A 129141-nucleotide genomic window follows, 5' to 3' on the forward strand; every position below is an offset into this window, starting at 1 on the left:
AAAGACACCGGGATGGTGCCATTGCAACTGGGGATTTCAAACTTAATACAAAACTGAAAAACAGCTCAAATGTACTTCTGGTTTTTTTTGCATGAATTCTGCATTTCACACTTAATGTAAAGCCTAAATCATGAGCCAGATTCAAACATGGTGTCATGAGCACATTATCTATTTGTCTTTTAGATGAAGTAGCTGATTGTACTCACTTCCTCTTTGTATCATAATAGTACACACTAATACTTTGCATGTACACTTGGATGCACCCCAAACATCAGAGACGAATCCCCACAACATTACGCTGACACATTTAGGAACACCATGTACCGTGAGGGCAAATTTTAGTCATACAAGTTTGGGGGAGTCAAAGTGGAAGTGAAACAGTGAATAGTATGACTATGGTTTGCTTGATTTTCACCTGACGCAAGATATGGCACTGCAATTAAACTTGATATTCCCCTAGAGTTGCAAGAAAACTGTATAGTAGTAGTATAATAGGCTATTTAATTTTTTGCCAGCAAGGCGCAGCTATTTTTCAACAAGCTAGATGCTGACATCACAGGAATGGTTGATTACTAGGAATGCTGTGCACAACACTGTACTTCAGACTAGTTAAGTGTTGCTACAATGGAGTTTGAGAGTTTTGATGTCATACAACAAAATACGGATAAAGCCAAAAACCCAATTACAGTGCTTTTTGAGCCAGTACAACCAAATACAGTAGTAAGACTGTTCCTATTGAGTCGGACCACAGCAGCCAAATTGAAAGGATGCCTGCACTTTAAAGACAGTGCATTGGGTAGTGTATGACTACTGTTATATTCAGTGGAAGGGTGCTGCTTAACTGACAAACCACACAAAAATATTGTCTCCATCAAGTTGTCCGACCACAACAATAATGCAAGTTGTTACAACGTCATATTAACAAATCATGTTGCAGCTAACACATCTAACATTAGCCTAACCTAGCTATGAGGTGCACACACCACCTTATATCATGAAGAACATCATGCCCACCTAAAAGCCGAGTCAGATGTAGGCACCTTCAACATCACAAAGCATCGGTAAAATAAACAGAGGGCATGACTCACTATCAGAGGATTTTTCAAGGTTACGTGCCACTTGGACATGTCCCTGTTTTCCTGTGCGTGTCGGCTTAGATCGCTAGTGGTGTCATTTATGTTCTTGCATTCGTGTGCCAATCCTCTTCTCTGTGTACAGAATAAACTTATCCTTGACTTGGAGACTCTGCCAAGATCTTGCTGGTTCTTTGGTAGAATTTTGGAATCAACAGAATCAATAATGTTACGCTGGTTGATGATTTTAGCTTCGCCTTAGGTGATAAGCTAAAAGTTTTACTCTGTTTACTCCTCGTCTATCCATATAAGTAATCCCAGACTCCACTCCTCTGCCAAAACAGCAAGTAAGGTTGACCTGCACCAGTGATGCAACGTGTGTCTCAGCTGTAGGGTGCTACCAGGCCCCCAGGAATGCAGCTCAGCCTTGCAGCCAGTTTTTCCCAGTAGCCACTCGCAGTGTTGTAGCAAAAAATATATAATGTGGCCACATTAGTGTTTTCCCCACAGGCCACCATTATAAAAGAGGTATGTGTAAAACTGTTGACAGAAGACCTCGAACTGCAAACAAGGTCAATTATGACTCTTTCTAATATGATTTTTTTTTTGATCCACTGAGGTTTTATGTTTGTAAAACTTTCCATGAGCCAAAAAAAGTGATATAAAAATCTGTGACATCATCACAATGTGAAGTCTATAAGCCAGGCGGGAACTCGCGGGCAAGGCCAACAGGAGAAGCACCACTGCACATTTTCAGTGGGCCACATACCACTGAAGTAAACCCAGAAGCTAGAAACTTTGCGTGTGTAACTCCATTGGAATGAATAGCATATAAGTAGTTATTATTATAAATCTATGGGCGCTACTGCTAAAAAGCGACTTCCTGTATGCACATTTTTGTGCTTAGGATGGCAAAGTCATGACCCACCCTAATCCCTCTCTGATTGGCTAGTGCTTGTTGTCCTCATTGGTTGGATTGATTAGGTTTAGGAAAGAGGTGTGCGATTGGAAAGGGTTAGAGTAAGAATGTCAGGGTAAGCCAGTAATAGGCAGAGTAAGGTGGATCATGCCTCCGCCATTCTATGAAATGCAAATTTGCTTCCTGTACTTCTGTGCACTACTCTACTCAAAATATCTCACACATACTAAAAAACATGTTGTCAGAGAACAAAACAGTCATCAAAGGACTAAACATGTTTTATAGTGCCAAGTAAACAAAGCCCACCTCAACAACTACTACCGGCATACAAGCGAGCAACAGAGACAATCCATTCCAATGAAGTCACCAACTAGGTAAGACAACTGCGCCCTACTGGAGAGCCCTACCATCTAGTTTTCTAGCAAATCTGAATGGATATCAAATTTGACTGCAATGCCATATCTTGCTTCAGGCAAAATCAAATGAACCACAGTCCTATTGTTCAGTGTTTCATCTCCACTTTAAAGTAGAGCCTGTTGAACTGACACTGCCCAAGTAAAAAGATTCAAAAAGTCTTCATTCAAAAGTATATACAGCGATTTGTTTTCCCAGTAACGGTGCACATGCTGCACATTTTCTTGAACTGTTAGACCCACTGTCATTCTGCCATGATACTGACTATGAATTGATCTTCAATTATAAAGTGACGTGGCAAAGGGGAAAGCAGCATTTAACAGCTTCAACACCTCTCAGTTATTCAGATTTGATTAAGAACAAGTCTGTGCAGCAACAGGTATTGAATTAATCATGTAAAACATGCAGGAACTCCATTAATAACATCTTTTTGAACAGTGTACATACACTGTAGAGGGGGTGATATGTTTTAACTGGAGGGATTGCAAAGCACCGCCTCTTAATTTCACTGTTATGACAAGAGAGACTGGGCAGTGTGTGTGTGGGAGGATTAACGAGCTCTTGTCTGTATGCCAGGAGTGAACGTGAGAGGGCCGACATGTGTCAGCGAGGGAAATACGTTAGATGGAGAGGAAGAGGTATAGATGGAAAGACAAAAATAAAGGAAGAGGGAGGGTTTTATTTTCTTTCTGTAGCATCACAATTATTTATCCTGCCGCCTTGGCATGTATGTGTTTTGTTCGTACAGTAATGGCCCGGATGGGACTGAACTTAGATGAAAAGCTCTTTGATGGCACTTCAGAGGACAGACAGACAGACTGGAATGAGCTCATGGCCATAACAGCTCAGATTGTTTTTGTTGAATGGTTTTCCCTGACCTAATTAACTGGCTGCTGTGTCTGTGTACAGATACTGCAGGCCTAGATGTTCAGCCTCTTGTTTTGGAAATCAATAATTAGTTTTTCTGTTTTTGATCTTTTGTGCTGAATCAGCTTCCTGATTCTGTTCTCATCCTCTTCCTCACGTCTTCCACTTTCATCTCTTTTGAATCACCCCCCTCTTATCTCCTCCATTCTTCCTGAATGTATACAATATGGCTTACACTGTTGTATTTTGTTTGCAAATTATTTGTTTCATACTTTTTGATATTTCTCAATAATGTTTTAAAATATTTACCCTAATTTAATCAGGGAAGTTTTAGGAATTCCTTGTTCACACACACTGAGACACACTCACACATGGATGCTGCTCAACAGCAGTCAGATTTGCTGATCACAACTGGAGCAGTTGCAAGCCGACCTTGCTCAAAGACACCTCAGATGTGTTTGTAATGGCAGGCAATGATATTGCACTTTCTCCACCCATAGTTATCCTGCCCCTGTAAATCAACAGATTAAAGCGATGGTTTGGATCTTTGAAGTGGAGTTGTGTAAGTGATTTACCCATTGTCAGTGAATTACCTACAGTAGATGGTGGTTGGTACACCCCCAGTTTGGAGAAGGAGGCAGGTGTACCAACACAGAAGCTAAGCCTTGTACGGGGGATGGACGGGGGTTTAAGCAACCTAAAAAGTCCCCAAATAAAAAATCAGTATTGGTTTAAGTGTACTCTATATTTAGAATATTTTCACTGCTTTGCCTTGCCATCAGACAGCCCTTTCTGACAGGGATCTGAAATTGTTATATATGTCTTTGCTGTCTTCAAAGACACCAGACTCCTTTGACAAAAACACTAACTTTACCTTGCAGAACATGGGAGCCTGCTGCCACAGTTGGTTAGTTTGTGTTAACGTGTGACCTTGGTAAATCTGAACTAACCCTTTAAAACAAGGGTCAAGTCACACAGTAACACAAACTAACTGGCTGGGGCAGTGTTAGATCAGCAACTAATTTTGATTTTTTTTTTTTTTTTTTTTTTTTTTTTAGGTGGGCCTTTTTAAGGCAGCTAAAATACTTCCTGCTGCTGCCCCCTTCAACAGCAGTACAAAGCTTAGCTTTCGTGGCAGTGCTCCCGCCTGCTTCTCCAAACTGGGGGCATGCATCCCACCATCTACTGTAGGTAACACACTGACTGGATAAGCACCTCATACAACCTCACTTCAAAAAAAATCAAAATTATCCCTTTAAACTGGCAACGTTCCAGTTACATGTCTTAAACCTGTAAACACGTTCTCATCCCAGGTTGTCAAGTACCGAGGCTCTCCCTCTATATATATATATATGAGACGCAAAGCTGTCTCTTGGGTGAAACTCAACGTTGATGACCCTGTCAAAAGGCTGCGGGTAACTAGGCAACTTATCTACTTGATTGTTTAGGGAAAAAAAATCATGTTTTGTGTTAAAATAAGTATGAAATGTAACATAAATATGTCACAAGAGTAACTTTAGTGGATGATGGATGGACATATCTAACATTACGTTAAAATAGCACTTACTTTTGGTGTCACACAGGACTTGAACAGTGTTCTCCTGGGTGAAAGTCTCTGTTTCTCACTCTATATATTTCACCGGTGGATCTAAGCATCAAATATTGATGTGAATGGGTTTATATTGTAATTTGTTCAAAGCCTGCTGTGTCTCAGACAGACACCAAAGGGTGACATCAGTGTAGCTATCACACACTGAGGGGTGTGACAAAGTATCAGTATCTGATGACCTGGGAATGAGAACGGGATGGTAGGCTACCATTACTCAGTTAGACAGATTAAAGACTTGAGACGACCTGCCTAGTCTAAGGAGCTCCACCCAGAGTTTTTGAACACTCATATCTCATTGTCAGCTCAAAACCTCGATAGCATTTGTCAAATTCAGTCTTCAATTTACTTTTGTACTGTGCGTTTTTTTCCTACAAATAGCCCAGGATAAGTTAACACATTTTCTGAGTTAATCCAACAATAACAACAGACTTCACCAACTTTACCAACACTACTAACCCTTTTCACTTCTATAACGTATTCCTTCATATCCCCCAACCTTCATCTTGTTCTGTCACTCAGCTCTCTTTCTACCACCTCCTAGGTGTCTTCTTCTTCCTCCTGTCCTTCGCTCAGAGTTCTCTTCTCTCCTCAGTTGACAGCGGCTTCATCCCCTCAGTCACATCTTTCTCATATCCCAGGGTCCTCTCTGCTCCACTACTGTACCCAGAGAGAAGGCCCTGGTCTCAGCAGTTTCCTGTCTCACAAAAGACCCCTCTGTTTCCCCCCTCTGTGTTTCCTCCACTGCCACCCCACCCCCTTCCTCAACACCCCTGTGGTACATTCCCTCCCTCTCCCCTGGTGCATTCCTTATTGACCTCGGCCGGGTGAGGAGTCCCTCTGTCAGTGGGCTCTGAGAGAGTGGAGCTGATCCTCACCTGATCTGTGGAGGCAGCTTTTAGGGCTTCTGTCCAGGATAAGTCAGTGTAGAGAGTATGCCTTTACATATGAGCTAAGTTGACTTTTTTGCCATCACCACTTGCCTTGGTGAGCTGATAACACCAGGACAGACAGGACAACCAAGCCAGCTATTTCCAGTTTAGTGCTCCACTAACTTGAGTGGGGATAAAATGATTCAGTCATGGAGCTCTTCTAGACTTGCTATCAGACCAAATACTTTAAATTCTGACAGTGAAACGAGACATTTCACAGTGGTTGTGACTATAAAAAAAAGTTTATCCATGGATTTTTAGACGTGTCTTTCGCCATGTAAATATATGGGAAAACGACTTTTCTGGCCACATGGCATTACGTGTTGGATGTTATTCCACCTTTTAGCCACTAAGAAACTTGGCTTCAAAGCCTGGCGCACTTCCTGGGGGCCTGTTGCCAACATGGGGGTCTGTTAAAGAAATAGCTCAGCTAAAATCAGTGCTTAATCTATAGAAACAAGGCATGAAGAAAGAAGGTACACACTCTTTAAACAAATAAAGCATTTCCAAGTGGCATTATTGTTGGCACTCTGTTGCAATACAACCGCATAGCGTTCCGTATTTGTGTGGCAACTACCACAATTTCCACAGTTACTTTGGTTTATCTACAGTCCATCATCTCCACTACTAGAGATAGTAACTGCAAAGACCTTACATTGATACTCTTTGGTAACTGGGGATAGCTACCAGTAGCTACGGATGAAAACAAAAGCACAATCTTCTTCCTGTTTTGGTAATGCAATGGTTGGTGCACTTCCTTTGTGCTGTAAATTGAGCCTTCATTTTCACTGGAGGTCATACCCAGTGGTGAACAGAATTACATAGCGAAAGTGAGGCTAATAGGCAAGAAACTACAGGTTGATGTTGTCATTCTTGTCTAGGCATTACATCACATGATCAACATTTATTGCAATGATAAGTTAAAGCAAAAAAAAATGTCTATTTTTCACTTAAAGAATTTTTTTCCACTTGAGCTGACTTCTATTTGAGGTGTTACATGATAAAGAAATTTGACTTACAAGTTTGGAGAGGCAAACTGTTGTTCAACTGTTGTATGTCTATCCAAATGTGTATTAAAAAGTCCATGTTAAAATTGGCTGAGTTATATCATAAGCATGTTTAGGTTTTACATGTTTTAATTTCTATCCAACCTGTACTTTTTGCCCATCCTACAGATACCTCCACAGATACGTATATGGATACATCCATTTTTTTTATAGTCTATGATACTAATTATTTTAAATGGAGCAATTTGTTACTTGGCAGAGCACTTAATTCATACATGCATCAGGTAATGTACTATTAACATCAGGGCAGCCCTTATAATCTGACATTTCTTACATTTACACTGCTATTACCCGGATGGCACACACTGCTCACTACTGGAGCTTCCAAGCATCCACCCTGATGCATTATACTCTGGTTATTGTTAACTTTGTTAACTCAAAAAACTTGCTAAAAAAGCAAAGCCAGACCTAACAGTCAATTCCTTGACATGTGTGAAACTGAATTTCTTTTCATCCCCTCATTTTTTATGTGAAGTTGACAATTTTTCCTAATGGTGGATATCTCATTTTCAGATTATTAATACTCTACCTTTTTTGTGCTGCTGCAGTGCAACCAATTCCCTGCGACTGACAGACAAATGCAATCCTAATACCTCCGGTCATCTCAGCCTGGAAGAGCTCAGTTGAGCAGCTGGTGTGAAAAAGCTCCTGGCTGCTGCCCTGGCTCCTCCACAGTTCTTTGTAATGGTCAGCTGGGCCAGGTGTAGCAAGGTGTCACTCCAACGGCAAAATGACCCATCTGACCTTCACCTCAACCTCACAGCGTCCAGCTGACTAGTCTGACTTACAGCCGGGCTTCACTGCCCTCTGTCCCTTCACCGTTACACCAACTAAATGCTTTTAATGCTTCACATACTTTGTGCTTCTCTTCTTTCATCCCTTACAATGAACCCACAAGACAGACTTGTTCTTAGTCAGAATGTTCTCTTTCTAAAAATGCTCCCCTGACCTGGCAGAGTCAGTGAAGAGCTCTTTCTTAACCCAAACAATACAAGTTATTTTTACAGCCACCCACAGCCTGTAATGGGGAAGAGTTAAACCTCAACAAGTTGTTTTCTAGTCAGGTTCATTATGCTCCATTTGAGCTATTGTTTCTTCATGATTTTCACATAGGATGGGCTACAGAAATAAAACTGGAACACTGGAAGTATTCAAGATGAGGGCAGTGTGCTTAGTGCTTTTTCCTTTGTGTGCAGTTTTCTTGTACTTTCTGTGTTTGACTGAGCTCTGTTTTTCTTCCGCAGTCCAAAGATGAGCAGATCAGGTGAACTGAAGAGTCAAACTGTCAGTCCAATGGACTGACCCTGTGATGGCATGGTGTCAAGATTTTTTCCTTCTCTTTACCCCAATGTATGCTGACACAGGGCAAATATGTGGTAATTCACTCAACAAAGTGCCACACAGAGCAGTTTTATTGCTCTGAGTTTTAGCACGGTGGTGCACTTTGATACATCCTCATACGATATTTTTGTCTAATAAAAGTTACATAATCGTGCATCGGAATTGTTAAAAGCAGCCTCCAATAGGTGATGGGTGGGCTTGTCCTTGTCTGAAAAAAAAACACCTGGCACTTTTATGATTTGTGCACAGAGAATCCATGAACTTTCCACAGTGAACACATCCCTTCCTAACTGGATGCAATACAACTGACCAAACATCAGAGTGTTTCAGTTTTTCCCAATGAAGATGTCTTGACCTGCTCCGTTCCTGCCCTGGCTCTATTTTTGCTAAATTTTTGCACTTGCTCCACCTTCAATCTTTTGTCAGAGCAACAACTAGCTGTTGCTTAGACTTGATAGGCTCCATGAATGTTGTTGTCGCTCATATCTGGACAATTTTTTGCACTCCATCTGCCAGAGTTTGCTTGCTTGCTTTATGTTAGGGAAAGGTGTTAGGTTCCAACCGTTTCATTTAAAGATCCCATTAAATGGGTTCCCTAGTTTGGTGTTTATTAAGTTTTAAACAAGGCAGGACTTAAAACTGTCCAAAGAAATTTGGATTAAAAAAAAGACTGGAACCTGGAAACTGGCTTGAGCTGTTGAGGATTCTCATTGCTCCTGCTATCCCCATACAATAGCGCAGGTGTAGGGGGACAAAGATCCCTACTTTTTTTTTTTTTTTTTTTTACATCAAGCATTGTGTTATATCTTTGAGCCATTCTTAGTAGAGTCAGGCAGTGCTAGCAACTGACCACAAAGTCCATGCCTCTGAAGAATTATCTCAATCACCCCAACATTGATCCTTTGAATCTACCCACTCCACAAGTCAACTCTGATTCGTCTGGCACCATGGCATGTAATAGTGGTTTCTCTGTTGAGAAAGCAAGGGATCTAATCAGCACCAAGGGCAGGACTAACCCTGTTGCTAAGCATTGTCAAGCTGTGTGCCGGAGCCAAGAAGAAATTATAAGAGCAATGGTGACAGATATGGACAAGTTAGATGCTGCTATATAGAGGGCATGTCTTCTCAATATCACCAATCATTGTTACTTCACTTAACTCTTAAAGCCCCGCAAAACCAGTATTTACGTAAGGCTACTACTGATTCATGGGTCGGGTCGACCCACGGATCAAGCAGTTCAGGTAAGCTTGTTTGAAAATATTGCGGGTTTCAAGCGGGTAGGTCATTAATCGACAAAGCAGTGTTCTAAGTAAGTTCTTACTGACTTACATAAACATTGTGCAACATTCTGCTTCTCTTCCCCTCTCTCTCTCTCTCTCTCTCTCTCTCTCTCTCAAACAGCAAGCAGCTTTATCATCAGCGCTACTGTGCTCAGGGTTTCTGTTATCTGGTGTTTGACCAGGGAAATCTCTTGAAGTAAAAATGTTTCTCTTTGGGAATATGTACGCCCAACAGCGCGTCCTAACAGCAAGCAAGCAGACATGTCTCTGTCCACACTGACTCCATTAAATATACACTTCTGTCACATCATGTAAAAAAAAAAGATTGTACCTATCAGCTGTACACTCTTGTAAACAAATCACAGATATCAGCTGTGTGTTCAAAATAGGCAGCTTAAGACATCATTCATTCATTTTCCATGACAACTGGAGCCTATCCAAGCTGTCATTGGGTGAAAGGGGGGGGTACACCCTGGACAGGCCGCCAGACTCACAGGGCTGACACATTCACATCTAAGGCCAATTTAGAGTCACCAACTGCCACCCTTACTTAAGACATAACGACTTGAAAGACAGGTGAGTACTTGCTGTCTCCTCTTGTTTGTACTTTTTTAAACCGAAAACACAGTGATGGTCATCATCACCTCAAACTTTCAGCTCCTGTTTGTGGTTCAAGTTTTGGTGATTGATTAACACATATGTTTGCAGGTCAGCGGAGCGGATTGGCTATCACAAGGGGCTAGGTTGGCGCAGGTTCTTAAAAACCCTGACAGTAGATTCAGGCAAATACTTTGGTGTCTAGTGATTGGTAAGGGAAAATCGAATACCCTCTCCAATACAGAAATCAGTTAAAATTGAGGCAATTTCAGACTGAAGATGGAAACAAAGTGTAACAAGCTGACAACTCTGTGTGATATCAGGCCACCAGGTTCCAGATTTGTCTTCAGAGCATTTTCGATATATAAGGTAAAAAGGCACAAAGTTGCAATTACATATGTATTTGAACAATATAACATGGAAACAAGCTAACAACACTGTAAAGTAATTTTCATTTCATGGGAGCTTCAGTGCCACCTAATTTTGAGGGAAACTTTACTGTAGCCTTCTGTGTACTGCAGTGACAGCTGTTCAGGTGACTTCATTTGTGGAAAAACCTGCAACTTCGAGGATACAAATATGTTGCTGTGTCAAAGATGCCAAGGTCCCACCCTGTGTTTTAGTCAGTAGGTCAGTTAGTGATCCTTCTATCCATCCAATCCGTTCATCCATCCACCTTTTCCCTCCCTTTTCCCTTTTCCTTTTTTTCAGGAGTCTCCATGTGCAAATACTGTTTGATCCCTCCTCCCTCACTTTTGCTCCCTCTCTCTTTCTCCCTCCCCTCACCTCCATCCTCTCACTCCTTCTTTATCAATGGCCCTCATTCATTCCCTCTCACCCTCTGCATGCCTGTGTGCCCCCCACCACCAGCTCTCTGCCCACCAAACCCCCCCCCCCCCCCCCCCATCCCCTCTCTGTCTCGATTCATTCCTGTGATTTTTCCTGCCTGTACCTTTCCATGGCCCTAACGTCCCCTCCCAGGCAGCAGTCTCCTAAAACCTTCATTAGAGTCCTATCTGTCTCCTCCATCTCTGGCTGTTTCATTTCAGGATTTTGGTATTTAGATGCCGATCTAGATGTGGTTATTTCAGGCTTAGGCAATATTCATTGGTATGATGAGGAAAAAAATGAATTGCCAGTACTTGTGGGCACACTTCTTACAACTCCAGGTATTTCACTGTTGGTTGAATATGGATCTTTTCTGCTTCTGTCTCTGTGTGGCACAATGAGGCCTCTAGTGTGGTGAATTTATGTTTCGGATAAATTAATGCACCATATATGAACTTGCTCCTCATACATATGATGAATTAATTTGACTTTGTGGCTCAGTATTGCATATTTTCCTCTTTTTGGCTCATGCTATATCACCAGTCCTTCTAACTGCCTTTTATTAGTGCGGCCATTATGTGCCATCTGGGCAAATTACCTTCTAACAGTGAGTAATTGTGCTAAATTGAGCAAATCTTGGAGTTCACCTCTTGCTATATTTAACGTCAAAGGGTAAGGTAGCTGCCTTCAGACTCCCAAAAAAGAATTGCTAAGTGTTGAAAGCCACTAATGAAACACATACTCAGGCAAAATGCTGACAATGACAGAGAAGGAACACACACAATGTGTGTTCTTTTTACTTTGTTCAAATACCAAAAGACTTGTACACTTTGTCAAAATATACTGTGCGCTCATATATAAACTCCGTCTCCCTCTCACAAACACACACTGTTATACATCAGTTGGCACGCAAACTTCAGAGCTCACCCCACACAGAAAAACACACCCACTTAGGTGTGCCCTTGCTGTTCCTTCCCCCTCCCTTGCTCTGCCCCTTAGTCACCCCTTGTCCTCCCTCCTCCTCCTCCTCGCCTGCCTATTTCGAGGTATGTGGTTAGCTGGGTGTGTTCAGTGGCCAGATTCAAAATCACTGACCCATTCTCTTTCTAAATTCCCTTTTTTACCTGGCTCCACACACCTCCAGCAGCTTCGCCAAGCCGAGTATGTATTCATCACATATGGATATACTCTTTGACCCCACTGTTAGCACCAAGAGTATCAGTCCACTCCCTTTCTCCGTTTCCTCCCAGGCAAGCCCCTGCTCTGATCTATTTCGGGTGTGTTGTGGCTAGCAGGGTGTGTGTGCATTTGCGGGCCCTGCCCAGTAAAATACAGACTTTTCAAGGAAGTCAGCAATATAATATGGCCGCTTTATTGTAATTACAAGGTTCTCCTTTTGGAAATAGCGCACAGAAAGAGCTGCCCACAGGCACTTGCTGAGTCCGTCTCCAAGAAGCTAATGCCATCTCTTGCTATCCTTCTGCAGACGCCCTGGTCTCTGCCTCATCCATCCTTGAAGTCTGCCTTGCTTGCATTGATCCAGATGTTGCCACACCAGGCAGCTCTATCAGCTGGGTACTAGTCACCCTTTGACATTACAGCCAGTTGAGATTCCAGTGTCGTCTGACTGGATGGAGTGTGAGAAATCGGTTTGGTGGGTGGCCATGTCTGATGGAGCTTCACTGCAGGGAAACCTTGTGGTTTCTTGGTTCTTACAACCCTTAAATTACAGCCCAGAAAATTGTAAGCCTTTATTAATTCAAATATGGCTGACACTGAATCTTAATGGTGTAATTGAAGGGTTCACATTGACCTGTTACACACATTTTCTTCTGGACTAGACAAGTGGAAGCACCTGCCTTTTGATGTCAGGATATTTTACCCTGCCGTAACATTTTAGCAACCTCACCTCTTGGTAAAGTGGTCACTGGGATGTGCCATAATTCCGTTTGAGGATGATGAAGTCATGCCGCTGGTGGGGGCATACATGTAATTCCTGGAATTTGTGGTTCCTCTATAATGCGTATGCTCAGCACATTCTGTGGATTATACTGGTGCTGAGGCAGGGTTGCTTTATGCTGCATTTGGTTAAGGGTGGGGGCACTCAGGGTGGATACTAAAACTGCAATAGACAGGATTTTAATGCCAAATTCTTCTATTTTACATCCAGTAACAGCAAAATAATAATGAGATGTCATAGCCGCTTTGACTCAGTGAGCAGTTAGCACTGCATTTCAAAGCGCTGTCTATTTAGAGGTGGTGAAATTTTAATGATTTGTGATGTAAATGTTTGCCTTTTATTTTATTTTTTTTTGCTGGCTTTGCTGACAGATAGCCAGCTAGCCATGCTAACACGCGGAAACATATTGCCCACTGCCCTTCCTCAGGTTTTCACTGATTAGCCTGCCTTGGTTGCTCTGCACTGCACACTACCCGAATCGAGTGGACGGTTGCTAGCATTGGATGGCGTTGCTGTAGAAATATGGTGGCCACCCTCCAGTCTCCCCCAAGGTTGGCCTGATAAGTAAGCAGCTTAGTTTTGAGCCTCAAAAGTAGAATGGTGCTAACAGAGCTAACAGTGATAACAATGCTAAAGGGTATATTTGGCTCACAACTCACCGTCGTACTCATCAGAGTGACCTGGGGGGAGGCCAGAGGGTGGCCACCATGTTTCCACAACAATGCTGTTAGGACACGACGGCATTACTAGCACTATCGCTCCCACTAGATCCAGGTGGTGCTTGGTGCAGTAAACTTAAGAATAGTAAAGTTAACCTACAGACAGACATGCATAACTGGTCAGAAATATTAATGGTTAATCACTGGCATCTCTAAATGGATGTAACAAATCAAAAGTCTACTTGTAAATATACTGTATGTGTACTGTTAGACTTCCCTCTGTGAAACCATCCAGCACAGAGTTGATATACAGAAATAAATGCCAGAATAAATGTTGCCATTGTAGGCCTACATTTCTGCAAACCATAGATATGTAACATTTGTACATTAATATGTAGCAGATACACTGAAACTTGATGTTTCTTTGCATTCCAACAATGCTGTGGTTATGTTTAGGCAAAAAAAAAAAAAAAACACTTGGTTCTGGTTTGGAAAAGATCATATTTTGGCTTAAATACTGTTTTGGAGCCACAATCGCCACTGGAAATGTAGCAATGTCTCAAAAAAAAAACAAAAAAAAAAAAAACAATGGGTGTTCTTTGTTGGTCTCGAACAGTGGTTTACAGCTTGCAGCTGTCTTGCCTAGACGACAAATAATCCATAAGCCCTTCCTCCTCCTAATGAGAAACTCAGTTTATGCACATGTAATCTGAACCACATCATTTTAGAAACATTGATATGATACATATGAAATGTATAAGCGTAACATATATGTGGTTTGCCGAAACATACAATTCCAACATTTAATTCTGGTGAATGGGCCGAGACTAGACAGCATTTGATGCCGCTCAGGCCGTCTTTAGGTGGCCAAATGTCTGTGGAAGCAGGTCTCACTGTTGCCCTGTAGTTCACACAACACTACTTGGCAATTTTACGCTATGCAACCCGGTGCTTTGATAATCTGTGTTTAAAGTGTGCAACAGACACTTTTTCTTCCTCCACAGTTCAAGACTTTACTGGTACTTTGTCAATGACCAAAACTTTTTCAATATTCAGACCTGCAGTGCAAAAACAAAAGTGTATTTCTTGTATTTAGTAGTTGGCTCAACACAACTATACCTCTTTTGAACACTACTACTGCTGTCTGTGTTTTTATGTTTCCTCCAGTTTGCTGTCCAAACTCCAAATGTCTAGACTGAATCTTCATCGTGTCATGTCAGCTACAGGTGCGCACAACACGTCAAAGCAAATGGAAGCAGGCCACAGGATCAGACTGAGAACAAGTAGGCACCTGCTGAAGCACCTGTCATGAACCTGCTTTAAGATCTGGACACATACAGCCTTAGTTTGGATGTCAGGAGAAAGAGGAGTATTTGATCATAAATATTACACTGAAGTTATGTGGAAATATTAAAACAAAATTAAAATACCTGCACTTACATGAGTAAGAACTTTCATATTTTCTTTACATATGCAGTCATTGAATGATAGCATAACAGCCTGACCCCTTTCGTTGCATTATTTTCTTTGTAAAAATCTATAGAGTGATTCCAGAATTGGTATCCCATTTGAGGTGATTACGGTCAATATTTCTAAATCAAAAGTGATATGTCAGACACAGCTGCTTCACATTAAATGACACTTAAAGGGTAGAAGCACTTAGGAACTGCCGTTTCAGTGTTATGGTTGGTTAAATGAAAATTGGACATTAAAGCTTTCTATTGAAAATCACACACATGAAATTCTTTAAGCACAAATAGAAGGGAAAAAAAAGAAAGATTCTCCACACCCGCTCTTTGATCTTTTTAAGAGAAACTGTGACCAACTCTAAGGATGATAATAAACATAATTTCTATTGCACGGTCAATGCATAAAATGCCACACAAAGTGCTTTACATAAAAGAAAATGATCATGACAGATATGATAAATAGATATTGCACATGCACATACATGCAAAGTCTAACACAAACACATACCACAGATGTCTCTTGGGGTGTCTCTTTTTACGACATGTGGCATCTACTTTCAGAGCATAAGGAGGCCAGAACCAGACAGTCTCCAAAAACACTCGATCCACTGTGCACAGGAAGCCAAAATAAAAACCCAGGGCTGCCACAGTGAGGGAGCATTTCCTGAACTTTCTGATTTAGTACGAATAGTGAAAATAACTGCTCAGTGTGTGCAAAAGGAGGAAAATAACTTGAACCAGGCATTCAAGTAAATGACAAATTCTGGGTTTATATGGTTATGCTCATTTTATTGAATTAAATGCTCGAATATTTGGTTCATTACTCCCTGCTTTCTGATTATTTTTTTTTTTTTCAGCTTTGCTGCTACTCTTTCGACCTCTATCCTCATTTGTATTTGGGTTTTTTTTTGCAAAGAAAGCTGTGGTTTTCTTCGACATCAGAAAACATGAAATTCTATATTTTCCCTCTGGCTCTTGTATAGTAATATGTAGGTATAAAAACCACCCTAGCCTTATGTTCCTCATGATTCCTGATGGGTAATTGCTAGATGCAGCAGCTTAGTTGATGGTTTCAGAGAGTGATCACACGACGGCCGCTCCTTCTCATTCTAAGTACATCAAAGCTCACCCTATAGTTTGAGACGGCAGTACCGTTTTCCTTTTTTGGCGGCCTTGCATGCAAACTCATGGACAGCACAATACCACTTGCAGAGATAAAAACATGACCATCATACTTTAAGCGTGTCTGTTTTTTTTGGTCTAAAATTTAGCATCCGGTAGACATGTATTCTAGGAACAGAGGTGGTGGAGTCGGGCATCTTATGAGCCCATGGGTCCAAAAAAAAAATCCCACAAGAAAAGTACCTGGCACTGGCAGAAACCTGGAGAGAATCCATACATGTGGTATACACAGTTCTATAATTAAACCAGTGTAAAAGATAAAGCTGCCAAATGCCAATAAGCAAGATATTGTACTTCTTTACATCAACAAATTGCAAATCAACAAATTTTAGGGTTTCACTCAAAATCTCTCTCTTGTCAAGATAGAAAAGCTTTGAAAACAGCATGCAGACACTAAAACTAAAAGTCTGACTAATGAAACTCTGTTGTTAACAGCTCCTTAGAATAGACATCCAATTTTAGGGAAACCTTAGAATAGATTTGGCTTTTAACCGATGACTTCATTCATCAAAAACACGATTAAACAGTTGAAATAGGCAAATGAAAAAAAAAATGCATCTTTTTAAACTTCTGATGAAGCTTCCAGAATATCATCTACAGGTCTGATTCTATCCCTATGGATTCTTGTCACTTTATATGACAATCATCAAATGTTATATATTAAAATGTTTGCATCTTATTTGTTTCAGTTTTTAAATCACAGTTTACATTTATAAAACTTGATTTCTCCCTTTGAAGTCTTATTTTTAATGTTATGAATAATGATCGTAATCTAACTCTTTCTAAGTCTTATAGTAGGTCATCTTGGGTAACTTGGGGATACCCAGTTAGGTAACACATTTGCATTATTTCTAAATCCTTAGAGATCTATTTTCTATTTTATTTTAAATAGAAAATTGTTAGAAATTAGCAGAACTACAAAAGAAAATTGCAACATTGCAGTATTGACATAGACTTCTGAGTTAGTTGCTTTCTGCTTAAAAGTCTGTCTGTAACGTGCCTGTCATCAGAATATTCAGTTTTTTATAAGGACTCTTTTCTGTTGTAACAGTTTGTTCTATTTCTACTAAGCCCTTTGAGAGAATGATAGTGATGAGAGTTATGGAAATACCACAGAATGCAAACACATTGCAAACACACTCCCCTCAGAGCATCAGACAGAAACTGGGGGTGGGAGTGGAGGGGTAGTGAGAAGGAGTGAGTGCTATAGAGCATCAAGGGATAATTACGGTTAATTACTACTCTCTGCACATGGAGTCTGCATTCAAAGAAAGTGACTAACCATGGGCTTTGTGACTATAGAAACATTTACAAGGCAGACGGCTGGGCATGGGGAAAAGCTTTGAAATATAGGAGATGCTTCTGACTGTTTATGACAGGTGGGGATATAAAAGTGCTTTGAAATTATAAAAGGAATGTCTCTTTGAGAAACTAAAGTTTAAAGTTTATGACCCAGTGGTTTCATATCGTCCCAGTAGCAAACTGAATAAGTGTCCTGAAACTTTACTTAGCGAAACATTTGGTGTTCATATTGTTTTGGACATTTATGTGTTCTCTTAGGGATATGACAAAACCACATATGCTTTATACATACAGTAGGGTGGCAGACTATCACAATAAACTGTTCATGCTGTGTAATGCAATAATCTTACAGTAAATATCAACTTTGTGAAGCTTATAATGTTCAGTTCTTGTTGACACTTATCATTTTTGAGATAATAGTTTACTGTGTTGTTGGAATTGATTTCTGCATCTTGTAAGTCTGCTTTTTTATCCATAAAGGATGTGTGGTGGTTTTCCCCAATTATTCCTGTTTGACTAACATTTGCAAAAAAAGAAGCAGAGCTCAGCTGTGGAGGAAATTCAGAAATTACTGACTGACTGACAAACGTATTACTGGTTTTGGTCTTGTTGACAATGACAATGGGGATCCATTACCTGCAAGTTGTAGGGGTGAGATGCATTGCCAGCTGGGCAGCAGGTGAAGGCACAGGTCTTGGCATGACTCCTGGATGATTTGATGAAACGGTCAGTCTGATCTAAACCTGAGTGGTGCTTGGTTACTGGACTTTAAGTGGACTGGAAAAACTAATGTAAGGTGTTGTTCCTCCATAAGCTACCAGAAGATCTTTGGTGTTTCTTGGTATTGACTCTTTCCTTCCAGAACACCACTCCTTCAATATACACTGATCAACCACAACAATAAAACCACTGACAGACAACGTGAATGTGTTGCAACACATTCTCATTCCGGTATTCGACAACTTCAGCTTGAGACCCGGTCAGTCATTACAATGTTATGCTGGGAAACCTTAGATCCTGGCATTCATAAATGCTGCCTGACACACTCCAACTCCCCAAACACTCATGCAAACCAAGTACACCCTTCAAGGCAACAACACTCCCCGATGGCATGGGCACCCCCAGCAGGACAATGCACCATGTCACACTGCAAAGACTGCTCAGGATTGGCTTGAGAAATCTGACAAAATGCTCAACGTGTCGACCTGGCTTCCAGATTCCATTCCAATCAAGCATCTGTGGGATGTGCTGGTGCCAGACACCCTGAGGTCCTGTGTCTATGCCTCATCAGGTCAGGATCAAGTCCAACAGGTCAGAGTCAAGTCCAGTTGAGGGAGGCCCTATTGTGGAACAGGGGTACCTCTTAGGCACTGAAATGTCCCTCAAATGCTGGATCAGTTTGGGATCTGGGAGTTTTAGAGCCCAGGTTCATACCTTGAGCTCTTTGTCACGTTCCCTGAGCCACTCCTATGGCATGAGTGGCAGGGTGCATTGTCCTGCTGGAGAGTGCTGTTGCCATGAGGGGGGGTTACTTGGTCTCAGTGTTTGGTGGGTGATTGCCAGAACCCCAGGTTTTCCAGCAGAACATTGTGTTGTAACAAGAAGATCAATGTTATTGGCTTCATCCCTAGATTTTGTTTTGGCTGATCGTTGTAAATTATTTCACTTCGTTTTGGTCATGAGAAATTTGGGACCTACAAAAAATGAAAGATAGATGACTAACAGAAGTTGACTCGGACTTTGCAGGGACAAGTTCACTACAAATTTACACATGATTTTCTCTCTGTCTCTCCCTCTCTTTTTCTCTCCCCATGCGCACCTGAGCTGATGCTGCAAAACAAGGCCACGTGGGGCTGACCAATCAGAGGGAGAAGAGATCTCGAGGATTGGTTCTAAGGGGCGTGGTGAGTAGCGCGGACAAAAGCCTGATTGGCTGACCCAACATTCACTCTACTGTGCTGGCAGAGAGCAGTGAGAGGCCCTGTTGTCTTATTTACCTGAACGGTTCTTCATGGTTTATAAAGCCAGCCATTTCATGCCAAAGTCAAGCAAGTAGGAAGTAGAAAAGGTAAAGAAAATTTCAATTCCGCCCTTCTCAGAGATTTGGGATTGTTTAGAGAGAACCAGAGACAGAAAAAGGGTTTCACTGCCTGTCGTGCTTCCAGTGAACAACATTAAACCCCTAACTCAGTTTTTTAAGACAGACGTAAGTGTTGAGTTTGAGGTGAAATATTTGTGTCGGCCTTTCATTAAAAACGTTCACTTCACACTCTCTGGAGCTTATCCGTATACACGTAAATCTACGTACGCCGAGGGCGCAATTACGCATGTCCTTTCTCTCCCACTTTACCACCCTCTCTCTCTCTCTCTCTCTCTCCGCACACACATACACATACACACACGCTCTCACTCTTCGTGGGAGTAAGTGTGTAAGTAAAGAAGGAAAGAGGGAAAGAGAGAGAAGGGAGAGAGAGAGCGTGATTCCAAGTCTCTCTCTGCTGCTCTCTCCACTTTGGGTACTCGTACCCAGTCTGACTCAATGGGGCTTTAGCACTAAGGGGTTAAACGTTAAAATAAAATATATTTATTTACCCCAAACCCCCTTTAGTGTTTAGGTTTTGTGCATTACGATAGACAGACATAGGTAACTCATTACGGAGAGTCCGGGAGAGAGGTAGAGACGTCTCCAGAGGCGTGCCTTTTTGTCTGTTGCCTCGTAGAAGGTTCAGTCGGGTCCCTGTCGTCGGCTGGCTTTCTGTGAGAGGATAACTTCCACCATATCCTACATTTACAGCTCACCCGGGCCGGCAAACTACAACACTATGGATACTGGAGATTGTCCTTTCCGCAAGAAACGGAGACCATGGCGCATGGACTTCTCATCCTTCGCCTTGGTAACGGTGGCCCTAGCCGTGTGCCAAACGACCGTGGTTCGGGCAGGTAAGACGGTTTCTCTTATTAATAGTTATGGTGTTTATTGTGCGTTTTAAACGAAACTTGGTCTGATTATCTGGCCACCTTTAATGTTTTCCATTGTTTTAAACCTCTTCATTTTTCGCTGTCTACCTTGATTTACCGTGCGTAATAAATGCGTACATCATCCACACTTGCGCACCTGACGTGCGTCTTCAGAGTTTTCCACAAGAAATGTGATGCCCCAACAACGGATCCAAATATGTAATTCTTTTGGGGGGTTTGGGGGTCCATAGCTGCATATTTAGAAGTTTGACTTAATTTCTGCATTAAATTAATTTCTGCAGCTCTCTCTGATTGCTAAAGGCCGCATGTGACTGGACCATGCTACCAACCATTTGGTAACTGTCAGAAGTTACTTGAGCATCACGATTAAGTGATGAAAGGAAAATTTGAGCGTCTGATAGTAATAATAACGTTTTATGCGCTGTGTCTCTAAAAGACCCTTCCATAGAAACAATCGAGGAGAACAATGACGTTGATGCCCCTTTTTCGTTTATTTGCGACTATACACTGGCAAAAGATTTCTTATGGTGAAGCTGAAATCTCGCCACCGTTAACATACCTTGTCCGATAATGGATGTTACGCACGGCCAGGACCAACCAAGCGTAGAGACGTTATAAAAGCCTATTACTTTCTTTTTCTGCAGGAAAACATACACATGTATTATTGTGTTTACGTAAAAGTTTTTGTCGCTTATTCGGACATCACTTCCTTGGCTGTCTACCTCTCCCGGCGTGCATGCAGCAGGTGTCATCTCAAGTTTTGCGAATAGCCGCTGAGCTCAAATATTTCAGGCACCCAGGTGTTTTTTCCCCTCATTCTGAACAGCTTGATTTTGACTTTTCCTATTTATACTGCGATAAACTTAATATCATTGCTAAGAATACCGTTCAGGTTTGGCAAGCTCGTGCTCAATTTACGCACCTCTGCTGCCTTCATCCGCAGGGGGCATGGGGTAGGACGGTGCAGAGCTGCTTCAGTAGCTTTTGGGCATGTTTGTCGACTAAACGTCCAGTTTATTAAATTTGCACGATCATTTTTTTCTGTATTGTAACTGGACGTTGGCCTGTGCGTAAATAGGGCAGTGGATACAGACTGCCAGCAGGAACTGTGTTAGGTTGGCTGAGTGTTTACCAGTTCAGCCTGTGCACCAGTTCATCCATCACTGCCTCTGGTTGGAGGAGGGATTTCTGCATCCAGTTTGTAGGATGTGACAATAAGCCCATGGAAAGTTGATTTTGCGTTTTTTTTTTCCCCTTGTAGAACAACACTCACCGTTTTCATTAGTTTTAATAGTAATAACAGGGGGATGTACATTCATATTAACAAGAATGGTTTAGACATTAGGGTTTGATTGCGAACATTTTCCCAGTCGGAAATTATCAGTGTTATTTTACTTTTATGTTTTACGTTCTTGTCCTTTCGCTTCACTCCGCAGTTTTATATTAGTTCGTCTAAAAGGAATGATATGTATGTGCTGCAGTTCCCTGACGGACCGCTAGTTGACTTTAGTTATTTTTGACACAGAGAATCCATTGATCCACCTGAATCCAGATCAGTTCAGATCTGATTGAAGACTGTTGATGCGGAATGGCACACGACACACCATGGAAATAAATGAAATGAAAGACTAATGCATTAATGGTTTTTAACTGCAGCAGCAATGACTTAAAATTGTGATGTTTGAATACGTGTTGTAGGTTTTAATTAACCTTTTTTTAGATTATGATTTTATGATTTTCGTTTGAAAGGGACGTTAGGCTGGTTGGAAAATATTTTTCCAGTTTTTGTTATATGATAATCGTTATTAAGACTAATTAAAAGCGAACTGCTCTGGTTGAGAAACACCACGCAGATTTTGATCAGAAACACGAAAGCATGTTTAGTTTACACAAAGCTTTTTGAGAAATAAATTTGCTTCAGAAGTTTCTGCGGACAGACGGATCAATGGCTCTTTATTCTTCTGGAGGGGACAGCTTACGGACCAAGGGGGGTTTTGTACCATAAATTGCCCCCCTTCAGTGTATTCTTTGGCCCCGTTTCCAATTTCAGATTGCAAGAGGCGATTGCACCTTCCCGTCGTCTCCCGTGTGTATTTTGGAGGCGGAAGACTGAGACATTTTTGCTTTTTATGAATAGGTTATTATGCGGTGGAGCACCTCGGTCACAGGGGTTTGGGAGTGAAAGCGTTCAGTGTCTCCGTGTCTATGTGCGCCTTGTACAGTTCTGTTTGTGTATATGTGTCTGTAAGCTATGGATGTTTTTTCCCAGTTCAGGGTGTGGAAATGTATGCCACATCTATGTGAATGTGCCCCTGTGTGCAACACCTCGTGCAGGTTGTATTTCCCATCTTAATTGATGCTCATTGGGCCGCTGTGCGCGCAGAGGTTTTCGTTTGTTTGTAGAAAAAAATTTTTTAATCATGGAACCCTGTGATAATGTCAGGGTGACGCATTTTTTTGCGTGCGTGTGCATGTAGCGTCCCTGCGCGCACAACAGATCCTGCGCAGAATTGGCTAGGCGCTCAACCACTGCGTGCGCGGTGCGTCTGTGTGCGCGTTCCTGTGCGCGCAGTGTGGCGCAACAGCGCAGATGTTAGTGTAAAGTATGACAGCGCCCCACCCAAGCAGTGCAAAACCGATTAAGAGAAGAAAGCGGTCACAATCTTTCATGTTTATTCTGTCTTCCCTGGGAGAAAGAGGACTAGAAAAAAGAAAGAGGGATGGATGAGGGACCCAGAGAGCAGTGTGTCGAGAAAGGAATGAAAGCCGAGTTTTGTTCAAAGGAGGAGAAAATCAGAGGGCAGTATTTTCTTGACATGGATGTTCCTCAACCTCATTTCAAAGCAGAGAGGGTTCCTCAAAGGGCAGTCTGTCTCAGTTTGGCTAAACATAACTTAACCCCGCTCTCTCACTCGCTTTCTCTCTCTCCCCCTCTCTGCTGCTGAATGGAGCTACTATATGTGGTGGCAGAGCAGGCTTTTGACAGCTCATTCCTGTGACTGTATGGAAGTGTGTGGTATTTCAGACTTCTGTTTGTCACATGTGACCCACTGGGGCAGCTTTAACCTTGTCCCTTTGATTTTTCCAATGCTTTGTCATCATTTTCCCATGGGCTCTTGTGGCTCATATGATCCATATTCACACTCCTTCCTTCTTCCTTTTTTATCCATGCCTTGTTGTAACGATGGGCAATGGGTTGTACTGGCTAGTCAGATGCCTTATCTCCATCAGATGTAACTGTTGCACACATTTATCAGCAGCCATCATCATCATAACACTAGGATGAAGAGCTATGAACTGCCACCAATAAGATTTTGCTTTTCTTTTTGATGTAGTCATCAAGTAATTTGGTAGGTAGGAAGTGGCCATTGACTTTGTGACTCACCTTTCCTCTGCAAAATTAGATTTAGTTGTTGCAGAAAAACGATAGTGTCAAACCGATTCACAGGTGCTTTCGGTAAGAGACTTTTGCCCTGAGCTCAACGTCACAGGCAGAGCTTAGTCCCATTCAAGTCCCATTTAAATCCTGCCTCTTTTGCCAAGATTGACAAACCACAGTCATACTGTAGCTCAACCCTAAACTTAACCATGTGTAATGTAAGATTGCTACGTTGGTGGTGGAACACAACCTGGGAGAACAGGCTGCCTGGGACACTATGTACAGGGCAGAGAGTTCCCTCGTATCAAAGTGGCCTGGTTTTTTTAGTTAGCATGTCTTAATTTCCACCATTTTACAGACAATTAAACTTGAAACAGCTGAATAATTGAACACAGGTACAGATAACTGATGATTATAAAATAGATTTGTTTGAATGGGAACTTACGTTATTGACATTACTGTGGGATTTTCTTTCTGTATTTTACGCTTCTCTGTGTGACTCTGTCTCTTACAGAGAAGCTGCTTTGAAGCCTGCAAAATTTCAGAGCCACACACCAGGACTGTTTAGGGGCGCAGGTGTCTTTCTGGCCAGGAGACTGATTGTATGCTAGAGACCCTCACAACCACACTCAGATGCAAAGTTGCATCATTTATGCATGAACAGATAAGACCCAGACTGGAGTTGTAAAACTAGAACACACAGAAGTTAAGCTGAGATACATATGAACATTTCTGAGGCCTCAGTCCCAAACCATGACATCCCCTCAAACTGGGAACTTGTAAAAATCCTTTCTCAGACAAAACCACATGAGCACTGCAGACTTTAGGGAACACAGTGAGCAGAAGATAGCTCTTCCTTCTTTCTTGGTTTCATAGGTGATGATTTAGTGGTTAGTGTGTGTGGATAGTTAGGCGTCGTTCCTCCAAGGCATTCTGTTTGAGCAGAAGATGTACAAGGACGGCAGGAGAGTGTGCCAACTTTATAATGACAGGCCATCTATATAGGATGCTATTCCTAGTCACTGTTATTTTGCAGCTTCTAGGAAGTCGGTGTAGGAGGGCGCGGAGACCAGCTGTGCGCTTTTGCATGTAATGTGAATGTACATCTCTTTTCCAGACATTAGCACAGTTTATCCTTTTGAAAATAGTTTTTAATGTTGGTTTAATATAGTTGTTTTCCTTAGACTGGGATGAGCAGAAAGTTTGAGTTAGAGATTATAAACATTCACGCACACAGTTAACAACTAAATAGATGCAGAATTTACATTCACTGAAATAGAAATATCTATATTTGATTTTACATAATAAAAAATAGACAAATGTATAGATGTGCACCCATACATTCATACTCGTACTCATCATACACTTACATACAACCATGCTTACATTTTAAATGTCATAAAAACAACAATGTAGAAAAAAAGAACCCCAGAAACTTCTGCTATTTATCTTTTGTTTCATTCGGTTCTGTATTGTACAGTCTGATTGCTGTAGGCAGGGATGCTGCTTTCAACCTGTTAAAAGTGTTTCCTTTTAAGTCCATTATATATAAGAAGACGGAATGGATTTAAAATTTAAATTAAAAATAAAGGTGTTGATCACAGGAAAAAACTTACCTGTCTCTGTGGAATTTCATAACTTATCTGGGACTTTTTGAAATGGCCTACTGCAGTAACCCTTCATTTTCCAATAATAGAACTACTGCAGAAATGACGTTTTGTTTTTTTGTAGGCCAACATGGAAGTTAGCGTCCCGCTGGTTCCCTCATTAAGATGTCTGTGGGGTTTTCCTATTAGCTTTTGGATTATTGCAGAAAATAAGATCTAAGGCAAACAAACGTTTTTGATACTCATATGTTTTGTTCTGCAAGATAATCTTCATAAATGAACACCACTTTTATGATTTTTAAAGCATAAATGCAATCACCAGAAGTAAAAAGCTAACGTTAGGCTGTTAACAAATTATACCAGGATCGCATGACTTCATCCACATCACCACAGAGAAACTTTGTGAGACTTTTAGTCTCATTTAGCCACTCATTAGAAACCACCATTTTTAAGACACCTAAAAGCTTTAAGTACTTGAGTGGAGTATTTACTGACATAACTGAACAAAACGTGGAAGTCTATCAAACAAAGATCTTATTTCAGGAATCTAACCAAAAGCTATACAAAAACCTATTGACTCTGGGGCGTCAGTGGCTTAGTGGGTAGAGCAGGCACCCCATGTACAAGGCTGTTGCCGCAGCGGCCCGGGTTCGACCCCAGTCTGTGGCCCTTTGCTGCATGTCATCCCCTCTCCCTCTTCCCCTTTCACACTTGCTATCCTGTCCATTAAAGGCAAAATGCCCCAAAAAATATATCAAAAAAAAAAATATATTGATTTTGCCACAAAGGATTGAAGGATTCAATCCTGCAGCATTCTATATGAGTAGCATATGACTGGCCTATCCCAGCTTGCATTGGGAGGGAGGCAGGGAAACACAAAAAAGGAAATCTGTATTTGGCAACTAAAGCAACGCAATCATTGCTTTCTGCAAGTAAATACCAACCTGACTTTACTCAGTTAATCTTCAGATATGTGTTAATCATATTAGTTACCAAATGCAGTTGACACTAATGGATCAGTGTCGGCAGCATTAGTGGTGGAACAAAAACTGAAGAACAGGATTTCTAGCATTAAGTATCTGTGTTATTCAAATTTATACAATATAGTGAAGTTTTTAGACATTTGATTTTGCATCTCCCTCTATATATTGAACTATATTGGGTTCATAATTAGTGTAGAGTGCTTTGGTAAGATCCAGATACGTAACACCCCTCTGCAGTGCTTTTTGTGCACCATCTTGTCACACTTGTTTTTCCAGCTAAATTGCACCCACAGAGGTTCCCAGAATATAGCGTAGATTTCTGATGTGGGGATTTTCACACTGAAAAGGTTTCACTGTAGACAGCAATGATGATTATTTGTGACACTGGCCTGCTGTTGTTACACATATATTTATTGTAAGTCTGACTTGTCACCTCTGGCTAGACTCTGAGTCAAATGTAGGTATTCAGACACAGCTGGTCACTGTTATTTAAGATGTTGCCTGTGCAGTGCACTGTTCCAAATCTAAGTTTGTTGGGAGTAAACCAACACAGTAGTGATATGGAGATTCAAGGGTTTACATGCTGCAAAATGTTTTTTTAAACTATTCCTCAAATGACCAAAGTGTTTATTACATGTTTTAGAATATTATTTATAGATTATGTTTAATATGCATCAGCACACACATGCTTTATCTTATAGGTGGAGACTGTGTTTTAGGACTTCAAAGTTTTGGAAACTAAGTGCTGTCAGAGCTGAGCTCTGAAGACTGACCATTCAGCACAGACACATCAATGGGCCCAAGGACGGTTTCTAATTTGTGCCCTGGCTGACTGTCTGTCCTATGTGATAGTACAGTACAGGGAACCACTGACTGTCTCCTGGTCAGGGCCCTGTGGTCCCATGAGGGCCTTGTGGTGTCAGTATCCACCCTCAGGTCCAAACTAAGACTGTGGCCTGCAGCCCTGAAACCACAGGAGACTTCAGCATGATACACGTTGGCAGCCTCAGCGCAACACACACAGACTGGCACAGACCACAAAATGGTACACAGGGGACAGTAGAGGACTTGGCCATATGCTGGCAACAGAGAGCATGAAAAAAACCACATAAAGCTGCAGCACAGTAAGTGTTGGCAGTGCCCCATAGTGACGGATAAAATCACATGGACTGTGGGATTCGTTAGTACTGATGCTCTAAAATTAGTGCTGAAAGAGGCAGGTGTAGATTGTTAAAAGGAACAATATTTTGTGATCTTGTTAGCAGCAAAAAGAATACTCTTGTTGTAGAGAAGTTCTTAGATAAAGGTTTGTATTTGGTCTGGTTATTCATACTATCCAACCAACTTCTTGGTCCCCCTTTGGTGTTTACAGCCCATAGTATGTGCATTAATGTTTAGCTTCACCTTGAGATGAATAATGCTCCACTTTTCCTTTAGTTATGTGTCCTCTCCAAAAGTTTCCCCAAACCAGTATAAACAACTTACAGACTTTCAGCAAACTTTAGACTTTTTAATGTCAGTCAAGTTCTCTGATCTTGTGGAAAACACATCTGCAACCTGCTTTTCAGATTGCATTGTGATGTGGGGACGACAGAGGTTTCTATTCAGTCATTTTTTCCCCTCTTAGATTAACTTGCCAGCATTTCTGTATCTTTTTGCTCCTCAATGCATAATAATGTTGTGAGCAAAGCCCCAAAACAGCCCATAAATTCATCAGTAACCCTGCTGCCTGCAAGCTGTGGTAACAGTTTATAATAACCATCATTAATAAATGGTAAATTATTAGTTAATGAAACTTTAGTTAATAGTTACTTTACTGTTAACAAATAATGGAATGATAATTAATGATGTAATGCCATAATTTTTGTCAACAGTTTATTAGTGCACACATTTTAAATTTTGTATATATCAGTTAAATATATCTATATATTATATATAAATAATTTGTAAATGATTACCAAATGGTTTGTTAAGTATCTAGAAACATTATTTTATTGGCCATAAGGTATTACAATCATCAGTTGCACATAATTACTAACTAAAGTTTAATTAACTGTTAATTTACCGGTTATTAATGATGGTTATCATAAAGTGTTACCCATTACCATTATTATTATTGAATTATATGACTGACTTTAACTTTCAGATTTGAATTGTACACTTCTAACATCATTCTCTTCTTGTTCTTTTATGATGATCTCATTTTCATCTTACTATTGAGTCCTCTGGTGTTACTGGGGAATTCATTAAAACATTAGCGATGGCAGGATCACCTCACTGTCATATAATACACTCCCAATTCCCTTTCCTCTCACACCTCAGTCAGATTTACCTACAGTATATATATAACACAAAGAACAGTTCTGTGTTTGCCTTTTTCCTTTCAGAGCAGCTGGCCAGACAGTCACATGGCGTGACATCTACATAATAATCAACACCACACTGACACACCTCATTTTATACCATATAAGTAATGTAAAGTCTAACAACCCCCGGTTTTACTGCATGATTACTCATACTGGGTTTTCTGTCTGTTTACGCAAGGCATTATAAATAAATCGTAACTACAGAGCATCATGTTGAAAATTATAACCTGCAGCAGCTTATACGCTGAGCCGTCATGGTCAGCTAGATGGATGGGGACACCACTAGTGATTGAGAAACAACTGGAGTTTTGTTTACGCTTTTTGATTTTGAAATTGGTTTTATATTTAGCTTTTTGTATGATGCCATTTTGGAGATCTTATGTTCATTATTTCATCATCTCCGGCCTCTGAAAAAACTATCACCTTTGTGTATTCTTAGAAATGCAAGGAGACTCAAATATTGAGACAGGAAGTTGGCGTACAGATGAATTTGTGCGTCCGTGTGTGTTAATCTGTGGTTAGTATCACACATCCCTCTTGCTCTGTCTAACAATGTGGTTGTTGTGTAAAGGTGAGAGGTGAGGGGTCAAGGTGTCAGCTGGAGTGTGTGCCTGGTATTTGGCACAGCTGTACCAAAAGAGGAAAGGGCATGCTCACATATACACACACTGAAATTGTTACATAGAGCATCCAAGACAGAAAGCCTCGGAAAGGAAATAAAGGTTTTCCTCTGAAGTGAACCTCACACAAGTCTGCATGACAGTATGACCCAGGGCTCAGAGGGCTGACTTTATGGCTGTGGCTGTGCATGGAATTTACTCAGGTTTCAACTTAGAGGCATATGCATGATATTTAGATCACCCAGGATTGTATTTTGATTTATTTTTTCAGCCTGAGCTGTCCATGGTGTACCTTGCCTCTGACTCAGTGCCTGCTGGTATTGCCATCAGCCCAAAGAATGAGTAAAAAATGGATGGATGGGATATGATAATCATATACTACCCCCTCATTCCCTTATTGCTATTATTAAATCGTTTGGAGCTGTTCAGTGTTTCATGATGGCTTAATGAGAAACCAAACGAGCTGAATCCATTTTCAGTACAACGCTCTCGACCAGTGGCTCTGATTCTGATGTGTCAGGTGTATACAGGGTCTAAACTGTGTGTTCAGGTGCTTCAACTCAGACAGAGGAGGTGTGTGTTTTCTGTGAGTCAAGTTGTTTACTTGACTTTGTTGTTAGCTGACAGAGTGTACAGACTCTGCTTCAGTTACTTGTTCAGTAATTATTAGCATTGTTTATCCCTCACTCCTGCGAGCATGTCTATTTGTATTGTGTATCTACATGTAAACACCTCTGTGTGTGTGTGTGTGTGTGTGTGTGTGTGTGTGTGTGTGTGTGTGTGTGTGCGCGCGCGTGCGCGCGCGCGCGCAGCATCATGTGGTTCCAGCCCTTCAACAGACTGTACACTCTGTTTATAGTGTTGCCTGTCACCAAGTTAATTAAATCTGTTTCAGCTCCATCTAGTGGCAGCTGAGGTGAACTGCAGTAACAGGCACACTGCTGAAAACTATCACAGTTTTTGCAGCCCACCTTATTTCACAGTGTGACTACCAACCAGGGTATCACATATGTTTTCTATCAGGTTGTATTAAGCTAGTGGTCTGCATGTTTGGTCAGTTGTGGATGTGTGGAGCAGAGTGGGTTAGAGTATTACAGTAATAGGATTGTTCAGCTCTGGGGCACCTGTATATTCACCCCATGGTACATTGCTCCACTATACACCAAACACCATATCATTATTTCAGATGATTTTACACCAGTTTCAGTTATTTACATACTGACTCAATGAAAGGATTAAACACTTGGGCAGATTTGAATCAAATTACGTAAGAATTTATTTGAGGTTCAGTTAAGTCAATCCTGTGTTTTTTAATTTCTGATGTGGTGGTATTTATTGAGCATCAGCAATATAGTGTAACTGTACTGATAGCTGCTTTTAACCACTGGAAAGACTTTTTTTTTTTTACTTATACAGACAAGATTTCGGACTTAGATATGGCTGCACACCCAGAGTTTAGTTTAGTTTAGCTTTTAACCTGTTAAAATAAATAGGCCTAATTTTTTTTTTTTTTTTTTAAATAATAATAGTAACCGAAGATTCTGAAAGGAAAGATCAGGGGTATTTGTACAAGATTCAGTATGTGAGAAAAATATTATATTGAATTAAAGAAGTATTTCACTGCTGGAAAGACTGTATTTTCATAAAACTGGACTGTCTATGCAGTAGAAAGATGCAAATACTTTTGAAATTAGTGCTACCTGACCCGAGAAAGCAGAGGAAAAAGGGCTGTAGCATTTGATTTTGCTCAAGAAGTAGAGAACCTACAACTACCAGAATGCACTGCATCGCATTGACCAATAAACGCTACCGCTTGTGGGTGACGTAATGCAAACCTGGACGTGCAACACAGGAAACAATATGGGGGCTGGCGGGTAACAAACAATCTCAAATTAGATAATGATAAGCTAAAATGTGTTTCTGAAAACAATTTCGGTGAGAAACAGGCAATGCGGTAACAAAATCTTGCTTTGTATTTGCTTTATACAGCTTAGTTTTACCATTTGATCAGTTTTTTCCACCTGCATTTTACAACAAAAAATGTTGTCTTCCAGCCACACAGTGTACTAAAATATGTTTCTTAAGAAATGTTTGCAAGGAATAGGCAATATAGGGCAGAATTTTGGTTTATATTTGATCAGCACTGCCTTGTTTGTTTAATCTGAGCTCAGTCTGAGTTTGAGATAGCGAGAGAGAGAGGGGTGGGTCTCTCTCTGGCCCCCCTGTGCAGCTGTCAGTAGGGATAACTGTACAGGCTACTGTAATCTTTACCTACAGCACCGGTTGTAACTGCTCTCACGTGACAGGGAGCCCTGTTTCCTGTCTTAATGACAGCAGTGTAATTGTCCTGCCTTTACATCAAAAGGCAGCGGCCATCTGTGAGCGTTTATGGTAAGAAGGACTGATGGAGCAGGCAGAGGGAGAAGAAAGAAAGTAAAGACTAAGAGGTTGTTCACCCTGGCTTTCTGTTTTTCTACCTTGTCTAGTTTCATATTTGCCATCCTTCGTCTCACAAGGTGTTGGTGCAGTTTCCCCTGCCCAGGCTGTGTGAGTGTGTACCTCTGTGGCCCCAGGTGTTATTTTTGTGGGTGTGTTTTTGTCGTGATTGTGGTCCTCCAGGCAGGAAGGGCCCCGGCTGCAGATGTGAGCTGGGCAGGCAGCGGGGAACAGAGCGCCACATTGTACTGAGCGTACTGGGGGTAGCTCGGGCTGCAATTTGATCCAGTGTCCTGCCATCACAGAACCATGCTGTCTACTGTCACTGCCTGACCCCCCCCCCAAAACACACAATCCACCTTTGCCTGAACTTCTCCTTTCCTCTCCCTCTCATTGCCCTCCCTTTTCTCCTACCTCTACCTCTTTCTCATTCCCAGCATTCCTGTGCAGATGTGCAAAAGCCTTGAAAAGTATGGTGGAAAAAAAATCAATGTCCCCTCTCAGGTCTTGGAAAGTCTAAAAAGTTTGAAAATCTGTCAACTAGTAAGGCTGCAGCTAACAATTTTCATTGTTGATTAATCTGTTGATTATTTTCTTGATTAATCAGTTAGTTGTTTGGTCTATAAAATGTCCACAAAAAATGTTTGTGTTTCCCTAAGCCCAAGATGAAGTCTTCAAATCCCCAAGCTAAAGATATTCAATATACTGTCACAGAGGAGTAAAGAAACCACAAAATATTTACATTTAAGAAGCTGGAATCAGAGAATTTTAATTTTCCTTTCCTGAGAAATTACTCAGACTGATGAATGCATTATCAGATTAGTTGGCGATTAATAGCTGACAACTGATCGATTAATTGTCACAGCTCAAAGTCAGCTCAAAGCTACAAAGTCTTAAAAAGCATGAAACCATGTCTATGTATGAATCTTCCTGTTTTTTGTTTTGTTGTTGTTTATTATTGAAGATAACATAACATGTCATGGACTAACATACTTATAAAAATCTCAAGACGTTAAGGTCTGGAAAAAAGTATTGAATTTTAAATCAGGAACCAGAATATTCCACTTTCATCCATCTCAGTGTTCATTGCTTTCTCTCCATGTGTTTTCATTTCTGTTTTCACCTGTCTCAATTTTCCACTTTCACTAACTAATCTCTGTTCATATCCCCCTTAAAGCAGCTGGTTTTAAGGAAGTTTATGTTTTGGATGGTTAATGTAGCATCACAATACCACTCAACTGAACTCCTCCTTTCCCTCCTCCTTACATATTGCTTATACAGCCTTTTCCTTCTTATTCAATTTCTTCCTCTTACCCTCCCTCCTCTCCACCTTTCTCCCTCTGGTGTAGAGTGACGTTAATGGACTGTGGTCTAGACACCCAGAAGCAATATTAACGCACCATTTGGTCTGTCTGAATAAATATTACCATCTGTGGGCCTGTTTGACTAACTGTTAACTCTAAAACACTGGGTGTCACCTAAACACAGTTACCACTGATGGGATCAGTGTGATTTTTAGGCAAAACACAAGGAAACTTCACATTAGAACCCAATATAAAGCATCATAAGTGGCTTCACATGAAGGTGGCTTTATAATGCAGTGGTACAAGGTTGTCACATTCATGCATGTCTGTTTTGGCTTTATATGTTTGACAAGAGCTGTTAGATTAATGTTAATGTGCATGCACAACACAGCTCCTTACTAGGTACTAGGTACTAGGTGATACCAAGAGTGGTCTCAGTGGTGATGGGCTCCCTTATTGTGTCAGAGTTGGTGCCATGCTGTGATATGCTCTGTTGTACTTTAAACATGCTGAGGGGTGCATGACTTCTGCATAAAAAAGATGCCTCTGAAAGCGTGTGTAAATTACAGTTTATTAATGTAGCTGTTGAATGAAAAATGAAAACAACTTCAAAGGCTGCATGGCAAGAGGGCTTGGTTGTTATCTTTTCATCAGAGCTGTCGTTTTTACACAAGCAATGCATCACTGCCACTATAAATTTATTTTGAGAAGTGCCACAGCAGGGCTGGCTGTAACTGACTTTAATTGGCTGTTAACAGCAAAGTTAGCTCTCTGGTGCACCTCAGGCACAGGACGCTAGCCAAGACTGAGGGAGGATAACAGTTCAGGAAAATGTGAACACTGGGTGTTGTTGAAGACTCTAACTTTATAGGTACCTCGCTTCAAAACCATAGGGCCCCGTGGAGATATTGTAACTGTCTAAGGTAGACTTCGTAATTACATATGATTTTGGTTCTCAGGCTGCAAAATATTTCCAACGTGTATGCATGCCTTCTGTTTTGAAACCTTGGCAGAAATTGTGCCATGCATATTTGTCATTCCATCATGAGTTAGACAGCAGGGTACACAGCAGCTCAGCTTGGGAGAAGTTACATAAAAGGAATCTTCTTGGTGAACAAAACATTGAACATTTCACCAGAAACACATGAAATAATTAATTTTTGGAACAACCAGTTAGCTCACTAAGCATCACTTGAACATGTAGCTGACAAAGCTATACAGTACACAGTACAGTATACAGCAAGACTGAGCAATTCTCGTAGAAATTCTCGATTTATAGCAAGACGGTGCAAGTCAGCTCGTGTGAGTAATTAGATATCCGCCTTTTCTAGGATTTAATGCCTACTGTGTTGAAATAAGCGCTGGCATAAATGTCAAACTAACTGTAAATTATGTTTTTGCTTTTCAGTTAATTCAAAGTGTTTGTCTCCAAAACAGTAAAACTTATAATTTAATGTATATATGTATATATGTGTATATATATATAGTGAGAGAGAGAGAGAGAGAGAGAGAGAGAGAGAGAGCTCTGACTGTGTCTTTGATTTTCCTCCTGTATTTGTAGTGTTGCTGCTTTTGATTCCATCTGCTTTTTAGTAGCTCATGTAGGGAAATTAATTCTAACATAAGTAATGTGGTTGCTTTTATCCAAAATGTCTTATGTCTGAAGGGGTCATAAAGGAAATCCCAAATTTAGAGCCTTGCTTTTCAGACTGAAGCGCACAAACTGACGTAGTGCCTTTGAGCAATGTGAGAGAGCCGACATGATAAACCACAGTGCAGACTGAGGGTGGAGAAACAGACTGGTTGACCTCAGTGTGTGAAAGTGGAGACAGGATGAGAGACTGGTGATGGTACAGTGTTTGTGTGTGTGCATTCCTGTGTATGTGTTTGTGTGATGTTAGAATGTAAACTCTATGTCTAGTGTGTGCGGCATATACACCTGCAATTCTTGTGTGTGTGTCATACGAAACTGCGTGTGTACCCTCACACAACTATTCATTTGACTCTATCACGTCAACAGCCACTTGTTTCAGTTGCTTGATAAATGTGAGCAGAATAGAGGGCACTGTCTCCGCTCTGATTTAAACTGAGCTTTACTGTACCTGCCCTGCAGTGGTTCATATACGTGACTTGGACAGTGGCCAGTGTGCTCAAACACAGTGCTTCCTTTCTTACAATATACCTAAATGTACAGTGGCAGCCATTGTGGACGCCCCCTGTACCTGCTCCTATATCGCATTAGTGCTGCAAGAACATTTAAGATTATTTGCAAGATTAAGTTTTTTGATCCTCATGGCAAAGTTAAGTCTCTGCAGCTGCAAAGAATCACAATGAAAGATAAAACCGTCCTCTATTTTGGATTTAGCAACATTGCACAAGTAAAGGTGTGAGCTTTAAAAGGTCTCCTTCACATGATTTCTATACAGCCTATAGGATGATCAGCCATCTGAAAAGCTGTTGGAGAGAATGACATAATATGTTTAAGCCTGTTGTAGCGTAATTATTAATAACAGAAATAACAGTTCTTATCTACATAACCTGTACACCCACCTCTACATCTACTTAAAGTGAAAAATGAAAACCAGAGAGTAGGGTGTTCTGTCCAGAGAAAGCTGAACTCAGAGTTAGATATTGTATCTGGTTTGAAAGCATTACAGGCACAGAAATTAGTGAGTGTGTGTAATTTATAGGGGTCTAAATCACAACTTTCATCACGCTATGATATTATGGCAATCCTTTGGACGACAATGCGATATTTGTTGATATTACAAAATCTGATTCAATACGATTTCGATCCAATTAAATTTAAGGGCCTGCAACTGATATGGGATGATGTCATTAAATATCCACATGGTCTTGTTTTTGGCTGCTTGCCATTGTCTGCCTGGCACTAAGCTGCTAGCACTGTTGGAATGTTTAGGAAGGTCTGCTTGGTGACACAGATGTGCCATGTCACAAAATCAAAAATAAAGGTATATCTTAAAGATGATGATGTACCTATATCAGTGTTTTCACTTTGCATTGATGATAATGGATCATTGATAATTGAATTGATATATTGATTCACATTGATGTATTGTGACACCCATATTAATTTACTGATGTAACAATCTGGAAGTTTCAGCTTTGACATTTCACATGTTTATTTATTGCATTGAGCTGCTGTGTCAAATAGGGCAACTTTTCTAATGAGTTGCTTGTTAAAAAAAAAAAAAAAGTAAATGTAATGACACTTTCCTTCCTCTCTTCCTCAGACCCAGTGGATGTGTTGCGGGCTCTGCAGGTTCCCTCTCTCCCTGAGGGCGTGAAGAAAGTCCCCGGCTTCTGCACATCCCGTCGCTCCAGCAGCCCCGACCATGCTTACCGCATCACCAAGAAGGCCCAGATCTCCGCCCCCACCAAGCAGCTTTTCTCAGGTAGGCTTCAACAGGACTGGAGATCAGGTTGTTGAGCTCAGCGCCTCAGTTCCTGGCCTGCGGCTTGAGCGTGCCGGCTCACTGTTGACTCTGCTCGTCAAACACACAAACCCCTGCTTGTAAATGGTAATAGATAACATGAGCCTTCGGCTTGACATTATCAAACAGCAAATGTTAGAAAACCTTGTTCCCAATCGCTAGCTCTGACAAGTTGAAAGGAAAGTGACACTTAGCTTGCAAAATACTGATATGTAGCATGGCTTCTCCTCTGATAACCCTCATTTCATTGTAGCCATTATGCTGATGGAAACAGTGAAAATGCTCAACCATGGTGTTTACTGCTAATATTGCTATTGATATATCAGTAGCATTTTAAGAACACCAGACAAACTTGATTTTCATTGCAGTGGGTCTTTAATATTGAATTCAAACAATGCCATAATTATTTTGGTTTACAAAATTGTTTTACACCAAAGCACTTGATTGAATAGTTGGGCTTTGTTATTTCTTACTGTTTCCTCTTTAATCTTCAAATTTAACTTTTTTTTGCCATAATTAGCTACAATATTGCCAATGCAGTTAGTAAAAGGTGTACAATACACAAGATCAGGCGTATTCAGATTGGTATGGCCATAAACAAGTATGTAAGTCTCTTTTAAAGAAAAAAAGAGAACAAATTGTAGGCCATGCGTGTTACTTCTTAGTATACTATAATGACATTTTTAAAAATCTATTTATTGTTATAACTGTTTTTTCCTCAGGTTCAAGCTGTGCTCAAGTTAATGTCATAGGTCTGATAGTGTCTCAAATTTTAGTATATGTATTTGAGTTTTATTTAGGTACAGAACCTGTTCCTAACTACAAAACTTCTTGAATATAAATAAAAAATCTATATATATGTATTGTTTTTTTCTCAGACTTCTTAACATTCCTGTGTGATACCAGCACCACAGTACACCTGGGATGTGCTTAATATTTAATATATCTATGCTGAACTTCAAAGTGCAGAAACCTATAATTAGAGTTGCAGGTTGCTAGTTATTGTTGCCATTGTTTGGTTGTATTTTAAATGGAGCTCTCAGGAGTTAAGTTAGGCAGTGGTGCCCCATGCTAGATTGCTCACGGATATAAAGTATAATTATGTGTTGCAGTGCAGGAGCTGAGTCAAGCTTTGTGTGAGAGCCATAACAAATTAACTTAAGAATACTGTCTGACACCCTGGAGTGAGGAGCGTAAAGAGAAAGTAGCACTTATGTGGTTGTGAAGAAATCCTCAAAAGACAAAGCTGATTTTCAACTCATTTTCTGAGGTTTAGCTTTCCTCCACCAGCTGTGCCCAACTGTTATTATGTGTCCTCATCATCTATGCCAGCTTTATATATTGTGATATTCTGTAATCAGTTGATCCTGATACAGATCTTTTACTTTAATCACTTTAAGCTCATCATTGGTGTCATTTTCACAGCTTTTATCCATCTCTCATCCTGCACTACTTCTTTATTCTTTTGTCTTGCTTCCCCAGCCACAACTTGGCTGTCCTACTTGAAACTTATTTGATTAGTTTTCTCTTTATTCACCTTCACTTTATCTCCAGCTTCCCTTCTTTTCCATCATAAATAAATCCTCTGGTGCACGTCAGTCAACTTATAGCGCGGCTTTTCTTTGCCTCCCTTCTCCATTACTTTTTCTTGTCCTAGAATACCCACAAGCCAGTCTTGAAATGACTCTTGGTCTTACCCTTTCTAATTGTCTCTCTCCTCCCATCCCTCCTTTCCCTCTTCAATAGGTCGATTCCCAGAGAACTTCTCCATCATGGCTCTGGTTAAGGCCCAGGCTGGTCTCCAGGCCTTCCTCCTCTCCATCTACAGTGAGCAGGGCATCCAGCAGCTGGGCATTGAAATGGGACGCTCACCTGTTTTCCTCTACGAGGACCAGAATGGCAAGCCAGCCCCTGAGGACTACCCACTGTTCAAAGGCGTCAACCTGGCTGATGGCAAGTCAGTAACCAGCAACAACCAGTCTGTGACTGGTTGAGATGATGGGGTCATGGGGGTGTGACGGGTTGGGAGTGTTATGTGTGTGTGAGTGTTGGTGGGAGCGTATATGATAAGAGGGTTTTTAAAATGGCTTGTAGTCACAGTACACATTTATTCGTCTTCTGTTCCTCTTCCTCATCTCTAGGTGGCATCGCATCGCTATCTCTGTTTCAAAGAAAAATGTGACACTGCTGCTGGACTGCAAGAAGAAGATGACCCGCCCCTTGCCCCGTGGCAACAACGCAGAGGTTGACACCAATGGCATTACAGTCTTTGGAGCCCGTCTGCTCGATGAGGAGGTTTTCCAGGTGAGGACCTTTTTAAACTGTAACTTTATCCCTATGTCTGAGCGTAACTCCACCCACTGCATCATTCTGAAAAATGCTGAAAAAGTGGGGAAGAGGCTGAGAGGTGGGGCAGAGGCGTGAGGGGAGGGGTGGATGTGTGAGGCAGGAGTTGTTTAGGGGGCGTTAAAATTTTTAAATTTCATGACAGTTGATTCTATGTCAGCAGTGGCCTTGCAAGGTTCAAAAACAACATTAGATGGACCGTTGAGCCCTTTTTCAGCCCATGAAATGCAGATTTTTTATAAATTTGGTAAGAATTGTCAATATTAACACCAAACATTAATGTATTTCCTTACAGTACAGTCATATCATTTAGTTTATGGCTCAAAAACACATTTAAGTGAGCAGTGTTTCTTTAAGCATAGCCCGCAAGAGAAAAGTATGCAATTATTTGTTGGATCTCTGCTTTCTGGTTAAGAGACCGTTAGTACCCTCTTCTGTAGCAGTCTGTAACTACAAAGTCTGAACAGGCAATATATATTTGCTGATGCTCTGGTACGGCTTTCCATTAATTTATTTGAAAGTGGAAACACATAAGTACTTAACATACTATAAAAGTTATTATAGAACCCTATAATTTTTGTTGATCTATGTTTTTTTCCACAGGGAGATATCCAGCAACTGCTGATCGCCTCCAACCCCCAGGCTGCCTATGACTTCTGTGAACACTACAGCCCTGACTGTGACTCCCCACTGCCCAAGACCCAGGCTCAGGACCCCAACACATATGTGAGTAACACCACCACAACATGAGTTCATAGACTTTTAAAATCAACATTTGCTTTTCCACCACATATGAAACTATTAGCAAACAATTCACCTTCTTAGTGAATAATTCTTTTGACTTCCCACAGGCTACAATAACTAGTCTTCTTTTTTCATTCACACTCTTTCACCTCTTAATGAGGTTACTGCAAGATGAGAGCCTAGTTGTTCGCACAAATCCCATACAAGATCACTGAGTACCATCATCAGTCACAGGGCGGATAACCTTAGACTTTAAACATTATGCTAACACAGCTCATTCAAAAAAAACTGTAGGCTCATCTGTAGCTCCGGTAAAGCAGACCCAAACAGAATCTGTGGACTTTGTTTTCATTTTCTGTGGCACTTTTTAAAAGTTATTTCTCTTGCAGAAGGGAAACTATTCACTGGATGAGAATAGTCTAAGGCAATGTTTTTTCTTAAAGTGAATGGAAAATATCATACAATCAAGGAAAGATATGAAGGAGAAATGTTAAGAATTTAGAAAAGGTCAACCAGCGTTCTAAAATAAAAATTCAGGGACCAAATCATTGCAGAATGGTTTTCCTTATCTAAATGACTGCTTTTACATGCACACTGATATTCCACCCCTATTCTAAATTTGATACAGGTTATGTAAACAGCATTTACAGTCTGGATAATATGAATAAGGCCTTATTCCAAATGCAGCATTTTCTGATTTAAACATGTCAGATACTCTGGTATTATTCAGGTTTTATGAACCTTTTGTGGAGATTTATACAGTGTATTGGAATGATGTGTCTCAGCTGGGGTTTGTACCGCAGATTGCAACACACAGCCTCTTGCCTGTTTACAGTCAGCTCTGTGTATTGTCATGGATGCATTGTACACAAACCAGCTACCCAAAACTTCGAAAGGCTGACAGAGAGATGCATGCCTTAAAGAAATTCCCACAAAGAGAAACACGCCCACTTTAAGACATTATGAGGAACTTGGATATCAACAGGTTTTTGGACATGCGCAAATATCACAGTGCCAGTTTTTTCAGGAAGGTGGTTGAAAGAAATGAAAGAGGGAGGCTGTGTTTGCATGCTCGAAAAAGCCTGCCACCGGTGGACTTTGAAAAAATCCCATTTCGATGCAACGAAGCAAAATGACACAAGCAGCGGCAGCCGTTCCACCTTTTGACGTTATCAACAACATGTTAGTGCACCTTATCAGTAATATGCATAGCTGTGTGGAACGGGAATATTAGTGGAATATTAACTTTTTTTTACCATGTAAACAGCTTTGCAGAAATGTTGTTTTAATAAGGGTAAAAACCAGAATATTGTGTGCATGTAAATGTAGTCAGTGATAGTCACATGTACCCTACAAGGGAGATTGGAAATGGACTGAAGCACATTTTTGTATGAATAGAACTGAGAGAATTCATCCAGCTACACTACATGAAAAAATGGTCTGATAGTAAAAACGAAGTCCACACTAAATGCACCAGTCCTCTGAAAATGAAAGAAGAGCCTTCAGGTTCAGTTTGGGTCATCTGAAAATGTCATCAAAGTGCTGCTCTCCCTTTCTGTCTTCCTCACGCATCCCTGTCATCAGCAACAGTTTGTATCCATCCACTTTCCTCCTCACCTCCTCAGTCTGTGTGTCCCTGAGGTAACTAAAGACAAGCAGAGGCATTATCATATCATACCTTTCCACAACTCAGCCTCTAAAAACGGGCACATTTCCATCACTTCATTCACTTTGCACTGGAGAAACATAAGCTTGAATTGTAACAGCACAGAATTTGGTACCTCTTTTTTTCTGCAATGGAACACAGAAAGGTAGGGGAAAGAGGATGATACAAGCCAACGTGTCTTTCCCTATTTTTGTCCCCATGGATTGAAAGAAAGAGAACTTGTTCAATATATAAAACATGAAAATGAAGTTAAATTCTGATTGGTTTTCTGGTTAAATAGAGACATATAAGCATTTGGCATGAAGATGGCTTAAGGTGGAGCCTCTTTGCTTACTGAGACTGGTTGTACACATCACATACATTTTAAGCTATGCCTCATTCTTTTTCTGTCAAAAACATACTGATATTTGGGAGCTGACAGTTCCCTGACACCAGCAAATGATTTTCATCTGCATTCATCCATCCAAAGTACACGATCTTTGTTTTACAAGCCTGCATGCTGAATCAGCCAATACAACAACTGTATCAGTCACTGTACAAAGCTCCAGCACTTTGCGTCCCAAACCCTGTCATGTTGATGCTGTTGAAATGACTGCTTCCTGAATGAATATAAATCAGTGTGGTTGTATTCATTGGCTTAACCTGTTGCTTTATTTTTTGCTGTTTTCTCATTCATCAAGGTGGTCTGCGTATTTCATCAACATCTTTGAATCAGCAGCACAGACTACCTCTGATGAATGGAAAATTTAAAGCTTAGCATTTTTAATGTTATCCCCTTTGCTGTCTCTCGCTGTCTACCACCATGTTTTATTTTTTCCCCTCCTGCTGCTTCACTCCACATTCACCCCTTTTCTTCTTTACCTTTATTTATCCTTCTGCGCCCTCTGCAAACCCTTTCCACCTCTCCTTGGAAATCCACTCTCCCCCTTTTCATGCATTCCTCACCTTCCATTCCTCTTGCGTTCGTGTCTCCTCTGCCAACCCATCCCTTGCTCTGTCCTTCCCATCTTTCAATCCTTCCCCATCTCTCTCAGTACTTTGATGAGGAGCAGGATGACCATGAATACCCCTATTATTATGAGGACACAACAGGCATTCCCTCCTCCTCTGCGTCCCCCTCTCCCCAACCTGGGGCCCCCAGTCAACAGGTAAAGAGGGAGCACGAGAGAGGGAAAACACGAGCGGGGTTTGTGGAAGGGAAGGAGAATGAGAGAGAGAGGTATTAAAGCAGAGGTATAATTCATAATATAGGTTTAGCTTGCTAAATATTTAAAAGTCAACTACATTTTCATTACATATTTACCTGACATATTTGTTTGAAAATCTACATTTTCACCTGTAGCATTCCATATGCCTCTCTCATCCCTCATCACTCCAAACCTCCTTTGTTTTTAATTCACTTTTTACTTTCTCCTTAATCCACATTGTCCTCTCATACATCCATCTCATTTTCCAGCGTCTTCCTCACACAGGATTAACTTCTCCTTATGATTTTTTTTGTCTTCATGTCATTTACATGTTGCCATATATGTATGTGTGTTCAGATGTGGCCAAGTGGGGGCACTGGGGTGGTGTAGGTGCAGCTGTGTTGTTACACACACATGCACACTTTTTCTCACACATCCTTCTCCAGTCTGCACACCTTCTCTATACAGCCCATGCTGTTCCACCCTAAATCGAACCAAAATACCTTCTACCAAACAGAGTGAAGCTTTCTCCGCACATAATGGACTCTACGAGGAAAAAGATGAAAGTTTTGTCACAAAGCAAACAAACTCTGACACCCCCAAGAATGTTCACTGGTGATTTTTTTTGTATAAAAAAATTGTGTCAGTCATGCTATGAGAAAAATCAAATAGGTTGACATTATTAACATGTCATACAATATGGATTTGAGGTTGCTTCATATCATCTCCGATTTTAATTTGTGGATCTGTTGACATTACCATATTAAACCGATGGATTACATAATTATTGGGTGTTTTGTCTTTGATGACAAACTTAGCATGCACACAGGAAACAAATAATAATGTGCCAGAGTAGCCTTTTCTTAAAGGAATACTAAAGCCACAAAATGACCATTTTAAATCAATTAGTCATGTCATGTTACCTTGAATTCCTGAAGGAAACTCTGTTTTTCTCCCATGCCTCCACAGAAAATGGTGAACATATTGATTTATTGATTGACTGGGGGCCACATTTAAGCTGTGCAGTATAATCCAAGTCCTTTTCATTCACTTGTAAACTCAGTATTTCCCCAACACATGCATTTTTTAAGCTTAAATGCGATCGCCAGAAGTAAAAAGCTAACGTTAGGCTTTAACGGACTACATGGCTACTCCACGGTCGCATGACTCTTGACGTCACCGCCACTAAGCTTTCAACTGATTTTGGCCGCTTTATTTTAAAAACATTGTATAATGGGGAAATCGGACTGTTTAAGCTAAATAAGAAGCTGTAATGGCGGACTGCCAGCACTCTCGCCTGTTCGGGGGTGATGACGTTTAATGTCCCCGACAGGGTTTGTAGTCGTATTGAGCAACTTGTTAGCAACTGCCTTTTTTACGACACGTAAAAGCTTCAAAATTCACAAGTAGGGTATTTACTGATGTGTTTTATGTCGTAGAACAAAACCTGAAACTCGCTTAAGCTTTTGTTAACCACAGACCTTATTTGAGGCATTTTACCAAAATCCCATTCAAAAAACGTATCGACTTTTAGACGAGAGAACCGGAAGTGCTAAAAGCGCTAACGGAGTTAGTTTCACTTTCACTGAGAATACAACTGGATAAATGAGAATTGGATTATACTGCGCAAATTGTGTTTTTTAACAGATGTTTTGATATAGTTTTGCTGGTTTTAAATGTGGTCCCCAATCAAAAATGTGTTTTAAATTTTACATCCTTTTTCTGTGGAGGCATGCAAGAAAAGCAGAAGTTTTCATCACAAATTCATGGTATCATGGCATGACTGATTGATATAAAAATGCTTATTTTTGTGGGTGAAGTATTCCTTTGATTTTGTCTTGGTCAAATAGTCTTATTTATGTTGTGTGTAAGATAGATGGGATTTGCCACATGATGGGTGTTTAATTGCTAGGCACAGAACAACATAATTACATTGAAATGCTTTCCTGTGGTTGTTTGAATTATCTGGCACTCATTTTGTGTTGTGATAAACACCACCCATAGGGCTTCACAGCTGAGCACAGAAAAAAAACACAGCTAGATTTGCAAACTGTTTGACCAGGGCATGTGTCTGTACTGTCTTGTTAATTGCATGATTTCTTAATTGCCGTGAAGGATGTCACCGCATGCACTTCTGGGTCATCAGTCTCCATACCAATTTCAACATGGGAACATCAATGCACATGTTTTTGTCTTGGTATATGCATTCATGGTTGTACATCTGACCTTTTGTATGGCATGCATGACATACATGTATGCCACAGTCTGTCTCCCTTATTTCTGTGTTTGTGTTCTGTATCGCATATTCGAGGAGTTTATATTCACAGTGATGGCCTGTTATTCCTTCACACTATATTCCTGGGTGAAATTTTTATTTGTTTACATGTTAATTTGCATGTATTTTCATGATAGCAGCATGAGTAATAAGAATCAATTATGTACTGTTGTTTTCACTTTGTGGTTTTTATGTGACTAACATGCATTTGCATGCTCACCTGGCATCCACACTCATTCTTTTGCATGGCTAAACAGCAATAACTTTCTCAAACATAAACTGTGTCTGTGTGTGTGGGAGAGAGAGAAAGAGAGTGAGCAAAGCAGGTTAGTGCATCAGTGTTGTGTATGTTTTGTGTGTGTGTGTTCAGCACCAGCTTCACCTGACCAGTCAAGCCCTCAGTGCCTCTGCCAAACCACAGGCTCCAGTCTATATTAGCGCAAAGATGCTGCTTTGTCATTTAATATTGGGAATGGCATTACTGGAGAGATCAGCAAAAACTCCTCATCTAAATAACTTGGGTCAAAGACTTGAAATTTCTCAAAATGTGGAGTTTTGTATTAAACTACTGGTATTTTTTTCAGTTATAATTTTGCTTACTGTTTTAAAACTTGTTTTAATCCTTTGCTGTATCCAGTAATGCCTGTACAGTCTCAGTAAATCATCCAAGCCTTGGCCATCTTTATGTCATTGTTTCTCAAAACATCCACTCTTGTCTTTTTCTCTCCTTCTGTCCATCCCTTGTTTGTGCTTTTCACCCCCCTCCCAACCCTTCCATGTATCCTTGTCTTCCTCCACTCTCTTTGTCAATATGCACTTTTACATACTAAACAACATCTCTACCAAACAATTATCTTGGATATGAGAAGAAGGTCAATGGAAAAGCAGCCCCCACTAAATCCACCCCTGTCAAACCAAAACCCGCTCCAGCTAAGCCGGCAAAGACTGGACCATCCAAACTTGTAGTCAAGTTGCCTATGCCCACCAAAGCTCCCAAGTCTGCCACAGCCAAGGCATCCAAAGCAAAACCCACTGCAGTAGAGATCCTCTTGTCTAAGATCAAACCAACAGCAGCGACTAAGCCTAAGCCCACAGCTGCCCCAGCTAAGAACGGCAATGGTAAAGCAGCTGCTGAGAAGAAAGTAAATGGTGCCACTAAAGCCAACGGCAATGGCAATGGAAAAGCAGCTGTAACAAAAACTAATGGCAATGGCAAAGCTACAGCTGATGCCAAGCCTACAGTTCAGGCCAAGGTGAATGGAAATGGCAATGGCAAGGTTGTAGCTGAGAAGAAAGTAAATGGTAATGGAAATGGAAAATCCTCAGCAGAAAAGAAAGCCAATGGAAATGGAAAGGCCACCGTTGTGTCTAAGACTAATGGAAACAGCAACAGCAAAGTTACAGCAGAGAAGAAAGCCAATGAAAATAGCAAAACTACCGTCGAAGTTAAAGAGGTTAAAGTCAAAATCAGTGGCAAAGCTGAGAATAAAGTCAATGGGGAGGCTAAGGCTAATGGCAATGGCAAAGTTATTACTGTGGTAGAAAAGAAAGTTGTGAGTAATGGTGCTGCAAATCAGGCAAAAATTGAAACCACTACAAAAGCAAAGACTGAGAAAGTTGTTAAAGTAGAAAAGATTGAAAAGACTGTGGTCACTGCAGCTAAAACAGCTGCCAAAGTAGAAGCTACTAAGGCACCTAAACCCACAAAAGCATCAAAACCTGAGCCTACAAAACCAGCAAAGGCTGTGGCCACCAAAGCTCCAGCAGCAAAAACTCAAGTAAAGACTGAAGTCAAAGAGGTCACCAAAGTTAAAACTGTCGTCTCGAAAGTCCCTCTGGTCAAGCCAACGGTGAGCAAAGTCGTGAAGACTGTGGTCGAAAAGGTTTCCATCCCGAAGAAAGTAGCTCCATCACCTGCCCCTGTCCAGCCCACTCCGCCCAGACCCACAAAATCCAAGGTGGTGGTGGACATTAATGTCAAATCCCAGCACAAACCATTCCCACCCTTTGGCAAGACTGTGCTGAGTGGAACTGCAGTCCCAGCGAAGAAAATTACCAACGGTTATCAACAGGTACAACAAGAGGGCCCATGATGGGTCAGAATGTCCAGAGTCGTATGTCCCATCTGTCCCATCTGTCTGCCATTTCTTTCCACCATCCAGGGTCTGCAACAACATCCTTGTGAAACTTAATGTTTCAATTTTTTACCACTGTTGGTTTGAAATGTTTGATCTTTCAGTAGATGGCTTGCAGATTTTGAGGTAAATCCTTGATGGTGGACAATCTGGTCTTCAGAATGGAAGTTGGTTCATACCAGCTGGGTGCCTTCTCCTCTGTTTATATATCATATGATCTTTACGATCACTCCAACTTCTCCATATGATATGATACAGCGGTGCACATTGAAGCATGGCTAATTGTATAGTTTCATTGTTCTTCATTTCACTTCATACTCCTAACCTCAAGCTGCTGAACCTGGATCTCAGAACCTGAATATACTCCAGCTCTCCGTATCTTTCTTTTCGGGGGGAAACCATTAACGTACCGGTCAAATGAATGAGCATGGATTTCTATGGCACAAAAACTAAACCTGAGAAAACACAATACTATCACATTCTATACACAAGCAACACAACAAACTTCCTATATCACTCTGCCATTCTGTCTCTGTTTTTTGAAGTACCTGTGTTTTCTCTCTGATACCTGTCTACCTGTCTCTGGCCATATTTTGTATCAAATATGAATAAAGCGGCCTCACAGAATATAGAGACGTTAAATTAAATTCAATGTATAGTCTTCTATGAAGCCGACAAGCTTCGAGGTAGAGAGACATTCTGAAGTTCATGGTTATTAGTGGGTTTTGGAAAATTCATAAAATGGGTTACATTGAATTAACTGAATTATGTTCAGTGAGGCCGTTGATTGGGGTTGTCTCTCTGTTTCCTGGTCTTGGGTGAAACTAAACATCCCAAAGCATCAAGTCATGATGTTTTCATCTTGAGGGATGGATAGGGCTCTCAGTCCACCTTTCAATAAGAGCAGACTTCACCCTTTCACGAATATTGGCTTTGTAAGCTAAAAAAAAAAAAAAAGTGTTCAACAATACAATGGAAAGAAATCTCAGCAAAGTAGTCTCAATGACTCCCTAAATCTTGCATATGGCAAGATTTATAGTTATTGAGCTTCTGAGAGGACCTGAAATTTCTTTTCAAAAATGGATCTCTGCAACTTTAAAAATGTGAGTTGCCAGTAAAAGTTTCTTCGGCAACCACAATTTTATGATGTGTTCCATTTTTTTTTCTACTTTTAACTCATCATCACTTACAAGCAGACTTTGAACTAACCACGCTCTTTCATCAAAATCTGCTTACTTCCTCCCTGCTCCCCAATTCCTGTCAACTTGACCAATCAGGATGTAGATACTGAATATGCCGAGGCTGGCCACACCCCTACAGAGACTGATTATTACTATGAGGAGACGGTGCCCGAGGGTGAGGTGATTGGACAAGAAGAGGTCCCTGTACAGGTAAAAAAGAAAATTACACACTGGTCAGTGACAAGAAGATGAAAAAGTCAAAGAAGACTGATTAATCAGATGAACAGAAATTTTACATCAAATCTCTAGATAGATTTACTTATTTTGCCTAGTAAATATGAAAAAAAACAGACATTACCAGTTAGCATACAGTGACATAAATAAATCATCATCACCAAAGGAAGACGATAGTGTAATACCTGTGTGGTGGTGAGCCCAGTCTTTGTAGTTTAACCACATTGTTTAACCAAGTAGTTACAGTCCTGTGTCTCTCTTTAAACTCTCTAACCAACATCAATGTTTTGTTGGCACCGATGCCAAATGACAAGACATAAGAGAAAATCTTTTTCAAAGAGAATGCACCACATTCATCTGCTTGTATCATCAAACATTTTTACGTGGCTCCCTTTTTCCCTCCTAACAACAAGACTCCTGTTCTCATCTCAAGATCCTTGGTTGATCAGGTTGTGATCTTGACATAAGAACAAAAATCTTGTCAAAAAGGGATCCGCCTAGGAATATTTGATGTGCAGTTTTAACCACAGCAACAAAGGGAGATGAATATAATGCATTCTGGTTTGAGAAGAAAAAATCTTACCGAACTAAAGAATACAGTAGTTGCTGTGGCTTACTTTACAGCCCTAAACTATCAGAATTTGAGAATGACTTTCTCACTCCTCTGATCTGTTTCACAGTTCACTTATTTGGCAATAATCGATATTGTCATTATTACCGATATATATTTACCAGCTGACTTTGATGACTTTGTTTTGCAATTTTGATGCTAAGAATGTTTTTGCAAATGTTTTGGTTTCAGTTTTATATTGTGTATTTTAGGAACAAATTTACACATTATTCAAAACCTGCTGTGATATTGCTTCAGGTGTATTCACTTTTTCAATATTGCTTTTTTTATTTGAGATAACAGTACAGCATAATTCCACTGGATTCGTATTGTTTTTTTAAAACAGCCATGGTAAGTATAATAGAAAATAACATAGTCTTTGCTTTGCATAGTGTAGCACAGCAGCAGTTTGTTTTCACAAAGTGCTATATCAGTCATATCAGTTCTGTGTGGTTTTGTTCTGCCTCTCTTTCTTTTTAAACCAAACGTTTGCAATGTCAGATAATATATTCCTGCAAATTTGGAGAAATCATTTGGTTACAGGTCATCGCACACAGGCTGATGAGGATATACTTTGGTGGAAACACAAACTATTCTAAGCTCAACAATAAATGATTAACAGGAGATTTAAAGTCATAGGATAAACCTGAAAAATCACCTGAAAAGATCAGACTGAAGTTACAGCATGAAGGACTGATATAGTCCCCACAGTCTTCCAGATGTGTTTTTGTTGTCTGTCCCTTTGTCACTGTTTATTTGCAAAAGGTAAGACTCACTTCTTTCTATATATGCCCCCCTCTTCCAATCCCCCTGTTGTTTCATTCTGCATTTCTCTTTTCTTTACTAACATTTCCCCATCATACAAACCTCTCCTCTTTGCTTGATCCATCCTCTCGTGCCCCTCTGTCCATTGCGGCTCTGATAAACCCAACCCAGCCCCAGGTGGAGACGACGTTGGTGGGAGAGGAGGTAGATGCCACCAAGGCAGGCGGTGTGGGCGAGGAGGCCTTCACTGAGGAGTATGTGACTGGGGACGTGGGCCTGAAGGAATACGACTATTCCTACAGGGACTACAATGAGCCAATACTGGAGACTGCAGAGGTCGAAGCCAACATGGGCCCCGCCCTGTCTGCTGTGACAGATGAGGGAGGCGTAAGTCGTTTTGCTGTAGAGGCAAAAAAAAGACAACAAAATCAGTTTCAACCAACTCTGAATCCTTGTCTTTGTCAAATTGTATTCAATGTCCTCTCAAATGACTTGTTTGAGTTTGCCATCTCTCAAATTTCATTATGGATAGACATCATTTATTTCTGTGTGTTTTGTGTTTTACAAGTCTGGGACCTATTGACCTTCTTACGCATGGGGGCTAATTTGAACACATCTGGTGCTGTTGAAAGCTTTACCTAAATGACTGAGATAGAGACTGTAGCCATATTACCCTTATCACAGAAGTGCGGACTCTGGACAGACATGAAAGTTATTAAATCAGTTAAGATATCTCAGGGGGGGCAGCTAGAACGCTGACTGCAGTTACCTATTTAGACTTGACTTTGAAAATATATCTGCAGTCTACCCTTGTTTTCATTTCATGAATTAATTGTTTTGAAAAAAGGCTTGCACACCTCAGTGTGTGGCAGGTGAATTGAATCTTGAAAACAATGACTAGAACTCCAGCACACTGTCTTGCTTACTGCTGAAATATGTATTTAAATACAATGTTTCTGTCTTTCTCACCTTCATTATGTATATGGGTAGTATCACAGCACTTCCATATATAACTTACATACACATAGGAGCTGCCTCAGTCATCCAATCAGGGGACTACAGAGATTGGTTTGACTGCTGGTCACGCTGAACAGACTCAAAGCACATATGTCACCAGTCAAAAAATATATGGATTAAAGATACAAAATGAATCAAAGGTCTTCAAAGGTCAAAAACTAGGGAAAAGCATCCAGAGTACACCCACTACCTCCTTGGTAACCTACCCATCCAATATTTACCTAGTAATACTACTTAGTAATTGACCCACCTCATCAACTATCACTACCCCACTGAACATCTATATAGTTTAATATAGTTAATATAGTTTAAAGTCGAAACCCAGCTTCAGAATACATCCACTGAGGTTCATATTTGTCTAATAACAGCCTTTGACATGACCAACCTTTTGAAAACGGTGTAAGTGTGGAATCAAAGTGTTGTGATGCTGCCCGTATACCTGATGAAGGTAAGAACATCAAAACATTGTTTTTAAATGAATATTTCTGCAGTAAGGGAACTGTGTGCAATAGTTTTCCTCACAATATTAGGTGTTAACACCTGTTTTACTTTCTCACCCAAAGTGTGAAGTACATAAATTCAAAATGGCCACCATGCAACTAAGGTCTATTCATAAATTAAATTTCATGCCAGGCAAGCTCAATCAAGCAGAGACACTTGTATTTGAATGCATTTCAAATACTTTAAGGACCAAGACGTAGTCCTCAAATCAGTGGTTGAAACTGTTTTTATTCTACAGGGTGTCTAATGAGAAACTCAGGACCCCAGGAAGAATAGCTGTTACCATGGTAGAAGCTATTGGGGATCCTAATAAACATATATGATAATATGAACTATCATATACACTGCATAAAGAGGCATTTGGAAGTGCAGCAGTTACTAATTGCTGCATCTTTTGCGTGGAATGCCATTTATCTCAGTGTAAGGCTTCATTTAGAGCTGCTAATCCCTGACGATTCTGTGTATCTATGAGAAAAAAATCTACAAGTAATGGACCTACAGTATGAAGAGCCATTGAATCATCGATATTTGGATGAAGACTTAAACCTTTATCAAAAGCAAAACAGAGTTTTTTTATCATTCTATTTTCTACACTGACATAATAGTGTTTAATGTAACGTAGCAAACTAATGTGGGTGTCTTAATGTTAATGTGCACCTGATGTCTAAATGCCAAATCTGCAGTCTATGTGTGTGTTTGTCTTGTTTCTGTTTTTGATGGGTGTGTTTGAGTACCTCTATACTGACTATGCTGTGTTGTTGGCTACATGTGTGTTTTCCTCAGGCCGCTGTCAGAGGCCAGAAAGGAGAGAAAGGAGAACCTGCTGTCTTGGAGCCTGTGAGTTACTTAGTGTCTTTAAGCGGCTTTACCTGAGCAGGTGTATTCAAACTGGCTTGTTCTATGACAGAAAGGAAAATCTTCACCCAGTCATTTTTGCCAGAAGCTCCAGTGATTTGCAGCAGTCCTTCCAGTCACAGTCTTGCTTTTCTAATTCTTATCTACCTCTGATCACCTACACTTTTCAATATTTGTGCCACTGAGTTTTTATAAATGTTTGTGACCAGCTGTCAATTTCCAATGTGGAACTCGCAAACCCCCTGTAGTCTGAGAGTTTGTAGTTAAAATGGCAGCAATCATACCTATTCAAAGACTAAATGGCAAGGCTAAGCTTCTTGTCCTCGAAGTTTCCATTCATCCATTTCAGCCGAAAAATGCTGAAGTAAGATTTAACCTTCAGCCAAAGAAAATTGACTAATCAAGTCTGATTAATTGAGTCATGGCTTGTATTTTTAATGTCCATACTAGTATGTTCCTCTTGTTTCTTAACTTTATTTTGACTTGCAGGGTATGCTGATTGAAGGACCTCCAGGACCTGAGGGACCTGCTGTAAGTAAATGATGGTTTTTTCCCTTGTCTTCTTGATAAATGAAATTTTACTTACCTCTAAACATTGTATTAAAGCTTGTACCTTTATTCTCTAAGATAATAATTTTTGGGGGGTAATAATGTAATTTGCTTTTTCCCAGTATACCTAGAGGGGTGCAGAATGCCATGTTTTTGTTCCCTTGACAAAAAGCCAATGGGATATTTCCTTTGGATTTTTGTTTTTTGCATAAAATAAGCTTAAAAACATAAACGTTTTGTTCAAAAATGAACACCACTTTTATGAATTTTGAAGCATAAATGCAATAGCCACAAGTAAAAAGCTAATCAACTTCACCACAACCACATGAATTCAATATCACCACCACAACAAGGCTTCAAACCTATGTTTGGCTTGATGACATACTGTAGTCTCATTTAGCCGCTTATGAGCATCTACCTTTTGTAAGACACACAAAAGCTTCAAAATTCATAAGTAGGGTATTTTCTGACATATTTCATGTCATGGAACAACATGTGAAAATCTCTCCAGTTTATATTCCCCACAGACCTTAAGTTAGGCATCTAACCAAAAACCCATTTAAGCCCCACTGACTACAAGTTGGAGTAACCGGAAGTGCAAAACTGCTAACTCATTTCTAGGATTTAGGACTTATTCCTGCAGCACTGTATTAGGTAGCATTTTAGCCAATACATTTCTCTATTTTAAAGTTGTGACAGTTACTATTATTTCTTGCATGTTATGTCCATGATACTCCCTTGCAATACTATAATGAAACTGCACCTGACACTGATACAGCTTAATGAGTAATCACTCTTCCCCCACCTCTTTCAGGGTCCTACTGGCCCTCCTGGCTCCTCTGGACCTCCTGGTTCTGTCGGTGACCCTGGCGAGAGGGTGAGTGTTTCACTTTATCTGAAGAAGTGCAGGTTTGTAGAAACATGGGTGCGGAATCTGTGCACAGATGATTCTGAGACATTACTGGTCATTATAGATAAGCTTTGCAAAAGAAGCGTAGTTCACTTGAACCTGCCAGCTCACCCTTCCCTCTCTCCATCCTGCAGGGCTCTCCTGGTAAGCCTGGTCTGCCTGGAGCTGATGGAGTCCCTGGACCTCCTGGAACCTCAGTCATGCTGCCTGTGAGTCACGTTTTACTTTTGATCCTTGATTAGGAATGCATGCTGAATAAATGGCCATTAAATGTGAGTGATGATTGCTCCAAGTGGTCATTTTTAACATAGGCCCCTGTTCAGTATCCTGTATACTTCTGTATGCTCACTACATATACATACAAAGTACTTGATGCTGGATTTTCTTCAAATATCTGGATATTTGACTGTAAGTTGAAGGTTCCTTGCTGATCCACTCATATATTTCTCTTTTTTGCAGTTCCGTTTTGGTCAGAGTGGAGGAGATAAGGGTCCTGTCGTTTCTGCACAGGAAGCCCAGGCAGCAGCCATCTTGTCTCAGGCCAGGGTCAGTCATCACTTTTACTTCACATTTCCTTTGTGCAGTTTGTAAGCCTCAAGGGTCATATACATGGAATCTTGAAGCTTTGCCAGTGCTAGAGATTGTTGTTTTTGAAGAACTGTGTCCATATTATAACAAGTTTATACACATGATTTGGAAGGCATTAACTTTATTTGCTATTGATGTTAAAAGAGACACTTACCTTACTGAAGTGAGAACAGGAAACAGAGTGCACATGATATCAACATGGTATAGAAAACCCTCATGACATCTTAAATTACATTTTCATTTTAGGCATTTAGCTGATGTTGTCATCCAGGGAGACTTATAATGGAAGTGAAAAGAGACTTTGCTTTTCTTCATTAATCAATAACATCACTGATTTTGAGATGTTGTTCTCTCTAGATGGCTCTGAAAGGACCACCTGGACCAATGGGATTCACTGGACGTCCTGGACCATTAGTATGTAATCTGTTTGTTTTTTGGGACCTTTAGCTGTTCAGAATTTGTTGTTGTTAAACTGTTTTAATTTTTCTTTTCTCTGATCATAAAGGGGCATGAAAGGATGAATAGTTTTGGTGATGATGACGATTATGATGATAATTGTGTCTGTTTCAGGGAAATCCAGGAAGTAATGGTCTGAAGGGAGAGAGTGGAGATCCTGGTCCTCAGGTAAAAACACTAAGCCTGAACTCTAACCACAAATGAAAATCAAATTATTTAAATAATTTGTATGCCAAACCATGTACTCAACTCTTTTCTTTACATTACAGTATGGTGTATGTTGTTGCTGAACTTATAGTATACTCAGGTCAGATCTATGACAAAAACTGTATCACAGACAACTAATACATTTTACAGGGTCCCAGGGGACCCCAGGGCATGATGGGACCTCCAGGCAAAGCAGGAAGAAGAGTAAGTATGAAAAATGTCTGGCTTGTCTTTAAGTTGTTTATTGTTTGTTTAACCCAAAGTACACAGGACATAACTGTTGTTTCTTAAAGAAGCTCAGGGGCTGCTACAGGTTTAATTCCATACAGTGAAGGGTGTAGATGTTTCAACCACAGACTGTATGTTAAGATGGGTGACATGTCTCCACTTCCTTCCATTGTACAAAAATGACACCAAAATATCTCACATACGGATGCTTCCATCTTATGTTGGTGACCTCATTTGGAACCAGAGTCTGCGCAGTGGCAGTCATGAAGTACAGTCGAAGTATTGAGTTCCAACCCATACACCATAATCGCCAACCCTCCCGTCTTCCCGTGTTTCTGGCACTATACAGCATGAATAAGCCCTAAGAATCTACAAGCGTACTGCTTCCTGCCTGTTGTTGCCTCCTCTTCTGTCCATCCGTCTCAAACCCTCCAGCCCCGCGTGAATCGGATGCAGCTCACAGTGGACAACTTGTCTCGATGCTCACCACTTTACGTTTGCATATGTCCAACGGGACACTCTAGCTAATATTGAGGGGTCACGGGGGTGAGGGGCGACCTGGCTTGCCCTCCTCCACTGCATCAGTGTACCCAGCCTATGGCCTGGCACCCCTTCCTCCTTCTGCTACTCTGCTGAAGTACCAGGATCATAAACCAAAAACTCAACCAAAATCAATGTAGTAAGCATAAAAATGCAGGAAAGTTTTTGAAATTCAAACTTTTCTTGGGAAGGACCCCCAGGTCACCACTCAGGTTACATCCTCACTGTTTTTGAGGTCTCATGGTTGGCGTCATCTGACCCATCAGTGATTGCAAGGACACCAGTGACACACGGCTGTCAATCATGATGTCACAATGTCTTTTTTATCAAATAACTAACTTAATATACATCATAAACATACATCAGCGTGATGAAAACTGCCTAAAGTGAGAGAAAGTATCTTTGGAAAAAAATGTATTTTATTTGTACTTTGAATTTTTAGCCACTAGGAGGGAATGAGGGAATTGAGATGTTTTTGCTTCACTTTTTAGGAGCTGTCATGCCGTCTATCCTTATATACAGTCATTGGTTTCAACCAAAAACAAGTGTGTTATCATGACATATGAACAGGGAATCACCTTTTTCCATACCTGGATTTCTCCTGTAGTTCAGCTTAAATTTAAAATCCTGTCAAAAACAAAACACATGGGTATTTGGCTGCTATATTTGTGTCTCACATGTTTATCCTCTGTTTGTTTCCGAATAGGGCCGTGCTGGAGCTGATGGTGCCAGGGGAATGCCAGGAGAGCCTGGAATTAAGGTAACATCTCTCTGGTGTCAGTCCTATATAGACGTCATCAAAATAAACTCTTGTGATTTTAACTCTGTGTTTGTTGCTTGTCCCCCACCTGGATCTTTAGATGCTTGTAATTCTATTTTGTTTGTAGTAATACATTTAGGAAATAATACATGTGTAACTCAGTAGGCTCGACCAGTAGGATACACAGGAGTATGATTAAGCCAACCTATACTTGGTGTTGGTACTAATATCTTACACAGTGGTGGAAAAAGTACTCAGATCTTTTACCTCAGTAAAAGTAGCAATACTACCGTGTAAATATACTCTGTTATAACTCCCGCTTTCAAAATTTTACTCAAGTAAAAGTGCATATGTATAAGCATCAAAATATGTTTAAAATAAGTGAAAGTATTTATTATGCAAAATGGTCCATTTCAGAATAACATGTATTATATTATTGATTTAGAATTATTAATGCATTAATGTGATGAAGGTGCTGGTAAAGGTGCAGAAGTATAAAGCAGCAGAAAATGGAAATACTCAAGTAAAGTACAAGTACTAAAGTATAGTACTTAAGTAAATTTACTTAGTTACTTTCCACCACTGTTTCTTACTTGTCTGTGTGTGTTTTTCTCAGGGTGACCGTGGTTTTGATGGTCTTCCTGGTCTGCCTGGTGACAAAGGACACAGGGTAAGTCTAAAGTAAATTACAATAAAACTCCCTATACACTTTACACAGTATTACTATTGGTAGTTGTGGTAATAGTGGTAGTAGAAAAAAAAAGATTGTTATTTAGTACATATAAGACCTTGAACACTTGAATGTATGTTTCTACATATCTGAGCTAAAGAATTTTCTGATTCCTCACTCCTCATTCTTTCATCTCGTCAGGGTGATTCAGGTGTAATGGGACCCCCGGGACCTCAAGGAGAGGATGGAGAGAGGGTAAGAAGATATGAGAAAACAATTAGATTTAGATTTTTGATTGATTCCAGGCATTGCTCAAAACTTCTGTCATTGCATGTTACCCCATAACTGTTGATAATAAGCATCTTTACATCCTTGGCATGTTGTTTCTGTGTGTATTTCCAGGGAGATGACGGAGAAGTTGGACCCAGGGGTCTTCCAGGTGAACCAGTGAGTGTTTCCATGACAACACAATCAGATCTATTTGCATGTCTCGTTTCTACCGCTACTGTCACACCTGTTGTTTCTTACCATAGCATTAATACCTGACATAGTTGGGGTTCTTGACTCTAATAATGTGTCAGTTAGTGATGGAGAGGTAAAAGATGTGGCCAGGTCTTGTCAGGATCACAGCTGTATGGTGCAATGGTTTCTACAAAACAATTACCAAGCTCCGACTGAACACTAACAGCTTGCAAAAAAAAATGGATGTCTGGATGTAAAATTATGTCAGCTTCATTCTATAAACCAGCAAAAAAAATCATAACAGAGTAGATGTTCAAAATTTTACAAAGGTTATAAAATAAGACTAGTTACTTGTTTTGTCATGTATACAATTATTTTTTAACTACAGAGACGATATACATCATATGTTGGCCACGCATTCCAATATGGCGCTGTACTGAAACTTCAAAGCTTCAAAGCCTTATTTATAATGTTGACATCTGAATTATATACTGCATTACTGTTTTTTCTTTGCATGTCTATTGATTATGTTTAATGTAAAAAAAAAAACTTTTTTCTCCAGCTTTAAGTGAGGTTTAAAGGATGTAATTAACAGGTAAACTTATGTTAGAATCAGTATTATTATTATTATTATTCCCTTTTTCATCATTATTATTATTATTATTATTATAACAAAGTAATAATAATGATAATAAGTTCTTGTGTTATAGGCTTTGATCTTATCTTAAATGTTTTTATAAATGTAATACCTTTTTTGGCATATATGATCTTTGCCTTTTTTAAGCACTTTGAGTCTATACCTGTCATGCATGAAATGTGTGATATAAATGAAAAAAATTACTCAAAAAAGGATTAAAAATAAATAAATAACAATCTAGCCTTAATGCTCTAGAATAAAATGGTTCCTGACAAACAAATGAAAAGCCACAAAAGTCACTTTCCTTTTTTCTTCACATCAAAACTTATTATCGAGACACTTTTACAACAGTATATACAACAAGAGGAAGTATTATTGTTTGTGGGTGCACACTCAAGGAAATAAAATGTCTTCATAACCACCAACAATGCATCACCATCAGGACACCAAATTCAATGCATCACATTCTCAATATCACCATTACAAAAACATCATTTTCTAAACCCTTTTGTCTTGTGAGTGATGAGTCCTGGTATCAATGACATAAACTAAAAAATTTCGCCGTACACCTGCCTCCAAGGAAGTGGTATAACAAGTAGTTTTAAAAATGTATGAGGAATGTAGATTAAATCATATTCTTTGAAAGTACAAATTTAGATTTATTTTATTATGTTGATGCCAGTTATACTTTTTAAAAGCAGTTGACATACAAGTAATTTTCCTCCAGCCATTTTAACCCTTTGTTATAATGTGTATGGCACAGCAGATAACTGATTATGTTTCAATTATGAATTAAGGTATAAATAAAATGAAAATATTATAATTAAAATTTTGGAGAAAAAAAATGAATGCTATTGGAATCAGTCTGTGTAGTTTGCTAAAAATGCAGTGTTTTTTTTTTTATCAACAAACAGTAACAATCATTTCAATATAGTCACATATTCCACTGCATATTAATTTGTCAGTCTGTCCTGATGCTGATGTTGCTGCTGTAGCTGTTGTTGACCTTTGACCTCCCATTAATATTCATCTACGTAATGATTTGTTCTAGAATCCAATTTGTAAGCCTTTTTAAATATGTGATTCCCAACTTTGATTACTGACTGATCTTCGCTTGCGCATGTGTGTGTCTCTTCAGGGACCTCGCGGTTTGCTTGGACCCAAAGGTCCTCCTGGAATCCCCGGACCTCCTGTGAGTATGAACAATTTCAAACCACAATGTTGCTGCTGTTTTTTCGGCTGCATTGTTTTATTCGTCTGTGACCACTGAACACCCACAGCACCTTCTGAAATAGTACCCTGTGACCTGATATAAAGACAGGGGTATCCAGCAATCTAAAAATGAATGTGTGATGTTCCCACAGTCACCTCAAAACAATACCAAGACACCCAGTATCACCCAGGGTTTAGGCAGCAAAGTCCATACTTGACATTCATATATTTATATATAATAGAGTTGTTTGGCTACAGTGGTTAGGCTCTGCCCTTAAAAAAGTACTCCCACTGATTAGTTTTGCACTCCTTTAAACCTTCAGTGCAGTACTTTTGTCTCCCTCCTCTGGCAGTGAGAGTAATTACACAAACACTCTCAACGTGTGCATATGCCTACAGGTAAGCTTACTGCATCTCCCTCCGCCTCCTGTTGCACTCTCTTCAAGTCTTTTTTTTTCACTTGAATCCTTCCTCTGAGTAAAAAGTTTCTTTTTTACCTGGAGTATCCACTCCAGAAACTTCTCATAAATACCTCGTTGGATTTCTGCCATACTCCTAGCTGCTGCTCCATCACTATTTTTATCAGTGGAGGATTTATATTTGCTAAACTGTCCGTGAGCTGAGAAAAGCAAATTAGAATTCCATGGCATCATCACATCACAAAGTCTGTGAGCTGAGCGGGAATTCGCGGGTACGGGCCAGCAGGAGAAACACTTCTCTATATATTCAGTGCAGCAAGTAAACCTGGAAGCCAGAAACTTTTTTTTGGCATATGCACCAGGCGAGCACTTACACTGAAAGTGATAAGGCTATCTTGGGGTCCAGTATGTAGTTATTATTATACATTTATGCCTCGAGTTGATAGCCTCAAGCAGAGATAAGGAGGTCACAGAGGCCTGGTAACCTCACATCTTCCTTACTTCACACCAACATATTTTGTTTATTTTCAAACTTCTTCAGCCACAACCAATGCTGCCTCGAGTGACAGCTCCCCCTAGAGCCACAGAAAGCTTTTTACATGTTTTGTTTGTTTGTTTGTTTGTTTCACAAGACCTGTAAATAGACATTTAGAATCTGTGGTTTCCCTTTAAGCAGCACAGTTTAAGGATTTAGGTGCATGCTGATTCCCACAAATCTAAAGACACACACTAGCATCATCACCAACATCTATGATTTTTTGTGAGTGGCATTGAGAAAGGCACTAGTAAGGATTGTTTCAATTCTCACTGCAATCAAAATAATGTGTTTTGGATAGAAGCCTCCATGTCATCCAGTTAGTTATTAGCATGTACAACTGTGTTTTATTGTTTTCTATGTGGTTCCTGACCTTTCTCCCTAAGGAGCCACTTTGCTATCATTCAGGAGACTCACGGCCCCTGACTAAATGACATATTTTACGGATATTACATATTATATTTAATGCATAACAATAACAGTGCAGATCAACTGATAGATTAACCCAAAATAGTGAAAGTATTAAAGGACTGTATTATCTATTTTTTTGTTTGTTTGTTTTAACAATCATACATACTTAATATGATTACTTTTTGACAAATTCAGTGGTTTCTTCTCCCTGCACTTGGCCATTGTACTTTTAGCTCTTTGGTTGTTTTAACTGCAGGACGAGGCTGTTAAACAGAAAGTGAAGGCTCTGTGAATGATATAGCTTGTGTTCAGGTCTATTGTTTTTCTTTTTAGGTTATATTTACAATAATAATCCAAAAAAAAAAAAAGATTCTTTTCCATTCTGATTTTTCTCCTTTTTCTATTCAGGGTGTACGAGGAAATGACGGGCCCCATGGTCCCAAGGGAAACCTGGTCAGTGTCACTATGAGTTATCTACCATGTTATCATGTGACCTTGTAATTTTGCATTAGCTGATGAATATCAGTACCCCTAACGGTAATGAGTAATTCTAAGATTTGATTCTCTTTTCCTCGTCTATCCTTCACTCTGTCCTGTTGTTTGCCTTGCATTTGTCATCACTTTATCTTCCCCTGTGTCTGTCTCTCAGGGTCCCCAAGGAGAGCCAGGACCTCCAGGTCAGCAGGGAACCCCAGGAACTCAGGTGAGATAGAAGACAGCCGGCCACGTTCACATAGTTGTGTTGTTAACTTCTTTTACCAAGTAATTGTGGGATAAAGAGCAAAGTATATATGCATACAAAATGGAAGTAAACCGTAGTTGTGGAGAATTCATTAATTTATTCATTCATTCATACATTCATCCTTTTTTCTTTTCTTTTTTTTTTGCAGGGAATGGCAGGACCTCAGGGAGCCATCGGACCTCCAGGAGAGAAAGTAAGAAAATAAAAACGAATACAGTTACTCTGTACTGAAAATACCACCGCATACAGGAAGTTAAGTATTCAATAAGCAACAGTTATACGATAGAATGACCAGGATGAACTTATTAATTTTACTAGTTAAATCCTCTTCATTCATGAAGGACAGCTCTAAACAAGGAAAGGAAGGGTGAACAGATAGCTCTTTAGCCCTCTGAGGTGTTTTGGAGATCCATTACAGAGTTTGGACAGCATCCTGCGTCTGCAATTTGATGTTATTTCATGTATTTAGAAAAAAAAAACATATTGCAGTGACACAAAGTGCAGTATAGGATATTATTAAAGTAAAAACCAGAAGGATATGTGAGAAAGATGTGCAGTTTTATGCAATTGGAGATGAAGAGGGCCCAAATTCTTTAGAAATCTATAATAGCTTTATTGATTGTGACATTTATTCCTACCTGGTACAGAAAGAAAGTCACATATTTCATAGTCCATAATATAGTATTACATTTTCTCCAGAAAAGTTTGACTCAAAACATTGAATTAGATGAAACAAAACATGCACTGCATATCATATCTCTCCATTATGGATAAGGATAACATGAAAGGTTGCTTGATGACTACTCTTCATTGATGTCTGTCTCTCTTGTAGACTTAAACAGTTTCTTTTTCTAATTGCATTGGCACTGTCTTTGAGACTATATGCTATTTTTGCACAACTTTTCACACTAACCACAAAACCGCTCACTAAACCAGCACAACATTATTATCTCCTGCAACAGCAAACAATTCTTGCAGTTTGCACAAACCATTTTAATAAGCACACAAAGCACCAAATGCGCTCTGATGGTATAAATGAAAAACACTGGCGGCTTTTGCTTTTTCCGTGTGCAGGGCACAGCAGTTTGCAATAACATTGTCATACATGTAGTAAACACACATAAACACAGGTGAAGTATGGATATGTATTTTCAGAACACAACACACTATCAATACAAATGAATGAAAAGGTTGTTTCTTCTCAAAATCCTCTAAAACTCCTCAAACAACTTAAACGCAGTTGAAGAAAATAAAAACATTTGTATTAGAAAAAGAACAAAAAATAGGCAAAATAATCCCTTCTTTATGGGTCTGGACATAATCCACATGGCATGCAATGTTGTCCTGAGCAAGGCAGCACATGTGTCAAGACAGGCAACTGGCAAAACAGTGTGGCTTGAAGTGTGTTAATTTGCAAACTGAGAGTAAAGCAGTGAGTTGTGTTTACAGTTTTGCAAAAAGTGTGTCATAAAATTACAAACTGAGTATGTGTGCATTCAGTTTGGCATACTTGGTAAATGCATTTACTACAATTGTTCATGGTTTCAGAGATAGTGCTTCAAGAAACACTTAGTGTTTAAGCATTCAGAAAAAAATTGCTAAGCAATAGTCACTTTGGGAAATATGCTTATTTGCTATCTTGCTGACAGTTACATCAGAATTTTAATAACACTGATATCTGTCCATCAAATATGAAGCTGCAGCCAATTAGCTTACATTAACATAAAGACTGGAAACTTACCAATTCTCACTGTCCCTGTGTTAATGGCAGCTCAAGTAACTCTGAAATTACATTGAAATTACACATCTTCTCTCCGTCACATTAAGCTTAGAAAGGAAGCGACTGCAACCGTTAAGTAATCTGTATGTGTCAGGGAGAATCAGAACTGAGTGCTCATAATGACAAGCAAAACTTTTGTCCCACCATAGTTCATTAATGTCAATCATTCATGTGTTGGTGTCAGTGAAGGATATTTGTCAGCCGTGTAGCTACACACTTTTTAGCACGTTATTCTTTCTATGCTGTTTTATTGACAAACAGTTTCACGTTTAGTTCCACCATCTTCTGGACTCTCACTCACGTTGTCTTCTCCTCCAGGGTCCTACAGGGAAACCAGGTCTGCCAGGAATGCCTGGAGCTGATGGCCCTCCTGTACGTTTGTCTCTTCCTTTTTTTCTTTGTTCATATCACTAAAACTGAATTAAGTTGAGTCTACCAACAATGGGTGTACGTCCTGAGACTTGAGCTTTTTGTCATCCCTTTTCAGGGTCACCCAGGAAAGGAGGGGCCCCCTGGCACCAAAGGAAACCAGGTGGGTGTCAATCATTACCGGATCACACAACATCACTTCCATCTAGCTAACTCAATATACAAATTGAATACGAGTCATAACAGAAAAAAAAACATATTACATCTAAAAGAGTTTTGTCAAAATGCATGTTTACAATACATTTGTTGGTGCAGTTATTTTAAGCATGTCTTTGTTTTTGTAGTTTTCCATGTAAAAATGACACCCAACATAAATACTTTAAGGTATTAATGGTGTTGTAAACTTTCTTCCTTCTCCAGGGTCCCACCGGTCCTCAGGGAGCTATTGGCTATCCTGGCCCTCGTGGTCTCAAGGTCAGCACAATGAATTTTTCTAGTTATTCTTTAACAAACAGGTTTGTTGATGGTGAGGTAATACCGGTATTTTCAAAGTTTCAGTGTGCGACTAAATTGAACCAACACAAGACTTAAATATCCTTTAGCCTGTCAGTGTGTTAATCATGCAATGCTTTAACTGCAGGGAGGTCAAGGAATCCGTGGACTGAAGGGCCACAAGGGAGAGAAGGTAAGTGATTAATTACAGTTTAATACTTCCACTAACTCAAGAAATACTCCCTCTTTAATCACAATTGCATAGTGAAAGCGATCTAATACACATTTTTTGTTGACACACAAAAGCAAAATGTAAAATCAAAACAGGACATATTAGGTTTTTGTCTAAAAGGATTTTGAGTTATAATCAATAACAAGGTTGATCTAGTATTTAATGGAATATGTACTGTGTGCTTTTTGTTTGCTTGTGTGTTTAGGGAGAAGATGGTTTCCCTGGAATTAAAGGCGATTTTGGTCCCAAGGGAGAAAGGGTAAGATAGATTAATGGACCAGCGGGTTAACTGATCAGTTTGTTGATAGAATGATTAATGGATGAAGGAAGAGGTGGATTGATTGACTTTTTTATTGTCATTTTATGTCTTCACCATATTTTATTATATTGTTATTTATCTATAGATACATATTGCTTGATTTATTCTGATTATGCTTTGTGTCCTGCTGACAGGGCGAGATTGGAGTAACAGGCCCCAGAGGAGAAGATGGTCCAGAGGGGCCAAAGGGTCGTGTTGGACCCCCTGGTGAGATCGGACCACTTGGACTAGTTGGAGAGAAGGTACAACCACATTATACAATTGGCTCATAGTAACATGAGATAGATTCTTAGGAGCATCATCTCCCGCTTTATGTGGAAGCCCTCTTGTGGTTGTACAAGTATGTGCACTTAAGTGAAACGTGACATTTACACATGGAATTAACAGTATTTTCAACTTCAGCTGTATCTGTTTATATATCAGCTTAGTTATGATTTTGTGCACACAAGATAAAAAAAATTCAGAGGCTACATGCAGCCCAAAGTGCTACATATAGTTAGAATAAAATAAAATAAAATAAAATAAATGTTTGCAAAAAAATCAAGTCAATAGAATAAAATAAACACCAGAGATAACATATTGTTAAAAGAAAAACAATGACTAAAACTTAAAACTTGAAAACTAAGGATATAACATTTCTTCAAATTAAAGCCATATTAAAAATAAAGAGAAAAATTAATTACCCTTTTATGTCGTTTTATTGTAGCAAACCTCGACTGCTATTTCATTTCTCCCTCTGACATAAATTTCATAGCTCTTATTTATACACTTGCTTTAATTAAACTGCATCTGTCCTGATGTATGTCTTGTAATATGAGCTGCTGTCCAAAAAATTAATTATTTCAAAAAAAGAAAGAAAAAATATAATTATATTATAAGTATATTTGAATTAGACATTGCCATGTAATTTTCACAAGTGTTTGTCATTTTGTGCTGTATTTTTGTGTCAGTTGCTTCTTATTTTAGCTATGCTGTTAATTTTTATTGCATGGAAATATGACTGTAGCACACCTGAACATATTATCAGCTAATTCTCATTTAGTCCTCATATTGTGGCATATATTTCTGAATTTGAACAGATCGTCATTAGCAGGGTTGTGATAAGATTTCTTGTTTAAAAGATTGGTAATATTTAAACAGTTCCAGATGTTGTGACCCAGTCAAATAAAAGAATGATGACTAATTATGTTATCATGTGATATCAGGGTAAACTTGGTGTACCTGGACTTCCTGGATATCCTGGAAGACAAGGACCCAAGGTAAGAAACACATACATATTATCCTCACTGACTCATTTACTCATCCAAGATCACTTTCACTCCAGTGGCCATCAGGCTTCTGCATGGTGAGATACACAGCTGATGTTGAGATGTTGATTTGTTTTTTAGGGATCTCTTGGATTCCCAGGATTCCCTGGCTCAAACGGCGAGAAGGGAACAAGGGTAAGTGAATGTTCTGTGGAAGATTTCCCTTCTCAAAGCAGACTTTTCAACTTCTTCAGGCCATGAATGATTAGTGATCAAATCAGATTGGCTGTTTAATTATCTCTACACAGATGAGCTAGATTGATAGATCCTGTAGATTAAGTTACATAATCAGTAATATGCAGTTAAATTCTGTCTGAGTCTGCAATTGTTTTTTTTTTCATCATTTTAGGGTCTCACTGGCAAATCAGGGCCAAGAGGACAAAGAGGACCAACGGTACCATTTTGCATTTATTCATTTGTTCTTTCAGTCAGTTTGTAAAAGCTTCTCTGCTCACAGGATGGTCTTTTATCTTCCCCACACTCAACTGTTTTTTGTTTGTTTCATTTTTTTGTTGTTTGTTTGCTCACGGTATTAAAGAGTAACTAACAGTTTCACAGCCCTCTCTGGCTGAAAGTTTCAAGCTTGATTCATCTCAACAGTGATGCTTGGATGGGGTCAGAAGTGTCCTTTTTTGCACCTGTGACCACACCCTACAGTGATGTCACAGGGTCCTGTAGTACATCTTTGCATCACTGCAGTAACGCTGAATCCAAATGTCCGCAGAGAGTCCACTTGGGGTGCAAATTTCACCACACTTAACTGATTTATTTACCCATAATTTGTTGCAATAGGTTGTAAGTTTTCCAATTGCTGACAAAGAAACAAATAAAACTAACTTATTATGAATGTTTAAAGCAATCGTGTATTAAACCTTTATTTAAATTGTGTAGGCCATAAACAGTATTCAACCACATCATGATATAGACATATGTAGAAGAATAGGCGATAGAAGTCATCACAATGCATTTTATTATTGCAGCCTACCCTATGACAGCTGTGCAGTGTAATGCCGAATAAAGGCTGAGAAAAATGGCTGGAAAGCAACAGTAGAAGATCTTCCAATATAAGTATATCCAATTATTTAGTCACAGTCTGGTCCTTATTTACAGCCATGTCTGTATTTGATTTAAGCCTATAGAAATGTATGAATATCATTTTGTTCACTCAGAAAAAAGCCTATACATTAGCCTGATAAGCAGGGACAGGTAAGGAGATGCCATTCATCAACTTACGTGAGGAATAGACAGCAGCGATCACATTGTAGTTGTAGCTCAAACGTTTCCACCGCAAAGACTGAAACCAATTTAAGGCCTGTCTGTCAGCGGCTTGCAGTCTTATGCCCTTGCAAACTTTACGTGATGACAGTGAACATGACACAGTACGTACAACTGAAGTCTGCGAGGGCTCAGTCTGTAAATCCAGAAGGTGGAAATTTGGATTCAGCCTCAAGTGCAAAGTTAAACCACTGAAGGTTGAAACTCATCGTACATCAAGGTAACCACAGATTGCATCACACATCCATAATTTTTGACTAATTCTGGATACTGACTGTGTCCATCAGGGCCCCAGAGGGCAGAGAGGACCAAGGGGCGCGACTGGGAAACCAGGAGCAAAGGTTGGTATACACACTAAATTCATCCAGATGGTACTGAGAAACTGTGTTTGTGTACGTAGGTGCTTCACACATGCCATATTGATTTTTGTTGATGATCATGTTTTGTCATTGTTGTCATTGTCTACATCATTATCACTCATATCACTAGAACTTCAAAGCTAGATATTTAGATTTTTTTTTTAATTTAATATAATAATCTCACAATTTGAATTTGACACACAAAGACAAAGCACACTATATTGATATTTCTGGCAAAACGCTTATCTCCATTAACCTGTCTTTAGTCTTTGCCTTCTGGTCTTCGTCTGGCTTAAAATTGAAGCCCATTTCAACATATGATATGAAAGAATAATAGTTTGTGATCCAAAACTATTTTTTTCTCAATTCACTATGTTTTTGTTCTGTTGCCTTTTAGGGATCTTCTGGAAGTGATGGCCCTCCTGGTCCTCCTGGAGAGAGGGTGAGTGCTTAATTTTTGTCACAGGAAAGCATGTCCTGCTGCGTGGCACTTTGTCAGAGTTTACATTCAAATCTGTGACACTAAATGTCTGTATTTGGCATTCTGATTATCTTCTTATTATATCATATGTTGTTGTCTCACCAGGGATTGCCCGGACCTCAGGGAGCCAGTGGTTTCCCCGGACCAAAGGGACCTCCTGTAAGAAAAATGTCTTGATACCAGTTTTATATCGACTGATCAAAGATACTTTATATATTTAAGCTGGTATCACTGTAACACTGTTCATAGAGGAATTGTTGGTTTTGGGTTTGGGTTTTGGGTTTGATGATTCCTGTTTCCTGTTCTGTTAAGGTTGAGATTTAATTGATATATGATGGTTGATTGATGTTTCTTTACAGGGACCTCCAGGAAAGGACGGACTGCCTGGACACCCTGGGCAGAGAGGAGAAGTTGTAAGTTTTATTTTTTAATACTCTTGAAGATAGTTCCCCTCTTTAAACTGATGAAGACTTTCACATGGATACCAGTCATGGTTTTGTCATGGGATGCAGTCACCCAAAAAATATACCTGATGAAGGTCTAACAGACTGAATGTCAGAAATTAATAACTGCACCATCAGCAAGCAAGACACCATTCAGTATTTTTTTAGTTTTTATTCACAGATGCTGCCACTCAGAAATTATGTCAGTGATTGGTTTGTTACAGATTAATTTTTATATTGTGGGAAAAAATATTTTTACACTGTTTTTTGTTCATTTGCAGGTGGGTTGTATGCAAAGGGGCATCAGTCATAGTTTGTTAAATCTTAATTACCACGGTTATGTACCTGTACATGTTTTTTTAGATATCTAATCCACAGGGACATATCTACATATCTATCTCCTCCTAATATGCACTGGATTTTTTTTAACCTATATTTCTACAATGTTCGTACTCCAGCTGGCAACCTGGAAAGATAGCTGTTTACATATTACAGAGGATTGTTGTGTCATGTACTGTTGACTAGATGTTTATTCTCTGCTTTCTGTTGAGTGGACAAATTATTGAAGGCAAAATGCTATTTACATCAGAATGATTCATTCTTTCAATCTTATTCCACTTTTACTTTAGTCTTAAAGATGAGTTCGTGATGAAGGTTATGGAAAGACCTGGGTTGGGCTCTTCTGACAATTCTGACATGGATTATGAACACCTTATGAAGCATCTTAATAATAGGAACGAGGTTCAATATTTTATGGATTTTTTATTAACTGAATTTCTCTCCTCAAGGGTTTCCAAGGTAAAATGGGTCCACCTGGACCTCCTGGAGTCGTTGGACCTCAGGTGAGTTTTCGGAATCTTGATGCAGAATGTTCTCATTACTGATACAGTAAGTCACATCAGTTTTCATAACAATACAACTTGCCCTCTTTTCTTTCTTTTTTCTTTTCTCTCCTTCCTCTATCCATTGTCAATTTCTTTGCACTTTACTTCCTCTTTCCTCTCCTAAACATCTTCTTCCTTTCCATGCCCTCTCTATCTCCATCCTCCCAGGGTCCATCAGGAGAGACTGGCCCCATGGGCGAGCGTGGTCACCCCGGACCCCCAGGTCCACCTGGAGAGCAGGGACTTTCTGGTCCCTCTGGGAAGGAAGGCACCAAGGGAGACCCTGGACCCCCCGGAGGCCCTGGTAAAGACGGGCCCCCAGGACTGAGAGGCTTCCCTGGAGAGAGAGGACTGCCTGGAACCCCTGTGAGTATGACCCAGAGAAATACTGCGTAGATCATCAGACATATATTGATCACTTTGATAGGAGTAACTTGACCTTTGGATAAAAGTGTCTAGCAGAGTGAGGTGAAAGATCGCTGATTAATCCGTTCTTGTCTTTTCTTTCAGGGAGGTGGAGGACTGAAGGGAAGTGAAGGACCTCCCGGACCTCCTGGACCTGCTGTACGTTTCAAACCATATGCAAAGTTTATTTTCAGAACTCCAACTTAGGAATGAAAAAAAAAGACAATAATTCAGCTACCCCACTAAAGTACTACAGTTTGTCAACAAAGCATTAAATTACTTTGTTTTACGTCAGTACATAGTGTGTATTTGTTTCTGCTCAATTTTCATTTTGTAGGTTTTAATATTTCAAATATTTCAGTATTGGATGTTGTTATGATAATTGTTTCAGTTACTATATCTCAGTCCATCCAACTTATGAATTAAGTATTCACTTCATGAATACCTGCTGTAATCATTACTATCTTTATGATATTGTACCTTTCTAGGGTTCTCCTGGTGAGAGGGGCCAAGCTGGTACTGCTGGACCTGTTGGACCTCCTGGCAGACCAGGGCCTCAGGGGCCTCCTGGACCCTCTGGAGAGAAGGGAGTTCCTGTGAGCATTCTGAACAGTTTTATCCAATGATGCATTTGACTCAACTTTTGGAATAAGATACAACTATTGATTCTCCTCTTTGTTCTTTTCTCTTGTTAAGGGTGAGAAAGGACCTATTGGCCCAGCCGGTCGTGATGGAGTACAGGGTCCCGTGGGTCTGCCTGGCCCTGCTGGAACACCTGGAGTACCCGGAGAGGACGGAGACAAGGCAAGTAACTCTGAGTAACAGTCTTCATACCAACCTTACATTATAAAAACACCTTAGTTACCTTATTAAAATTACCAGTGTTTAAAAATGGGGATGATCATTAATTTCAGAGCTTTGTTATAAACTTTGCTGTAACATAATTTTTTTTTGTTGATGCAGGGTGAGGTTGGAGAGCACGGTCAGAAGGGCGCCAAGGGAGCAAAGGGAGAGCACGTGAGTGATGTTGACATGCATCTAACGTCCCTGAAGATATCTTTCTGATCTGAAATGATCAGAATTTATTTGTGTAAATGAAAAATGTCTTACAATGCTGTTTGTGCTTATTTTTTGTTTGTTGGTAGGGTCCTCCTGGTCCACCTGGGCCAATGGGTCCTGTTGGTCAGCCTGGTGCTGCTGTAAGTACAAATTTTGACTCTTTGAAGACAAAATCTGACGGTGTGCAGTGCCACCTGTTTGTACTTGTTCCTGATAGTTTGATTCCAAACAAACCAACCAGGATATAAAATGCATAAGCAGCAGAGAATCTTCCCCAAGAAAGCAACACAGTAACTGTCAATTTGATATGTTTTCTGTTTTTCTTCTTCTGTGGTGCAGGGTGCTGATGGAGAGCTTGGACCAAGGGGGCAGCAGGGGCCTTTTGGAGCTAAAGGTGATGAAGGAACCAGAGGATTCCCAGGAGCCCCAGGACCCATTGGACTGCAGGTAAAATAAAAAACCAACAATACTCACTTTAGTGGCAGATTCACTCAAATCTTTAGATTTAGACTTTTATATGAATATTTAGGTGAAGTTTTGAGCTACACTCTTGTGCTAAGCTGCTAAGCTGAGCTAATCTTTGTGTGACTTTCAACTCCATCCTGCAGGGCTTGCCAGGACCACCAGGTGAGAAGGGAGAGACGGGAGATGTTGGACCTCTGGTGAGTTTCAGAAATACACAACATTAGCCATAATGACCGCATCAGTATTTATTACTGTGAAATTCTAGATGATGATAAAAGCATGAGTTTCTTTATGTTTTCAGGGTCCTCCAGGCCCTCCAGGACCCCGTGGCCCTGCTGGACCCAATGGTGCTGATGTGAGTGTTTACAGCTCTTTTTGATAAAATGACAACAATATGTATTCTGCATTGTTCACACTACCAAGAGCTGTCTCAAAGCTGTTACTGTACCATTACAACATTGACTGTCAGTGACGGCATGTTAAATGAGACTGCTCCAAAAACAGCAATAGTCTAGAAGTAAAAAGAAAAGATTCTAGAAAGTTACTTTTAATAGCAGCAGTGTTAGAAAGGTGAGTAATTAAAGGAAGTAGCTCTTACATTTTTGCTGATTTTGGTGTGAATCATTCAATATTTTTGTCTTAATTGTTTGTTTGTATGTGTTTTTCAGGGTCCTCAAGGTCCTCCCGGTGGTTTGGGTAATCCTGGACCTATTGGAGAGAAGGTGCAGACTTAAAGATTATTTTGCTGACGTTGAAGCAATATTTCTGTCATACATTTGATTGTTTTCAAAGAAATAGAAAACGAATTAATTTCAACTTGTCTTGAGGACTAAAAGGAATACTTTTTGCTCCACAGGGAGAGCCTGGTGAGGGCGGACCACCTGGAATAGTAGGAGAGCCAGGAAAGAAGGTGATTCACTCAGTGTTTTACACCTTATGGGTTGAGATCCCTTAAAGATAGGTTAGTAGCATCCATGAGTTAACCAAGAGTTGTGTACTCCTATTGGCAGGGTCCCCGTGGAGAGCGTGGAGAGAAGGGAGAGGCCGGACAACCTGGAACAGCTGGACCTGCTGGAGGAAGAGGACGACCTGGAGACGATGGACCCAAAGGAAACCCTGTATGACACCCACAATGAAATACACACACAAAATGACATTGCCACAAAAATCAGTGAATTTAGACTCCACTGCTCAGTTTATGGCCATAAATTCAGACAACATTTTGACCTTTTGATTTCTGAGTTTTGTTTTTGTGTCTGACTTGAGGGTCCTGTTGGTTTCCCTGGCGATCCTGGTCCCCCTGGTGAGGTTGGACCCAGAGTGAGTACCCTGTTCTGATGAATACATGTCAGCATCTTATTTAATCACCATGTCAGTAAATTATTCTGATCGAATTCATAGCTATGTGGGTGCACAGCTTCGACCACTTTAGTTCAACTTGTTCCATACGCATGTTGTCTTGAGCTTCTTGCTTAACTGAACAAGAAAAATAAAACTGCTATGCTTTACTTCAGGGTCAAGATGGTGCCAAGGGAGAGAGAGGAGAAGATGGTGAACCAGGAGAATCTGTAAGTCAAAGGATACAACAATGCAGACATGTGAATGAAGTGTTAAAAGAATGTCTCAGTCTCTTTAATCTGCCCTTCCTGCCTGCTTTAACAGGGCTCCCCTGGACCCCCTGGTGAGAACGGACCTCCCGGTCCCCTTGGAAAGAGGGTAAGGTCACCATCTTCATTTGACATATACCTGACTGGTATAGTCCTATGCAGAAGTATTACAAAAAACAGCAAAGGAGCAGTCATGGTTACATTCCTCCATTATACACCATTTCTTACAATTACAGAATAAGTTATATTTTTTGTTTGTTAATGTACTGTAATATGTCATATGTTTTACTTCCTAGGGCCCTGCTGGAACAAGAGGACCAGAGGGACGTCAGGGAGAGAAAGGAACTAAGGTGAGTTCAGAGCTTTTTAGTTCAGCTCCCTGTGGCTCTGCATCAATAATGTTATCTTAACTCATGGTAAAGATACCAAAGCTGACATCAGATTGTTTCACTTCCCTGTGATAGTAATTTCCATTAATGATTCCAAGATAAATCATCAGCTAGCTTTTATTCTGAAAAACATTTGCAACCAGAAACTTCTACCAAGTAACGTCTCATCTCATTTTATTCTGTAAGGCAATTGTGGTACATAACTTTACAGTTAAACATTGCATGAAATAACTTTTTAAAACATGTGTACAAACTCCTGTGCTGGGGACAAGCATTGCCAGGATCATCATTTTTTTCGGGTTGTCCATGCATACATATGTGTTTCCCTTGCTCAAGAAAGCCCAGAGGGACTTTCTTCCACTTTGGAACAAACATCCACTTGGACAACAAAAAATTTAAGATATATTTGAATTCTAGTTTGTCATGTTTCTCAACATCATCATTTACAGGGAGACCCAGGTGCTGTTGGCCCCCCAGGAAAAACCGGCCCCGTTGGTCCCCAAGGTCAACCAGGAAAACCAGGAACAGAAGGTCTCAGAGGACTTCCAGGATCAGTGGTCAGTAAAGACAGACAATACAATATTTTATGAGTAACAAGTGTATACATCGTTGTTGTATGTGTCTGATGGCCACCTGCTAATGTGTTTCTAACTGTGATCCAGGGTGAGCAAGGATCTCCAGGACTTGCAGGACAAAAAGGACCACCAGGACCTCTTGTAAGATAACAATGCCACTTTATTTTCATGCATATATCTACTCTGCACTTGGACATACACTGCTATAAAATAAGTTGTTAAGTCCGGCAGTCCATTCCCTTCCAGGGGCTTCTCATTCAGTCCTCCATTTTTTCTCTTTCTGTCCTCCATCTGTCCCATCCTCTATCTCTCTTCATCACTTTCACCTGTGTTTCCTTATGGTTCTTGTCTTTTTCACCAACTCCTCACTGTGTTCCTCCTCTCCTCTTCTTTCCCTTCTTCTCCTGCAGGGACCTCCTGGTTTGCCTGGCCTGCGTGGAGACCCCGGTGCCAAGGGAGAGAAGGGACATCCAGGTCTTATCGGTCTCATTGGACCCCCAGGAGAGCAGGGAGAAAAGGGAGACAGAGGTCTGCCTGGGCCTCAGGGAACCACCGGCCCAAAAGGAGAGAATGTAAGTCTGATCTCTTTTACATGTGTTAAAATGGGCAACTCAACCACCATTATTCATTTGATAATAATTCCTGTAAGCTATTGTCATCTTAGACATGTGTTGTGTTTTATTTCAGGGAATGGCTGGAGGCACTGGACCCATCGGCCCTGCCGGTCCTCCTGGTCTTCCTGTGAGTGCCTGTACTATTTTATCTCATGAACATGCCCTCTTACTTTCTCTCTTGGCTCAGCTCCCAAGATGTTATTCAGTGTCATAGCATGATTAGTAACACTTAACAATGGTGACCATCATTAAACTAAATCCTCATATCTTTTATAGGGTCCTCAAGGTATCAAAGGAGCTAAGGGCTCTTCTGTGAGTATACTTCAAGAGTGTTGGCACCACAAAATATGAATGAAATTGTTCCCAAAAAATGCATTAACATGGATCTGATGCAGTACCTTGAATCTTTCCTCTCTCTGCTGTTGTTAGGGAGGAGCTGGTCCAAAGGGAGAAAAGGGTGTACAAGGACCTCCTGGACCTCCTGTAAGTGCTTCACTATCACTTAAATTCTGCTCACTTCATTGCTCCTCACTGTTGATTGTCAGTTTACTGATTTGACAATGTATACTTGCCTCCCAGGGCCCAGCAGGTGAGGTCATTCAGCCCCTGCCCATCCAGAGAAGTCCTAAGTCCAAGCGTTCCATCGATGCGAGCCAGCTGCTCCCTGAGACCGACATGCCTGCATCTGATGCCACTGGCACTGAGTTCCTGATGGGCAGTGAAGGCATGGAGGAGATCTTTGGCTCTCTGAACTCACTGCGACAGGAGATCGAGACCATGCGTTTCCCTCTGGGCACCCAGGACAGCCCTGCCCGCACCTGCCAAGACCTGCACCTCAGCCAGCCAGACCTCAAAGACGGTAAGGGAAATATCCCCCCAAAATGTAGCTGGCACCTGCTCAGAGTAACGATCCCTTCATCAGGTTTTGGTCCTGTTGTTGTTGTTTCAATCTTGTCATTTCAACATGTGGATAATGCAGATCAACAATTCCTTTTTTTTATTAAATAACTCATAAAAAAGAGTCTTAGGGTCCCTATTTAAACTATCTATAGATCATGGCCTTGAGTGCAAGGCACAGGTGCATTTAGGGCGTGTCCAACTCCACTTTTGGTAGCTAAACAGCGCATGAACTGGGTGCAATGTAAGGCGCAAAGGGGTTGCATTCACTATCTTAATTGATCATAGGTTTGTTTCCTTTTAATCGATTCACTCAATACAACACATATACAATGGAATATCACACCCCTCATAACCTACCTAAAGACACCTCTATTCACTCCTTTCAAGGCAGATGACCTGTGGTGACGTATGTGAGGGTGCACCTATACATATGTACATATACAGCCGTCACCACAGTCATCCCTCAGTTCGACAGCCGCTCTTCACCAAGCCCGACCGCACAGCAGGGCGACAAAGTGTTGTACCTTGTTCCTCTCCTACAGGGAATAGAAATTAAAGTCATAACATCTTGGTCAACCACCGAGTGGCTGCTATTCAAATGGTTGACTCATCAGACTGGAGGTAGATTGCAATCTAGTTTTCTGCTGAGAGAAATGTAGAGGTAGCAGTAATGTCACCGCAGCAAATATCGTGGGACATTAAAGCATCAAAACAACCAACTGTAGTCATAAACTTGACAGAGGAAACAGAACTAAACCTTTAGCTTCTGAAATAATCAATGAAGTTACGCTGCTCCTCATTTGTAAATGTGCACAGCATCACTCTTAATGTGGACGTGCCTGACAAAAAACAAAGCTGTGAGCTGTATAGACTAGTGATGGCCAAATGAAGCTGCATGAAGCATTTTCTTTATCTTATAAGCCCACTAGATGGCACTCTCTTTCAACAAAAGGTTGAAAGCACATTGGATTGCCATTCTTTGAGCCTCTCTTTTTAAACCAAGAGTGCCATCTAGTGGGCTCATAAAATAAAGAAAGTGCTTCATGAGGCTTCATTTGGCCATCCATATAGACCTATTGACATTTCAGAACTATATCATTACTACTACAAGTACATTTGCTACTTACACCACATGAGCACTGGCTGTGAAAATGACAACTGCGTCGGTCTGAAACTATCAATGACAGTTGTGCTGTGCACCGCTTTGCACCATGCATAGGATAGGGCCTCTCTGTTTTAATGTTTTTTTTACCTTGCTTTGTCTCTCTGTCACCCCCTACAGGAGAGTACTGGATTGACCCCAACCAGGGCTGCTCCAGAGACTCTTTCAAGGTCTTCTGTAATTTCACCAGCGGAGCAGAGACATGCCTGTACCCCAGCAAGACCATCAACACGGTCAGTCCACCAAATCAGCAACACTGTAAAATCTCCTTAAAATCCTGTTAATCTCCTCAGTGTGGGGCACAAGTTAAGAAATATATTAAACAAAACATGTAAGGGACAGGAAATGCATTTGGCTGTGGAAAAAAAAGGACGGGAGTACTAGTGTTAGTGGAGATTTTTATCAGCAGACTAAGACTTTAATTTTATCACATTTGTAATAAAACCACGAAGGTCTCAGTGTTATAACTGTTCAGAAAAACTTGGTTATTTGTGCAAAACATAAGTATATCATACTGATTCGTGATGTGGACAATTCTGCTGCCAGGTGAAGATGAGCTCCTGGGACAAAGAGACTCCAGGATCCTGGTACAGTCAGTTCTCCGCTGGTAGTAAGGTTAGTAATCCTCTGTGACATGAGGACTGTTTGTGAAACTTTTGTTTTCAGCTAATATTTTAGTTCTTTACTTGATTACACTCTATTTTGTTCTCACCATCTATTTTCTCTCCCTTACTCTACTTGTTTTCCCTTCTAAACCCCTTTTTCCTTCATGGTCAAACCATCCCCTTTATGTGCATTCCATCCTATTGATCTCCCACCCTATCCTCCTCATTATCTGCTTGTCCTTCCTCCAAATCTCACTATATTACCCCCTCTTCCTCCTCTTCACACTCTTCCTCCTCCCAGTTTTCCTATGTGGACTCTTCTGGTGAGCCCGTGGGTGTTGTCCAGCTGGGCTTCCTGCGTCTCCTTAGCGTCCAGGCCCGCCAGGACCTCACCTACCACTGCCACCGTTCAGTGGCCTGGGCCGACCGAAGTGCCAAGAACAACTACAACAGGGCGCTGCACTTCCAGGGCGCCAACGACGAGACACTGAGCTACGAGACCAATCCTTACATCAAAGCTTTGGTCGATGGCTGCTCTGTGAGTTCACACACTTAATAATAAACTTTATTTATACAGGACTTTTCAAACAAAGTTACAAAGCACTTTACATGCACAAGCAGGCAATGCTCATACAACATATAACCAGTACAGCCAACACATTTTTGAACAGTCTGCCCTTTTCCCATTAGTTTTTACTGCAGGTTTATTCCTCGTGTCTCCCACCTCAACATTATGTTTCAGGATATACATCACATTTAAAACATAATGATACAAATTCATGGGACCTTTAAGATAATGAACTTCAGAGGGTTTTCCACCTTCCTATACAACCGCTCAGCGTGCTATTTGAGAAAGAATTTGTTGCCTGCTTACACTCTGGCGAGTATGAAGTACACCTATTCAAAGTACACAAAAACATGAGACAAAATAGTGCTATTTCCCCTATCGCAAATCACAGGAGAAACCACACCACTGCAACTTGCTTTTTAATGTTATTAAAATGCACACTGTGTGTGGGCAACAGTGTGTTGTTGTTACTTAAAAATTCATTTTTAATTTTTACCAGTTGACATTCACAGGATGTAATGAAGCATTTTCGAGGGTAACTTTGGTATTTTTTTTTACTTGGACCCTATTTTCCAGTGTCTAAGTGACTAATAAGAACAACTGTTTTTGAAATTGGGCAAAAGCGGCTGCTAGGTAACAATTCTTGGCATGTTCACGCCGTCAGTTTGCATCCATTGAAAGTGCATTTATTTGCTGCTAACAAGCTCAGATTATTATTTAAAGTATGACCTTTTTGTTAAAGAATAAGATTGTTTTTGTTTAACCAGAAACAATGCAGAAATCGCTATCACCAATCCCACCAGACTCTACTAGAATCCACAGTAATTTTGACATTATAAAACACATTTAATTTAAAGAAACAAAATAAAACTCTCAAAAAAACATTAAGGTTCATCTTTCCACTGTTCCAACAACACCAGCTCTTGTTTGGTTAAAATTCACCCAGGTTTGGCGATTGGGATTTTGGGGTCGTTTTTAGTTTAACAAAAAGGATCTTATTCTTTACCAGAAAGGTCTATCTCTGTAGGGATGCCAACTGCAGAGCTCCCACTCAATACTGGAGAAAAAAAAAATCCCCATTAGTCACTTGGACACAAAAACATGGGAAAATAGTTCCCAGGTTGGAAGATACCAAACCTAGCCTCTCACTTAAGACTCTTGAGAGCTGCCTATTGGATATATTGTCTTGAAATAGTAGTGCCACACAGTAAGATATTTTTACAGTTATCACTTTTATGATGAGCGTGAATGATAAATAATTTGCTGTAACTGTCAAGCATCAGCCAAATTATGATGCAGGGGTTAAACATATGAACACAATTAAAATTATACAAGCTTATTTTGCCATATAGACAAGCAGTCTCTGCTCACTGTTATGCCACATGTAAATATCTCCAATTTCTGATGCGTCTCTTTCTCTGTCTCTCAATCTTTCTCTCTCTGCAGTATCGTAAGGGCTTTGACAGGACAGTCCTGGAGATCAACACACCACAGGTGGAGCATCTTCCTCTGCTGGATATCAAGGTGTCAGACTTTGGGGAGAGCAACCAGCAGTTTGGCTTTGAAGTGGGACCTGTCTGTTTCCAAGGCTAAAAACACACATACACACATCATGCAAAGAACAACACGTGCAAATACTCACGCACACACACATGCACTTAGAGACACACTTAAATATAATAAACATACATGCCCAGTAATTTGTAAATTAACTTGTAAATGATATGAAACACACACGTACACAAACCCGCAGACAGACACACTTACACACGCAGATGCTGTTGTGAGACAAACACGCACTCACACTGTACGTGCCTGGGGAAAGCAACATCCTCCCAACAATTAATGGACGTAAAAAAAAAAAGAGGAGAGAAATAAAATACTCGCGGAGAGGAGACCATCGTTTGGGTAAACGACTGCGAGAAAGGAAGAAAAAAAAACCAGGAGAGAGTGCTCTTCGGAATAAAACAGTGTTTTCTCTACCAGCAGCAAAAGGGGCCGGCCTGAGAAAGAGGGCAAGCCAGTAACTTGAGGCCTGAAGCTCCCTGTCTCCGATCCCCCTCTCACTCTTCTGTCCTCCCCGCTGTCTTTTTTTCCACTCATCTCACCTGCTCTACCTCCCCCCTACTCCTACCAAAAAAAGGGTCACACTTGGACATTATTTCCATTTCTTTAATCCCAGATTTACACTGTGAGCAGCATGATTGACAGCCACTGACTCTTTAGTCATTCAGACAAAAAAGTTGCTTAGAACTGAAAGTTTTTAATCAATTTTTTATCTGTTTTGCACTTGCCAGCCAGAACCTCTACTGCTGAAGCAAAATCAAATCAAAACAGTAGACACCAAACTCTGACCTTTGGGTGATCCCTGTAAGTGCCAACTCATCTGGTCATTTAATTCTGTCAGAAATGAATGAAAGCCCAGTGACTTGTCAATCGTGTTGCTCACATTGTAAACACAGAGTAAATTTCAGCATTTATTACATCAAAAGGAACCAAAGAATTAGAGTCACCAGTTTCCACCCAGAATAAAAAGAGGGAATCAACCAAATGATGCCAGCTGGGTCTTCTTGGTCTTGTTTAAGCTGCCACCAAGTGAATTTTTAAAATCTTTGTAATATTGTCTTCATGACCACCTTTCAGTTTTATTAAAACAGTCTAAGAATGTGATTCACAGCTCAAACTGATGATTAAAAGATCGTCCTGGTGTTATACAGCAAGGTTAATGGAGTCCAGTGTGACACAAGATGTATTCTTTATTTTACTGGACAATCTTCCTCAGCCCTTTGTTAACATTGAACTAAACCTGCTGCATGCAGTGAGACAGGATAGAAGATCTGAGATCAGTGAATTTAAAAGCCATTATTTTTGTAAACTGTGCTGAACCTGACGCTATTGTACTTGCATGTTACTGGTGCCTTTTAAAAGGGCTGATTCTACTTCTTTTAGATCATGGATCAGGCTACCAGGGTCGCTACCACACACACCAGTCCAGTATTTGCTGAGTCACTTTCTGGGTCCTTTGATTATTGTTTTCCATCCAGAATCCATTTTTGGATTTTGCATCCAAGCACAGAACAACATCAGGGTTTAAGATGTATATGTGATTCAAAGGTCTCTCTTTCATTTTTTTGATACAGCAGTGAATAAAATGCATGCTTTACTGAAAGAAACTGTGTGGCAAGGTGCTAATTATACCAAAGCATAAAAGTTCTAGTATTCATTTTGAGTCCTTAATTTTCTTTAGTCTCTTTTACAATTTCATGAAGCTTTTTACTGGGGAAAATGTGCATTACATTCCATTTGTACAGAAATAGTGATATTCTATTGTATTTATTTAAAACAAACAGGGTGCTTTGAGATTAAAAAAATACACGGACCACCAAATATTCCAGTCAAATGTGGTATATTTCATTTGTATTTATTTCCTGTAGCTGACACTTGAAGGTCAAGTGAAGCAAGCGACTCACATGTTAAACTCACTGTCAGCCTGAGTTATGGTGCTTCTTTTCACGCCCTGTCCAAACTCCTTTTGTAGAACCAAAGAATCTGTGGCCATATTTTATTGTAATATCCCTTTTTAGTGTTTTCAACAACTGTACTGTGCTGTTAAATTTTGCTTCCTCTGTAATAATTAAATGGTGACTCTCCAGCTCTGTCACATTTCCTTGTCGTTGCTACTGTTTGACTTGGCGTATATTGGTTTAAGGCTCAGGTCGTTGCTGCCCGGGCTTTGAAATGCATCACAGAAATACAGTTTACTGAGTCAGCCTCTGCATTAATTTACACTGAGGTGCTGAGGACACACAATCCTCTGATCTTTTAAATTTCCATCTGAGACCACAGCGGGTAGGAGAAAGGTTGTGAGAGGGAGGAGTAAGCTTTGTCAGCCACCATGGGACTAAAGGTGATTAATAAGATTATTGTTTATAAGTATAATGTGGCTATGGGGTGTAATCATTACTAGGGTTCTGGTTTTTTTTTGTTTGTTTTTTTGTCTTGGTTTTGGTTTTGTTTTTTAACTATATCAGGGAAATGGGGTGGGAAAGCCAAAACCCAAATTTAAAAAATCTGACCTTGAGATTCTCCAGAGAGAATGACCTCAAATATTTGTTTTTATTGTGTTGAAGACAAATGTTTCAACATATAAAATATGGTGCTGAAAAGAGAAAAAAGTATTATTTTATAATGTGTGTAAGTAATTTTTTTAAATTCTTGTTTCTGTAATATATAATCTTTTAAAAAGAGCTGCTTGACTCTTGTTTTTCTTCCAACCCCCTGCCATCAGTAGTTCTCATTGCTGTTTCATATTTGTACAGGTTGTTTCTAGCTGATAATCACAATACACTTGGTGGGTACAAGTATAGTTTACCAAATAATTACATGTTGGCTCTTGTGGACTCAGTGGACAGAGAGGGAGACAGGATTGAAGGAAGCTGGAGAAAGGGAACAGGATAAGATAAATGACATGGCCGACCAGCAGATCATTGTCAGAACCAATGTGTGAGTTTTAGCAATTTTTTCAAAACCGAGGGGACAATAAAAAATATTGCCTCATTCAGCATTAGTTGCATACACCAATTTCGTTTACAGAACTTCAAATGCAGTGTGACATTTGTGGTTGTGCTGTAGTTCTGTATAGCTTGCCATATGTAGGCAAACCTATGCGGCTGTAAAGCAAATATTAACCATAGTTGCCAACATACAATTGTGGTAGTGACAGTGCAAAAAAGAACATTGAACATTTGTCATTTACAGTCAGTGATTAGAACAGCTTAACCTCTTATACATTAATTAAAGTATGCTATGAAATAAATGTCAAATAAGTGCAATAGTGAGTATAATATAACCAAAATCATGAAAATGTTATGGTATAGTATGCCATGAAGTAATCAGAAAAAAAGTCATATCTAAGTATGACATTAAAAAGAACACTGAAAAGATCATAGTACAGTATCACATAAAAAATGATAAAAAATAAATAAATAAAAAAAAAGTTATGGTATAGTATGCCATTAAAATAATCACTGAAAAAAGCCATAGTGTATATATATATATATACATCTATATACATATCTATCTATATATATATATATCTATATATGTATATAGATATATATATATATATATATATATATATATATATATATATATATATATATATATATATATAGTATGCCATGGAAAATCATTGAAAAATGTCATTGTATAGTATGCTATAACATATCATAAAAATGTCAAGGTATAGTATGTAACAACAAAGTCATAAAAAATACTTAAGTCTGATATGAAAAATTTTTGTAAAAACATAGTATGCCATAAAAAGAACCTAAAAAATCATAGTATATTGTGTTAGGACGTAATGTCATGAAAAATGTCATAGTATAATACGACATGAGAAAAATCACTAAGAAATAATATAGTATGGTGTGCCATTAAAATAATAAAATGTCACAGTATTGTATGGCATCAAAAATAAAAAAAAATGTTGTAGTATAGTTTAACACAAACATGTCATAGTGTAGTATGTTTTAAAAAAGTCATACAAAATATCATAGTATAATATGCCAAAAAAAAAAAAAAAAAAAAAAATATATATATATATATATATATATATATATATAGTATCCATAGTATGGTATATAAAAAATAACAACAAAATTTAATATTAAAGTATGTCACATTAAAATAAAATGTAAAAAGTGGTACATGGTGGTTATGGTATCTCATAATAAAGTCATAAAAAACATTATAGGTAGTATGCCATTAAAAAAACATAGTATAGTTATCATAAATAACCATACCATAGCATGAAAAAAATAATATTAAAATGTCAGAGTACTGTATGGCATCAAAAACTATAAAAAATGTCATGGCATGTAATGCTATAAAAACATAATGAAAAACTCATAGTATGGCATACCATTTAAAACATCTGAAAAAATATCACACTATAGTATGTACCAAAAAATGTCAGAAAAATGGTCCTAGTATAGTATGTCACAAAAAATGTAATCAAAATATCATTGGTTAGTATGTCACAAAAAATCCTAAAAATGCCATAGTATAGTATGCTTTAAGACTATCTTAAAAAATGTCAAAGTATATTATGCAAAAAAAGTCACAGTACCATATGGCGTCAAAAATCATTGAAAAAAATGTGGTGACTACTATACAGTAAAACAGTGACCTCTTGTGGCTGTTTGGAGTCCCTTCTCCTGTGGAGTTTTTTATCAATTGCAGATGTTTAAATGACTCAAATTAATTTATCACCATCGCTTTGTGTATATCACAAGAAACATTTGACATATTTTTAAACAACTCCTGTGAATCATCAAGATGCACAAGTGTGGACATAAAATCTTACACTAGATTTAGCAAACCATTCAGACTGTGTTAGTTTCTTTCGGGTATTTTGTGGCTTACTTGCAGTCTTAAAGTTGGTGCACCACAAGTAAATACCTTGTTAATATACCTCAGAACTTGTACTGTGGTTTACACGTCTTTGCTTTTCTTCATCAGCACAAAATAATGACATTCAACAACAAATTTAATGTCATTATTCAATCTAAATTCTTAAAAAAAAAAAACATTATTTACATTGTTACAGTAATGATGAACCTGTTTTTTAACCTCTGAACAGATGTTTGAAAATTGAATGCTCTTTGGAAGACTACTAGACTGTTGTTTCACTTAGTGTTTCAGGGGAATAAACTGTTGCATAATCTTTCGAATTGTGAGCCCCGCTTCCAAAATTTAAAATTAATGTGGAAATGACTGAAATCTGATTCAGCAGCACTGAGTCCAACAAACTTCAGCTGAGCCTGCATAGACAGAGACATCTGTTAAACCCTTTGCACTTCTAAGCTGATTTCCCAAGCCAACAAATTAGATTACATTTTTGAAATCCTCGTCAGACATGACAAGAAGTAGAGCAGTTCAATGGCTCAGTGAGTTAAGTGCCTGTAATGTCTTAAGATCAGGAGGTCAGTGGTTCAAATACTTCCAACTGTGTTTTAAAAGCCAACAAATTAGACTAAATTTTAAATGCTTATTGAACATTACATAAAGCAGATGAGCTGAATAGTTTTGTAAGTTAAGCACCTGACACATCTGAAGACAAAGAGGTCAGCAGTTCAAACCCTTGATTCCAACTGTGTTTTAAAAGCCAACTTCCTGAGGAAATACATAAAGGCACAGAAAATGTAAAAAGGCTTTGGTGATGTGAGTTGTCAGTTTAAGCCTCTAAAAAGAAGTCAGTACATCTGGAGTGCCAGGTCCAGATCTCATCAGGGACAGAGTGGATCCGCAAAAAAAAAAAAAAAGTAGAGCTTTATTGACATCAAAATGGTTGAGTAAAAATTCTGAGTTTTCAAATCAAAATGCAGCAGTTTGTAGAGAAATATTACAAACAGCAAACTGTTTATTGGCACAAAGTGTGGTATCATCCAGTACAGTGTATGTTCACATTAGATTTGTAGAGCATCATCAACACAAAGTATAACTAAACAGAGAATAAAGTAAAATCATTTCAACAATTAAATCAACTATGATGAACTGGCGTGCCATCGGTCTTTATCAGTGTGACAGACAGCCGATTTATCCCATGAAAAGTCCACCTGACAAAGACAGAGACACACAAGTTGAGCATGATGAAAAGAAATTCAGTGTTTGTACAGAGGCAGCTGTCAGAGAATTTAATCACACTCTACCTGTCACTTCCATGCTGACACCTGTGATGTATCGAGAGTCATCTGAAGCTAGAAAGGCACAGACATCAGCGACCTCTGGAGGAGGACAAAAACAAGGACACGTCAACAGAGTGATGAAATTTTAGAAACTGAGCATGCCCAGCACACTTGGTACAAGACTAGGTACAATCCATACCCCTTTCCTTAATGTCATGTTTACTAAAGCTGCAACAACAGAAAATTAATGGGCAACTATTCTGATAACTGAATAATCGTTTCATTCATTTTTTATTCAAATGAAAAAGCCAAGCATTTGCTGGTTTCATGCTTCTTAAATGTGAAAATATGATGCTTTTCTTTCTCATACATGGTAATAATCTTCATGTCCTTGGATTTTTGGACTGTTGGTCGAATAAAACATATCATTTAAAAGCATCACCCTGGGCTCTGGGATAATACATAGGGCATGTTTCACTATTTTCTGATATTTTTATGACAAACGAAATTAACTGAGAAAATAAAGAGCAGATGAATTGAAAATGAAAATAACTGTAGCTGCAGCCCTACTGCGCAGCACAAAAGGGGATGACAAGGATCAAATGGTGTGAAGAAGTGGTGAAGAGAAAAGAGAATTTTTTGTTACTTTCTAATAACATTTTGTGTCCACAAGGAAAACATTTTCATCCTGCATTCATGCGGTGTCACAAAAATCAGAGGAAAAAAGGAGTTCCCGACTACAAAAATTCATGTAAACGCCAAGTGGCAACCTCCAGGGATGACAAGTGAAGCCAATGCAGAAGTGCCAAAAACTGCAGTTCGCTGAATGGCCACTTGAGGCAGACTCCAAAAGCGAGTCAATCCCCAGAGACCCCCATGTTAAAATGCTCAACTTCACAGCAGAAATAAACATGTTTACAGCCAGGTACAAAAAAACAGTTTTGGTCTCTAGAGCTAATTTCCCCTTTAATGACAACTGTGGAGGGGGGGTGATTTTTTTTTATATCTGATCCATTTAAATGTTATTAAGGCTTAAAGTTGCACATAATTAAGGGCGTGGTCACTGTGAGTGACAGGTGGCACCGTCATGGGTGGCTAACTAGCCGCTGGCTGTCTGCTAGGCGTCATCTCAGCTAATTCGCAAATCATTGAACCTGACCTCTCAGCCGTGTTTGTGCCTTTTGGATATTTTGTTTCGAGAGGGAGCTGGCACCAAGCGGGAGCATTAGCAGGAGCAGCCAACACCACAGGGCTAGCCAAAGTAGCGTAGCTTGTTAGCCTTAGCTAACTTAGCAGCTTTAAGCAACCAGGCTTCATTTGGCCCGCCTCTTTGCCCAGTTTTGATTGGTCGGGAGTTGGGCGGAGTCAGGCACTGCCAAGATGCCGACGGCCAGAGCTGCCTACTTTGAGCTTCAAACCCGTTCCTCAGAAACCAATGGGTGACATCACGGTGACTACGTCCATATTTTTAGACAGTCTATGGTGAACGCCCCCTCAAGTTGGAACTCAGAAAGTCAGCAGAAATTTTGCCACACAAGCTGCCAAGTTGACGTTATATATGCAGAAACATGGCGGACAAAAGTAGATTAGTTGATGGTAATAAACTTTTTATTAGTGCATGTCAAGTTTTAGATCACATATGATTTGTAGTATGGTATTAGACTGTAATCATTACTTACTGTCCAACGTAGACTGACCTAGATTATTTAGAAAGGTTGTTTATTAGCATTAGTCAGGCGAAGCAGTATTTTAGTAGTTGGGATGCACCAGGACAGGAAAATAAAACCGGAAATACAGGAAATATAACCCTTTAAACTGCTATCAATGTGTTGTTCAAATGCTCTTGTTTTTATAGCATGTGCAAAATGATGAAGTTTTAGATTGTAGTGTTGTAGTGTCAGAGCAGTGCATTTAAAATCAGGCCATTATAAATATCTATGAAATGAGAATAAAGGTCTGCAGTGGAAACAAAAAAAGTGATGTTTGACATGCATTTTTACTGACCTGCAGGTTCACCCATTCTTCCCAGAGGCACCAAGGACTTCATCTGAAACCAAAAAACACATGACAGGACAGTTTTAAGGACGGACACCATGGTTTGAGACAAGATTATATCAAAGGGTCAGTTCAGTCAAATTGCCCCACGCATTTCCTCCTAATGCCTGGTAATATTTAGTTATGCAGAAGATTTTAGTTTTAATTTGCTGTGATTTAAACATCTCAACTGCTAAGACTTCTGCTGCCGCTCCAAAAACATTGAAGGTTCATTTGTGCTGCTCAAAGATTCATAAAAGAAACAATATCAAAAATACATAAACAACTACATGTCTTTCAAGAAACATCAACTGAGATTACTCTGGAAAACCCACCGAGCTCACTGTTACAAGTTTTGGAACCATTTTATACTGAAGGCAAAACTCTTGTTGTCACAGTTTTTTGCCACAGTATTGACAGAGAGACTCTTTAATGTTTACTGCAACATTATTTCACCATTATTTGAAAAGTGCTATAAAAATACTGGTTATGTATGTTATATTATTTGTAGGAGGCAAGAGTAATTGCATTTTAAACTAAAATACAAGAAAAAAAGGTTTTTCAAAACCATGTTTACTGTATTACAGCTTGTAAAAAGAACAACCAGCAACCAGCAATTTGGTTGAAATAATAATTTGTGTTTGGCACGTCTTGAACTTAGGGAAAATGCACAAAATGTAACTCACAGCCCAAAATTTCTACAACCTGCTTTGTATTCAGTGGTGGGAATATGACTGCAGCAGTAAGTCATGATTTTTACTTGTGATACATGAAGTAAATCAATTTGTATCTGTGGTTGTGCTGTACCTTTGTAATTACTTTCTCTGGAACTTTATCAGTCATCGGAGTCAATATGAAACCTGGCAGCACACAATTACACCGAATCCCAAACCTGGAGGAAAAGAGAATGAAAAGCAAATGATTTCTTATTCTTTTTAAATTCACATTACTTTATTAATAAGCTCTGTGGGACTGGGTATCATTTAAAAAATTATGATACCGAAATCAAGCGGCCGAAATGAGTTTCCTCCGCAGGGTGGCTGGGCTCAGCCTTAGAGATAGGGTGACGGGCTCGGACATCCAGAGGGAGATCGGACGAGAGCCGCTGCTCCTTCGTGTCGAAAGGGGTCAGTTGAGGCGGTTCAGGCATCTGATCAGGATGCCTCCTGGAAGTCTCTTGATAGAGGTGTTCCATGCATGTTCCACTGGTAGGCGGCCCCGGGGCAGACCCAGAACACACTGTAGGGATTGCATATCTCATTTAGCCTGAGAACACCTTGGGGTCCCCCAGGAGGAGCTGCAAAGCGTTGCTGGGGAGAGGGTGCTTTGCTCTGCCTGCTGCCTCCGCGACCCGGCCCCAGAAAAGCGGATGAAAATGGATGTATGGATGATACCAGTACCCTTCAAGTGATACCAATACAAAAAGAGTACTTCACTCGATACTGATAATGTGAATGGACTGGCTGACTAGTGTCAGCCATATTTTCAAACGTTTTGGTGACATTTCTGCTGAACTGCCAACTCTTTCAAATACACTGTGCTTGACTTCACCACACCACAGACTGTATGGGCTGTGGCAGCTGCTGAGGGAGTGTGAGCTACACACCAGGGACAGTAGTAAGAGTCCAGCAGCCGCACACATACAGCGATAATGCTGAGTATTAGCATCACATGGCTAATACTCACTAAAGACTATTACCTGTTTTAACAGAGTTGAGCCATTTCGGTATCAGTGTGAGTCTGTTGGGACTGTGTAGCAGTTCGGTGTTGGATGTTAGCCACTGCTGCTGTGTTAGCTCGTGCTAATCAGGCAGATGTTGAACTGACCAGAGACAGCAGCAACAGAAAGTTTGCTGATCCCGCAAGGAGTTGGGATGGTCCGGGATCAAACCCCCGGTGCAAAAAGCATCAAATGCAGGTATCTTTTGACTGTAGATGTTTCAATACTACTTGGTACTGGGTTATTTCAGTTGATACCTTAAAGGTAGAGTACCAATACCCAGCCCTACAGCTCTGTGTGTCATGATTTGTTAGTGTTGTGTCGGACTCTTCTCACCTGCTGAGCTCTTTGGCAGCGGTTCTGGTTAAACCCTCCACTCCAGCTTTAGAGGCAGCGTAATTTGCCTGTCCAATGTTTCCCACCTACAAATGTTAACCACATACACCCACCAGTTACTTTCACAGAGGACTGAGAAACATATTTACCAGGTCCTGAAATCTGTGGCCTTCAAACCTACTTTGGAATTTGTATTATGTTTTAGAATAAAAATATGTTGGTGGAGTTTTGCAAGTTTATTCTTGTATCTTATGCTTTGGTTCTTCCATCTTAAAGTGATAAGAAAAGGTAAACAGAGCTTTATATCACTACTAAATGTATTGTTATTTCTTTTTGGGTTTGACTCCTGTTATTTGATACCCTTAGACTCCACTGAAGAGAAGCATTTGGTTAACTTAAGGACACAACCAGGCTGATAACACTGCTAACCATTATCCACTATCAATAGAAACAATGTGACTGCCTGTATCTTACCTTTCCCACGATGCTGCCCACAGTGACGATGGATCCTTTGGGTGCGCCACAGGCTACAAGAGCCTGAGCAACAGCCTGAGTGACCAAGAATGAACCCTGAGAGAGACACAGGAGGAAAGATGACTGAATAAATCACTTCACTCTTTTCTGTTCTCTGGTCTTCATTTAAAATGCAACACTAACGTTCTATATGTCATATAAGAGAGAGACAGAGGTGCAGGTTGAAGCAGGGCTCTCAGTGAGATTATGCCCGGATTCTGCTGTACTTAGGTTCGTAGTAAAAGAACGCAATTAAAAAATCACGCATTAACAGAACAGATAAAGGAGGGTTTAATAAACAAGCTGCAATTTAACTGTAAAGTGGCGACTTTAAAACAACTTTCTATATTCTCTGACTTCTTTACAGAATTAACCAAACAGTTTTTTGAAGTAAAAATCATAATAGAATAGATCAAGATACAGCAAACAGAAATCATTTCCAAATAATGCTTAGGCTGTACGTGGCAATTATTAGATATGTCTTTAGGATAGAGTGAGTATTTCTGGTTTTGTTTTGCCTGAAGCAATAAAAAAGTAATGTTAGACTGTCTCTGCTGCCGAAGCAGAGAGGAGAGTAAAATTTGTTAATGCCTGATTAACTAATCTGATCTAAGGGTACACTTTTTTATCTCCACTTCTCATCAAAAAGTCGCCTGATGTTTTCTGAGCTGCAGTGATGGAAGAAGAGTGGAAAAGCATTACAACTGTCAGGAATGCTGTCGGGAATAAAAAATAACCTTAGAGCAACTTATCTTATCTATTGCTCTTCATTGCTTGTCACATTTTTGTAAAGTCTGTAATGTTGCTCCTGTCAGGATGCTGTAGGAATGATGACTTCATTTTTCCAGTGATCTGACTGGTCAGTTGTATGACTAACAGGTTTTGATCTGATCTTCTGAAGTTAACCTGCAGCACTGATTTCCATGAGACTTGTTTCCACTAAGCAGTCCAGTTGCACAGTAGAAGAGTTTTGGGGGTTTTTTTTGCATTTCTCTTGTCAAAAGTCATGGATGACTAACAGACCTATTCCACGCCACAATTTTTTCTTCACCTCTCTGTTGAGTTACACTTGTACACTGATCCGTACTAGAAGGTGGAGCTAGAAACCCTGAAGTCTGTTGATTGGTTAATAGAGAATTGATACTCCTGCTCAGAGGTGACTGTAACCACTGTTCTAAGTTGGCAGGTTTACATACATTAGTAAACTACAACTATAAAATCAAAGGACATTTTGCTGATCTTTACTGGTTAACAGTTAGCAGCTATAAACGGAGAAAAAATAATTTAATTCACTGTGTCACTCAAAGGCTCCTGGCAGCTACCGGCAATGTTTTTTCTTGCATGTTAGTCGATGCATTATTTAATTTTGTAAATCAATCTACACACCTTAAATGTCAGTACAATAACTTTGACCATTCAATGTGTTTTTATTGTCTCTGTTGCATGACATACACTTTAGTGATGATTGGATCTTCAAGTGCTTAAAAAGAAATGTATATGCACTTAAACCAGTTTACGCAAACTGTGAATATTCTGTTTCCTCACTGAGGAAAAAAGAGTGGCAGAGCGTTGTTCCTTTGTGCTCCGATAGCACTACACCAATGATCTGCTCTTAACACTCCAGCCTGTTCTATTTTGTGGGGGAAATGTCACGCAACCCTGTTCCATGGACGATCAGCGAGATACAGACGTTTATCTGTACTGTCAGAGAGAGGAATGCAGCAAGAGCAGAGTGGAGCACTGGTAACAAACCCACCTACATATGAGAGTGCTGTCTGAGGTGGAAATGCAAAACAGATCTACGGTTTAGGTGCATGTGCGTGTGGGTTATGTACGGTTCTAAGGGTGCAATACTCAATGTGTTTGGTGGAAGCACGGCTCTGGTGATCTAGCCCGGTTGTGATAAACATAAAAACCCGAATTTAGCCAAGAGATAGCTGGATAACTCACTAATCTCGAACCTAACTTTCGTGGTTATGGCACCAGGTGTCACAGCTGTGTACCTTCAGGTTGACCTGGATGACTTTGTCAAACTGATCCTCCTCCATGTTGAGCAAGAAGTCGTCCTGGGTGATGCCTGCTGCGTTCACACACACGGAGGGCGGCTGAAAGTAGTGTGTCTGCAGAGGGAGAGGGGGGCATTAACTGTTAACACAAAAGAAAAAAGGGTGGAAAAGAAAACATGCAACAGTCCCTGCAGCATACTGGCACATAGTAAAGACAGTCAGAGTATTTATTCCTCAGAAAATGTTGCAGATTATGACTTTAATGTTTTATCCATCCCACACCTGTATACTTGTGACCAGATTCTTTACACTCTCTTTTGATGACACATCCACCACAGCAGCCATGTGTGTCTGTCCTCTGAGGTCACTCGGCAGGCTCCCCAGGGTCTCGTTTGCCGACTCCTCGCTGATGTCAGCGACCACCACAGAGGCACCTTCAGAAGCAAGGCGCTGACACACAGCCCGTCCAATCCCACTGCCTCCTCCTGAGTGGGGAGAGAGCAGCAACAAGTCAGAGTGACACCTCAGCAAGACAATGTGTTGACCAAACACGTAGCTCTTCTCATGACTTAATGAGGGAAGACTGTGTGTGCCAGGAGTTGCTCTCTGGGTATATTTGATAGGTGGAAGGTCAATTAAGAAACATTTAGCCCCCACTGGATTAGCCCAGACGTCCAGGCCTCCATGTGCAATTAACAGCCATTTACATCTCTTTGCTTCAGTCTTTATTTACCGGTAGCCAACATTTATACAGATTTATTTTGTGTATTTGTGTTGTATCTGTTGTTATTATTTCTTTATCATCCCTGATCCAGATGGTACTACTTTTTACAATGTCATAGATCAGGGGTCAGATCCGACTTGCTGAAGCTAAACCATAAGCTCTCTCACTAGTTTTGAGTTAGTACAAGAGCATAATACTTTACCAAACTTCCACAAAGTAACTCAAGAGTTAACATTTACAAACCAGCTGTTCTTAGTCACCATTAGTTGGTTTCAAGGGGAAGCTGTAAACTGTCAAACGTTACAACATCCTGCAAAGACAAAGGTCCCGGGCGCTTTTCAGTATTCATTTATCTATCTAAAAACACTAAATGATGACACTACTACTGGTATAATGTAAACTTACCAGTGACCAGTGTCAACCTTGATATGAGCCTTGTAGCAGCCGCCATGATGGTTCTGTTTCCTTTAGGTAGCCCTAGATTAGCCTTGCTTCGTTTCCTCTCATGTTATCATTAACTTACATGACATTATCGTTAGGTGTACACGCGCGGGCTAGGAAAAGTACAAAGGCCAAACCTAAAAGTTAGTTTACTAGTAACTACAACAGCTGTGACACTCGTAAACCACGGTCACAGCGCGGCATCTAACGTCCACAGTAATAGTTTTATTTTGAAACTCTTTACCGGAAGTATCATTATATTCTTGCGCCTAACTTGATAGTAATGCTGTACTTACATATTGTGGCCACTAAAGGGCAGCACGATTATATTAACAACAGACTGTAAAGATTTTAAGTATATGTATTTATAAATAATATGTAATAATATAAATTTAAAAAACACATAAATATAAAAATAAATAGAAACAAAAATATTAAGATTCCACATACTATTAGTCCAAAAAATGAACGTATTTATCTACAATATATAAAATACATTTATGAATTTACTCACCAGAGGGCTTAATATACCATTTGTTATTAATGTATTTGTTTATTTATTTATTTATTTTTATTTATTTATTTATTTATTTTACTATTGGACAAATTGCACAATTCACTCATTTGAGTAAGAATCACCACAGTGCAAAATTCAAACAAAACTGGCAGGGACTTCAGGTTAAATAAACAGTAGAAAAGCAAAAAGAAACAAATACAAAAAAGGTCACATTTAAGGCACATCTCTAATAGTCTTAATATGCTATTATGTGTGCCTTGAAGCTTGGTACAGTTTATGGTTACAGACAGCAATACTGCCCTGCGTTGGACACAATGCGCCACTACATCCTATGTTAGTTTTTATTTTGAAAGTACTCACCGGAAGTATTCCTGTGTAACTAACTATACCTTGACCCGACAGACTTTACTTGACATTAGCACCGAGGTGTAGTACCGCGGTGTCACCACCAGAGGGCAGTATATAATCAATCAATCAATTTTATTTATAAAGCCCAATATCACAAATCACAATTTGCCTCACAGGGCTTTACAGCATACGACATCCCTCTGTCCTTAGGACCCTCGCAGCAGATAAGGAAAAACTCCCCCCAAAAAAACTTTAACGGGAGAAAAAAACGGTAGAAACCTCAGGAAGAGCAGCTGAGGAGGGATACCTCTTCCAGGACGGACAGACGTGCAATAGATGTCGTACAGAACAGATCAACATAATAAATTAACAATAATCCGTATGTCACAATGAGACAGAAAGAGAGACAGAGAGAGAGAGAGAGAGAGAGAGATGCAGGATAGACGGTAATGACAGTAGCTTATAACAACATTAATTAAAGTAATGATATTATAATAATATTATAATTATAATTCTGGCTATTGTAGTACAATATGTTGAAGGTATATCTGATAGTATACATATGTGACAATAATCATATGTGTATAATAACAGTAGGAGTATGACTAATGACAACAGCAGCAGCAGGAGGCATCTGGCAGGACCACGGCAGCGGTGCAACCACACACGTCACACTACGCAGGCACCGCTGTGATAGAAGTTAACCTGCGAGACAGTGGAGCACAAAGGCTCTGGAGAAGAGGCCGAGTTAGTGACATGCAGTGCGGCCGAGTTAGCAAGATGCAGTAACAGTACATGAGAGAGAGAAGGAGAGAAGGCGCCCGGTGTATTATAGGAGGTCCCCCCAGCAGACTAGGCCTAAGTCAGCATAACTAGGGGCTGGTACAAGGCAAACCTGAGCCAGCCCTAACTATAACCTTTATCAAAGAGGAAAGTCTTAAGTCTAGTCTTAAATGTTATGACGGTGTCTGCCTCCCAGGCCGCAACAGGAAGATGATTCCACAGGAGAGGAGCCTGATAGCTGAAGGCTCAACATAACTACTTCAGGGACCATGAGCAACCCTGCGTTCTCAGAGCGCAGTGTTCTGGTGGGATAATATGGCACTATGAGCTCTCTAAGATATGACGGAGTCTGACCATTTAGAGCTTTATAAGTTAACAGTAGGATTTTAAATTCAATTCTGGATTTTACAGGGAGCAAGTGCAGAGAAGCTAAAACAGGAGAAATATGGTCTCGTTTCTTAGTTCCTGTCTGAATTAGCTGGAGAGTTTTTAAGGACTTACTAGAGCTACCTGATAATAGAGAGTTACAGTAATCCAGCCTAGAGGTAACAAAAGCGTGGACCAATTTTTCTGCATCTTTTCAGGTCAGGATAGGCCTAATTTTCCCAATATTACGCAGATGAAAAAATGCAGTCTGTGAGGTTTGTTTTAAATGCGAATTGAAAGACAAATCTTGATCAAATGTTACTCCGGGGTTTCTTACGGTAGTGCTAGAGGCCAGAGCAATGCCATCTAGAGAAACTATGTCATCAGATAAAGAGTCTCTGAGTTGTTTGGGGCCAAGAACAATAACTTTAGTTTTGTCTGAATTTAACATCAGGAAATTGGTGTTCATCCAGGTTTTTATGTCTTTAAGGCAATTATGAAGTTTAGTTAATTGATTAGTTTCTTCTTCATCCAAATAACAATGGAAATTTACAGAGTGATTTCTAATGATGTTACCTAAAGGAAGCATATATAGAGTAAATAGGATTGGTCCGAGCACAGAACCTTGCAGAACTCCAAAACAAACTTTAGTACGTGAGGATGATTCATTATGAAAGTCAACAAACTGAAAACAATCAGATAAATAAGATTTAAACCAGCTTAGTGCAGAACCTTTTAGGCCAATTAAATGTTCCAGTCTCTGTAGCAGAATCTAATGGTCATTGTGTCAAATGCCGCACTAAGATCTAATAAAACAAGTACAGAGACAAGTCCTTTGTCTGAAGCAATCAGAGGGTCATTTGTAATTTTAACTAGTGCTGTCTCACTGTTATGATGCACTCTAAATCCTGACTGAAATTCCTCAAATAAATTATTATCATGGAGAAAATCACACAGCTGGTCTGCGACTACTTTCTCAAGGATCTTTGAAAGAAAGGGAAGATTAGATATTGGTCTATAGTTGGCTAACACCTCTGGATCCAGGGTGGGCTTTTTTAGTAGAGGTTTAATTACAGCTCCCTTAAAAGACTGTGGTACATGGCCTGATAATAAAGATATACTGATCATGTCTAATAAGTGAGTGTTAACTAAAGGTAAGACTTCCTTAAGTAGCCTAGTTGGGATGGGGTCTAAGAGACACGTTGATGATTTAGATGAAGAAATCACTGCAGTCATTTCTTGAAGAGAAATTGGGGAGAAGCAATCTAAATATATATTAGGTTTTACAGCTGTGTTTGAGGGCAGATATCTGAGGACAGGAGGTCATGAATTTTGCCTCTAATAGTTAGAATTTTGTCATTAAAAAAGTTCATAAAATCATTACTGCTAAGGGCTAAAGGAACACAAGGCTCAATAGAGCTGTGACTCTCAGTCAGCCTGGCTACAGTGCTGAAAAGAAACCTGGGGTTGTTCTTGTTTTCTTCTATTAAAGCTGAGTAATAGTTTGCTCTGGCATTGAGGAGGCCCCTCTTATACGTTTTGAGACTGTCTGCCCAGATTAAACGAGATTCTTCCAGTTTGGTTAATCGCCAATTCCTTTCAAATTTTCGCAATATTTGTTTTAAATTTGAGAGTTATACCAAGGAACAAACTTTCTTTCTTTATATAGAGAGGATTCCATTGCTCCTCTGCCAGGTATCACTTTAACAAGTGTAAGTACCATGATATATGGTAAAGAGACACAACAACATATGATTTCTTCTAGTAGCCTAAACATTTTTTAAAATAAAAGGTTCAAGTACACAGCACAGTTGTGCATTTATCAATTGCTTACTGTCTTATACCAGTATAAATTGTCTAACTAGCAAGAAGGTTACCGAAAATAGTTTCTTAGTCTCAAAACAAACAAAATATAAAACGTGCTGTGGCGGCTGCTCGTTCTGTACTATGAACGTAAAATAGTATGTCAAACACATACGGCTTCCTGCTTCCATCCTAATGGGGAAATTCTTGTTTTCAATGGCTCAAATAAAAAACACATAATCACATAAAGTCTCATAAAAAACAAAACAACAATTAGCAAAAAGTAAAAACCACAACAACAATAATTAAAACGTGTAACACATTGCATGATAATACATAAACACTTAATACTACTGTTGTCATTACTTACTGTGGCCACCAGAGGCCATCATGGTTATATGAATCACATGGATTATTTATAAAGATTTTAAATATCTAATATATGTTTTTAAAAAATCAATTAAAAAATACATATACACGCATAATATGTACAAGGATTCTTTATTATACAATCTATGACATGAACGCATTATCATTAAGGTAGACTTAGTGAAAAACTGAATAAGATAAATCAAATTTGAATGATGATGCACAAACTTTACAGTGTTTTTTGCATGTTATGTATTTTTATCCTTAGTGACTTATACACTGATTACCTTCTTACAGAGAAAAGCTAGTATACATAACGTTATTTATGAAAACAGCTACCTACATATGACAATGCAATAAAAACTTAAAACGCCAGGGGAGCAGTTTTCTTGACAAGTTGTTTAACAAACAGCCAGCTCGCAAATCAATGATTTTTAAGATAATTTCGAACCTCCATATTTATAACATAGAAAGTAAATTATTGAATCTGCTCACCAAAAGTCTTAATTTGATTTTTATTATTGTTATTTTATTTTTTATGTTTTTCAATTTTATTTCATGTTACTTTATTTTGGGTAGGTTAAATAGATAATATAAAAGGAAAGAAAAGAAAGAAAAAAATTACGTACAGCTATAATAGCTGTGATATACTATTATGGCTATATTATATTATAAATATATAAATTACATTTGCTAATATTAGCTAAAACAATCCCTTTGTATTTTGTATTCATCTAAAAAAATCTATCTAAATACATATATATTATGTTGCATATTACATCATAAATTTACCAGTGTATAGGGGGTGTCTTTCTGTTCTAATCTATTCTATTGTTCTATTTTTTTTTAACTATTTCTTTCTATATTTGAAAAAGTGGTAATATTAAAAAACTTAATTATCAAAAGAAAAAAATCTTTTCACAAGTGGCATGAAGGTTGTATACAGAACTCTGAAGGTAGCCACCACCAAAGCTGAAACTGAACTCTATTGTTGTTGCCGGGAGCTGATCCTGTTGCTTGGTAACTTTACTCCATCTGATTTTCACAGTATTGTCTTGGAAGAGGATTTTGAGCACTTACACCAATAAAAGTCCAACTAAGCAAAACTGTTTCTGCGAGAATACTGAGGAAACTAAACTGACTATGCTAAAATAAATAAAAATGCTATTTTCTATCAAAACTTATAGTTTGTAGTGCATACAGTTCACATAGTACAGTTCACTTATGTGTCATGAGACAGGCTGTGCACAATTTACAGAGCTGATGGAGTTTAGGATTTTTTTTTCTTTCATGAAAGTAAAAGAGAAAGTGACAACTTTGTCCACTAAGAACTGAGCTGACTGTTAGTGTCCTTTAGAATAATAAACTGTACATTTTAATACATATTTTAAACACTAGATGTCACTATTTTCAAAGGCTTCTCATCTCAATGGTCTCCAATCGTTGACCTGTATGAGCTCAGCATGTTCCTAAAATGACACATCTGTAAATAAAAATAACCCCCCAGTCAGTGAAAAGATGAACATGTCTCAGTTTATTTATGTACAGATGTTCAGATGAAACGATGGAGTCAAGTACAGAGGCATTTAGATTTCTGACAAACTTCAGAAAAAGTAAGACTGACAACTGGAGTATTTCATTTCACAACAGAAGCCCCCCAAAAATCTCTGCTGGACAAAGAAAACAAGCTCGTCTAAGTTACTGAAGGAAAAAACAAAAACATGCTCAAAGATTGAGACTGTAAAATATGTACACTTCTACAATCCTGACTGTTTTAATCTGTGCATAATGTCAGAGTCGACTTTGATTTAAAAGCTTTTGATTACTTTCAGTATTTTGAAAAAAAAAAAAAATTCCATTCAAATTCCTTCTAAATAAATAATCAGTTTCAAACATACAATACTCCGACCTCAAGCCATGATAATTTCAAAGGAACAAAAACAACACACCTTACCTAAATCACAAAATCGTTTAGTAGTACCACCAAATAAAACAGTGCATTGTTATTACTCACAAAATTAAACCACCTTTTTCGTCTACAGGTTAAAGTGGCTGCTAGATCCAAGTATTCAGAAAGCCACTTTCATGTCTCACCAGCCACGCTGCTTTTCTTAAAATAGACAAACACTTGTTTACCTGCAAACAGACTAAAGCAGAGAACATCTCACGAGCTACAACCTGATGTTGCTGGTGAGAACATCCCAACCTAGTATTACCTTATTTAAAATCACATTAATAAGTAGACTTACTCTTTAACAAAACTCAGTTAAAAACCAAAAATAAAACTTTAAGCTGCCGTAGATCTCAAAGGCCAAATTGTTGTAAAGACAAAGCAGTTTGCTTTTGTGACACCATGATGTTAAGAAGTGATGAACCATGGGAAATCACCTACTTCAATAAAATATTAAATTTAAGAACCAGCAAAATCTTTTTTTTATTTTTTGCAACTTTAAACCCTCAAAACTCGTCAGATGGTTTGGGACGTGAAGTCAATCAGACCAAAAATAAAATAAAAAATCAAAAGAACCAAGATGTTATTTGGGCACGGGTGAGTGGACAAGACACGTCCTCACAATTTATTAGCAGATTGGTCACAAGAAAAAAAGCAACATGTTTACAGAGAAATTGAAATGGATGAAAAATAATGACAGCACACATGGGAACAGATATATGTATGTATAAACTGATGTGTAACTATGTCACATTTCTGTACAGTGGCCAACCCTTTCAAACAAGTACATGAGTACACAAGGATGCAGTAAAGTAGTACATGAGTATGCAGATGTTTGTCAGCTTCTCTGTATTGCATGCATTCTGTATTCTACTGAACCAAGGTGCTTCTGCGTGCAGACTGATTTTCAATGCCTGCGTCAAAACTATGAGGATCTCACACTCACACGTGCAAACACATACATGACACAATCATACATTCACACACACACACACACACACACACACACACACACACACACACACACTCGCACGTGTTTCCCCTCTACCCTCTTTGTCACTCAAGAAAAAAAGAACTAAACAAAAACTAAAACACAACTCCTCCCGCACCAGTTCATCTTCCCCAGAATGAGGGAATAAATTAGCTCCATAAAATGCTTCTTTATAAAAGAAAAATAGATATTTATATAACTGTACACCTTATCTATACAGCATAAAGACAGGGAGCACGGGAAGAAGGGAAATTATCTCCAGAAATAAGACAGATTCTGGCTCTAGCACCCTTGTCCCTCCAACGCATGCGTCACGCTTCTTTTTCAGTGGGAGATGGAGCGTTCCTCACTCTGCCCAGCAGGGCCAGTTCTCCAGAGAACGCCAGGACTTTACATGACTCTCCTTCTTTTCATCCGTTCATCCATTCTTTACTTTTCTGTGTCCAGGACAGGATTGGATGAATGAGCTGAGCACGGGGAAAGCCCCATCTCTGTCTTTCTTGGTTTGACACTTGTTGAGTCGGACCAGTTCTGCCTAGTGCTGGTCTCGTCTGATCCGTCCCGCGGCTCCATCGTCAGTAGCTCTATTGCAGTTCAGTCCACTCGGTGGGCAGCAAAACACCCGGGGTCCCCTCACATGACCCTTTCATATTGACGCCCTCTGCCTCTCAGCCAGAGTCTGAGTCACTTGTATCTGAGGATGAGGAGGAAGAGGATGATGAAGAGGAGTCTGAGGAGGAGCTACTGGCGCTGAGGCGTGACGGCTGGTTGTGCTGCTCTGTTGCAGGTTTCTCTGCTGGGGAAAGGATTAGAAAGACATTTTTAGACAAGGTAAAGTAAAACATTAAAACAAACAGAAAGATGCTTCACTTATCTTTCAAAACTATCAAAAACATTTTCAACAGTACAATTTATACAGTTTAGATCTTTCTGTGTCTGCATGTCTCATTAGAATATATCATTTATGATTATAATTAACAAGTTACACTAAAGTAGTTTTGTACACAGACCAAAAGCATCTGTGGGCAGAAATAAAGAGCTTGTTATGAAATGTGAGGAAAGGAATTTGAATGGCTGTTAAACTCTGCTCTACAACAAAAACAAAATGGCATCTTGAAGTTTAATGTGACAAAGCCAGCCACTCACAATACGTCACAAAAGCGTATAAATGCCTGACTACACCTTCTTCCTCCACTTTATCTTTAAAAATTTGGAAGCTTTTACTCGTGACCTTCAGCTCTAACTCTGAACTCTTTAACATAGCAGCATAGAGGACTTACGTTTGGTCTTAACAGGCTTCTTTCCAGAGTTGAGCTGACCACTGACGTCCATCAGTCTTCTCTCCAGCTCCAATTGTTTTTCCAGAGCGAGCTCTTCCCGAGATTTGCCAGCAATGTTATTTTTACTTGCTGCATACAAACAGACAAGAAAACAATATCCATAAGATGGGAGTGCTGTGCTGCATTATCAAAGAACTACAAATCCTCAAGACCAGAAATCTCATTAAATATTTAAGACAGAATGAAAATTTAATCAAAAAAGTGAAACAACACATCTGCATGATTATGGACCTTAAAAATATGCGACTGTATCATGGTATCTTGTACTGACCATATGGCTTTCGAGGTTTCTTCCTCAGACACGTCATGACGTATCTCTCCAGTTCCCGCAGCGTTGATGGCTTCAGGGTCTCAAAGTCTATCTCAATCTCCTCTGGGTTGGTGTCTCGGAGCGAGGGCTCACGGGACTGGATGATGTACACAACACGGCCCAGCTTCTCACCCGGCAGCTTGTTGATGTCGAGGCTGAGTTGACGCTTCTCATCATATGACATGGGTGCCGTCTCTTCCTCTTCATCCGAGTCGAAATGACTCACTATGGGCTCGTGGACCGGATGAGGCATGCTAAACGTCATGCCTCCCTTTTTGGTTCTAATGAAAGACAGGAGAGAAGGAGACAGACAAAGAGACCGTTAAGAGGTGACTGAGGGGTTGTCTTTTCAAGCCGACAGTGCGCAAGCAGTCATACCTTATATGGCTTGTATGGACGGTGTACTTCTTCTAAATTATACTTATTTCACACTACAGTAACAATTCCTTTGCAAATCTCACACATGTAGCAATCTGTCTGACTCTGTGCTAGAGTGAGACTCTAGGGACGTCTTGCACAATTTCTGGGGCGGCTAATACAGCTTGCAACACATACAATTTGTCCCATAGGTGTCAGTACTCACTTGCTCTTGTTGTTTTTCTTGCTTGGTGCTTTTTTGACTGGCACTACAGGACCAGCCGTTCCTCTGTTGCTCTTGGGTTTTGGAGTCTTGGTGATCTTGGGGGTCTTGGGCGGTCTTATAGGTGTAATCTCTTCCTCTATCTTCCGATGCTTCTCTTTATCGACCTTTTTCTTCTTTTTCTTGTCCTTCTTCTCTTTCTTTTTCTTGGGTTTGATGATGGGGCCCTGTGAAAGTGCAGTCAGCTGCTCATGCACAGCTTTGAGCTGAGGGGAGAAAGACGGACAGATGTTTTAATGGAATATCGAGAAAGTGATACAGCAAAATTATATGATATACGTTGTGTGTGTATTTGTGTACATTGGAGTACAAACCTGTTCCTGCAGCTCTGCCAGCCGGTTCGCCCTCTCCTCCTCTGAGTCAGAGCTGGGGCTGCTCTCGCTCTCCTCACTCTCACTGCTGAGCTCACTCTCAGACGACGATGAAGAGGACGAGGAGGAAGATGAGGAGCTAGGGGGTGCTGGAGGCTCATCTGGCATCTTAGCAAAGCAGAACTCAAATACATCCTGAAAGGATTAAACAGTATGTGAGATAAAAAAAAACGCACTGTGATGATTTGAGGCACACGACAGTGAGGTAAAGAAGTGACACTAGCAGTGGTATTTAAATACAACATTAATCAGAACTTGTATCAGCAGAATAAGTGCATTACCTGCAGTTTTCTGGCCATGCCCACCACATCATGATCAGGCGGGTTGTACTTGTAGCAGTTTGAGAACATCAGTCTAACATCAGCAGAAAATTGTTGGGAGTCACGATACTCTCTGCCGTCCATCTTCCTCTAAAGATGATAAGAGAGAAGAAGATTTTAGGCACACACTTATTGAAAATAAGACAAAGGTGTGTTCCACATTGTCTGGTGTCCCTGGAAGTACCAGTTCTAATTAATCTATAACTAGGCCACACCTTACAGTGAACTCTCATTCTCCATTACAGAAAATAAAAGTGAAACGGTGAAGGTAGGTGTACATAGAGTATATAAGTGAGCAGGACTGGAGAACAGATAACACCCAGTTTGTCTGTTCTGACAAATGTTGACAGTTGTGTGTGTATATTCCTCAGGCAAGTACCTTGATGGTGCTAAGATCCATGGGCTGCTTAATGATGTCGTGGTAGTCGTGAAGACCAAGTGATGAGGCATCAACAGGCTTGTAAAACGGCCAGGCATAAGCTGCGTGCTTCTTTGACAGAAGCTCCTTCAGAACCCCATTGCAGTAGCGCAGCTGGGGACTCAGCTTGCTGCGGCGCACCGGCGGCGGCACCATGGAATCTGGGAGATCCTTCTTGGGAGGCTTGATGGCTCTTCCACTCACTCCTCTCCTGCCCCCAGACCCTGCTTTGTTACCCATCATCACTGTTCCACAGCCCATACCCATACCCATGCCCATGCCCATCCCCATGCTCATGCCCTGGCTGAGGCCGAGGCCTTGGTTCATCCCCAGGCCGGAGTTGTGGTCCACTCCCAGAGAAGTGAGGGTGAGCGGGGAGTCGTGCCCACTGCCCATCCCCAGGCTGATGCCACTGACACCCATGGTGCTCATGATGGGCATGGCTACAGTGGTTGGGGTGGTTGTGTCTGCTTTCCTTTTCACACCTTTTTTCTGTGGTTGAAGAGAAGACAAAAAGAGGGTGAGTCAGAGAAGGGGTGTTTTGTCCTGGTCATCGTAACTTTTATTCAGAAAAAAAAAGTTAAAATCTAAATACACAAATACAAAATGTACAGTGTGATAAATTACCTTAGCAGTGGGCTGTGTGGGAGGCAGACTAGTAATGGTAGGGATGCTTTGTTCACTTGTAAGAATGGGGGGCAGGCTCTTAGTCATATGTGTCTGTGGGGGGGTGGAGAGGATGGAGTCAGGTGTTTCTGGGGTTGGAGGTGAGTACGCTGACTGGGAAACAGCTGGGACCTGATGAGCTGTTGTCACTCCTCCAGAGACTGGGAGAGAGATTGGAAGGGGACAGATTTAGAAAAACAAATTTTCAGCAAAATGGTTTGTGCTAAAACATACAAGCATTAAAAAGTTAATTAACTTGTATGATAATTGCAGTTTTAACACGTCTGAATGTATTAGCCTGCTTGCAGCCAATTCTCACCTGCATTACCTCTGCCTTTTCTGCCAGGTTTGCCTGGTTTGATCCGAGGAGGTGGAGGAGGTAGCTCTAGTTCCTCTTGGGGCATCTGGGCCACTTTCTGCAGGAAGGCCTTCTCCAGAGACTGAGCCATCAGTACTATGTCATCTGTAGGCTGCAGGAGGAAATTTGGCAAAATGCTTATGACCATAGAAAGACAAATTATTATGCAGTTCAACTCAATACCATGTTTTCATACACACAATAATACAGTAAGAAAAATTCAAAAAACTTAATTTTACAAAACAGTTCCTTCACTGACATAACATTTTGCATCGGATGATTTCTGATGTTTATTACATGTCCACATTATCTTAATAGGATTTCTGGGGCTCAAACTTTCTCGCACACACACACACACACACACACTTACACACAGTCTTACCTTGTTATAAATGTAGCAATTGGTAAACATGGTGTTGAAGTCCTGCATGCACTCACTGGCACTGCGGTAGTAGTTATTTTCTAGTCTCTTCTTTATAGTGCCCATATCCATGGGAGTTTTGATGATCTTATGATAGTCCTGGAGGGAGACAGAGACACTTTCAGGATAGGAGAAAGTGGCCACTACATCCCCAAATTACTATCTAAGCTTGATTGACATGTTGACATTTAATTTTGTGAAAAGGCATGAGGTTCATTTTACAAATAAGGTTGGTCCCTCCTCTAGACAGAAGGAAGGCAAAGTCCAATTTTGGCGTTCACACTCACTGGCAGGTTGAGCTTGACCGCATCTACAGGTTCATGGAAGGGCCAGGCAAAGTGGTGCCTCCACAAAGACTTGAGCAGGACTTTCTGTAGGAACTGAAGTTGGTTGGTCATCCTTCCTTGTCGGTTGGGGTCTTTCACTGGGGGCTGTGGGGGTCCCGCAGGGGCCAGAAGACTGAGGGGGGGCATCCCAGGACTCTCAAAGCCCTCATAGAGTAGTGAAGGTTTTCTGATGCGTTTTCCGGCTGTGGTAGAACCCTGGTCCATCGTTGTGACTCCCATAATGCCAACCTCAACCCCGACAAGGGAGCTGTGGAGAGCAGTTGACAGACCAATTAACTTTTTAGCAATTGTCATAAGTTTTTAGAATGATGCCAGGACTGATATGTACTGAAAGGGCGTAAACATGGCCTATTGCTCTCCCAAGCTGAAATGGGTTAGCTCTTCACCTCAACAAAATCATCAAATTTTTGACTTTTACAGACTCTTCTGTCCATTTGCTGTCTCATAAATTGAGCCAGGTACATAGCCTGCATATGCAGGAGATCAAAGTGGAGAAGACTTAATGTATTCATAGCCTTTATTCTGGGAGTATACATTCATAACTTTACCACAAAAAACTCATAGCCGAATATACCCTCCAAAAAATTCCCGATTGACTGAAAAAGTTGTATTCTACCAGGATTAGCAGAGACATTTGTGACATATAATCAATCCCATAAACCTTGGGATCAATATAAAAACTAATTGTCTCATCCTCACATAACAATGTTCTTGTTGGCATACATTGTATGTTATCCTATCAAACTTGATTAATCCTGGTTCCTTTACCACACACCCAAAACAATATAGTATTCAATGAAATCCCCTTTACAAGGCAGTCAGTCACACATCATACATCCACCTGACTTGGAATTTTCTACTGCCAAATCAGCACTCCTGGTCCCCAGAGAACAGGCATGACTACCACTTCTTCCTCTTTTCATCTATCTCATCAATTACAGAAACATATACCACCCTTCAGGTATAAATTACCCTTCCAAAAATGATTGTGGGGTCTGACCAACCTTGCAAAAAAACTGTAAGGACTGTCTCGAAAATCGAATACAAATGGCCGTAACATGCTTAAAAATGTCACATTAACTATTAGTAGCCACTTATCCATGGTAATGATCTCTTAACCCTCAAGTTAATATCCTGTTGTGTTGTACACACCCACTTGCTACATCAACAGTTGTACTGTGGCTTTGCTTGCCACTGCAGTTTGTAGAGTTAATAGGTTATTTCTACAGGGGCAGCAGGCAAGACTGCACAGAGAATGAGTCAGGGGCTGATATGGACCTTTAAAAACTCTATGCTGCTCTACAACCAGGAAAGTGGCGGTGCTAGCTTATATCAGCAGCAGAGGGTGTTCCTGCTTAACTCTGATGCAGTCGGGTTGCCATGTTCTCACACCACCAATAAAAGATACTTCTAGCATCTCTACAGGGTTATCTGGTCTGTTGCTGAGAAGCAGAATGTGTATAAACATAATTATCTTAACCCTAGAAAGATTGTGACTGGTGTTACACCAATCTGAGGCAATTTTATACAATACCATAAGAAGACTGCTACCTTTCAATAATGCTAGAGTTTCAGAAGCCAAGCCCTGACCTACAGTTTGCGCTAACAAAAACAACCACTTGAAATAGGAAAAAAAACATCCCTACCCCTTTTAATTTAGTTCTTTATCAAAATTGATGTGATGCTACAAATACTCCAGGATGACAGACACTCATCTCATCAGTCATTTTAAATATTTGAAACCTGACTGCCATTGAGGAACTTACTTCTGTGTGCTACATGTGCATCTCAGATGAATGCATTTTCTGCATTAAAAATGCCTGCACTCCTAACTTTGACGTCAGGGAGTGTAAGCATCTACTTCCTCCGCTGTAAATAGTATGAACTCACCATAGCCCATCTCCGCTGGTCTACTGACACTGCAAAACAAAACTTGTTTCATCCCCTGCTGAAAAAATAATTTTCAGATACTATCACATTGTCGATGTCCTCTTGTCAAGTTTGCAACAGTTGATGCAAAGGACCATGGAGTTTGCATAATGCTGTTAACAAAAGAGCCTTTTATGACAGGTGTATACCTTATTGGTGCATCCTATTAATGCACTGTCTGTACCACCGGCATTTAAGCATTAGTCCATGTCTAAGAATACTGAACAAACTGTTTCAAACACAATGAAGTAAACTTAGCTGCCACGGGAGTACTTGTAACTTATGAAGTATGTCAACATGGCTAGAAATTTGCACTCTGCATCTATTTGTTTAAAGTTGGCAATCGGTTTTGAATGATACAACTTTTGGAAACACATTTGACAGTTAGTGTACTTTATTATTTAAAAAGGGAAAGTAATCATGTACATAACATTAACAACACTAGACAAAAACAATTATGTTAGCTGCAAAACGGATTAACAAATTAGTAAAAGTAAAATTGGGTATGGGAGTCTAATGAAAACAAAACACAAAAGGAAACTGAAATGAAGTACAGTGGAATTATACTATAAATTAGGTAAAATCTAAATGAGTAACCCACAATGAAAGTTGCTACGTAGCTTGGGTTGAGTGACATTGAGCGATGTAACCAGGCAACCAACAGAAACACACATGGAAAGCTAATGTTACACCCTTGCCTTTTAACGTTAATGCAATGTCGTCGTACCGGTGATCACAACAACCCCTGTCCGTCACATGGCTACAATAACAACCCGGCAAAACAAGCACCTCTGCCTTTATAGCATTATCTGGCGTAATATTGCTCGTGGTCGTCAACACTGTGGCTTTCCTCTCCGCCATAATACATCATAACGTTACAAGAAGCTAACTCGTAACGTACCTTGTGTCCAGTTTTGATATTTAATAACACAATTTAATTACTATTATAAAAACAAAACACGCCGGCTGACGGTTAAGCTACACTTAACGTTATACAGGAGAAAAACTTGGGTCTGTGGCGCTAATGCTAGCACTGCTAGCACCATCTGCCAGGCAGCGGGAGAGAGAGCGGCCAACGGCAGAGGCGCTCCGAAGATGGCGCCGGCGTAGTGCGAACAACAGTCGCAGCTTTTTACAACCCACAAACAGTTATTTCCATTATAGGGATATCGCTTCTAATTCCTTTATCGACGCGGCAAAATTCTTCCTGCAGCACATTCACTGTCCATTTCCCTCTTCCTCTCGTTTTACGGCAAACATAGGCTGCCAGCAACGATATTTTGAGGGGGAAAAAGAAACACTCACAAGAAATGTTTACAATATTCCCTCTGATGGAAAGCTGAGAGTCAGTTTTACCGGTAGATACCTGTCAAGGAGCGGGTTAACGGCCATATCCATCAGGATGGATCCGGATTCTCTTTTTAGCTAGACTCAGTCCTGGATCCGTCTCTGTTCGTCAGTTCTCTCCGCTCCCCGTCACAGCAAACTCCTCTATTCTGCTTCGTTGAAATGGCGACGATTTGACTACACCCGGTGTTTTATAGACAGACGACTCACCCTATTGGGTAGACTACCTCAGACTGTCCACGCCCTCTGAGTTACCATTCGCTACTTACCCTGTCCGTCAAAGTCACCACACCCCTAGATACTGAGACTTCACTGACAATCTTTCGGGCCAACCTATTCGCATGCTTTTGCTGTCCGTCAAGGAAATTGCAAAATACTATTGGCCCAGCCTATTCAGTAATACAGATATGCTGTCTGTGACAGGCTCCGCCATTTAATCCTGTACAAAATGCGAGGGCACCGAAACCACCCTCCTCCTTATCAGATTACATTACGTCAACGTGTGCAAAGCGACGGCGGGGATTGGTCAATAAGGTTGTAACGCGGGCTTCCAGGGTAAATACCAAGAAGCCTATTGGTTCTTCCACCAGGTCACGCGTACCCCAGAAGAGCCTCTCCCCACGAGCTGTCTGCTTACCAGAATATCCGCAGTTCTGTCTTTCGGAAGAGGGGTACAGCCGCCATCTTTAAGTATAGTGACACAGAGTATTATATTAGAATTATTGGCACGGGTGAGTTAAAACACCAAGCAAAAAGTACAAAACACCACATGATTCGCGTACAAACACATCTTGACTAGGTAGAATTAAATCTAATGCAGAAAAAGACGGCCATTTGAGAATACTAAACCACACAAGGCCTCAAAGGCTCAAACCCTCAAAATAGTACATAATGTCCAAGCTAACAATGATATTTGCATGTATAACGATTAGTCTGTAGGTTATCTAGTTGAACAAGTAATAAAAAGACCACACCCAGACGAGATCACAAGAACAACCAACTATCCACTGAATGACACAGCAGTTTTCTCCTCACTGACCTCAGACTACATTTGATCAAAACAGATGCTGCTTTTTCCCAAACTACTTAAGACAATCACATTGGCAATTACGATAATTAAAGCATTTAAAAAATCACAACGAAAAATAATCTTGTAGGTTTGAAAATGTAAATACCATACCTGGCCTTTGTTAGTTAACAAAAGAGCCCAAACCAAAATCGATAATCACATAATGTTAATTTCAAAATTAAGTACATCTTTAAGAGCCTTGTGATCTTTAAAAGCAACCGACCTGAACTAAAATTCAACAACCACACAAAATGGTTACCTAACCACTATACGCCCATCCCCCACTCCAAGGTTACAAATTCCCCACAATGTCACTCAAATAAACGATGAAAAGTCACACCAAATCCTTGCAACATTAATTATAACAAACGATTTAACAACTTTACGCAATAAAAACCGATAAAAACTACGAATCAAAGAAAAGATCAATTATCCAAAAGACAAATAAATATTTTCAAAGTATGACATTAAAATCTTAAATTCAAAATAAATACAAATGTCGACTGGTAAATCCCAAAATAATGCGAAACCTTTCTTCAAATAATCTTCTTGTCTTCCACCTCGATACTTTTTAACCAACACATTTCCCTCAAACATGTCCGCCTTCTTCCCCCCATTCCCTGCGCTGGGTGGGGGAGGGGAGTCATGTGATGAAATAAGGCTGAGCGCACTGTTTATCGAAACTTCGACACGTGGCAATCCACAAAAAAACGCAATAGAGTATATCCACAGTGTGTCCTTCGTCGTAAAACGTCTCCTCCATACACAACCTCTGATTTATACAAAGTATTAGGCTCAGATTTGGGGATAAAGTTGGCAAAATATCCGAACAAAGAGCATACTTTCCGCTGGAGTTGGCTGGCTCCGATTGGTCAAGCTTGACCACGTGACAAAAACGATTTTAGTATTATTGATTGTCCTAATTCCCAAAACTTCCTCTATTGTAATCCGTGTATGATCGCAATAATCCTTTAAATGTCATGTGTAGTTTCTCAGTTTGTCTCAAAGGGGTAAGTAATGTCTATTTTCTCCAGTTGACGATTGCTGTCGAGCTCAGATGTGTTGCAACACGAAGCATTGCGCATGCGCCCCTGCCATGAAGACGCATTGCCAACGACGCACTGAGAATACAAGAGGCTGATCCCAAAGCAGTTTGGCGTTTTTTTTCCATGTAACAAATGCTGAGAGCCCAGTGTTCTCTGGAAAGGAGGTGGGATCCAGCTGGAGACGAAATGACGAGGATTGATTTCCAAATTAAAGCAGGAATAAGTAGAAACACATTTACCTCAGGTTGTGTGAATGAAAGAGGCTTTTGAATATGATCATTTTTGGTATTTGTTCTGACCACTATCTATCTGGGCTATTTATCCAATTCCAATATCCCTAACTCACAGAAGGCTTTTTATAATTAAGCCTGATCTCATTTCATAAAAAATAAAATTATATAAAATTCAACTTCATTTATACACAAACAGTGGGACACATTTAGATGACAGTATAACAGCGATGAAGAAAAAAAGCAGTTGAATTTTGTCAAAAGTTGTCAAAGGTGAATACAGGTATACAGTGTGATGTGTTACCTAAATCTAAATCTAAGCTTAGCCTACACCTCATATCAACCACGAGCTGAAACGAAATTTAAACTCAAGAGACTTTAGATATCAAGATGATAAAATTTAACTTTTCAGAGAATCAAGTGTAATTCTGTTACAGGTTGCCAAATGAAATCTAAAACCATTACTTTGAATATTATTATTTATTGCTAGCCTATTCTATTTCTAACTGAAGATTCGGTAGGCTATCTATTTGAATTAAATCTGATGTCATTTAGAAGATAAATAAATATCTCATTAAAATGTCAGCTCATACTTCAGGTCATATTTCTCTTATAAATCACTTTAAAAATGGTGAACTGCCTTCACCAACAAAGCTCTTTCTGAGTCTATCTGCATAAATATATGTTGTTGTTGTTGTTGTTGTTGTTTTTCATTTGTTTGTTCTGGTTATTGTATTCTTTAATCCTAACACTCAGGTTGCGATTCAACATAGTTGGTTTATCAGACCTAGTGATTTGGATCAAAGCTGTGTTCCTTCATTACACATTTCTGCTCACTAACACAGAACAGCCTGGTGATCTGACTGTGTGATCTGATCGTTCGCCCCACAGCCACTGCTGTAATCTGCAGAAGAGTAAAACTGAAATGTACCTTAAATGATAAAAGGGTGATTATGAGAAAGCCAAATGGCTTGTGTCTATCTAAATTATCTATTGTCTATCTAAATTAATTCCTCTCTAAATTGCACTTGTTTTTCTCTTTGAATATTGAACATTAATTTCATTTTATCTTGTGTGTGATTATGTATTTTCTATGCCATGCTGTATAATGTATTGCTATCTAGTCGTTTTCATTGGTTTTGCAGTGTTGGTTTCAGCCATACTGCCTTGTTCTGCATGTCTCATGTAGCTCACAGATGTTTGTGTTGTTGGGGTGTGGATTCCTGGTAAAGGATCCACAACTCAACAACATAAACGATATATAAGAACATACTGGGAAAAGGTCAAGTGTTTATAATACATGATTGAATTATAACTGAATAGGATTAAATGGATAGTTACGTCAAGAATGCCCTGAGATTAATTGTTGTTGTTTTGTCACATTTTCAGTTAAGCCTATTTCTATGTATTAAAAATCAACAAAAGCCTGATAAAGAATTGTCACATTCCCCAAATCAAAAAGTACGACTACAGCAAAACCTATATTGGTGAGCCAAACATGGCTGATCATTGACTCATCTCAAAGTAAATAAAATGCACACTGTGTTGTGTTACTGGTATGTTGCTATATTTTGTGTGGAAGGCTCTGACCTGAATATCCAGGAACTGCCATGTAGGAAGGGGAATTGGACGAAGGGAGGGGTTGGTGGATTACATCAGAATCAGCCTCCTCTGACTCATCATGGTGCTCTCTCTCTCTCTCTCTCTCTCTCTCTCTCTCACCCCCTGTGTGTACCTCTTCGTTTTATTCAGCACTTGGCTGCACCAGCCTGTCACATGATGACAATCAGCCCAGAAATGGTTGCCAAGGAAGCTCTCTCCCTCACAACGCCTCAGTCCTGAGTCACAGTGGCCAGGGTTTTACAAATCTACTGTAAACTGGTTCAGTGTTGACAGCCATACTCCATGATCACAGATTGCTTTTATGCTGTTTGCATGAGCCTGGTGTCATGAATAGATATATTCTGAGTGTCAAATATTTTCTGCAGCTGTCGTGTTAACTCTGTAAATCTCGTCCATTCACTTCCTCTCACTATGGTGGTGAAGCCTTCCTTAGCAACAACAGTCCTTTTGACAACATGGAAGCAGCAGTTTTCAGATACAGAGGAGCACTGTGTGCATTTAAACTTCCTATTTAGTGTTGTTGCGTTGTCATCTCTTAAACATCACATTTATCTCTGAAAAGTTGTCAGCTGCAAGGATATAGGCTTTTATGTCAATCGCGCCCACACAAACGCACACCCACATACTCTCAAATAATTTCAAAGGCTTCTTTGGCACTTTGGTATACTGAAACACAGTACTGCCAGAGCAGACTGTACAAGGCGGTATAAACAGGGAAAAGACCATTTTCAAGACACAAACAATAAATCATTATGTTAACATCATAGTGCATGTCAACCATCTTCAATTTTTCTTAATGCAAATAGCAGCAAGGCACAGATACAGATAGATATAAGCAACAAAATTAAATAATAATACTAGTGTGTGTGACATGTCTCATGCTTTTATCACCTCTCAGCTTGACTTGCCCAGTGCAATTCCCTGTAGATGGGTTGACCCACTCCACTCTTTCTAAATGGTTAAAAAATACAGCTGCTAGACTCTTAACTGGAATTAAGAAATGACAACACATCACTCCTGCTCAGTAAAATACAGAATTTATTTTAAAATTCTGCTATTTGTTTTAAAAGCCTTAAATGGATTAGCCCCGCGATACATTCCCAACTTGCTCCATGTTCTCTCCCCTTAGGTCACTTAGGTCATGGCTTTTGCACACCTTTTACTTCTTTAATCATGTAAACCTGTGTTGGGGCATTTGGTTCAACTCCTGTCATTCTTAATAATGCTATATAAATAAAAATTACTTGACTTTGTCTTCCTTGCACAACTGGCAGAATTGCTCCTCTTTGAGGAGTTATGAATGTTTGTATCGGCCCGTCTCAATGGCCAGGTTGTGCTTACTGAGTATATACGTCGTCAAGGTAGTTCTTTGCTTCATGCCGGTCACTGTGGTCAGGTATCTGCCACACTGTGCTGAGCTTTTAGAGCCAGATAGCATTGCATTTTGCTTTGTGCTTTTGTTAAGGTGTTCTAATTGGTGATGTTGTTTCACCATGTCCACAGTGCTACTCACACATTGTGTTCATGAAATTGTTTTGCACACGAAATCACAGTATTTGGCACTAGCTTGCTGATCTTTCCATTCCCAGCTATTTTCATTTGCATCACAGTGAGTTTTTGTTGGTTTTACAAAGCCTGTACTCAAAAACACACATGTATTGTTTTCCATGTTGTGATTGCTGCACATATCTTCACTAACATAGTAATGCTGAGCCTCCTTTCTTTATTTATGAAAGTCTTCTTTTTTTCATTTACAACACCCATATGTATTTTTGTAATTATCTAATGGGCATTAGCAGCCTTACTTGATACCAAACAAATAGAAGCATGTCATGTTAGAGTATTGCACAGTATTTCTACTGTTTATTTAGTGACGACACTAATCAAACAAAGACAGCAGGTCACCTCTCCTACAGAGGTGTTTTGTTTTGTTTTCCTTTTGCAAACTGGACATTGTTGCGTGCCGTGTTTGCATGTGCAGAGCAGTGCCCATTTCCTGTGTTGTGCTGTAGATGTACAATTGTGTCATAGAAAGCCAATAGGTTCAGCTAAAGTTGTTGTAGATTGATAAGATAATTTTGTACAACACTTTTTTCACTCTACTGTAAGTCACAGCATATCTTACAAGAAAAGGCATATGAAGTTTTAAGAGTCATCCTCTTAACTGCTTCTGTAGCGTCACATTTTTGATCTCATTTTGAAGCAATGCTTTTCTTCAGACAATATGAAGATAAAGGTTGGACATTAATTTGAAAACCAAAGGTCATGGGCAGCATCGTTTCAAGAGGTTAACTATCCGAGTCTAGGAAAACAACAGCTGCTTATTTATGCAGTCATGCAAAGGAAGTTGTAAATGTGTGAATCAGAACGGGGGCACCTCATTATACTCTCAAAAAAGGGAGCAGGGACCACAAGGTGAGTGATTTCCATCTGAATGGAGCTGGACTTTCTCCTGTAGAGAATTCACTTGGTGGAGAGAGCAAATCTATAAACCTGAAAATGTTATCAATGCTGTGACCCATATATATAACATGTATTTTCCCAAGTATTTCTAATGTGATTGCAATTAAACAGCAACTGTGCACCACACACACCAAGTACAGGACAGGGAATGCTTAATGCTGGTACAGATAAACACAAAGATGGTCAGTGGCATGAAATGAGATTAAGATTAACATGCCTCCTAATCTATTATGTGTAATCTCTGATGGAGCATATGTCTCTTGGCCCTTGATATTATTTTAGACAATGTAGTTTTAATGTTGTTGTTTACTGTTTTTGGTCAAAGAGTGGGTAAGACAACTGAAAAGAGAGCAAGAACAGGAGAGACGCAAGGAAGTGCAAGACAGCGTCATGAGGGAGAAAAGTGTGTGTGTGTGGGTGTGTGTGTGTGTGTGTGTGTGTGTTTGTACACAAACAGCCGGGCTCAGGTGTGAAAGTCTGGCTTGTCGTCCCATTGTGCCTCCTCTCCCCGCCTGTTTAGCTCTTCCCCAGAACAATGTGCAAAACAATCAAGGAGGAAACCATCAAAGTCTGGTGAAAGTCTCTCATATCCGGACTGGTTTATTCATTCCTCAGTTGGAAAGATACAAGAGCAAAGGTGAGTGATACTGCAGAGACACTGGCTGCTCTTTACACAAATTCAGAATACTTGAGTTATTGTACCAAACATTTTGGACAGGATAACTTAAATACTTAACAGATTCATACAGTGCTGTTTTAAGTGCTGTTTCTTATTAACTGAATCTTCACTTTCATTCCAGTTCATTTACTTCAAAATGCTGCATATTGTATACATGATTTCCTCAATTATTTTGGTACCTTTATGCCTTTGGGGGTTTGAAAAGTCAAAAATATGTTAAAAATAAAGGCTTTTGACAAGCAAGTTCTGTCCACCTCTAGAGATTTTACATTTGACATGTTGGCGCTTGAGGTTGTATTTATGTACTGCTATTATTAAAATAAATGGAAAAAAAACCTACAAGTCAATCCTTGTATAAGATGCAACTGTCCTTTTTTTAGAATTAAAAACGTATTAGGAGGCCAACAGGTGTCAGCAAATCCACTCTTATGTCTGCTTGGACATATCCCTAACTCTCTTAAACAACATAAAGAAGTAGATCAATCACTTTTGATGCTTTCGAGGAAAGCCACCATGGTGAAATGGGTGGAAGACAACCCTCCTTCTGTTTCTATGTGGAAATCTTTGGTCTCTGAGGTTCTGACTCTGAATCTGATCGACCCCACACAATAATAACGTAACCTCACACTATTGTGCGTCTTTCTTCTTCTTCTTCTTCTTCTTCTTCTTCTTCTTCTTTTTTCTGTTTTGTGGAACACCCTGGCAATGTAATGTAATGTGATGTTACGGTTTGTAAATCGGAAAAATCAGAATTAAAAAAAAAGTTATCAGGATGAAATAAGAGCCAGGTGCTCCCCACCATGCTGACATATCTGTTGATTGGATCAGGATTAAGCAGACAGTGTCAAATACTGCTTCCGAGAAATAAGATTATCTGAAACCTTGTCCTGGAATTAAGATTACTTTTAATTAAGGACGATCTTGTGTTCGGGGATCAGTTCTAATTAGTAATAGCATGAGGAAAGAACATCTGCCCACACGGTGTAAATTATAGATTACACCATAGTGACTGTCTAATATGGTTCTATTAGAATACTAAGAAAAATAATAATTTCATTTTCAGTAGAGGCTGAGAGAGAAATCTACAATTCAGAGTTATCAGGCTACCACTATAAATTTAATGTGCCATCTATTGACCGCTCCAGGTTACTACCGTTCAGATGAAATATGTTGTGTTATGTCGCCATCTGATGGTCATTGAGTGTAACTTCATTAGAAACAGTGCTGTTTCACAGTTAAGTACAGGTGCAGTTTGTTTCCAGTTACAGAAGTTATTAGGAGCAACAGGAAAATGTTGCATGCCGTCAATAAAGCTTGTATAGTCTGCATCAGCGCTGTTAGTGTTGGGTATTGTTATCCAAAGCATTTGAATGAATAGTAGCCTGTTGTCCATGGCTTGATAAAACAAAGACTCATAATTAGAGTAGTGATTATGAAGTGTTGTTTTATCATGTGTCATTAGTTCAAAAAGTTATCATTTTCACCATGTGGCCCTTACAGAATAAAGAAAACAGGACTTATTGTCAGTGCAGTTTACATTTTACAACATTATTTTACAACTTCCAGAGTTTTTCTGGGACAGAAGTCTATTTAGTACAAAATTCCCAATTTAATTTATTCATTTATTCATTTATTTTTGTTATATTTTACATTTATACTAAAAAGAGAGTCAATTTGAAAGATACCCACTTGGTTTGAATATGTCAGAGTGCTGACACCTCATATTAGCTTCAGATACATTTTGGAGGGCATTTTTACACAGAACAAGGACTATGGGTTTTTTTCCCCCCATCATGGAAAGCGCTTTAGGAAGGGATGGCCTGCATGGACAGTGATTAGAGCAAGCAAAACCTGTTATAATATTAATAAGAACCTGACTATTGTTTGTTGTTCAAAGACAGACTTGAACAAGACCATTTTGCAATGGGATCACTCCAGCAGAAATACAGTCATCTGTGACTTTAAATGAATGTGGAACAGGGGCATAAAGTGGACGGATAACAATGGTTTCTTCCACACTTCCTACTGTACTTGCAGCGCCCTTGCAACACCCTACTTCAAACTCTAACTATAATGTAGGAAGACACTTGTTTACAAATGAATCACTTTTCTTTGAGAGTTGAGTTCAGAATCAGATTTTGCGGGTGAGTCAGCTGCTTATTGTGCACAGTTTATTGTTCACATAGAGGCAGTTCTTATCTACATATAGGCTAATTTTCCAGTATCCCGTAAGGAATTTGCTAAAGATTTTGATGCCATTCCAACAGGCACTGTAATGCTTCTTAGAAATGTAATAAGACCTACACACAGATCTGTACCTTTCCCCAATGTAGCAGACTCCCCATTGGAAATACAGTGGTGGAAAAAAGTTTTCGAACACCCTTCAAATTTTACACAATCTCTAATATTATCATGAAATATTTATAAAATCTTTTTTTGTGTTTCAGCAGGTGTGGCTGCATCAGACAGATACAAACAAATGCAAATTACTTTTTTTGTTTATAGTTAGCAAGAAAAAAATAAATAAAGCATCACATCATCAAATTAATATTTAGTAGTCCTGCCATTGGCACGCAGTAGAGCTCTAATCCTGGCTAGCATGTTCTCCAGGAGCCTTTCACACTGTTGAGGGGTAATCTTGTCCCATTCTTCTTGAATTACTGCTTTTAAAAAGCCCACCCTGGATCCAGAGGTGTTAGCCAATTATAGACCAATATCTAATCTTCCCTTTATGTCAAAGATCCTTGAGAAAGTAGTCGCAGACCAGCTGTGTGATTTTCTCCAGGATAATAATTTATTTGAGGAATTTCAGTCAGGATTTAGAGTGCATCATAGCACTGAGACAGCTCTAGTTAAAATTTACAAATGACCTTCTGATTGCTTCAGACAAAGGACTCGTCTCTGTACTTGTTTTATTAGATCTTAGTGCGGCGTTTGACACAATTGACCATCAAATTCTGCTGCAGAGACTGGATCACTTAATTGGCTTAAAAGGTTCAGCACTAAGCTGGTTTAAATCTTATTTATCTGATCGTTTTCAATTTGTTGACGTTCGCAATGAACCATCCTTACGTACTAAAGTTTGTTTTGGAGTTCCGCAAGGTTCTGTGCTCGGACCAATCCTGTTTACTCTATATATGCTTCCTTTAGGTAACATCATTAGAAATCACTCTATAAATTTCCATTGTTATGCGGATGATACTCAGTTGTATTTATCAATGAAGCCAGAAGAAAGCAATCAATTAACTAAACTCCATAATTGCCTTAAAGACATAAAAACTTGGATGAGCACCAATTTCCTGATGTTAAATTCAGACAAAACTGAAGTTATTGTTCTTGGCCCCAAACAACTCAGAAACTCTTTATCTGATGACATAGTTTCTCTAGATGGCATTGCTCTGGCCCCTGCCACTACCGTAAGAAACCTCGGAGTAACATTTGATCAAGATTTGTCTTTTAATTCTCATTTAAAGCAAACCTCACGGACTGCATTTTTTCATCTGCGTAATATTGGGAAAATTAGGCCTATCCTGACCCGAAAAGATGCAGAAAAATTGGTCCACGCTTTTGTTACCTCAAGGCTGGATTATTGTAACTCTCTATTATCAGGTAGCTCTAGTAAGTCCTTAAAAACTCTCCAGCTAATTCAGAATGCAGCAGCACGTGTACTAACAGGAACTAAGAAACGAGATCATATTTCTCCTGTTTTAGCTTCTCTGCACTGGCTCCCTGTAAAATCCAGAATTGAATTTAAAATCCTACTGTTAACTTATAAAGCTCTAAATGGTCAAGCTCCATCATAGCTTAGAGAGCTCATAGTGCCATATTATCCCACCAGAACACTGCGCTCTGAGAACGCAGGGTTACTCGTGGTCCCTAAAGTCTCCAAAAGTAGATCAGGAGCCAGAGCCTTTAGCTATCAGGCTCCTCTCCTGTGGAATCATCTTCCTGTTACGGTCTGGGAGGCAGACACCGTCTCCACATTTAAGACTAGACTTAAGACCTTCCTCTTTGATAAAGCTTATAGTTAGGGCTGGCTCAGGCTTGCCCTGTACCAGCCCTTAGTTAGGCTGACTTAGGCCTAGTCTGCCGGAGGACCCCTCTATAATACACCGGGCCCCTTCTCTCCTTCTCTCTCTCTCTCTCTCTCTCGTATCCTATTACTGCATCTAGCTAACCCGGCCATTCTGGATGTCACTAACTCGGCTTCTTCTCCGGAGCCTTTGTGCTCCACTGTCTCTCAGATTAACTCATATCACAGCGGTGCCTGGACAGCGTGACGTGTGTGGTTGTGCTGCTGCCGTGGTCCTGCCAGATGCCTCCTGCTGCTGCTGCTGCCATCATTAGTCATTAGTCATACTTCTTCTGTTATTATACACATATGATTATTGTCACACATGTATACAGCCAGGTATTAATACATACTTTCAACATATTGTACCGCAGTAACCAGAACTATAACTATAATATTATTACTTTCATTAATGTTGTTGTAAGATACTGTCATTACCTGCATCTCTCTCTCTCTCTCTCTGTGTCATATGGATTACTGTTAGTTTATCATGTTGATCTGTTCTGTACGACATCTATTGCATGTCTGTCCGTCCTGAAAGAGGGATCCCTCCTCAGTTGCTCTTCCTGAGGTTTCTACCGTTTTTTTTTCCCCGTTAAAGGGGTTTTTTTGGGGAGTTTTTCCTTATCCGCTGCGAGGGTCATAAGGACAGAGGGATGTCGTATGCTGTAAAGCCCTGTGAGGCAAATTGTGATTTGTGATATTGGGCTTTATAAATAAAATTGATTGATTGATTGATTGATTTAATTCTTCCAAATTCTTTGGTTTATGCTTTGAAACAGACCTTTTGATAATCCACCACAGATTTTCAATGGGGCTCATGTCCGGGGATTGAGCTGGCCACTCCTGGATACTGTGCTTCTGCAGCCAAGTTCTACTGGCCTTGGATGTGTGGCAAGGGGCATTATCTTGTTGAAACATCCAGTTTTTACCTCGACGGAACAGTGCACGCGCAGAAGGGAGCATGTGGGTTTCGAGAATGGTACAATACTTGGTAGAGTTCAATGTGCCATCACAGACAGTGAGATGACCAACACCAGCAGCACTCATACATCCCCAAACCATGATACTGCCTCCGCCATGCTTGACAGTAGGTACTGTACATGCTGGAGATAATGCTTCGCCTGGCCTTCTGCGTACCCTAACATTAGCAGGAGGAGGATTAAGCTGGAAACTGGACTCATCTGACCACAGAATCTTCCTCATTGATCAGGGGCTTCTTAACAGCCTTGCAGGGCCTTAAGCAATGATCTAGGAGTCGGCCAGCGGTTTTGCCTGCACATGCGGATCAGGATGCGGTCATTTCTTGCTGAAGAAACCCTTGGACGCCCAGATCTTAGTTTGTTTTCCAAGCTGTTGGTTCGTCTGTATTTCTGCAGAGTGTATCCAACTGCTGAAGAACTGCATCTGCACTTTCTGGCTATCTGGCGGCAGCTGTACCCTTCCTGGCTGAGAATCTGTATCTTTAGGTGTGCTTCCTGCATTAGGTTCCTTGTTTTAGCCATTTTTGTGTCTGAAGAACTTTCAAATGTGCTGGCTTTATGTAGACACAAGGCATAGCAACAAAAATAGTATCTTTAATAAAAAGCATGACCTTCATTAGTCGATCACTGGTACCAAAATGACTCAATACTCAAAATTTCTCATGTATTTTTATGGAACCAATCAATTTTAAGTCTTGAATTACTTTTTTAGGCTTTGTTAAGTGTTTTGGTTGTGACTGTACTAAAAGAAATTGCACGTGGACAACTTTTTTCCACGACTGTATCTATTTCTCACCACATCCCCAAAATACTGATTAAAGAAAAAGAAAAACAAATGAAAAAAAGTGCCCCCAGGTCCACGAGACGTCTTTGACAAGTGCTCTGCAGAGGTCATGTCACTTCTCTGTTTTGTGGATGTATGGTACAGTGGGCTCACAGCAGCTCTACCTCACTTGCCAGCCTATGGTTTGTGTGGAGTCTGCACACAGGGTCGCCCTCCACATAGACACACAAAAGGCCCCACCACCTTTCCTACATGGAAGCAAAACACACAGACTTTTTTCCCTTCTTTTTTTTTTGGTCGTTGTTGTTTTGCATCTCTTTATAGTCCTTACACATCTTTTTGTGGTTGTTTTGTGTCTCTTTGTAGACATTTAATGTCTCTTTATGGTAATTTTTTGTCTTTTTGGGTCATTTTGTGTCTCTTTGTGGTTGTTTTGCATCTATTTGTGGTCTTCCGTGTCTCTTTGCGGTCATTTTGAGTCTTTTCCTGGTCAATATGTGTTAATTTGAGTCACATTTTGTAGGTAAAGGCTAGGGGGGACCCTGACACTTTGGACCCCTGGGCCTGTGCCCAGTAGACCTATTCAGTAATCCGTACATGCCTCTTCCCTACTGTTAAATAACAGACTGTAAGCAGAGTACAAATTATTTAATACACAAAAATATTTGCATACAGTAAAGTGAAATATGAACTGAAGTTACATTAAAAGTCAAAGCGAAAGCACAGAGGTATAAACTTAAATGTCATGATTTTCCCACTGACACAAAACAAGTGTACATCAGATAGGTTACATTCATTTTTTAAATTCTTGAACCCTTATTTGAACCCTAATTCTCTACATAATTAACTGTTTTGCACTGCAAGGTTAGTCATTATTATCAGATGCCTTGCAGCTAATCTCTGTACAAATCCATAGAACTTTAGTTTCAAGTCTAGTGAAGATCTCAGTGTTTCCAAAGATACCACATGCCAACATGTCAAACTGAGATTTTGGGAAAATGTGTAGACAATGATGCAGAAGACAGTAAGAACATTTCAGTCTGGTGCAATAGTGCAAGGACATGGGTTATAAAATGTCATTAAGTGTACCCAAAGGGTTCATTTGCAGAACATATATTTATCTTAGTTGTAATTTTAATCTATAAATCTTATTTTGTTTGCTTGTTTTTGTGCAATCCAGGGAAAATCAGTCAAACTGCTGTTGGTGTATTCATCATAGGAACTGTTATCTGTTTTTGCAAGCAAACTCTTGCAAACTACCTCTTGAAGCTCATGGAGAGAATGCCAAGAGTGTGCAAAGCAGTAATCAGAGCAAAGGATGGCTATTTTGAAGAAACTAGAATATAAAACATGTTTTCAGTTATTTCACCTTTTTTTGTTAAGTACATAACTCCACATGTGTTCATTCATAGTTTTGATGCCTTCAGTGAGAATCTACAATGTAAATAGTCATGAAAATAAAGAAAATGCATTGAATGAGAAGGTGTGTCCAAACTTTTGGCCTGTACTGTACGTGTTTTATACATATACCTTCAATAATGAGCTGGAACGAGCTGATACAGAATACATGTTGTGTGTGATACTGTCAGACAGTGTGGAAAAAGAGGATTTCCACAACCATAAACCTACTCATGAAGAAAACACAGAAACTGTATGATAACTTTAAGTAGTTTTAAAGTTTCAAAAAAGCATTTTTAGACATTAACACAAATGTTGTATTTTCTATCTGCTTGTTCCAACACTTAAGGTACATATGATTAATCATACGTACAATGTATTACATTAAATCTCCATATTTTAGACATCTGATGCATCATTTTAGATGAATTAATGCATAATGTGTAGTACAACAACCTATTGATGTCTCTGGGTACTTTGGGAAGTTGGTTGGAATTTAAAATACTGCTTCACTTTCCTTTAAAAAAAAAAAGGTTTGTAATGGCATATATGTCAGTACAACATGTTTAAAAATGTTTATGTTTTGATTGCGCTAAGATTTTTTATCATATTGTGTTATCTAATTTCAATACATTACGTGCCTTTTATTCCTTTCTTATTACATGACACTTGGGGGCACTCAAGATCTATGATTAGTCGGCTATCTTCTGCAAAAGACATCTAGCAGCCAGCCTACAGTATCAGTTCACCAGACTGAGCAGTTACAGGAAATCACGTGGTTGTCTGGTTGCATGGTGATAGTGCCTGAGATTTGCACTTGGGGTGCTGTTGCTCTTCCTGAAACTTCATCGCAACTCTGTTTTTAGTAAATGATGTCACTCTCCCACCATATTGCCAGACACTCATGACATCCCATGAACCTGACTGTCCTGGTGTAAGCTTGAACCTCACTATCACCGTCACTATTAAATTATCTATTTAGATGAGAGTGTGGTACTGTGGTGGTGAGAGAGACTGTCCTGTAACTAAGAGTAAACTTTTTCAGTCCCCTCAACCTGATAGTTTTCTGTCCCTGTAGTCAACGTCAGAACGTAAAGATAATGAAGTCTCTAAATTTTAAATCTTCTGATAAAATATACAGTTCTTATGCAGATATAATTAACTGGAATTGACCTCTTTGTCAACACTCATGTGTTCTTTTGTGACCACACTTACAAGCGTGTGGATTGCTGTGGACCTGCAGAGCTCCCACAACAAAGAACTGAAGAGCAGAACTGAAAATGCTGCTATATAACAATGTGGCTGAAAACCACTTCTCAGCCCATGGTGGTTTATGTGTCAGAGCTGTTTTCATGTGTAGTATTGTTTTGTTGCTCTCAATAGATGGCAGTCAAGAGACGTGACTCCACCGTTTGCTGGGACTTCTGAGAATCCCCTAACTTTTACCAAACTGCCAGGCACACAGTTTCCAAGAAATCACGTGGCTGCTGGTAAAAGTGCCAAATACAACCAACTGGGGCGCTGTCATACTGCCGGGGAGGCTTTATCACAGGTCAGGCTTGCTGTGTTGAGATCAGCATTTTGGTATTGCTTTTATTCACAAGCCGGGACTTCCCTAAACTGTGGCGTGGTGTGTATTGAAAGTTATTTCTTGATCATTAACTGAGGAAACCACACATCAACTGCTTCATGTCCCAGAAGTAATTTGACAAACTTCTGCTGCCATAATGTTGCAATTATCACACTCCCCTGGGGAAGTTAGGGGATTCACAAAAAGACAATGGGGGTTTACCTGACTATAAAACAAACAGGTCTTCCTGCTCAGTAAAAATGACCACACAGTGGAGATATATGGTTGCTTATCTGAATAACATTATTCTCGAAGATTAATAATTGCACTCTTTTTTTAACTTTGTGTTGCCCCTATCTGTTCCGTTCTCTTCAAACTCATCTGTCAAACAAAGTGAGATGAGGTGTGGAAAAGAAGCTACATTGGTGTCATTTCTGTTGTGCTTTTTGCTGCATCAGTACCTTTTTTTAATTTTGGTTTAAACAAGAGAAGAGAAGCAAGTATTATGTTCACAGACTGTATGTCCGTGATTATATTACAGTGAAGCTAATCTGTCAAGTGACTCTTTATCTGCCTGAAATGATTCACTTTTGTTTTGCAGTTTAGTTCCTTTTTTTGTTTGTTTGTTGTTGTACCAACCAGCTAAATTGGTTCAGAGACATAAAATACAATAAAAGATAAACAATAGACTAATATTGTTTAAAAGTTATTACATAATTTCTGTTGCACATCTAACCTAATTAAGGGTAACCTCTGTATTTTTCAACCTGGATCCTCTTTACCCATGTTTTTTTTTAACTGACTAATGGAGACAACAAGTTTTGAATTTGTATTGAGTGAAAGTGCTGCAGCTGGCAGCCGCAAAACAAGCTGCAATGTATCCGCTCAGGGCAATTGTGCACCACAATGGTGTCATTAGGCCTGAGCGTCCAAGGCTTCAGCCCTGAATGTTTTATGAATAGCCACATCTCTAAATATGTAGGCTATATATTTGAAAAAAAAAAAAAAAAAGAATAGGCATAATAATATTTTTTTTTCTAATAATCTGTCATTCCATTCATACTTGTTCTTGGATAATATATCTAGTTACATTCTACCATTGTTAAGAGATACACATACATTTAACTATGTTTTCGGACTCTTGTCGATGACAGTTGTAGTAGTATTGTTTCTGCTCAATATTTACTACTAACAACTACTCATATTTTTAACATCACAATTAATTCATCATGAATAAAAAAGTCTTAAAAGTATTAAAATATTTTTTTTTATTTCTAAGGCTAAATAAGGTGCCAGAGCGCAATTGTAAAGCATTAAAATAGAGTTTGTAGAGTTTGTTCATAAAAAAAAAATAATCCAGGATGAGGATTTCCATGGACTCCCCTACAAAAGTCAGGGCCAAGACCCCAATGTCTCAAATCCTACAAATCCCTTGGTGTACTGTCAATTTATATCAATTCAAAGTGCTTGTTTTTACCACTGACAGGTTCACATTATTATAAGTACCTGACAACTTATGGATAGGATCCTTTCAGAGATGAAAGAATAAGATCCTTTTTGTTTAAGCAGAAACAGCCCTGAAACGGCTATCAGCAAACCCACCAGTCTCCATTTAAATGAACTGTAATTTTAGCATGCATAGAGCCAGCATATTTTTAGATATAACTGGGGGCATTCAGGGTTTTTTCCAACCAAACCAGAGTGGGTGATTGTTGGAACAGTGGAAAGACAAACCAGCACTGGTTTTGTGAGTTTTATTTTGTTTTACTGTGTTTTCGTCAGTTTGGTGATAGTGTTTTCTGGGCTATCTCTGGTTAAACAAAAAGGATTCTTCTCTTTAACAAAAAGGTCTGTATGTCAAACACAGAATAATAATTATAACTTAGAATAACTTAGCCTGTCAGTGGCATGTAAACTGACTTTGCCCCAAATGGTTACATTGCAGCGTGTTTTGCTGCTGCCAGATGCAGCACTCTAACACAATACCAGGTCATTTTCAAAAATTGGAAAATAGAGTGTAAGTTTAAAAATACTTAAGTTACCCTGTTGCCTGTTTTCTTGACTTACTAACTGACGTGGTTGTACCTGGAGTAAACATTTGCAGTGGTGGAAAGTAATTGATTACATCTACTCAAGTACTGTACTTCAGTACAGTTTCCATGTACTTGTACTTTACTTGACTAATTGTGGTTTTATTCTGCTTTATACTTCTACTTCACTACAAATATTATACTTTTTATTTAATTACAGTTATAGCTATAGGTAGTTAGTTTACAGAGTAAGATTTCACATAAAAACACATGATCATTTTATAAAATACAATGCATTGTTTAAGATTAAACCATTTTGCTTAACAAGCCCCTTCTGGAGTAATTTCATTCAGTTGTATCAGAACTTTTACTTAAGTAACAGATCTGAATACTTTTTCAACCACTGAATAATTACAGGATAGATGGCCCTGTGGCACTGATAAAACCTGATTTTAAACATCTTCATAATATCCTGTAAGGGGTGGTACATGGAAAGGATATCATGTAATTGAAAGAACAGAGGCTAAAGTCTCTGTGTATGTCCATCAACAGCCTCTTCCTCCGTCTGTCAAGCTGTACCATGGAAATGAGTTGGTAAAGGCTAACTGTTGCTTTGGATGGGGTCATCAGTCAAATGCCTAAATGTTAATGAGGTCATTACAGAGAAACATGCATACAGTCCAATTTTTGCTGTATGACAGGCTGTGGCAATTGTTTTGTATCAAATCAAATCAAATACATGACTGTGACAACTGCTAAAAATAATTAACAAAGGCTGCACACCTAAAAGTTAGAAGAGTGTCAACCGAACCAGGATGCTTTCGGTCACAAGACCTTGGGCTGAGCTGTGGTTTGGCTGAGTCATGCAGCAATTCATTACACAACACAGTAGAGAGAGAAAGTGAAAGAGAAGAGAAGGGACTTTCCAGCTCGGCAGCGTGGTGTTGCAGTGGTATGGTAGAGAACTGGTTAGGCAAAAGCTTTGTAGCCCATACACATAACCAAAGACATAGAGAGCACATATAAATGCACAGTTAGGTTTGGGGGTGCACATGACATTTTTCTAGTACATCACAGTGATAGATACACCCACATGGTCGCTACATCATCTTTTTTTTTTCTTTTTTTTTTTTTTTTTTTGTCTTAACACCCTATGTTTTCTAACTTTCTATGCATGCTGTCGGCCATTTTGTGTTAAGGTTTTTGAAGTCCTAACCCTAAGATGGCGGTCACTCTTGGCATTTGCTTTCCACATGGTGCCCTCCCGCCTTTGTAACCCAGAGGCGGCACACTTGCTGATGGGAAGCGGCCAAGTTTACTGATGAGTCACTGTGATGAATTGTTTTCCCAAACTGTCGGATTTTTTTTTTAGAAAATAAGAAAAAGCTTTGTTTTCAGTTGTCCACACACATCTTGTAGCTAATAAATAGGATTTAAAGAAGTTTTAATAAGTACCAACAGCAAACAGCAGATCAATTTTCACCCATATAAAGCATGTTATCATTTTGGTTCATGTTAAAATTTAAAATATATGAATCTAAAGTTAGGAGACATTGTAGGTTGTCCAAGGGAAGCATAAGAAGGACAAACAATCTTTGGACATGTTTTAAATGTATTGAAAAATAATACATATAGCTGTTTCAGTGTGTCTCTGTTTGTATACATACCCCCACATTTTTACAAATCACTCTTACTGCTGTACGTGCACTTTCAGAGAGACAGAAAAATAAATAAAAAACATTTACATAACTGTGAAGTTTTAAAAATCTCGCAAACATTAAACTCCTTAAATGTGAACTAACTTGTCTGTGGCACGTGACTTCAGCTGCCATTTTGTGGCTGCACTTGGCTGCATCTTGACAAAATGGCGATGAATGTTGCTTGAGCATAGCCTGATCTTTGTCGACAGAGGGGGTTGGTGTTTTGACATGCCGCTTACCACTTCACTGTACTTCTGGTGTTTATGATACAAACCACCAGGCATCTTTCCAAAATGCCTCACTGCCAGAAACAAAACATCAGTCAGGGACTTTCCAGGTTAGCTCTAACAATAAAACCCAACCCCCACTGTATGGAGCTCAGATAAGACATACTTTATTGATCCCCCAGAGGGCAAATTCAAGTATCACAACAGCACAAGACAAAAAAGAAGAAAAAAAGAGAACGAAAAAAAATGAATAGAAATAAAAATTAAAAATAATAATAGATAAGATAAAATAAAGGGCGGCACGGTGGTGTGGTGGTTAGCACTCTCGCCTCACAGCAAGAGGGTTGCCGGTTCGATCCCAGGCGGGGGAGCCCTTCTGTGTGGAGTTTGCATGTTCTCCCCGTGTCAGCGTGGGTTCTCTCCGGGCACTCCGGCTTCCTCCCACAGTCCAAA

The 129141-nt window shown here is 39.7% G+C and overlaps 3 protein-coding genes across 7 annotated transcripts; 1 reads left to right on the top strand and 2 right to left on the bottom strand.

Annotated features, from left to right (window-relative positions):
• The first annotated feature begins 19887 nt into the window (after window positions 1-19887).
• Window positions 19888-82004, top strand: col11a2 (collagen, type XI, alpha 2). The gene is made up of 65 exons (XM_049603037.1): window positions 19888-20436; window positions 36425-36586; window positions 38372-38582; window positions 38767-38929; window positions 39575-39697; window positions 42416-42529; window positions 48256-48369; window positions 49940-50155; window positions 52070-52123; window positions 52631-52672; window positions 53505-53567; window positions 53735-53809; window positions 54060-54146; window positions 54546-54602; window positions 54759-54812; window positions 55002-55055; window positions 56326-56379; window positions 56996-57049; window positions 57251-57304; window positions 57452-57496; window positions 59287-59340; window positions 61134-61178; window positions 61375-61428; window positions 61616-61660; window positions 63566-63619; window positions 63735-63779; window positions 64037-64090; window positions 64257-64301; window positions 64546-64599; window positions 64794-64901; window positions 65865-65918; window positions 66048-66101; window positions 66316-66360; window positions 67529-67582; window positions 67998-68042; window positions 68187-68240; window positions 68441-68494; window positions 69313-69366; window positions 69577-69774; window positions 69919-69972; window positions 70302-70409; window positions 70510-70617; window positions 70777-70830; window positions 70959-71012; window positions 71212-71319; window positions 71481-71534; window positions 71639-71692; window positions 72006-72059; window positions 72194-72247; window positions 72348-72455; window positions 72604-72657; window positions 72852-72905; window positions 73000-73053; window positions 73241-73294; window positions 73783-73890; window positions 73996-74049; window positions 74319-74480; window positions 74596-74649; window positions 74799-74834; window positions 74952-75005; window positions 75102-75381; window positions 76705-76817; window positions 77131-77199; window positions 77491-77727; window positions 79204-82004. Exons 1-65 carry the CDS (start codon window positions 20319-20321, stop codon window positions 79348-79350), a joined length of 5424 nt encoding a protein of 1807 aa, XP_049458994.1. The 5' UTR covers window positions 19888-20318; the 3' UTR covers window positions 79351-82004.
• A 3090-nt stretch (window positions 82005-85094) lies between these two features.
• hsd17b8 (hydroxysteroid (17-beta) dehydrogenase 8) lies at window positions 85095-93445 on the bottom strand. 2 transcript variants are annotated; one of them, XM_049603202.1, is made up of 9 exons: window positions 93184-93445; window positions 92337-92539; window positions 92052-92168; window positions 90010-90105; window positions 89536-89621; window positions 88287-88371; window positions 87450-87492; window positions 85470-85544; window positions 85095-85376 (listed from the first exon to the last, which is right to left on the bottom strand). In XM_049603202.1, the coding sequence occupies exons 1-9, from the start codon at window positions 93227-93229 to the stop codon at window positions 85357-85359; spliced, it is 771 nt and encodes a 256-aa protein (XP_049459159.1). In that variant the 5' UTR covers window positions 93230-93445; the 3' UTR covers window positions 85095-85356. The 2 variants fall into 2 exon arrangements, with proteins under 2 accessions (XP_049459159.1, XP_049459160.1); XM_049603203.1 differs by lacking the exons at window positions 85095-85376; window positions 85470-85544; window positions 87450-87492; window positions 88287-88371 and adding an exon at window positions 88457-88718.
• A 5471-nt stretch (window positions 93446-98916) lies between these two features.
• Window positions 98917-110985, bottom strand: brd2a (bromodomain containing 2a). 4 transcript variants are annotated; one of them, XM_049601750.1, is made up of 12 exons: window positions 108834-110985; window positions 105479-105785; window positions 105153-105290; window positions 104732-104882; window positions 104374-104573; window positions 103708-104238; window positions 103290-103418; window positions 102952-103143; window positions 102581-102843; window positions 101959-102278; window positions 101628-101756; window positions 98917-101140 (listed from the first exon to the last, which is right to left on the bottom strand). In XM_049601750.1, exons 1-12 carry the CDS (start codon window positions 108863-108865, stop codon window positions 101016-101018), a joined length of 2517 nt encoding a protein of 838 aa, XP_049457707.1. In that variant the 5' UTR covers window positions 108866-110985; the 3' UTR covers window positions 98917-101015. The 4 variants fall into 4 exon arrangements, with proteins under 4 accessions (XP_049457707.1, XP_049457709.1, XP_049457708.1 ...); XM_049601752.1 differs by having other exon boundaries at window positions 98917-101143; window positions 109995-110984; XM_049601751.1 differs by having other exon boundaries at window positions 98917-101143; window positions 104741-104882; window positions 108834-110984.
• Between the last annotated feature and the right edge of the window lie 18156 nt (window positions 110986-129141).

The sequence above is a fragment of the Epinephelus fuscoguttatus genome, linkage group LG17 (genome assembly GCF_011397635.1).
Source record: "Epinephelus fuscoguttatus linkage group LG17, E.fuscoguttatus.final_Chr_v1".
Taxonomy (NCBI): domain Eukaryota; kingdom Metazoa; phylum Chordata; class Actinopteri; order Perciformes; family Serranidae; genus Epinephelus; species Epinephelus fuscoguttatus.

What these genes read in the sequence shown, in the direction of transcription:
- hsd17b8 (XM_049603202.1), bottom strand. Translation starts at nt 93,229, where the DNA reads ATGGCGGCTGCTACAAGGCTCATATCAAGGTTGACACTGGTCACTG. An exon ending in AAGGTTGACACTGGTCACTG is followed by an intron (nt 92,540 to 93,183) that starts GTAAGTTTACAT and finishes CTCCCCACTCAG; the next exon opens with GAGGAGGCAGTGGGATTGGA. An exon ending in TGTCAGCATGGAAGTGACAG is followed by an intron (nt 85,377 to 85,469) that starts GTAGAGTGTGAT and finishes TGTCTTTGTCAG; the next exon opens with GTGGACTTTTCATGGGATAA.
- brd2a (XM_049601749.1), bottom strand. Translation starts at nt 108,865, where the DNA reads ATGGATATGGCCGTTAACCCGCTCCTTGACAG. An exon ending in CCACACAGCCCACTGCTAAG is followed by an intron (nt 104,239 to 104,373) that starts GTAATTTATCAC and finishes CTTCAACCACAG; the next exon opens with AAAAAAGGTGTGAAAAGGAA. An exon ending in TGGATCTTAGCACCATCAAG is followed by an intron (nt 103,419 to 103,707) that starts GTACTTGCCTGA and finishes TATCATCTTTAG; the next exon opens with AGGAAGATGGACGGCAGAGA.
- col11a2 (XM_049603037.1), top strand. Translation starts at nt 20,319, where the DNA reads ATGGATACTGGAGATTGTCCTTTCCGCAAGAAACGGAGACCATGGCGC. An exon ending in GAACCTCAGTCATGCTGCCT is followed by an intron (nt 53,810 to 54,059) that starts GTGAGTCACGTT and finishes TCTTTTTTGCAG; the next exon opens with TTCCGTTTTGGTCAGAGTGG. An exon ending in CCATCTTGTCTCAGGCCAGG is followed by an intron (nt 54,147 to 54,545) that starts GTCAGTCATCAC and finishes TGTTCTCTCTAG; the next exon opens with ATGGCTCTGAAAGGACCACC.